The sequence below is a fragment of the Mirounga leonina genome, unplaced genomic scaffold (assembly GCF_011800145.1).
Source record: "Mirounga leonina isolate KUSES-001 unplaced genomic scaffold, KU_Mleo_1.0 Mir_166, whole genome shotgun sequence".
Taxonomy (NCBI): domain Eukaryota; kingdom Metazoa; phylum Chordata; class Mammalia; order Carnivora; family Phocidae; genus Mirounga; species Mirounga leonina.
The window spans coordinates 3,150,822-3,284,640 of record NW_023270418.1 but is presented as its reverse complement, the minus strand read 5'-3'; the positions used below and the strand labels follow the sequence as shown (position 1 = coordinate 3,284,640).

The 133,819-nt window shown below is 37.1% G+C and overlaps 1 protein-coding gene across 3 annotated transcripts; it reads right to left on the bottom strand.

Moving 5' to 3' along the window:
* Positions 1 to 12,398: 12,398 nt before the first annotated feature.
* Positions 12,399 to 119,027, bottom strand: ANO5 (anoctamin 5). 3 transcript variants are annotated; one of them, XM_035012454.1, is made up of 22 exons: positions 118,568 to 119,027; positions 107,517 to 107,563; positions 94,056 to 94,106; positions 85,560 to 85,601; positions 82,721 to 82,834; positions 77,702 to 77,770; positions 76,372 to 76,650; positions 71,821 to 71,934; positions 69,277 to 69,392; positions 48,402 to 48,536; positions 47,938 to 48,043; positions 47,773 to 47,833; positions 39,273 to 39,424; positions 36,899 to 36,973; positions 35,097 to 35,319; positions 32,747 to 32,916; positions 32,000 to 32,097; positions 25,063 to 25,193; positions 22,674 to 22,879; positions 20,345 to 20,523; positions 18,879 to 18,984; positions 12,399 to 16,183 (listed from the first exon to the last, which is right to left on the bottom strand). In XM_035012454.1, exons 1-22 carry the CDS (start codon positions 118,605 to 118,607, stop codon positions 15,962 to 15,964), a joined length of 2,736 nt encoding a protein of 911 aa, XP_034868345.1. In that variant the 5' UTR covers positions 118,608 to 119,027; the 3' UTR covers positions 12,399 to 15,961. The 3 variants fall into 3 exon arrangements, with proteins under 3 accessions (XP_034868345.1, XP_034868346.1, XP_034868347.1); XM_035012455.1 differs by having other exon boundaries at positions 94,056 to 94,103; XM_035012456.1 differs by lacking the exons at positions 85,560 to 85,601; positions 94,056 to 94,106; positions 107,517 to 107,563; positions 118,568 to 119,027 and adding an exon at positions 84,221 to 85,103.
* Between the last annotated feature and the right edge of the window lie 14,792 nt (positions 119,028 to 133,819).

Genomic DNA, 133,819 nt, shown 5'->3' with positions numbered 1-133,819 from the left:
CACATCACATCACATCACAACACATCACATCACATCACATCACATCACATCACATCACGAATTTCCTTCTGTAGATGTATTTGCAAGTCAGTGTTGGTGTCACTTAAGCAGGTTCCTGCTGCAAGAAACTTGAGGCCATCCTCTTCACTTGCAAGATATCTGGGCTCTGGACTTTGTAAACATTTCCCTTTAAGTTAGGACAGAAACCCTGGTCATCGTGCTATAGACAGAGAACTGTTTGGATAACATAGAAGGGTTCAGCAGGTATTTTTGAATAAATGAGTAATTGGTATTTGAGTTGTTTTCTGAAGAAAGTGAATGGATTTAGTCCTCTCCGATGACATTTGGCTCCTAAGTGGATTCTTGATCACTAGTCTCTCCCAGGCTCCAGTCCATTTTCCACATCCTTGTGGGACTGCCGGAAGCAACACTCAGATCTCTCCACCAGTTTTAGCAAAATCTTTCAGAACTTCAATCTCAAGAATCATTATACAGTTCCTCCTGACATCTGCTCGTTGGGCAATAGCTGGTCTGAATCTGCCATTCCAAACTGATTTCCCACTTTTCCTTTTTAGTGTTCTACACACTCCAACAGATTGGAGCCTGCTATTACCCACAAAAGCCCCACCCCTTGCTCTTCTGACTGTATGCTCACTACCACTCACCCATAATTCCATTGTGCTTGCCTCCATTTACCAGTGCCCAGCATGGCTCATCATTCCTGACCCAGATCAAATGCATGCTCTTTAATGAAGTTCTTTCCTTTATCCCCTCACTGGAAAGTGAAATTCAGCTCTGTCATTGGAAGAAATGAACAACCTTGGAGAAGGCAATTAAAACTCATCAAGCCTCAGTTTCGTTATCTGTTAAATGGAATGACTTATATCTATCTTTTGCAAATTAAATAATGCATGTAAGCTACCTCTCACAGAGCCTGGCACATAGGAGTACTTATTAATATGATGACGATTTATTTAAAACTCTTACATGAAATGTCATTTTCAACCCTGCAGTCTTCGAAAATGGGGTTCATATTTGCATTATGTGCATTTTCCATAACTGTTGCCAGACAGGCAAACAGTAAATAATGTTGAATAAATATATCCTCCTAAACTTTATTACTGGGTTCTGCTTGTGGCAAAGGGTATTGTATTAGTTTCCTAGGGCTATCACAGCAAATTACCACATACTGGGTGGCTTAAAATAACAGGAATTTATTCTCTCACAGTTCAGGAAGCTAGAAGTCCAAATTCAAAGTGTCAGCAGGGTTGGTTCCTTCCATGAGGGAGAAATCCTCATGTCTGTCTCCTAGCTTCCAGTGGTTTGTGGCAATCCTTGTCCTTTCTTAGCCTGTAGATGGGTCACTTCAATCTCTGCCTCTGTCTTCACATTGCTTTCTTCTCCTTGTCTCTGTGTCCTCTCTTCTTAGAAGGACTTTGGTCACTGGATTTAGGGCCCACTCTAAATTCAAAATGTTTTATCTCAAGGCCCAAATAACGTCACATTCTGAGGTTCAGGTAGACATGCATTTGGAGGAGACACTCTTCAATCCACTACAATTAAATCCAAGACTCCTTCTTTCTTACAACAAATTGTAATTAAGAATCTAAATTTTAAAACTACACTGTACTGGCCTGGGCCCTGGCCTTTTTTACAGGATGTGTGGCTTTGGTTACATTGCTTAACTATACCCAGTTTCAGCTTCTGGGTAAGGGAAATGAGGATAGTAATAATATCTATCTTAAGGAGTTTCTGTCTGGGAGGCCTGGGTGGCTCAGTTGGTTAAGCGTCTGCCTTCGGCTCAGGTCATGATCCCAGGGTCCTGGGATCAAGCCTCGCATCAGGCTCCCTGCTCAGTGAGGAGCCTGCTTCTCCCTCTGCCTCTCCCCACTGCTCGTTTTCTCTCTCTCTCAAATAAATAAAATCTTAAAAAAAGGAGTTTCTGTGTGAATTAAGAGAAATCATCCTTATACAAGGGCTTAGTGTAGCTTGGTTGCTGCTAATCAAGCAGTAAATGTTGGCTTCTTCTTTTATTTACTTTTTTTTAGTTTTACAAGGTACATCTCTCTGCCTGGAAAACTCACATCTCTTCCACTTTTTACCTGATTAATTTCTAAGCATTCGTGTCTCAGTTTAAGGTTTACTTCCATGGGGAGGCATTCTCTGATATCCTCAGTGTGATCTAATAGTTCGCCATAGTCCTTCTTTCAGTCTTTATCACAATTGTATAATGATGAACTATTATAAAACAATAATTGAATGCGTTTTAGGGAATTAACACTTGATCCCTGGCTCCCCATGTAGGTATACGTCCCACAGAGACAAGAACTCTGTCCAGTTTGATAGGGACTCAGATGGCCTGGGATGAGATCCTGGTCCCTTCACTCTTGCCCCTTGCCCAAGTTCCTCTGTCTGTGCAAGTCTGTTTCCTCACTCGAAGTGTCTTTAGTATCATGACTCATCCCGAGCAGTTATTGTGAGGATTAAATGAGATCCTATATGAAAAACACATAGCTCACAGTGTCTCTCACATGCTAAGGGCTTAAAAATCGCTAATCAGTATTTTGTTTTCAGTTCCTGGCACTTAGTTGGTTCAATGAAAGAATGAGCCATGAGCCAGGTTATTGGTCAAATCTAGAAATACAATCTGTGCCACAGAATAGTGTGGCAATTGAATAGTTTCCAGTGACCTTGTCCTCGTCAGAGATTTTCTCTAACAAAAGGAGCTAGAAAGCCCAAGGGAAGAGCTGCCTAACACCACTGCCCCCAAATAATTTTCTTTCTTATAGCCTTTACAATCCCATTTAGAACCGGAATTAAAAAAAAAAAAAAAAAAGGTTCAGAGAATCCAATTTCTTTCTAGCCCTAGGGTGGTCTTTTGGAGATGAAGAAAGGCCTTTGGAAGGGCAGTGAAAAAGATCAGGCTAAGCAAGGCTAGTTCCTTATTAGTGACATGAGGTTGGACGCAACATGCTTTAGTGTAAGGAGGGACAGAAACTCAGCCGGACTTTGCAGCTTTTAATGTGCTTCTCTACAGTCTAGGAAAACAACCACCACGATGCTGTGTGAGCACAAAAAAGCAGCTTTAAAATTTTAAATAAGATTAGTCACTACCCTAAGTATAAATTGGCATTCCGGAAGAGAGATGCCCACTGAAGAGCATGGAATGTTATTTCTGCCCTGCTTCTACAGCAGTAAAGGCAATTTAGTGGTAAAATGTTGCCATCGGACTGACCCAGTTTAAAACTCTGATGGAAAGTCACTTTTTTTTTTTTTTTTAATGAGTCATGAATCACACAGATTTTAAATCTACTTTTTAGGGGCTGACAGTTTGATGGCTGAAGTCATTTATATTTCCTTAAATTAAGGGTGCTAAAACAAGTATATATATATATATATATATATGTATATACATATATATGTTTCTTTTGCTGAGACACATAATTTTAGAACTTGAAGATTAGTCATTTTCCAACCATTCATTAAAATTGATTTTTGTGTATTGACCTTATATGCTATGACCTTGCTAAATTCAGCTATTAACTCTATTAGCTTTTTTGTTAAAATGTTATATATATACTCATGCCATCAACAAGTAAAGACAGCTTTATTATTTCCTCTCCAATCTCTACGCCCTTTATTTTTTTTATTGCCTTATTACACTCATTAGGACCTTCAGCACAAGGTTGAATAGAAGTGGATGAAAGAAGTGGTTTCGTTCCCCAAAGTTGCCATAGGTTTGATGTTAGTGTAGTTTTTTGTTGATGCCCTTTATCAAGTTGTAAAAATTCTCTTTTGTTACCAGTTTGCTGAGGGTGTTTGTTATGAATGGGTGTTGAATTGTCTTTTTCTTCCTCCAAAATTTTAAGTAACGTGATTGCATGATTTTTCTCCTTTATTCTTTAAACGAGGCTAATGATGTCAATGAACTACTGAATATGAAACCAACTTACTTTGCCCCTTTAGGATAAACCCCATTTGGTCATGATGTGTTGTAATATTTATATGTTGCTGATTTGGTTTGCTAACATCAATTTAAAGATTTTTGTTTCTATCTTCTTAAGGCATAGAAGCCTGTGCTTTTAATTTCTTGTAATATTTCCTTTTGATTTTGCAGAGTAATGCTGGGCTCATAAAATGAGTTGGAAGCAATCTCTCCCTTAAGTCCTTGGATAGACAGGCAGATACTAGATATGGAGATATTAGCCAATTTAAAGTCAATAAGCAGTAATTTAATCATCTGTCATTTCTACGTCTGTTTCTGTTGACTTGTCTGACTTCTGTTATGGATCATGGTTTCCCACTTTATTACGTGTCTAATCATTTTTTATTATATGCTGAGCTTTGTAAATGTTACACTGTTGAATGTCTGGATTTTTCTTTCCTCCTTTGAAAACTGTTTTTGAAATGCAGTTATATTATTATTAATCCATCTGATTCTTTCATGACGTATTTTTTTTTTAAAGATTTTATTTATTTATTTGAGACAGAGAATGAGAGACAGAGAGCATGAGAGGGAGGAGGGTCAGAGGGAGAAGCAGACTCCCTGCTGAGCAGGGAGCCCGATGCGGGACTCGACCCAGGGACTCCAGAATCATGACCTGAGCCGAAGGCAGTCGCTTAACCAACTGAGCCACCCAGGCGCCCTCATGACGTATTTTTAAGCATTGTTAAGTTTAAGAGTAGCCTACATTCTAGGGCTAATTTAAATCTGTCTCACATGAGACTACTCTAAGGTGTCATACCAAGGTGTGACCTTTCTAGGATCTCTACTGATTGTCACAGGTGTTCACAAGTTCTTCCCACCGTACATAGTGAGAACTCTGCCTTTCCCCCATACCGACATGAGCGTTGAGAACTATTCAGCTTATGGCCATCTGGTTATCATTTGCCTGACCTCACACAAAGTTTAGGAGCTGGTAAGAGAATCAAGGGAATTCCTGTGCAGATTTCTGGAGCTCCTTCTCTACATAGGTCCTTCCTTTCCAGTGGTACATCCTGCCAATATCAGCCTTCCCAGATCCCTGAACCCCAGTATCTCTCCCCTCCACTCAACAAGCCAGGCCCTGCTTGGGCCTCCTCTCCCTATTATTCAGCCTTGAAAGTGCCTCCAGGCAGAGAGCCCAAGGGATAAGAGAGCTCTCTTCATTCCTTTCCCTTCTCTCAAGAAGCCCAAGTTAGTGAGGTCTAGTTGTTTATTCTTTGCAGGCAAGTCCGGGACCAGTTGCTAAGTGCACTTCATAAGGTCTTAATAATATCTGAGTATTACATTGGAATTTAATACTCACGTATGTGAGTCCTCTAGCACAAAGTCATGAATAGTGGTGCTGATAATTACTGTTCTCCCTCACCTGCCCACCTTTCAGTTCACAGTAGCAATAAATCAATGTTTAGGAAATTATTTACTCACCATGTGTCTGTAAATATACTAAAATCCACTGAATTGTGCACTTTAAATGACTGAATTGTGAACTATGTATTTATATTTCAATAAAGCTGTTTTTTTTAAAATGCATTTGGCTTCTGTTTGCAAACCAAGAGCTGAGCTTAGAGGTGTCACCCATAGAGCTCTTTCAGTGCATAGAAAAAAAATCTCAGTTTACTATTTAAAAAACCTTGAGCAATAATGGATTTAGAACTCAGAAAAAGCAATGTATGACAAATGGGAAATCCCACTGCTTTGGAGGATGGTGACAGAAAGATGAAATCAAAAAGAGGAAAGCCTATTAATCAGACATGAATTTCAATTTCCTCTTCCTAAGTTTCAGTCCAGAGGAATACGTATTCTAAAAAGGTGAGGGGATGTAAGCAGATGCCACTGGTACCCTAGCCATTGCCCTTCACTCACCTAGAGTTTACTGCAGCTTCTGTGGACAATTTCCATAAAGACTGTCGGCATCCCACCCCAAGTGCCTGCATCTATTTACCCTTTTCAGAATGATTTTTCTGGCTGCTAGAGTGTTCTTGGCATTCAGGGACAGGTAAAACTTTGTAATTTTTCCTAGGAGCAACCTTTAATCAATGAGTCATGGGAGTTGGTGGATAAAGACCCCGTCTTGTCCCTCCCTCAGTGTAAGAATTCTGAACTTTGTTTTCAATAGTGTTTCTGAGGATTCTCAGTAGGGCTGAACTCTAGGTTCCTATAATGGTAGCCCACTGATAAACACATGCTTTATTCCCTGCCTCCTCTTCTCACTCCTTGGAATCACATCCTAAAGACAGTATTTCACCCGATCCTTATCACATTCTCTGCAACAAGCACGGGAAGACTGAAAGCAGGATGTACTTGCCCCGATATCCAGTTGGGGTCTCAAGGAGGAAACTAGGAGGTTATACACAGGACTCTGCACTAATAGGGACCAGCCCAACCTAGCAACAAAGAGTGGATGGGTGTGATCAGGCAGACTATCTAGTTGTCCTCCTCAATTCTTGTGCATAGTGGATCCGAAGCTGAGAACCCGGAAGACTGCCAAGATAGAGGGCACTATCCAGCAGAGGTTGAGAGCTGGCCACAGCACCAGGGGGCCAGATGCGGCCATGACATAAACTGAGAGGCAGCTAGCTAGTGAAACCTGCGGGCAAATAGAGCCGGCAAGAGGAAGATAGTTGCTCCTCCTGAGGCATATTGTCCAAGCCAATATCACAGGTTTACTTATCATAGGATGCCACCAGGCTCACAGTGGCCATGCTACCAGGGTCATTTGCCAAAGAACAGTGGAGAACGGTGCACATACACACTCCAAAATCAGTGTGAGACCAGAAAAACTCTCCTCCCATTCCACATTTCCCTCTGCTTATAAACTGGAATACCATCTTTGCTGTAGAAATAAGAGGGGAGGCAGGATCCCTTAGAGACTGAGCATTTTTATCCAGGAACTACTGAGATTAACCTAAGCATTCTGTTTGCTTCTTTGGATCCAACTTCCTTGGAAACTGCGTAATGGTTAAAAATTATATTTCTCCCTGCTACCAGCAGGTGGCGATCAAGATAAGAATAATTATGGACAGTAACACTCCTGCTTATCTCAGTTTCTAATGTGAGTTAAATTGTGAACTCAACTGTATACACATGAAATTACCTGTTTTGTAGAATCTCCATATTAATATCTGCAGTTTACAAGTTTTTTATTTCTGTAACATAAATTTCTAGAGTTAAATTGCTTGTCAGACAGTATGTAGTTTGTTTTTGACTAATTCAGACACATATTCAGAAAAACTTCAGATACATACAAAAGTAGAAAGAATAGCTGTTAAAACCCTTATGTCCTCATTATTGAATGAGAACAAATGTGAACACTTGGCAATCTTGTTTTATTCATATCTCCTCCCATTTAATTATTTTAAAGGATATAATCACTATGTCATTTCACCCACAAATAATTAGGATGTGTCTCTAAAAGATACATACTGTCAAAATTATAGCAATAATGCCATTACCATACCTAAAATTTGAAAATGATTCCATCCTCCATTTTGAGATGGAAAAAAAATAATTTTCTGAAAGTTTTTATTATGAATGGGTGTTGGATTTTGTCAAATGCTTTTTCTACATCTATTGATAAGATTATGTGATTTTTCTTCATTAGCCTGTTGGTCTGACGGATTAACTAACTGATTTGTGAAGATTGAACCATCCTAGCATTCCTGGGATGAGTGCCACTGAATCGTGGTGCATAATTCTTTTTATACATTATTGGATTTAATATTTTGTTGAGAATTTTTACTTTGATGATCAGGTGAGATATTGCCTGCATACTAATTTTCCTGCATAATAATGAAGTTGAGTACTTTGTCAAGTATTTATTGGCTATTTGGAATTTTTTTTTTTAATATTGTGTGCTTAAGCCTCTTAAACATTTTCAATAACAGGTTGTCTATCTTATAAATTTGTAACAGTTTCCAAAAATATTGTGGATATATCTTTGTCAGGAATATATGTTGTAAATACCTTTTCCTATTCCATGGTTATAATTTCAATTTTTTATTGATGTATAATATTCATAGAGTACAGTGAACAGATATGCACAGCTTAATGAATTCACAGTTATGTATACACCTGTGTAACCACAACTCAGACGAAAATATAAAACATTTTCAATAGTACAGGAAATTCCTTCATGCATTCTCCCAAATGACAACTCCCCCAAAAATAACCATTATTCTGACCTTTACTATCATGGGTTCATCTTGCCATGTTTCTTAACTTTATGTACATCAAAAACATGTACATTAGACTGCAAATGTACTCCTTTGTGTTGAGCTTCTTTTATGTTCTTTGAACTTTAATAATGTCATTATTTCATTGCTGTTAGCATTCTATTTAATTAATATAACACAACTTAATTCTCCATTATGTTGTTGTTAGATTTTTAGATGGTAGCTAGTTTGGAGTATAATAGATAAAGCTGCTATGGACATTCTTTACATGTCTTCTGGTGGATTTAAGTATTTAAAAATTGTTCAGTCATAGGATAAACTGTTTAGATTTAGTAGCTCATACCGAGCAATTTTCAAAGTGTTGGTAATAATTTTCAGTCCCATCAGCAGTGGATGAGAATTCCACTGGCTTCTTTCCTTTCAACACTTTTATTGTCGGTCATTTCATATTTGCCATTCAGGTAAGGGTGTACTGGTCTAACTGGCATCTCTCTTAGAACTAACAGTGCTGTTTACCTTTCCATAGTTCATTGGTAATTTGGACTTCTTTGGTAAAATGTCTATTTAAAGTCTTTTGACCACTTTTAAAAATTGGGCAGTCTTTATTTCATTTATAGAACTTACTCATATATTCTGGGTACGAGCCATTTTTTTTTTTAAGATTTTTATTTATTTATTTGACAGAGAGAGACACAGCGAGAGAGGGAACACAAGCAGGGGGAGTGGGAGAGGGAGAAGCGGGCTTCCCACCGAGCAGGGAGCCCGATGCAGGGCTCTATCCCAGGACCCTGGGATCATGACCTGAGCCGAAGGCAGACGCTTAATGACTGAGCCACCCAGGTGCCCCTGGGTATGAGTCATTTTGGAAATACTTTATCTGTGGCATATATTTTCACACTCTTAATGTTGTCCTTTATTGAATAGACCTTCCTAATTTTAAAGAAGTTAATGTATCTACCATTTCTTTAATTGTTATTGTTTTGCTTATTCCCAGCCATGAAGATAGTCTCCTGATTTTGGTAATTTGTGATTTCTCTGTCTCGTGATCATTTCTTGCTAGGCATTTATCAATTTTGTTAGCTTTTTCAAAGAATCGACTTTTGTCATTAATTTTCTCTGTCATATGCTTGCTTTCTATCTTATTTTTATTCTTGCTCTTTTCTCCATTCTTTGAGTTTATGTTGCTAATTTCTTCCTATATATTTGAGATAGAAGCTTAATCTATTTTCATAATTTCATCTAATGTATGCATTAAGATCCAGATATTTTTCTTAAAACAGTGATTTAGCTGCTGACCACCAATCATGAAATGTCAATATTCATTTTCATTTAAAAATGTTACCTAATATGCATTGAGATTTCTCCTCTAATCCATATGGCATTGAGAACTGTGTTGCTTAATTTCCAGATATTTTGAAAATTTTCTAATTATCTTTCTGTTGCTGAGTTCTAGTTTAATCCACTGTGGTCAGAGAACATACTCTAAATGATTTCAGTTCTCTGAAATTGTATTTGCTTTATGGCCCATTTTAGTAAATTCCATGTGCCCTTGAACAGAATGTGTATTTTGCTATTTTTGATGTAATGTTATCTCTATGTCATGTTGATTGACTGTATAGTTAAATATTCCACGTCCTTGTTGCATTTTCTTTTTTCTGCTTACTCTACCTGTTACAAGAGCATATCAACATGGTTGTGGATTTATTATCCCTTCTAGTTCTACCAACATTTCTTTTATGTATTTTCTTGTATGTTATTAGATATACATCTTTAGAATAGCTATGTATTCTTTTAAAAATTACCATTTTTTCATTATAAAATATCTCAAACTCTAGTTATTACATCTTGCCTCACAATCTACTTTGCCTGATATTTGTATAGATCTATCTTATTTCATTTAAGTTAGTATTTCCATGGTGTATCTTTTTTCCATTCTGTGCCTTTCAACCTCTCTGTGTCCTTATACGTGAAGACTCAACAGACAGCCCTGGAATTTACCAAGGCTAGTTTATCGGGCCCTGAACTTAAATATTTTTCCAAAGCCCTAAGTCTGTCGAAAGCTCAGCTCAGCTTCTCTCCCTTTTAGCTAGTACTTTTGCTTTTGGAAACTCCCAATTTCCTTAAGGAGAAAAATCACCACAAACACGGGCTGACCTTGCTCACTATGTTTTTCTCCCCTCTCCTGGATACTGATTCTAAAAGGCTGGAAGTCCCCCTTTGCTTTGTAATTCTGATATTTCCAACTTTTTAAAACATTTTACCCAATTTTTCTAGTTGTTCTCAGAGTTTCCATGATCTGAACAAAACCCAGGCTATTACTACTGGAAGTGTAATTTCTTGTTGCTAATAATAAAAGGGGTGGGTCTAACATAGTCCCATTAAAAATGATGTTTTCTGTAAGCTTTTTATTAATTTCTCCTCTTAAATCCATTTCTCCTTCCTTTTCCTTTCTGTTTCATTGCTGTTCTCTAATTTCTTTTGATGCTTAGCCTATTTTTTCTTCGTTCTGTTTGAATAGCCTAACTGAAGGCTATATACTTCCCTTAAAAGCAACCCACAAGTATTTAGTACACTCACAAAATTTGAGCTGCTCAGTACTTTTAGTTCTATGTAATTAGGTCTTCTAGGTTCTATTTTGATTTTTTGATTCATAAATTATTTCAAAATCTGTCACATAATTTTCTAGTTATCTTATTATTGTTTTCTAGTTTCATTTTATTATAGACAGAGAAAATTACCTTCTGGTTTTAGTCCTTTGAAATTTTTTTTTTTTTAATGGCCTTGCATTTGGTCAGATTTTGTGTTTACAACGTTCTTGAAAAGAAATTCCTATTCTTAGTTATTGAATACAACGTTTTATGAAGGCAAATTGGCTTCGTTTTTTAGTCACATCGTCCAGATGATCAATAGTTTCATTAATTTGGTAAAGTTTTGTTTATATGGTAGTTTTGGTTAAGCTGGAGCTGTAATTCCCAGAAGTCTTTTCCTTAGATGGTGTCAGTGAGATTTGCAAGAGGCAGACAGAAGTGAAGCAGCTGCTATTTCCCTCTGGAGATCTTTGCAGACAGATAGATGAAGGACACATAGACAGGAATCTTGTCTCACTCTTCTCCACTTCATGTCCAGATCTTGCTGATCAGCAGGGAAGCTGGGCTGCAAACTCACAGAAGTAGCTTTAGGGAAGCAATGACCTTCCAAAGACTCCTTCATTTGCCCTCCTTCCCAGTCTCACTTCAGCTCTTGAATATCTGTAAGTGGTCCAATTTGTCCACCAACTGCAGTGTTCCAGGAGAGCTGAACAGTGCCTTTCTCTGATCCTTCAAATCTCCCTTCCACACCATTGCTTCCCACTTTCACAGTTTCAAAAGGCATATTTTTCTAAAACAAATTCTTTATTCTATAATATTCATAGTTTCGCTGTCCTGATTAAATTCTTTCAACCTAAAATTTGTCTTTCTTACAAAGAATGTGGTGGAGTCACCTTGACTTCTGACCAGTGTGCACTTTTCTTTTCTTGAATATACTGGTAAAAGCAAATATATTTTATTTTATCCTCTCTCTTTTTTTAATTAAGTAGAAACTACAAGTCTAGGGCTCTTAAGGTATAAGATTCGGATTACTTCTGCACACTGCAGAATTAGAACAGTTCTATGAACTTGGAAATCCCGAGTCTACCTGCCTTGACATACCTCCTTGATGAGTTGGAATGACAAGTTTGAGAGCTATTATGAAAAAGTGCTTTAGGCTAGGAAATGTGGCATTCTGAGGAAATTCTTGAGTAAAATGTAACTTGGGAGATTTTTTAAAGCTCTTCTCCCAAAGATTTTGATCCTAGAGATCTGGGATAGGACCAAGGGATATGAATTTCTCACAAATATCCCAGATAATTCCAATGTATGTGGATGTGGGTTTCTTTTTCAGAAAGATGGGATTTTTATTCAGAATATATCTCAACATACTATTTTTCTCCTGGGGCTTTCTATTCACCTTTATCAACTTCCCAAAGCAGAAAAAAATAAAGAGGCAAAACAACAAAAAGTACCACTTTCTCCAAATTTTCTGGACCATGCAGCCTCTTATTTTGAGGAATTTGCACCTCTAAATGTCACAAACATGTAATCTGGTGAATTAAACATGTTACATGTAATGCATTTAATGTTTCTAAACAAAAAGAGGCTTAAAAACCTTTTGAGAGCACTCAAATTCAGAAGAATTACATCAAAGTTTACTGTAAGAATAAATTGAATTCATGTCAAAGTATTACTTTATTCACTGTATGAGTTTGAATCTTGAGATTTACATACATGTTACTAAAGAGCAACTTCCCCTGCGTAACTCCATATACATCACCTCGGAGGAGGGAAAAAAATGGAAGAAAGAAAAGAAAAAGGAGCACTTATTTTCTTGGTTAACCATGGCACAAAATCACTTATAGGAAAGACATTCTTAGTCAAATGTTTTCGGGGGGGAATGGAAGAAGGTATCTCATATACATTGAACTGTGCTATTCTTTTTAATATTCTCATGAAGTTTTACATAGTGCTGGAATAACTGACATACTTGAATTATCACACATAAAGCAGAAGAGTAAAAATTTGTCTAGAAAAAGAATAACGTAATAGTTATAGTGAATCATGGTAGCAGACTTCAAAGCCTAGCCAATGGTACTTCTGGAAATGCTCTTTTCCCTGTTAACATTCTTTGATAACATAATAACTATTGCTAATTAAAAACAACTATTATAGGGAGGTTCTTTCAAAACAGTAGATTCCCCTTTTGAATGAGCAGTACAAACTCCTCACCCTCGACTGGAGTCAATCAACAGAGATTCACAGCTGCACATGGCACCTGACAGTACAAAATCACTTGGGAATCCAAGTTTTACTTTTGACCTGGAACAGTTTTCAACTTGAAACTTCTTTGGCTTCCTCTCATCCTAAGATGGCTTAGGGGAGACGTTCCTCTTACCACCCACAGCTGCACCATGCTGTCTCCACAAATGTCTTTCCCATGGAAGCATGCATAGCTTTATAAGGACAGAACTCTTTATCTCATTCATTCTCTGTCCCTCCTCTTCTTTATCAACTTCTTTCCATCTTCTTGATAACTTGCTTAATGGCTTAGTTAAGAGAAGAATGTTAAAGCCAAGAGGAGTCATGAGATGCAGCAAAAATAGGACAGCATTCCATCTAATTAAGATATTCCCTTCTTGATGGATTCCTCTAAAATAAATGTTTTGAAGAGGATTCTGCTTCTTGTGTGCAAAGAAAAACTAATGAAGGAAAGGATTAGAGATGACATTTGAAAGAATTATGTAATTTTTGTTTTATTTTTGCACTTAAAATTATTTCAAATAAAATCTCAAAATCCCAATGTTTCCTGGGACATTTCTGAAAAAAATAAGTATGGGTTTGATCGGATGATAAAAACATCAGCCATGATGATAAATATCAACTTACATTTGGTAGTCAGGTGCTCTTAATTCAGCTCTCCCATAATAACATGAGTTTAATTAGATAAGCCAAATCTACCCGAATTGATTTGGCTTTAGATTTTGGTTAGCAAGCTTTTATGAAAGGGAGGAATACTTGTATTTCATTTTAAAATCTGTGAAACAAGGAGAAATTTCTTGGTAGAAAATGGAAACATGAATACAAAGTATTTGTCAATAACATTTTAAAAGGAAATATCTACCAATCATAGGAACTATTTACTTGTCTTAAAACTATTTCCTCTCTTGCTATTTCTCCATATATTCTAGAAACCTGATGCTGGAGTTGGTTTGTTTTTAAGATTGCAGTGTACAGATAACTTTGAGTTAAATTTGTCTTTATTTATCTTAACACTCTAGGTCTATAAATACTGTTAAGCCATACAAACTAAAACTTATATCCAAGAAACCAATTTCCATACTCTTCCTTATTTTTATTAGCACCTAGGAAGAAAGCAATATGTATGAACTGTGCAAAGGGACAACACTGTAGTAACACAGAGTTTGATATGACAAGCCAAAGACACTGCATCTGTGGCTTATTTCATAGTAACACTGACTGGTGTTCTCAAGCAAGAAATAGGTCTCCTCCTCCTATGAAATCATTCTTTAATATGAGATCATTTTAAATTACACAAAAATGTTTTTTATAAAATCTACCCAGTGGATGACAAGTCATTACTGCCAATATTGGGGTAACTGTCTCATGGTTTTGTAAAATTCATAATCTTCATTTCTACATGCTTAATATCGATCATTAATTAATACTACCTGCCATATACTTAATATTGGCAATTCTACAAAAATGTATTAGTATCAAATAATGAAACTGCTTTAAAAAATATCTTGTGATAAAGTTTCTTCTTTGGTATGCAATTAAAAAAACACTATTCTTTTGGAACTGAAGTGTAATTTGAAGCTAGAGATGCAAGTACTATATCTGAACAGTATCTCTCACTTTATAGTGTTAAAAATATATACCTTTTTTTTTTAAGAGAAAGAAGAACTGGTATACATGTGCCATGGGCCTAAGTATGAGAGAAATAATGCAATTAATTTTATCCCACTTAGCTATCAAATCCATCACCCCCTTCTTACTTGGTTGATCTACTTTTGGTGTTAAACTCTGTGACTGATGTTAAATTGACAATTTCTCTAAAACAAGCTAATATTTGAGATGTCACATCACGTCAGATGAACAGCACAACCACTTCTTGTGTGTCAAAGGCATAGGGAGAAGGCACTGAGCTTGTATGAAATGATGCATCAATAGAAAACAGTGTAAACTCATTAAAAGATTCAAGATTGCCTTAAACAGAGAGATCAAATTTCATAAACAACTTGTACCTAACTTATACAAAAAGCTAATACTCAAACAGGCTTCATGATGCAAAATACGCATTATAGAAGAAAAATGATTTTTAAAAATAATTCAACCATTTTTTCAGATTGAGGTCAATAAATTAATCAATATTCATTGTCTTGCATTTGTTAACTACTAAGAAGACACATTTACTTCTCTACAATCTCTTTCATTTACTTGAAGAACTGAAGCAACCTAACAACTTCTTAATGCTGTTTTCCAGATAAGACAATCCAGCCTTGAAACTACTGTTACCAAAATGTTGTCTTTAAAGAACAGAGTTGTTAGTCTTTTGTTGAAACCCAAATGTTCAGTCTCTTGAAAAATCAATTCTGCATTGACCTGGAAGGGGAATCTGGGATTCTGATGGAAGTTTAACTTAACTTACTCAGGATGATTTCAGGAACAAACCCATGCCATGATATCTACCCAACATTTTTAATATGTGAGTTTTCTTAAGTCATCTGATTTTGGTTTTTCATTCACATAGTCTGCGATGGCAGGATATACATGGCTCAGGGGGCCTCTTCACTTCCTTCTTTTTGTCCCAACATTTTTCTTGATGGGAAGGAGTTATAAAACAACCCAATAGAAGACCATGAAAATGTGCAGATGCACTGGAATGTGATGCGGCAGCCCAAGTCCAGTGTTTAATTCTAAACTGCAACATTCCATGATTTTCCAATATTCTGATTCAACATGCCCTTTTAACAATCATTTCTAGAACTCCAGAAAACAATATATGGGGAGAGCTCAGCCAATGAAGCAGACAAGTGGTATTCTTCCAATCTCACAAAGGTGGCCTCTGTAGAAGTGTACAAAAACTTTGAATTAAAAAAGAAGGAAGAGGAGGTGGGGTGAAATTGACACATGCCTTCTGGCCTCTAGCCCCAAACCCAGGGAAAATCCTGAAGCCAGACAGGCAACCAGTTGCTTGCTCAGTATGTTGATTAGACTGCTGATTTAGCCAGTTGTGCTTTGTTTTCCTGAATCAAGACTTGTTTGGCAAGTTCACTAGAATTAATTCTCAAGTTCTCTTTTAATTTGTTAAGCTCAAAGTCATGGAGAATCTTGATAGTCATTAACTTTTCTCGCTTGATTCTGTCCAGAACATCTTTTGGAACATCAGGGATCATCCAGGCCAACAAAAATTTAACTAAAAACACAACATGCTGGAGGACACATAAAAGAAAATCAAGGACACTGTTAGAATTGTCAAATGTTCAGCGGGAAGTTCTTACAAATCATTCATTCAATAGACCGTGCTCAACAGAGAAGGCATGAGGAAAAGCAAAAAGATATGGTTCCTGTCCTGGAACTTTCCCAGAAAGACAAACATTAAACAAATAAATATATACTAAAATGTATAATTACAGAAATTCCAGTTGATCATGGTTATTGAATATTCTCTTTATCTGTGCTCACTCCTGAGAACCTAATAAAATATTTGTAAGGGAATTCTAAAAAATGGTGTAACTCACAAAGACAAAAAAAAAAAAAAAAGAGGGAACAGTGACAACAGACTCGAGAGTAAAGAAAGCTGACACTTAAAATTGCAATTGGTGACATGATGGTGGTAAATCCCAGCAAGTCAAAAGCCATCTTTCTTTAGATCTTCAATAAAGCTCAGGAAAGTTGGTCCTAAGGACTTTGAAAGCATACATGTGGGTGGAGTTGAAAACCAGAGGATTAGCCAACATTTGGTATAAGGAAAAGTTGGAATTTTCAGGACCTCTCTCCCATCGTCATCCAGGTACTACTTCTCTCCAACCTGGCAGCAAATGAGTAATTTACTCTGTGCAGAAATCAAAACAGGAAGCTGTGAACTCAGGAGCACCAGAGACAGTGGAGGATGGAGGAGTGGCGCCATACTGAAAATAGGGCCACTAAGTGAAATTCAGTGCATCCTAAGATCCTTAGTCTTCTTTGTCTTGTTCAGCTCTCAGAACACAGGCAGCCATAAAAGAGCTCAACAGAAAGGAGTTTGGAGGACTTTTCTCTGGGAAAAGTAAGTAGTCTGTGAAATTAGAACTGCAGATACCAAATTTTGTAGGTTTCAAATAAAAAGGTCCCCTCACTACCTCATCACCCTACAGTGAAACCTACCAAGTGACATTCCTCCTCTATGCACACAAAGCGTATAATCAGCTTTCATTTATTCACTCTTAAGTATGAGCAGATTGCCAAGAATTGGCAAATACATAAGAAAGTCTCTAATGCAAAAGAAAAAGATTGAAACGGACAAACAGAAACTAAGAGGAAACAGATAATGAAGGAGCAAAAGAACAGCAGAATAAAAAGACAAAAACATGAGTTCATCTATTCATAGGAGAGAAAATAATTACAATTTCAAAATAGGAAGTATAACACCTGAGTAATAGAACTTCCAGAAAGACAGAATAGAGAAAAGAAGGAAATAATTAAAAAAATAATATGTACAAGCAAATTTTCTCGACTTGAAGGGTAAGTACATTTTCAGATCCATAGGGCTCAGCGAGTGTCCAGAAAAATGAGTACTACCCAATAACAAGAAACTGTCTTGTGATGTTTCATAAAAGAAGGACTAGTGAGAGAATCCTTAAAGCTTACTGATTTATAAAAAGATCATAAACAAAGACTGGGGAATTGGAATGGTAATGCGTTTTATAACAACATTGAAGCTGACAGAAAATAGAGCAATGTCTTCAGAAATGTCAGGAATACCTAAATAAAGTTGGTTGAAAATTTTTCAGGGAAAATGACTTCCAATCTTGAATTCTATACCATTTAATCATCTCTGAGGAAAGAAAAGAAATGTTCAATATTCAAGGTCTCTACAAATGACCACCCATAATTTTCCTCAGAAAATTATGAAAAATGTACTTCATCAAAATAAGCTAGTAAACCAAGAATGGGAGAAACACAAACCACAGAAAATACAGTTTTCAATACAAGAGAAGGTGAAGAAAAGTCCCAGGATGATAGTGAGTCAGAGCCTGGCATAATTAAAAACATTAATAGAATAATAAATAAACAAAAATCAAAAAATCCCTGGTGCAATTGACCAGACTGAAAGGTGATCTAAACTTATGATGGAAAATATGGGAATGAAAGAGTGATAAAGTCATAAAGAACAGAGAGAGAGAGAAAGAAAAATATGGGGAGGGATATACATAAGACTGCTCTCTTTTTCATCATGTAGAATTTGTGTGTGCTTGCATTAGACTTGACTACTACTGAACTTCATGGCAGAGTGAAAAAAGTGCCTTACCTTTATTTCTGTCTCCTTTATTGGGCCTCATGTCTTCTGATATAGAACATTACTATGAAACTTACCCACATCCCCCGTGTGTATTTGTTCTCTTTTAATGCATGCCCTATATCCATAATAAGATTAGATATTCCACAAAGGGGTAACATAATATAGTGGACAGAGCAGATGCTTGGGAGTGATACATCTGGCATTGAAACCCAGCTCCAATATTAGCTGATTATCTTTAAACCCATTGCCAATTCTGCTGAGTCTCAGATTCATTTTTCAAGAGTGAATAATAAAGTCTAACTTACAAGGTTATTATCACAGTGTCTGGAACCAGTATGTATTAGCTATTCAGTAAAATCCGTGCATTCTCTGTCCTTTTCCTGACCTCGAGGGAAGAGGCCCTGTTTTTTCTTTCTTTATGTCACCTTGATATCTTCAACAATAGTAGGTGAATAATAGGCAACAACCTATTGTACTGAAAATATCCCTAAGTTGCTCTTCAGGACAACGAATACTTCCTTCAAAACAATTTACTGAGATAATACTAATTTTCTGCTGAGCAGATACCTTTAGAAATCTGAAGGGAGAGGACAGACTAACTGAAATGCAAATTACGAGAGGCTTACTTCCATAACGATGATGAAGGTCATCTTGGCAGCGAGGACATGCCAGTACTGCATATTATGAAAATATTTCTGATCATGATCAGGAGGGTATCTGTAATCTCTGTACCTGAAAAACAGAGGTAAATAAAAAAAATTAGCTATAGCTTCAAATAGAGACCTAGCATTATTTCTCTTAAGAGACACTTTTAATTGACTACAAAAGTAAAGTCATAGGAAGTTAACTGCTATTATGATACATTTCATTTTTGCACAGATAAAAATCATGGCTACATGTTACTTAAATACAGACTGGTGTAGCAGGAGACACAAGTGAAACTTCTCTCCTGCCCTTCAAATTTCTCAAGAGTCAGCAAAATGATTCTGTCTCCATTCACTCTCTTCCTACTCCTTAACACACGTAGTTCTATCCACCACTCCACTGACACACATTGTCTCCTGTCATTAAACTGAAGAAACATGCTAATCCTCATCTTTTGTGATCTTTTGAGAATAGGACTTGACACTGTTGACTGTTTTTATTTTTTTAAAACTCTATTTTCTTTTGGCTTACCTGACACTGCATTGTTTTTATTTTTCTTACTATTCTTCTGGATTTTCTTAGTGCTCAACTTTGTAAGCTCACTGTTTTCTACAAAGTTGCTAGACATTGATATTATTCAAAGATTTAGTCCAACTAGGAAGTGATGAAATCAAGAAAATGGACACATGTCCATGCTCCTAAACACCATATTATGATTCCCCTATATGCAAATCTAAAATCTAACAATGGTTTGGTCTACCTGTGTGTCTACCAACATTTTGCTGTCTCTTGCTGTTTCCCAGATGAAGTAGTTTGCTTAAGGTTTAAGTTAAGTGGTCTTGATGTACTAGATATGTATTATATATATATATATATATAATCTTTATGTACTATATATAAAATCTTTATGTCATATGTATTTACTATATACAATCTTTAAATCATAGAGTAAAAAGACCCTCACAGTACATGAGACCCTCAGTATGGAAACAGGTTCACAAATCTAATTTCATGCTCCCTGCACAGAAGAAACCCTTTACATGGGATGGATGGTAATTTTATCATATTATTTCTCCTTTTCTCAGTCTATCTCTTTTTAAGAACATATAGTTAAATTCAAGTAGGTTAAATGCAGATATAATATGATCATGCTGTATGATCTAATAGATATTATATCTTGGGACCAAGGGGCATTTGTTGGTGCGAAATCTCTCCAATAAATTTAGAAAATAAGAAACAATTCAAAATTGATATTATTTTTATCCATAATATTCTTTTATTTTTGGACATTCTACTTTTCCAAATCAGATTCATACGAAGAGTGAAGTCTAAAACTGATGCACTTGCCCTAAGTAAATCCTTTGCATCTCAAGCCATGGAGGAAATGGAGAGCTTAAAAAATACATTTTAAAAAGCAAAACTGAAAGCTAAGAAATCAAGAGGAAACCTGCAAGTGATGAAGTCTCGTTTTTCCGAAGGTGCCGTGTGGTTTGGAAAATCAGCTATGAGGAATGTTGACAGGCTGTCGTTGACATATCCTCTCATGGGCTCAGTGGCATCTGTTGAGTAGGCATAGTAGTAAACTAAACGGGGAATAATGTCCGATGTAAATGCAACAATAAAAGCCTGAAAGAAAAAGCAAGAGGGAAATCTTGAGCTAACGATCTAGGTTTTAAAACGTCTGATTTACATACCTCTCCGTTCCATATGGATGCAAACGATTGAAATGCTATTACAAATTACGTTAATATAGGAGTCTTTGGTCTACAACATGAAATAGTCCTTTTCAGGTGTATGATCTAGTACTCCAAGGTTTCCCAGCTAGAGAGCGGCCAAGTTGAAAACTGAACCTAAATGTATCTAGCTCCAAAAATCATGCTTTTTCCACTGTGCCTTGTTATTTTTTACATCTGTTTCAAAGTACATTTCTACTGTCCTTAACCAAATTCATTTGCCTGAACCAACTTCATTAGCTAGGACGGTGTGTGTATATGCGTCTGTGCGTGCACGTACATGCCCTCATACTGGTAGGGGATTGGTGGGGAGGCAATGGGAAGAGAGAAGACAATGTGATGGGTAATTTCCCACAGTTCAGTGCAATTAATTTCAATATTTGATTCTATAGGAATGGTCTTTTCCCATCCTTCCCTAAGCTCTGGAATGGTATAAATACCATGTTTCTTTTAGGTTAGGTAAGTCCATTTAAAACCATCTGGCTCTGCCTTCTACATTTTTAGTGCTAGGTTGTTTTGTTTTGTTTTGTTTTGTTTTGTTTTTGTAAAGATTTTATTTATTTATTTGAGAGAGAGAGAGAGAGATAGCGGGAGAGAGCATGAGCAGGGGGTAGAGGGAGAAGCAGGCTCCCCGCTGAGCAGGGAGCCCAATGCGCATGGGGCTGGATCCCAGGACCCTGGGATCATGACCTGCGCCGAAGGCAGACACTTAACCGACTAAGCCACCCAGGCGCCCCTTAGTGGTAGTTTTTTTAAAAACTTTTAATATTACTTTGATAGCTACTGGTCCAATCAGGTTTTCTATCAGTTACTGAATAAACTTTGGCAGTTTTTATTTTCTAAAAAGGTGACAATTTCAAATAGATTTTAAAATTTATTGGAACAAAGGAACATACAACAGTCTCATAATTTTCTCACCTGTATCTTGTAAATCTTTTTTTCTTGCTGGAGATTTTCAGAGTTCTGTTTATTTTATACGTATTTTCAATGAACCAACTCTTGATTCACTTAGGAATTATACTGCTTTTTATTTGTTTTCCAATTTGACTATTTCTGATTATATCTGTATTAATTATTTCTTACTACTTCCTGTTGATTAGTTTTATATTTTTCCTTAAGTTTCTGAACTCATGCTCAGCTCATGCTTTCAAGTCTTCTTTTTTAATAATAACAGCATTTATTGCTATGAATTTTTCTGTAACTGTGGTTTTAGCTAATTCCTATAGGTTTTCATTTTAATTAAGTACTCTTTATAATTTCAATTTTGCTTCCTCTTTACACAATAAAGCTTACTTAGAAGTGTGAATGTTAGGTGGTTAGATTTTTTTAAAATTATCTTTATTATCAACTTCAATTTTTACACCATTATTGTATATAAATATATATTGTAAAAATTTCTGCTTTTGGGGAATTTAGCTTTATTATCTTTTTTTTAATAAGTGCTCCATAAACATAACATGTAAATGTTGTATATTCTCTATTTGTAGTATACAACATCATGTGTAATCAAGCTTTAATTGTGTTAGTCAAATCTTTTATATAGCATTACATATTTTCTGTCTACTTTGTCATGTGCTATGAAACTCTATCATGGTATTTCAAGGAGAGTGGTTTTACAATTTTCCTTGTATTTCTAAGAGTTTGCATGTCCTGAATTTCTCTATGTTGTTTAGTGCATAAAAGTGTAAAGATGGGGGGCACCTGGGTGGCTCAGTTGGTTAAGCATCTGATTCTTGATTTCGACTCAGGTCACGATCTCAGGGTTGTGAGATCGAGCCTGGTGTTGGGCTCTGTGCTGGGCGTGGACCTGCTTAAGATTCTCTTTCCCTCGCCCTCTGCTCCTCCCTCCGACCCCCATTCACCCACATGCTCTCTCTCTCTCTCTCTAAAAAAAATAAAGTGTAGGGATGATTTATCGTTATGGACTGTCACCATGATGAAGTCAACACAGAAAAAGACTGAGTTAAGCATCATTCATGGCTTCCCATCCCCCAGAAAACAAAATAAAATACAAAGCCACCCAAGCAAAATTGGTCCACTTACATTAGTTGCAACAGAAAGGACAGCCATTCCGTAAAGAATGTCTTGCCAAACACCTATGCTGTGAGCTTTAGCAGCAACGGGTCTCCTGTACTGAGTTGTAAGTTTCCAGGCATCCACTCGGATCTCTATAATATTATTCAAGAGAGCAAGAAGAGGAGCCAGAGGAAAAGAGGCCACAAATAATGTAACAAATCCAAACTGGATAACTGTAGGGAAAAAAGAAAAATTAGTGAACTCGTTATTGTGAAGGAGACAAGGAGGAAAACTTTGCCCAAATCCTGCAATGTCCTCATTTTGGAGGGATCTACACCAGCAAAACACTCCAGGCCTCTTTCCATTTGCCCACCTCTTCCCCACTGGAAGCATAGTGACTTAGTTACTGGCTAGAATAGAAAGGAGAAACTGGGCATGTACAGCACAGTTCTGCCCTTGCTGTTTCTTTTGACATCTGCTTGTCAGATGAGGAAGATGTCAGAGATGAAGAAAGCATCTCTTCTTGTTAGATAAGAGATTCTCTTTATTCTTCTTAAAACATACCCTTTTATTAGGGGCTATGTTTAGGTCTATGCTGGTCTAGTCTTAACACTGGTAGTGACACATTAGTGGCGTAATCAAGTTTTTCTATCTTGCTAAATCTATGAGATCAGGGATAATGACTGATTCATTTGTATGCTTCCAAGAGCCAGCATGTGTTGGGTATATAAACATATCCAACTACAACAGTGTACAAACTATACTGTTTAAGGTTGGAAGATGCTAACAATTGAAAAGGCAGTGCAAAGGAAGATATTTGAGAATAAATCAGAAAATGAGTCATCTAAAGCATCACAACATATATAAATTATATGTGGGCCAAGAAAATACACAATTTTTTGCAATGAGGTGTTTGTTAAGATCCTGATCTTCTATCCTATCTTGACATCTTCCTAAATAAATTTTATTCTCTTTCCTCACTAAGACTTAACACCTATGTAAGTTAGCTTCTTTTCCCATTTTTGTTTTTTTGTTTCCAACAATGACTGAGGTACAAGAATGCATTCAACTGGCAGTCTGGGCTTCCCACATGAGTGGAAACCATATAATAGATATGGGAATGCCTTTCCACTGAAGGGAGAAAGAAAGACTCTTCTACTAGTCCTCTATTTTTAGATGAATCTCAAGTGTTTCTGGATTTCAACTTTTCTCACAGGAGTTTCTCAAAAGAATTAGCCTTGCCATTTACTAACCCAACTGAACACCTCTACTGAACTAAAAGACAGAAAATTCAGAGGAAGCATTATGTAGAAACAACTCGAATTTTCTGGGTTCAAATCCCACATTTTACTTAAAAATCTTTGTGGCACATGGCATAAATTGACCCATCCAAATTTCAGTATCCTCTAAAAACAAAATGCAGTGAATAATGAGTACCCTGTGGAATGTTTCAAGATTAGCGATAATGTACATAAAACATCCAGAATAAACTAACTCAGCTGTGCCTCAATAAATGGTAGTTAATTTTCTTATGAAACCTTGATTTCATTTTTTAATTTCAGCGATAATCCCTAATGCATTTATGCGCAAATGCATTTGATACTTACACAATTAATTAAAAATTACAGCCTTATCACCCTATAAAGCAAGGACTGCCCAATTTTACAACCAGCTATATGAAACAGACTTCTCTTGATTTGTCCTAAATTCATCTATTTCAATCCAGGTATCATGTATATGTATCACAGTGGAGAATCAGTAGCAATTTCAGGTCACTTTTTCATTCCACCATACTTTTATGGGCCTTGAGAGTAAGTAAAGCAAAATGTCCTCCTTAATTTTACCAGAGAAACAGAGAAGTAACTTGAGAGGAAACATTTAAGTAGACTTTATAAGCAGTCTCCATCATCATCCCTCCTAATATTTCACCTCAAAATCTCTTCTCTGTTCAATCCTTAGCATTTTTTATGCATTTCTTGTGTTCAACGTGAACTTCCCCTACACAACTGTTTTTAGCCCGCTTCTTTTCAGCCTGAAATAAAGGACTTACACTAAATGTATGTCAGACTCTGGACATGTCTTTCAACTTATTCTCTCTCTGGGCTGTCAGTGAGGCAAACAGGATAGCTATGCAAGCTAATTTGAGACAGGAGTTAAAAAGTGATCCTTACTTTATTGGTTCAACAATCTTAACATTCAGTGATAGGAAATACATCTCTAACATTGCCGTTTTGAAACTAAACTTCATTCTTCATTCTATCTAGTAAGGAATATATCCAACCACCTGTCTTTTCATCCACCATTCAACGGTTTATTGGACACCTACTAGGTGCAAGGCAGGAAGAAATATTAAGAGCTAAAAAAACTCACTTTACTCAGCCTGACCCTATGTTTCAAGAAAGTGGTTAAAAATTACCTGTTTCTAAATACTCATAGAATAGCCCAAGAGATCCAAAAGTTTCAAGGTCATGATCCTGCTCCCATCTACTGTACAGCTTTTCAGAGTTGGTCCGAGCTTTTCGACGTCTCCACCAATTCAGAACCATACTGTTGGAAGTGATAAACGTAAATACATGATTAGAATTTAAAAGAAAAGGGTCAGAAAACCAGGTTGTTAAATCTAGAAATTGGTGGTAAGAGAGGTTAAGTAACTTAAGATCACAGAGCAAAGAGAGTATAACTACAGCTAAAGTCGAAATAAGAATCTAGTGTTCTTTTTACAACACATGCTGAGGTCAAAGTTTTTTATTGACATATTAAGAAAATAAGACAACCCCGACTCTCCCCATAGGAATATATTTACTCAGAGACAATTCTGTTAAAAAGCATGTGGAAGAGAAGGTCACCAGAGGACCTTTTTTTTTTTTTTCTATTTAATTTACTAACCTTTATGTTGTCATGAGGATGCTCAAGGAAATGAGAAACTGGTTACAAGGGAAAATATATGACAAAGGAAACACATAGACCTATCAAACACATGAAAATAAATGCAATAATCCTAAACAAAATACTGCCTAACTAAATTCCATACTATTTGAAAAATATTGTATCATGGTAATGTTGGATTACTTTAAGGAACAGAAGGGCTTTTTTTTTTTTTTATTAGAAAAGCAATCGATGTAATAAATGACACTAACAGATTTAAGGAGAAAAACATAAAATTATGTTGACTAATGCAGAAAAATGTATTTGATACATTTCAAGCACCTATTAAAACCTATTTATGACAGAAAAGCAGGAAAAGAAGGAAATTACCTCAATCTGATCAAAAACATCTACAAAAATCCTGGGGCAAACATCATTCTGAACAGGGAAAAGTTAGAAGCATTCTTTTTAGGATCAATAACAAAATAAGACTGTGCATGATCTTAGTCAAGAATCTATTGGACACAGCAAAGAAAACAAGCAACAAACTATAAAAGACAACGTACTAAATAGAAGATATTTGCAAATGACATATCCAATAAAGGATTAGTATCCAAATATATAATGAACTGATACACCTCAACACCCAAAAAACAAATATTCCACTTTAAAAATATCAATATGAACAGCCATTTCTCCAAAGAAGACATACAGATGGCCAACAGACACATGAAAAAATGCTCAACATCACTCATCATCAGGGAAATGCAAATCAAAACCACAATGAGTAATCTCCTCACACCCATCAGAATGGCTAAAATCAAAAAAGACAAGAAATAGTAAGTGTTGGCAAGGATGTGGAGAAAAAGGAACCCTCTTGCACTGTCAGTGGGAATGCAAATTGGTTCAGCCACTGTGGGAGACAGTATGGAGGTTCCTCAAAAAGTAAACATGGAACTACCCTATGATCCAGTAATTGCACTAATGGGTATTTTCCCAAAGAATACAAAGACACCAATTCAAAGGGATACATGCACCCCTATGTTTATTGCAGCATTATTTACAGTAGCCAAATTATGCAAGCAACCGAAGTGTCCACTGATAGATAAATGAATGGATGAAGAAGATGTAGTAGGGGCACCTGTGTGGTTCAGTTGGTTGAGTGTCCGACTCTTGATTTTGGCTCGGGTCATGATCTCAGGGTTGTGGAGCCCCTCATCAGCTCCATGCTCAGCGGGGAGTCTGCTTGAGATTCTCTCCCTCTCTCTCTCTCTGCTCCCCACCACCCCCCGGCTTGTTTTCTCTCTTTCTCTCTAAAATAAATAAATAAATCTTTAAAAAAAATGATGTGATATGTGTGCATACACACACACCATGGAATATTATTCAGCCATAAAAAAGAATGGAATCTTGACATTTACAACAATGTGGATAGATCTAGAGAGCATAATGCTAAGCAAAACAAGTCAGAGAAAGACAAGTACCATAGGATATTACTCATATGGGGAATTTAAGAAACAAAACAAAGGAAAAAAAAAAAGGGACAAATAAAAAAACCAGACTCTTAACTATGGAGAACAAACAAATGGTTACCAGAGAGGAGGTGAGTGAAGGAAAGGGTGAAATAGGTGAAGGGGATTAAGAGTACACTTATCTTGATGAGCACTGGGTAATATATTGAATTATGGAATGACTATATTGTACACCTGAAATGAATATAACACTGTATGTTAACTACATAAATTAAAATAAAAAAAAGAAGTCATCTTACGTCAATAAAGTAGCACTATGCCGAGCAAGCGTTATGAATTCATGGTCAATTTAATAAATAATTTTCTGCAAAAAAAAAAAAAAAGAGAAGAGAGAATCTACAGGAGATTTTAGCACAGCAAGACGAAAAAGAAAAAGGCAAAAGAATTGGAAATGAAGAGAAGAAATCTCTGACTCAGATTAATAACAGTCACGTGAATGAACTGCCTGCTTAGAAAACCCAAATGAAGTTAGATAAGAATTATTAGAAAAAATAATGGAGTTTATCTACATATTTTATTCCTACGTACCCACAAAACACAAGTAGAAAACATAATTTTGAAAAAGATATCATTTACAGTAGCAACTAAAATTGAAAGTACCTTTAGATGGATTTGACAAAAGATCTATAAGACCTATATGCAGAAGTTTAAATATTTAAAGTCATTAAAGTCCAAAATAAACATTCATGAAATAAAAAGACTTGGTATTATGAAAATGCCAGTTATTTTACTGAAACAACTGAAATGTAATTTCAATCAAAAAACCAAAATACTTTTCCATGTGGGGTCTGACAAGATGTTTTTAAAATCTGTACAGAAAGACAAAAGACAAAAGATAGCCAATATATTTCTATAGATGAAGAATAAGTTGGTAAGACTTGAACCACCAGAGATCAAGACTTATTATAAAGCTGTATTAATTAAGAGAGTGTAGTATTGGTGCAAGGATAGACAAATCCTGGAACAGAATGGAAACCTAATATAGCCTTGCACTTGCTATATGGCATAAGGTAGTATTGTAGATCATGAAGACTGGAGAAGAGGAACTTCTTGATAAATGGTAAACACAACAATTACATATCTGTGTGTATGTGCGAAAGAAATTAAATTTGAACTTCCTATCAAACACAAAAATCTTTTCCATGTATATTCAAACTTTAAAAGATAAAGACAATAATGTAAAAATGTTAAAAATTTAGAAGTATATGAGAACATCTTTTTGATCTTGGGGTAGGGAAGGATTTATAAATAAGACTTGAAAAATGCTAACCCATAAAAGAAAAGATTGGTAAATTCTACTGTATTAAAAGAATATTCTTTTATCCATCTATACCAGAGGTTCCCTAGAGAGTGATTTAGCCCACAAGGGTACATTAGCAATGTCAGAAACATTTTTGGTTGTCACAGCTGGGGAGAGGGTGGGCTACTGGCATCTAGCCTGTATAGAGTCCAAGGATGCGGCTAAACCTCTTACAATGCAGAGGACAGCCCCCTACAACAAAGAATTATCTGGCCCAAATTGTCAATAGTGCTGGGGTTGAGAAAAATAAAGAGACAAAATTTATGTTCGGATAAAATATACACAACACATATGACCAAATCCCAAACAAAAACAGTCACCAGAAGTTATAAAGTATTCCTACAAATCAATTAGAAAAGGATAAATTGGTAGAAGAATGGTTAAACAACACCAAAAAGCATTTCATTGAAGAGGAAACACAGTGGCTAAAACTGCTCATTCGTGTTATTAATCAGGGACATGCAAAATAAGACCAAAGTGAGATACCATTTGTGCTTTCCAAATTTGTAAAATTTGAAGTACTATAGCAAATGTACATTAAAATGACACTTACATGCTGCTTTATATCCAAACTGAAAGACAAAGAGGAACAGCACAGAACACCTGAGATTTTTCAGACAATATCAAAAAGATGGGCATACATGGAACTGGAATCACAAAGAAAAGGGGATCACCCAGTTTAAGCAAGAAAAATCTCCCGGGAACCCCAGGAGCACTTCTTACTAACTCCTCAGTCCCCACATAGTAACCATTATCTTGAATTTTATAATAAGTACTTTCTTGCTTTCCTAAATATGGTTTGATCATCCATGATCCATTTTCAGTTAATTTTTAAATGAGGTGTAAGGTTTACAACAAGTTTTGCTATTTTGCAAATGGAGGTCCGATTGGTCCAGCACGAGTTGTTGAAAAGACTGTTCTTTCCTCAGTGAGCTGATTTTGCACCTTTGTCAAAAATAAAATGGCCATATTTATGTAGATTTATTTCTGCAATCCCTACTCTGTTCTATTAATACAAATATGTATCCTTTCACCAATCCCAACATCTTGATTAATACAGTTTTATAGTAAGCCTTAAAATCGAGTAGTACAATTTTTTCAACTTTATTTTTTATCAGAATTGTTTTCCTTATTTTAGCTCTTCATCTTCTATATAAATTCTAGAATCTGCTTGTCTATATGCACAGAAAGAAATTCTTCTGATATTATGACTTGAATAACAAATCTATATATCAACTTGGGGGCTAACTGGCATCTTTACTAATTTGAGTCTTCCAATACATGAACACAACATTTCTCTCCATTCATATACATTAAAAAAATTTTTTCCCATCAGGATCTGTAGTTTTCAGCATACAAATCCCATATATTTTTTAGATTGATATCAAAGTATTTCATTTTTTTGGTGCTAACTACCTCTGTACTGATCAATGTTTCTTGCATCCCAAATTTTCATTTTGTATTCTTTTCTTGCTCAACTACACCTTTCAGTGACAGTCTATGAACATAAACTCTTGTTTTTTATGTCTAAAAGTTGTCTTTGTTGCACCCGCACTTTATACATTAGTTAAACTGGTTTTAGAAATCTAAGGTGCACATTAATTTTACTCAGAATCTTGAAAATACTCTGTCTTCTGTATCTAATGCAAGGAGTAAGAAATCTGTGGACAGTGTAGATGATATTGTTTTTTCTCCTGAAAGATTTTAGGATTGTTTAGCTCTCAAGTTCTGGAGTTACACCATAATGTATCTGAGTGTGAGTTTAATTTTACTTATCTTACTTCATACTCCAAATTCTTTCTCATTTCTGAAACTTATGTTTTTCTTCATTTCTGGAAAATTTTCAGCAATTACCTATTTAGAGAATTGGTAAGAAAGAACTGGTGAAAGAATTTTTTCCTCCACCATTTACTCAATTCTCTTTTTCTGGAACTACTAGTAAGTTAATATGAAAGCCTTTTAATATAATATAGCTTCCTGTCACTTCAATTTTTTAAATCTCATTGTCACTCTGTTGTATTGTATAATGAGGGAATTTCTCAGTACAATTTTCCAAGTCAATAATTCATTCTTCAATTGTGTCCAATCTGCAATCAATGTCACCTACTGTACTCTTTATTTAAAGTACCATATTTCATGTTGTAATGTATGGGGATTAACATAAGAATAAAAAAAAAGTTAAAAAAAATAAAAATAAAAATAAAGTACCATATTTCATTTATGTAGAATTGGTTCTTTTTCATATTAATTTGTTCTTGTTTCATTTATATCCGTTCTTATTTAAATTATTTCCTGACCCTTTTAAATGACAGTATCACCTCTTTTTATGTTTTTGGTTTTTTTTTTAAGATTTTATTTATTTATTTGACAGAGAGAGACACAGCGAGAGAGGGAACACAAGCAGGGGGAGTGGGAGAGGGAGAAGCAGGCTCCTGGCTGAGCAAGGAGCCTGATGGAGGGCTCAATCCCAGGACCCTGAGATCGTGACCTGAGCCGAAGGCAGACGCTTAAGGACTGAGCCACCCAGACACCTCCTCCTTTTATGTTTTTAGGCTTTGCCAGAATCTTCTAGCTAGAGTAAGTTCACTTTCTAAAAACTGATTTTGCTAGTAGACTTTGTAGCATGACATGTCCTCATAAGTTTTGGAATTTTGTTTCGTAGGCTTAATTTTACTTGCTTCTTTTTTCTTTTACTTCCCTGTGTGTCTGTCTCTTCTCCTTCCTGTGAATATTTATTCTCCCTCTTGTGTTTGGTTTAGGAGTTATCCCCATTCTGCCCTCCAGGTTCTCAATCTACAGTTGGGACTTAAGATAATAGCTTAGCGTTATTTCTCTATGGTAACTGGGATATGGTTTATCACATACTGTTTGCAAAGATATGTCATGTTCTTCCTTTGTCCGCATATGAAATAGTACCCCAGGAGAACTACTGAACTGCAGGGAGAGATGGGAGCAGAAGAGGAAGGTGTTTTCAACCTTCTTTCATGAAGAGGTGAGAATAAACCTAATCCCTACCTTCACTACAGTTGCTCTGGCCAAGCCCTGGTCTCAAGGGGAGCACTTCAGTCCACTTGGTACTACAGGTACTAAACCTTGATGCTGTCATTTCCTAACTAGGAGCCCTGCAAGATGACAGGCTTATGATTCTTTCCCTTTTTATTCATGGAAATTTTCAACTTATATTTGAGATCAACTGTCATTTTGGTTTTCTCATTTCATAACATATTCATTATTGCTATGCTTTTGGAATAGGAAGCAATCCCTTCATATACCAAAACTTAATTCATGACCAATTTTTGTGCCTAAGTGTGTCCATGTCACAAAAATATTTTTATGGAGTTCAACTTTTAGTAATCTTGAGAAGTAATAGTAACATATAGAATAATGTACAGAGGATAAAACATTTAGATTTCCCAATGGAATCTCCATAGGAGAGGGGGATAATACCTTTTCCTCAACTTCACTCAAGCAATAAAAATCCGTATCTAAAAGCCTATTTTACATTAGTGCATTCCTAACTGTTGATTAAAAGTGAGTTTTTGTTGAGTTAACCATTTGCTAACATTGCTACCATGATAATAAAAGAATTCCATCTTCTTCCAGAGGAAATCTCTCATGGCTACTTGAATCAAGAAAAACTTGTAAGTCATACATACGGATAAATGGCTTCTTTGACATTTCCGAAGATCTGTTTCCCAGTCATTATGATGGTCAACTGGGTTGTCAATTCTATTAGACAGCCTCCAGGATCACACTAGTCAGAAGCAAGAAAAAAAAGAAAAGTGAACGATGAAAGATGGACTTTGCCAACAAAAGAAATCTCAGACCTGAAGACTAGAATCTGAAGATTTTGATGGGAATGGATATTAAAGGGATATAAAGAGATATTTAGCTCAATAGTTTCAAGCAGGATCACTAATCAGTTACAGGATAGCTGCATTAGATTCAGATTGCTGGGTCTCATTGTTAGAAAATCCTGCATCTTTCTATCAGGATCAAGGCTAGGAGTTGTTATTTTCTTCATGTGATTTGGATGCAAGGCAGGTATGGAAACCACTGATGTGGTCTCACTCTATGACCCATGGTAGAGCCCTTCTTGCTCTACTTCTGGAACGCTATTGCTTATCCTTTGCAGGACGCCTTCAGGAATACAGAACTCACTTATCCCATTTCATAGCTCATATTTTATTCCTAAATAATAGGCACAAAATAACTGCTTGCCCCAAAGGAACTGGAAAGTCTACCAGACGACAGGATTGTAAGACCAATACTCTCTGTGGAGAGAGTCAGTGTCTTAGACTTCTCTTAAATCTTGATAAAATCTGAGTTGGTGCTGGGCACACAACGAGTATGTAGCTAATACTGAGTTCCTGAAGCCACAAGCCTCTCAAGAGAATTCTTACCTCTTCACTTCTCCACACATTAAACAAATATGTGTATTTTCCGGGATAGCCCACGAACTTCCCTTTAAAGAAAGCTACATAGAAGCAGGACGAGTAAAAATTCACAAACTGAAACAGGAACATTTTCAAGGTAAGACTGCTCTCATATTCCTGGTAGGTTCGAGGAATTTCTGTTAAGTAATAAAACACCAAAGTTAAATTATGCACCTTCCTGTTTCTCCCTCAATTCTGTATCGTCTGGGACAAGTCATATTATTAGTCATATTATTCTGAGAGCCTGTTGAAATACGACCCACTCTTGTCCTAACAGACCAATATTAAGTAACTACAGATTTGTGCTTGGCTTTCAATTAGAGACTTTGTATTAATCTAATCACTGGAGAAGACTAGGAAGCAGTTATTATTATATTTAGATGGATAAAATACTTCACATGGAGTCACATAGTCAGAATATGGAATTCAAACCCATATCAGACTGGAGAGGCTTATGCTTACCCTGGTATACTTTATGATATCCTGTAAACATATCAGATCTCTCTCTCTTGTCTACTGTCAATCAGGTTTAAACAAAGTAAAGGGCATCTTCAAGGGCAGAGGATGGTTTCCAAACTAAATTGTGTTTTCCTCTCATGAATTAAATGGTTGTATTAATTTTGAAAAGAATGTCATACAATTGGTGGCAGTAATAATACACTTTCTCTCTCTTTTATTTAAAATGCATGATCATGATCTAACATTTAGTGAATTCCAAAGATAAAAAATATTAGATTCCCTTCACATCAGAGAGAAGCATCTGGAGATGTAAGAGAGTCAGGGAGCATGTTTTTCTGAGCTGATGATCTCCGAACAGCCTGAGCTGATCTAGCGAAATTGGTGACAATTTCAATGCTACTGAAATGGTAACACATATTATTCTAAAGACACAGAAAATTCCTCCATTTTAGTGAAATTCAGCTGCATTCTTACAAAATCTCTAATGTGTAGACAAGTGTCTCACCGAAATCTCTGATTTTTTTAGATGCTTTGTTTTTAAGTGCTTATCTGCTAGATTTTTTTTATTAACCAAAAAAAAAAAAAAAGGCAGTAAAATTGAGTGAGAACTACAAATCTGAAAATAGCACTTAATGGAAGTTGCTTCCTAGTGCATACTCTGAAGCTCAATGATAATGTGCTCTTTCTGGTTACTGTTGGGCACAGAGATGGTGTACTGATTTTGAGGGGGGACCTGAGCATGCAGAAGAGAAGCTGAGGCCTAGAGGGAGTCTCTGAAACCACTTCCAACTTGCTGGGGGCAAGACCAGAAGCAACTGTGCTCCACACTCCTCTCCCTGACTGAATCTCCCACTTCAACTGTGACACCTTTACTATCCCTCATGGCTATAGGAGAACTTTTATTTTTACTTATTTATTTTTTAAATTTTATTTATTTATTTGACAGAGAGAGACACAGCAAAAGAGGGAACACAAGGGGCGCCTGGGTGGCTCAGTCATTAAGCGTCTGCCCTCGGCTCAGGTCATGATCCCAGGGTCCTGGGATCGAGCCCCGCATCGGGCTCCCTGCTCAGCGGGAGGCCTGCTTCTCCTTCTCCCACTCCCCCTGCTTGTGTTCCCTCTCTCGCTGTGTCTCTCTCTGGCAAATAAATAAATAAAATCTTAAAAAAAAAAAAAATTTAAAAGGAAAAGAGGGGCACCTGGGTGGGACTCAGTTAAGTGTCTGACTTGACTGGCTCAGGTCATGATATCAGGGTTGTGATCTCACCCCCCCCCCCCTCAGGCTCCATGCCCAGGATGCTTAAGATTCTCTCTCCCTCTCACTCTGCCCCTCCCCACCACAGCATGCACACATGCTCCTCTCTCTCTCTCTCTCAAAATTAATTAATTTTAAAAAGGAAAATAATCCAGGGTCTAAGACCTATGGCAACTGAAAAGTACTACATTTTAGATGTACTCAGGACGAGCTGATTGTTTTGTTTCTCCTGCAATGATTTTCAAAATCAAATACCTTCCAAAACCATACACATGAAATAAAAATTATCTGTGTCTTGACAAAAGTCAGGATTTTACTTAAAATTCAACTAGCCCAATCAAGGGAAGATTAAGACAAGAATACCCTGAAAGATCTACAGAGTCTTAATTCTTCCATTTAGTTCTTTTTCTTGCTTCCACCATAATGGACCTAAATGTGCCTATTAGGGGAATCTGACTACCACCAGCCTATGTGTCTACCTACAGAACAAAACTGCTTAGCATCTGCCTTTAAAAATGATCTCCCTGAGGAATGGCCCAAAATGGATATATAGTGCTGGTAGAACATTTTTTTCAGTGTCACACCGATGCCTAGCCAGCTTACCCATTTTTGTAATCCATGCAGATATCTTTTCATAAAAGAAATTCAAGATCAAGATGACGATAAAGTTCAAGCAGGATCCACTGAGTGACGTGGTTATCTGGGGAGTGAGGAAACTTTTCACATGCTTGAAGGATGCTTCACTTTCCATGAAGCTAGCGAATGTAGCAAACACTGACAGGCGGTACACAATCACAGCTACCATACACGCAATGACAAGGGCCATCTGGAAAAGGGAAACAGGACTCCATCACCCTGGTCTCTGTATCTCTGCAATGCACACACCTGAGACATACGACTCTCTTCATCTCATTATGTTAAGGTTAGCCCCTCTGACTTGGGAAGCAGACCAAGCCAGTCTCTCACCACAGATGGCAGGAAAAGAACACTGGCAAGGCAAAAGGGTTGGAGAGAAGACAAGGCATATGGTTGTGGTTGGGTGAGTCTAAAACACACAAGTAGCCATTGCCCATCCTTTAGGACTGTCCTCTACCAAGCGTTGGAAAACTAGCCCGAAGGCCAAATCCAGCCTGTGGCTTTTCTCGCTCTTGTATGGTTCTTGAGTTAAAGATGGCTTTTTGCTTTTTTTGAAGGTTATATGAAAAAACAAAGATGATTACATGCAGAGACTATTTGTGGCCCACAAAGCTTAAAATACACATGGCCCCTCCACAATGCAAACTCTGCCCTAGGTTGTAGTTAAACAGGTAGTGTGAAGACCACGTACTTTCCCAAGAAGAACACATTTAGAGATTCTATTCCATTTCCCCTCAGAATGTTGCCATTAGTGTTCTGATATGCCTGGTAGTTTAGATATTTGTATAGATTCTATATAAATTTTAAACACTTCCCATATTGCAAAAACCCAAAGATGTGGGGATGCATTAACCTCAATGACTGGAAAATCTGATTGTGAAAGTTGAGGGATTGAATCAAATGGAATGAGTACTAGAAATAAAAGATAGAATAATCTTTCTGGGACCACACTGTAGATTATTTCTCAAGCAGTGCCCTGAATTGATTATTGCTCTATTATTAATAGAGTATTATTTACTCTATCACTTCTCCTCAGTGACTGTTATAGCATCTAAGAAAACACACATTTAAAAGAGAAAAATAAATACCTTTAACTAGAAATGTTAAAGATAAAATATTATGGGATAATATGAACTGTAAGGTTAAACTCTAGTAAGGTTAAACTCTCAGAGGGTTAACATTGCTTCTTTTCCTTAAAATTCAAGGCCAACTGTGAGAGGACACACATTTGGAAAGTTGGAGGGCAGGAAATAAATTGTGGTGATGGAGGAATCTATTAACTAAAAGGCATGGAAAAACCTGACTCCCTCACAATGGGACACGCTAATTAAATTCTTCAAGTAGAAGTAGTACTTTCTTCTATTTATTTCAGCAAGAAAATAAATTTTAAGAGTATATGCTTTTCTTCTGCATTTTGTGTAGATATTTTAAGTGGAGATAAAGATAAATTAATGATTTTTTTAAGGAAACAAAACCCAAATGGCCTGCAAACAATTATCAGTTGCACTGTTCTGGTTGCTGGGAGAGGGGGAGGGGCAGGCTCTAAGATGAGGCACCAGTCTCTCCCCGAGCTCTTTCTCCAAGGTTCAATTATGGCACATCCATGTGGATCACACTTGATTTTACATAGGAGCTCTATTCAAAATAAAAAGCCAAAAGAGGGGGAGAAAGGGGAGAGGGACTCAAGAGCCATGGCAGATGAAACTGCTGAGCTAATCCTAATATGATTGCACATCAAGAGATGAGAGCAGTTTTCCAAGAATGCTCACCCATAACGTCACCGTAGCTCCTGATAAAAAGTACCATGGAAGACGACTACATAGAGGCATGTAAGGTTCCATCTCCTGCAATTTTGAAGAAATCACAGCAAAATTCAAAATCTACCCTCAAAGTTGGGATGCCAAGCAGTAGTCAAAACCACAAAACCCAGTTAAACTAGAAACCTCCCCCAGAATCCACTACAGCTCATGGGCAGCTACATTCTAGCAATGGTTCCTTCCCTTCAAGGAGAGACCTTCAGGGCTCTTAAGTGAGATATTTCACACAGGGTATGAAACATAATGGATACACACTATATCCTCAGGATTGAATTAGAGTGGTATTCAGGGCCTGGTAGATGGGAAACAAAGTCAAAGCCTGGGGGCTGCTGCTTACATGGACATGCTTTAATGATATTACAGTTTTCTTCTAATTGAACTGAATTGAACTGCATTGCTCTATAATTGCTATACATTATATCAAATAGGGCACCATCTTTATATTTACAGTGTTCTGTGTGTTCTTCCACACAGTTCAGGGGACCAGAATTTTCTATCTTGATGTTTGTCTAACTCATTAATGGAAGATATTCATTATATCAGCTGAAATTCTTAGCTATATCAGGAGGCAATGAGATCTTACCCAAAAAAATTGCTATATAGTAAAAAATAGCTGTCAGCAGAAATCTAAATCATGTAATCCTAACCTTTAGATAGGGAGGATTTTTACACCCTGAGGATTTTTAGGGAAGACTGAATGCAAACAGAACTTGACAGGCAGAATAGCTGTCCCAGAGTTTCTACTCAACGTGTGTGCATGTGTATACATGTGTGTCCAATATGTATGTGTTTGTGTGTGCATATTTGTTTATGCACGTGTGTATGTGTGTCCATACATACATGTATGTGTTTCCCAATACAGACTCAAACGTGAGAGCTCTGGTCATCCTGACCCGCTGAAGAAGCACTGCAAGGAAGTCAAAAACCTTGATTTCAAAACCATTCAAGCGGATGACTCACAGTGAATTGATCCATATTGTTTTTCAGCTGGTTTCAAATGTAAACGTTCAGCACATCTTGTTTTTATGGCAATGATTTTAGGCCTGCTTTTAGTTTCCTTTTTATACCATGAAATATGAATAGATACACATCATGTCATTATCATGGCAATGTCTCTTTTAATATGTTTTCTTAATGTCATACAGCTACCCAAGTTGTTAATGTATTTTCTGAGGCGTTTTTCCCCTTTGCTCATTTACTGAATTTTTTGTAATGTCCACTAAAAGTTAATGTTTAGTGAATGCATAAATGTCTAAACTGTGAAAATAATTTTGAGTATTATGCCACAAGAATAGTGCCCTGAACAGAGTGGGAAATTCTGCTGAAGAGACTGTGTTAGAGGCATACTCTATTCTCCCTTTAACAGCGTCAGGCCACACGGTGATTATGGATGATGAAAGGTAGGGACGCTAAGAATATGCGGTCAAGAGTCTGGTCTTTGAAGGCAAAGTACCTTGCATTTTTCACATTAAAAAAAAAAAAAGAGGTACCAAGAAGTCAAATTACTCAGTCACCAACATATAGGTGATTTGCCAGTGAAGGAACCCCAAATCTAGACTTTGCCATCCAGACACAAGTGCAATGATCTTCCCATTATAATAAATTAAAAGGGACTAGGTGAATAAAATTAGGTCTAATAAAATAATCACTCATAAGCTCACTATCTTAATACAATACTATTTTAATTTTGGTATATCAACATAGTATCATTTCCATGTGCATATGTATTTATATACTAAGTCCACTGCATACACATTATTTTCCATTTTCCTTTTATTTTATTTATTACAAAACTAGGTTATTTCATGGCATGAGGCCTTGTATATGCTTCAAAATCATCTCGTGGCAGGGAGGAGCAATTGTAAATGAAACAAGACTGTCCATGAATTAGTATTCTTTGAAGCTGGGTGATGGGTCTATCCTGGGGTTCGTTATACTTTTCCATTTACTTTTTTTTTCCCTAAAGATTTTATTTATTTATTTGACAGAGAGAGAGAGACAGTGAGAGAGGGAACACAAGCAGGGGGAGTGGGAGAGGGAGAAGCAGGCTTCCTGCGGAGCAGGGAGCCCGACGCGGGGCTCGATCCCAGGACCGCAGGATCATGACCTGAGCCGAAGGCAGCCGCTTAACTGACTGAGCCACCCGGGCACCCTCTACTTTATTTGTGTATGTTTGAAACACGTGTGAGAAACAAGGAAAGATGTTTATAAGCTTTATATGTTGGAAAATATTTTAAAGGCAAATTAAAATATACACTATTATTTGTGTGGCGACCTACAGCGGTGACTCCATTGAGACATGCTGCCCGTCAGTGCCCTGACTTACCTTAGTCACTGCATTCATCTTCCTGTGTTTACACATCGCTTCAAATTCCGGTCTCAGCTGGAGCTGTTGTTGCTCCTCTTCGAAATCCACGAGGTCCCACTCATATTCCATTCTGGCCTGTCGCTGTTTCCAAAACTCCAAAAACAATGTGACTGTAGACAAAGAAATGTGTAAAAACAACTGTAATCAAGGGATGGAGAAATAAAGTCCATAACAAAGTAATCTGGGGCTCTTTTTTTTCCCTTGACTTTAAAAAACCATGTTGGCTGAATATGGTTCTTCTGTCACTACTATGTTGGCTTAATAGCAGGTAATAACATTGAAATAATGCATATATAAAAACTCCAGGGCGCCTGGGTGGCTCAGTTGGTTAAGCGACTGCCTTCGGCTCAGGTCATGATCCTGGAGTCCCTGGATCGAGTCCCGCATCGGGCTCCCTGCTCGGCAGGGAGTCTGCTTCTCCCTCTGACCCTCCCCCCTCTCATGTGCTCTCTCTCATTCTCGTTCTCTCAAATGAATAAATAAATCTTTAAAAAAACAAAAAAAACACTCCAGTTAATTTCGTAGCAGTCCACTCAAGAAAAAAACATTTCAGGCACGTTACTCTAGTCTGAAGTAATATTTAAACTTAACTTTTTACTAAAACCTAGATTTGGCTTGCATGTTTTTTGTTTTTTTTTTTTTTTAGCGAAATCATTCAAGTGATCATACCAGTTTTTCGGGCTTAGGTAAATTTAAGGAAAACATGAGAGCCCCTACCATAGCACAATCTCTGTCTGTCTCTCTGTCTCTGTCTGCCTGTCTCTCTTCCTCTCTCTCTCTTTATATATATATACATATAATTTTTAATAAACTTCCAATTGCATCATAACATATTTACAGAAAAGTACATAAAACACAACGGTACAATTTAAAGAATTTTCACAAAATGAACATTCCTATGTAATCAGCATCAATATCAAAAAATAGAACATTACCAGAACCCCCAGAAACACTCCCTTATGACTCTTCTTTTTTTTTTTTTAAAGATTTTATTTATTTATTTGAGAGAGAGAGAATGAGAGAGAGAGAACACCTGAGAGGGGATAGGGTCAGAGGACGAAGCAGACTCCCTGCCGAGCCGGGAGCCCGATGTGGGACCCGATCCCAGGACCCTGGGATCATGACCTGAGCCGAAGGCAGTTGCTTAACCAACTGAGCCACCCAGGCGCCCTCCCTTATGACTCTTCTAAGATGTAAGTGTAACTAGTATCCTAGCTTCTAATATCATAGGAGAGTTTCACCTGTCTTTGAACTTTTCATAAATGGTGACATACCATAGGTAGTTTTGTGTTAGGTTTTGTTTTGGTTCAACTTTTCTTATAAACTGAATCCATATTGCTGTGTATAGCAAAAGTTCATTTATTTTCATTGCTGTATAGTATTCCATTATGTATGTAAATCACGATTTTGTTTATTCTCAGGTTCATGGGCGTTTCAGCTATTGCTAGGTTTTTATAAATAGTGTTGCTGTGAATGTTCTTGTGTATATCTACTGGTGGGCATATGAATGCCTTTCTCTTGGGTATATATCTAAGAATGGAATACTAACACAATCAATATTAACTTATAATTTTATCACCTGTGATTCAAATTTTAATGTTTCATCTGACACATTCCCTGCTTGCTTTTATTTTAATTTTTAATTTTTTTTTAATTTTTAATTTTTTTTAATAGGATCCACACCCAGCATGGAGCCCAACACGGGACTTGAACCCACAACCTTGAGATCAAGACCTGAGCTGAGATCAAGAATTGGACACTTAACTGACTGAGCTACCCAGGTGCCCCTTTTCCTCCTTTTAAAAAAATTTATTTTATTGTAAGAACAGTTAAGCAGCTTTCTACCATCTTAACAAATTTTAAGTCTACAATACCTTATCGTTGACTATAGGCACAAGGTTGTATAGCAGCTCTCTATAGTTTCTTTATCTTACTTAACTGAGACTATATGCCCATTGATTAGTTACTCCCTTTTTCCCTCACCTCCACTAATCCCCAATAATCTCCATTCCACTCTCTGATTCTATAAATGTGACTATTTTAGATACTTCATATAAATGGGATCAGGAAGGATTTCTCTGTCTGTAACTGGTATATTTCACTGACCATAATATCTTCAAGGTTCATCCATATTGTCACATATTGCAGAATTTCCTTCTTTTCAAGGGTGAATAGCATATCAAATGTATATACCAACATTATGTGGTGTATTTATATACCACAATTTCTTTATCTATTCATCTGTCAATGTGGACATTTAGGTAGTTTCCACCTCTCGCTTATTGTGGATAGTGCTTCAGTGAACATAGGAGTCCCAACATCTCTTCAAGATCCTGATTTCAATTATCTGGAGTAAATACTCAGAAGTGGTATTGCTGGATCATATAGTAGTTCTATTTTTAGTTTTCTGAGGAATTTCCATACTATTTTCCATCTGCACCATTTAGCATTCCCACTAACAATGTACAAAAATTTATTATAATTCTCCACATCCTCACCAGCTCTTGTCTTTTGTTGTCTTGGTAATAGCCATCCTGACAGGTGTGAGATGACATCTCATTGTGGTTTTGATTTGCATTTCCCTGGTAACTAGTGACACTAAGCATTTCTTCATATACCTATTGGCCATTTGTATATATTCTTTGGAGAATGTCTATTTGAGTCCTTTGTCCATTTTAAAATCAGGTTATTAGGGTTTTTTCACTATTTTTTCAAAGATTTTATTTATTTATTTGAGAGAGAGAGAAAGAGAGCGAGCATGAGTGGGGAGGGGCAGAGGGAGAGGAGAAAGAATTTGAAACAGACTCCAAACTAAGCACAGAGCCTGACACAGGGCTTGATTCCACGACTGCAAGATCATGACCTGAGCCGAAACAGAGTCAGATGCCTAACCTCCCTGGGTTTTTTTCACAATTGAGTTTCAGGAGTTCCTTAAGTATTTTGGAGATTCACCCCTTATCAGAGATATGATTTGCAAATATTTTCTGCCATTCCATGGGTTGTCTTCACTCTGCCATTTTCTATGCTGCACAGAAACTTTTTAGCTTGATGCAGTCCAACCTGTTTTTGGTTTCTGTTACCTGGGCTTTGGTGTTATGTCCAGGAAATAACTGCCAAGATGAATGTCATGAAGTTTTTCCTTAAATTTTCTTTGAGGAGTTTTATATAGTTCCAGGTCTTACATTTAAGATTTTATCCAATTTTGAAGTGATTTTTGTGTATAGTGTAAGATAAAGATTCAATTTCATTATTTTGCATGTAGATATCCAATTTCTCCACACCATTTGTTGAAGAGACTATCCCTTCCCCATTGTGTATTCTTGGAACTCTTGTCGAAGATTAGTTAACCATATATGTATGGGTTTATTTCTGAACTTTATTCTGTTCTACTGGTCTGTATATCTGTCTTTATGCCAGTGCCATATTGTTTTGATTACTGTAGCTTTGCAATTTTGAAATCAAGAAGTGTGATGTCTCCAGCTTTGCTCTTTCTCAAGACTGACCCAGCTACTTCAAGACTCTTGTGATTCTACATGAACTTTTTTCAGTTGTTTTTCCCATTTCTGTTAAAAAATGCCATTGGGATTTTGGTAGAGATCATATTGAATATTTAGATCACTTTGGGTAGTATGGAAAAATTAATAATATTAAATCTTCCAATCCATGAGCATGGGATGGCTTATTATATTATTCCTCCAAATATTTAGAAATATAGATACTGTTTGCTTTGCGTGGTTACAGTATGCATGTTCCAGTTTCCATGGGTTAGTTATATAACACAAGTCCCCCAGCATGACTCAAAGTTCAGGTACTGCAGTAAATTAATTGTGAACTGTTGCATAAAGTACAAATTTTGCTGTTAGTTCTTCAAACCACAAATCACTATATAAATAGTAGATGTATAGCATGATTAGTGACCAATCACATCACGTTAAATGCTGCTGGTGTTTGAACCACTACCTATCTGTTACTCCATTAATGCACAGAGAGCAAAGCATCCATTTGTTTTCTCCTTGTCTTCCATGTGACATTTTACAAAAATGGTTATCAAAAGATAGTACTGATCAACAAGGACGAAAGTATAGCAAGGAATAAAAAGTGATTAACAAATAAAACATAAATGGAGTTACAGAAGAAATAGAGGATTCTGAGAAAAACAAACTGAGGGTTCTAGAGGGGAGGGGAGTGGGAGGATGGGTTAGCCTGGTGGTGGGTATTGAGGAGGGCACGTTCTGCATGGAGCACTGGGTGTTACGCACAAACAATGAATCATGGAACACTACATCTATAACTAATGATGTAATGTATGGGGACTAACATAAGAATAAAAAAAAAAAAGAAATAGAGGACTCTGAGAATATTGACACTGCTGCCATTTGAGAGACTACACATAGAGCCAGAGAAATCTAGCAAAGGCAATCTTACTGCCATAAATGAAGAAAGCAGTTGTGAGGAAGAGGATGATGTCCCACAGGAAGTGACGTTGGCAAAACCTTCAGCTTAAAGGGACTCTCAGAGACGGTTCATTACAATGAAGGCATAGAGGATAAGCTAATGCTCACATCAGATTGTTCTATCCTTTCCCACCCTTTTTCCCTATCAAAATCTTATTTTTTAAAAAAACCAAAACAAATTCCATATCTTCCATAGTTATCTCAATTCCTCTAGTCAAGAAATAATTCCTTCCTCCTCTGTACTTCCTCCTCTGTACTTAAAATTTAATGAGAGCATGTATTGGATTCTGGCCAAATTAGATTGTGACCTTCTTAAGAACAGGTTATATTTCACTCATTTATTTATTCACTTTTTTATTATTATTATTATTTTTAAAGATTTTATTTATTTATTTGCGAGAGAGAATGAGAGACAGAGAGCACGAGAGGGAGGAGGGTCAGAGGGAGAAGCAGACTCCCCACTGAGCAGGGAGCCCGATGCGGGACTCGATCCCGGGACTCCAGGATCATAACCCGAGCCGAAGGCAGTCGCTTAACCGACTGAGCCACCCAGGCGCCCGATTTATTCACTTTTTAATTTAATACTGACTGAGACAGATGGCTTTTACTCATTTATTCATTTCTTTACTCATGTATTCAGTAGATACATTGTTACTAGGAGAACAAAGTTTTAAGAGCATAGTATAATTAAGCAGTGTTTTCGTATTCCAATATTTCCCTGAAGGAGATCTACTTGCATACTTAGAAGCTGCTTCCTAAAGGTTTGGCTTCCCTAGTCAGGCTGCATCTAGGTGCTGATTGAGATCTTCCCCCTTTGGGACAATGACAGGTCTTGGCATACTCCCAAATACTGGGAACCACTAAGAACAAAGAAGGCAGTGGAGATAATCACAGAGTTTAGAGAGATGACCAAGAGTTCAGACTGGATTGATCAAAAAGATTCATCTCCTATACCAGATCACATGGTCAGGACTGGGAGAGGTAGTTGTTTTATCTAATGCACAGAAACCAACACAGAGAGACAAAGCAAATGAAGAAACCCAGAAATATGTTCCAAACAACAACAACAAAACAAAAAGAAAAAGAAAATAAACCTCAGTAAAGGACCTTAATGAAATGAAGATAAATGATTTACCTGATAGGGAGTTCAAAATAATGGTCATAAAAGATGCTTACCAAGGTCAGAAGAACAATGTGTGAACAAAGTGAGAATCTGAACAAAGAGACAAAATATAAAAAAGTAATAAACACAGAGAGCTGAAGAATGCAATACTGTACTTAAAAATTTCAGTAGAGTGATTCCACAGAAGATTAGATCAAGTGAAGCAAGGATCAGCAAAACTGAAAACAAAGCAGTGATGAATTCAATCAGAGGAGCAAAAAGAAAAAAGAGTGAAATCAGCTTAAGGGACTTAGGAGACAATATCAAGCTGACCAACATTTATATTATAGGCTCCCAAAAGGAGAAGAGGGTAAGAAAGGAACAGAAAACTTACTCAAAGATATAATGTTTGAAAACATCCCTAATATGGCGGCGGGGGGAAGAGGGAGATATATCAAATCCTGGAAGCCAAAAGCATTCCAAATGAGTCCAAAAAGACCCACACTACGACACACTATAATTAAATTCTCAAAAGGTAAAGGCAAAGAGAGAATCTTACAACAACAAGAGAAAAACAACTTGTTATGTACAAGGGAACCATCATAAGACTATCAGCAGATTTTTCAGCAGAAACTTTGCAGGCCAGGAAGAAGTGACATGATATAGTCAAAGTGCTGAAAGACAAAAACTGCCAACCAAGAATATTCTAACCGGCAAGCTCTCCTTCAGAACTGAAGAGGAGATAAAGAGTTTTCCAGACAAGCAAAATCTAAAGGAGTTCATCACCACCAAGATGGCCTGGCCTTATAAGAAATGTTAAAGGGACTTCTTTGATATGAGATAAAAGAATGCTAATTAGTAACATGAAAACATATGAAAATATAAATCTCACTAGTAAAGATAAATATATAGTTATATATAGTTAAATTCAGAATACTTTAATGTGATGGGAATGGGTAAGTCATTTATAAAACTAGTATGAAGGTTAAAAGACAAAAAGTAGTAAAAATAACTATACAATAACTGGTTAATGAATAAACAAGACAAAAAATGTAAATTGTGACATCAAAAGCATAAAAAACGGAGAGGAAAGTAAAAATACCAAACTTTAGCATGCATTCAAAGTTAATCTGTCTTAGCTTACCATAGACTATTCCTAACTATAAGATGTTTTATATAAGCCTTGTGGTATTCACAAAGCAAAAACCTATAACAGATACCTAGAAGATAAAAAGAAAGGAATATGAGCATACCATTAGAGAAAATTATCATTGCCCAAAGCAGGAGGGCAAGACAGGAAGGAACAAAGAAATTATAAAACATCCAGAAAAAAATTAACAAAATGGCAAACGTAAGTCCACACCTACCAATTATGACTTTAATGGAAATAAACTAAATTCTCCAGTCAAAAGTCTTGGAATGGCTGAATGAGTAAAAAACAAGACCCAACTATATGTGAACTGCAAGAGACTCACTACAGCTTTAAGGACATACATATTGAAAGGGAAGGGATGAAAAAAGATATTCAGTACAAATGGAAACCAAAAGAAAGCAAGGTTAGTTATACTTCTATCAGACAAAATAGACTTTAGACAAAGGCTATAATAAGAGGCAAAGAAAATCATTACATAGTGATAAGGACTAGTATTGTTCCTTTAACCTAGAATGTGTTAAGGACTCAAATTTGGCCACGATCCTCAAAAAGCAAAGGTGAACCAATTCACTACTAGAGTAAACTTTTCCCAGAGAACTGATGGTAGCACCTCTTCACACACACAAAGGTCTGTATGTTCCACATATGGCGGCTTCTGTGATGAAATAGAAGGTTGCAGTGGGTGCACAATCTCTCTCATTGGAAACAACTGCAAACTATTGTATTTGCTGTAATTGGTGCACCTCTCATGCACTGTTCATTCCGAGTAATGATAGAGGAAGGACTTGGCAGCCATACGATAAAAGCTGGACTTAGCAAAGTTGGGGTAATTAGAGGATTGTTAGTAAGATCTCTCTGTCCTCTGTTCTTTAAATCTAGGCTGCTCTCTTCACATAGCAGCTCTGCATTTAGCTCTGCTAAATCCCTCTGCTTCACACCCATATCCCCATGTTTTGGTGTCTTTTTGCCTGGATTAAGCTATCCTTGTTCTCTTGCCCAGTTTTTAAATGTACATATTGTTGAAGACTTTTTTTTCAAGTTGGAAAGAAAAAAGTATATTTTTTCCCAGAGTCCCCTGAAATTTGGGACATGTTTTAGAAGTCTTCAGGCTTCCTCCTGCTGAGTTACTCTTACATAAAATATTTTCCTCACTGATGGCAGGAACAACTTCATGACACCTCTATTTCTCATGTAAAATGAAAAAGATGAAATACTGGGACATTTCCAAAATTAAGGGGAATTCTACTTTACATGGAAGATTCTTAACAAACGGAACTGGAAGCTGGAACCAGAATTATACACAGGAAATTTAGATTCAAACATGGATTTATTAGCCCTCAACAGTTTTTGATTCTTGTTCAGCTTTGTGCCCATGATTCAATATCATCCAGCCAACACATATTTATGTGTATTCTCCCCTGCATTAAGTACTTATTGAGCTGTTTTTTTTACCATAGTGCTGGGAGACAGTATGAGCTGAATGCATACAAAGTTTCAAAAATGATATTATCTCTCAGAGAAATAAAGAGACGATCAATAAAGACCTTTTTGGACCAAGGACCAAGGACTACAGACCACCGATGTAGACTCCATCAGTGTACTGATGCTAGCTAGCAAAGACACAAAGGTCCAAAATCACTTTTGGTGTATAAGGTATGCCATCTGTATATGTTATATATATGTTATACAGATGGGTCACATAACACATAACCTAGAGAAAGTTGTTTTTTTATATGACTATTTACTCACCCCAAATTCCCATGAATATTGCAAAGAACACTGTTGACTCGTTATCAAATAAATGGGAGATCTGTAAAAACAGCAATAACATCACAAAGGCTACTTAGTGTATCAAATGCGATACAAAAAGAGAGAAATTCCAAGTCTTTTCATCGTTCCACAATGCATACATACCTTTGAAGCCAAACACGTGGTATTTAGTCTCCAATAATCACACACTTGATCACAGAGTGGACACATGATAATCTGACCTCCAATTGTAGGGTCACAGATCTCAGTGCTGCAGAGGGAACAGCAAAGTTATTTTCAAAGTGATGTGCTTTCAGGTGACAGAACCACTGTCTATACAGCTTCTCACATATGGCGGAGGGGTAATAAAGCAGCAATTTGTCGTTGGTCAAGTCATGTTTTGAGAAACAGAATATTTACAGCTGATCATTAAAAACAGATTTTCCATAAAGCACCAGGTGAGGGGCAACTGTTACGTTTTGTTTTGTTTTGTTTTTCTCTCAAAAATATCAATTATCTGCCTGCCTTCAGGAAACATTCTGAGAACATGCCAGGGAAATAATAACAACAGTCTCAGTTAGTATAACAGCGAGATGTTCTCTCTGTTTGGGCAATTCAGTTGCACTCACCTGCTTGAGTTACCATCCATTGATAATAAGCCATAAATGAAACAAGCTAAGCCAACTATAGCTGCAAAGGACAGCATTTCGGTGTAAAATCCAAGAAAGACAAAATACATGGCAATTTTTTCTCCAAAATAATTCCTATGAAAGAAGGTAGAAATAAGATCAAAGGTTAGAAGAATGATACCATCCAGAGAGCTTTGTTGTATTCAGACAAGACCTATATTCCTGGCTCCTTTGCTTTCTAGCCCTGCGATTTTGGTAAAGTTACTAAACTCTCCTCACTTTGGTTTCCACAACACAAAATACAGGATGATGCTTATCCACAGAACTGGTATAATGACTAAAGGAGATAGCACATAAAAGTCAGAAACCAACTGAGTATAAGTTAAGTTTTAATTCTGAGATAATAAGGTAATTTGAAAAGCTTCTAAGTTTTAAGGAGAGTTTAAATGTATTGAAATAAACTGCAGAACGTTCTGCAATGTAACTTCCAGCAATTAAGATCAAATCACATTCACAATGTGAATGGAGTTTGGCTTTACTTCTCTTTCTAATATAAAGAAGGTACTCTGACCACATTAGACAAGGTTCTATGTATAAGCTTCCATCTTCCTGCAATTTTGGATCTCTGATGGATGTTTACAGGGTTGTGAGATGGGTAGCAAACCAAGGAATTAAAAATGACCACGTAATAAGAGTTCCGTAAAATACGCAGTTCGGTTCTTGCTTTACAAAAAGTTAAAAAGTTACAGCATTACGTGTCCTAAATGTTTAAGTCTTACCACCAAGGTTTTTTTCTTGTTTCTATTTTTGTTTTTCAGACCAAGTCCCCCCTTAAGGAATCCCTTAAGGAATCCGAGAATATAGTTTTCTGTCTCAAAAACCTCATTTTTTAAAACCAGATTAATCCTCCTATTCATATAGAGTTTGGCTTATCAAATCTGTGAAACCTTTCCACAGTTTCCAAGGCAGATAGATATGATCCCTTCTGGGTTCTAATAGCATGCTATACCACCATCTATTACATGACTTAATATTAACTTATAATTTCCATACATGCTCAAAAATACAACTCTGAACATAAGGGTATAAACTTAATTTCCCAATATTTACATATTTTCTTGTATTCAGTACTAATTTTATTGAGCTTCATATTCTTCAAGTACTCAAACGTCCTAATCTTTTCTAATTAAAATAGGCATCTCGCTGCTTACACCATCTTTCATTCTTTTCACTGATTATAAACATTTTTGCACTGTTGTTTTCTCTTGTTCTGTTCCTCAAATCACTATAAACTTGAAATTAAATTATAACTCCATCATAGTCCCTTGTTAATTTGCCACTCCCAAATTCCTTAGGCTCACTTACACTTAGAATAAGTGAATTTGTTTTTTTCTTTTCTTTTCTTTTTTGCTGAAAAATACAGCAATTACTTCAATACTGCATAATATAAAAATCTTTTTTTTTTTAAGATTTTGTTTATTTACTTGAGAGAGAGAGAGAGAGAGCACGAGCCAGGGGAGGGCCAGAGGGACAAGGAGAAGGAGACTACCCATTGAGCACAGAGCCCAACACATGACTGGATCCCAAGACCCTGAGATCATGACCTGAGCTGAAGGCAGATGCTTAACCAACTGAGCTACCCAGGCACCCCAAAACATCAAAATCTTTTAATAAAGGATAAACATATTTGATTTTGTGGAGTTTACTATTCATCATATCTATTTCCACTTGATGTTTTAAAAATTACAAAACCAATCATTTTTTGAAGTGAAGATATTAATATTACTGCTATAGATTTAACCTAAATTCTTTGGGAATTCATGAAGAAACCAGATATTTCAACAACCTTAATTTTAAAGAACTACCTTTTTCTCCCTTTTAAATTTCAAGAATCTTACTCCTTGAGAATTAAAAAAAAAAGTCTTCAAGAATTCCAGACTTTTAATTAGTATTAAAAAATTCTTTAAAAGAGAAATTCTCAGATGAGCATTTATTAGATATGGAATCATAGAAATTATTTTACTAAACTTTCGATTTGGGAAGCTTAACAATCACAGATTAACAACTAAACCATCTCTTGCAAATGTAAAATGCAAAAGACATATCTCAGATTTGTATTATGGCAAAAATGTACACAGTATTGAAGTAACATTTAAGATGTTAAATTATCTCATTATTCATAACAAAGAAAATGGGAGAACTCTAATAATATGAGATACTCTATAAAGACCCAAATATAAAGAGAACCTTTCTTTTGAGTATTTATTTTCAGAAAAATGAGCCTTATATGCATACCTACGGTATTTCTTAATCTGCCCATTTTACTTACTAGACTTTGAACCCATCTGTAGCCCCATAGCATCTAAACAGCACGTTGACAAGTAGGAGACATTCATTAATATTGTTTGTGAGATCTGGTGAGAAGGCATTGGTCTAATTTTGTATTTCCAAGACTTAGTCTGAGCCACAGCAAATAATCAAAAGAATGATGATATAATTGAGCTGAGTATGGGCTTGAGGAATGAGCAAACAAATGCAAACATTTAATTAAAAGGGATTCATTTTTATAGTGAATTTATGGCATCTGAGACACTTAGCTATTACATTTAATAACATTTGAATAGCACCATTATATTCAATATAAATATATTTATTCTAAGCTATTTACTATATAGGCATATATTAAGTATTAAACCACTCAGAATAAGTGATATCAAAAGAAAAATAGAGAGAGCTCTTAAATTGGAAAGAAAAAATAAGATCAGAGGGCATGTAACACTGAAGACTGATACACCAGTGATGGCAACCTCAGTATTCCTACCTTTTCTTTAAAAATAAAATCTAATATGACAAAATGATCAGTACCCAAAAGACAGCAAAACTATTTACAAATGTTTGAACATGAAACTAAAGTTTGGTGTAGAGGTAACATGAACTATGTGAAATCTCAGAAATCAGACTCCTAAATTCTAAATCTCTTTCTAGCCATCCCAAGGCATCCTGTCTTCCTTTTTTTTTTTTTTTTGAAATTTTCCATATCCAATCATCCACTAAATGCAATAAATTTTGTTATAAAAATCTTTTTCTAATCCATAGTCGCCTCTCTTTTCTATTACCAATATCTTGCATGTGACCATCAATACCTATTCCTGAAAATTTTTAATAGCCTCCTTACTTCTCTGACCTCAGTCTTGCATCCATCTCTCAACTATCTTCCTTATTTCCAATGAGGTGATGGTTCTTTTTTTTTTTTTTGTAGTTTTTAATTTTATTATGTTATGTTAGTCACCATACAATACATCATTAGTTTTTGTTTTGTTTTGTTTTTTTAAAGACTTTATTTATTTATTTGACAGAGAGAGAGAACAAGTATGTAGAGAGGCAGGCAGAGGGAGAGGGAGAAGAAGGCACCCCGCTGAGCAGGGAGCCCAATGTGGGGCTCGATCCCAGGACCCTGGGATCATGACCTGAGCCGAAGGCAGCGGCTTAACCGACTGAGCCACCTAGGTGCCCCACATCATTAGTTTTTGATGTAGTGATCCATGATCCATTGTTTTCGTATAACACCCAGTGCTCCATGTAGTACGTGCCCTCCTTAATACCCATCACCGGGCTAACCAATCCCCCTTCCCCCTCCCCTCTAAAATGCTGTTTGTTTCTCAGGTCCATAGTCTCTCATCGTTCATCTCTCCCTCCAATTCCCCCCGCCCATTTTTCCCTTCCTTCTCCTAATGTCCTCCATGTTATTCCTTATGTTCCACAAATAAGTGAAACCATATGATAATTGACTTTCTCTGCTTGACTTATTTCACTTAGCATATTCTCCTCCAGTCCCATCCATGTTGATGTAAAAGTTGGGTATTCATCTTTTCTGATGGCTGAGTAATATTCCATTGTATATATGGACCACATCTTCTTTATCCATTCATCTGTTGAAGGGCATCTCGGCTCTTTCCACAGTTTGACTATTGTGGACATTGCTGCTATGAACACTGGGGTGCATATGGCCCTTCTTTTCACTACATCTGTGTCTTTGGGGTAAATACCCAGGAGTGCAATTGCTGGGTCATAGGGTAGCTCTATTTTTAATTTTTTTTTTTTTATTTATTTGAGAGAGAGAATGAGAGACAGAGAGCATGAGAGGGAAGAGGGTCAGAGGGAGAAGCAGACCCCCCGCTGAGCAGGGAGCCCAATGTGGGACTCGATCCCGGGACTCCAGGATCATGACCTGAGCCGAAGGCAGTCACTTAACCAACTGAGCCACCCAGGCGCCCCTATTTTTAAATTTTTGAGGCACCTCCACACTGTTTTCCAAAGTGGCTGTACCAACTTGCATTCCCACCAACAGTGTAAGAGGGTTCCCCTTTCTCCACAACCTCTCCAACATTTGTTGTTTCTTTCCCTGTCCATTTTTGCCATTCTAACTGGTGTAAGGTGGTATCTCAGTGTGATTTTGATTTTGATTTCCCTGACGGCTAATGATGATGAACATTTTTTCATGTGTCTGTTAGCCATTTGTATGTCTTCTTCAGAGAAGTGTCTGTTCATCTCTTCTGCCCACTTTTTGACTTGATTATTTGTTTTTTGGGTGTTGAGTTTGAGAAGTTCTTTATAGATTTTGGATACCAGCCCTTTATCTGTAGTGTCATTTGCAAATATCTTCTCCCATTCTGTGGGTTGCCTCTTTGTTTTGTTGACTGTTTCCTTTGCTGTGCAGAAGCTTTTTATCTTGATGAAGTCCCAAAAGTTCATTTTTGCTTTTCTTTCACTAGCTTTTGAAGATGTATCTTGAAAGAAGTTGCTGTGGGCGATGTCAAAGAGGTTACTGCCTATGTTCTCCTCTAGGATTTTGATGGATTCCTGTCTCATATTGAGGTCTTTCATCCACTTTGAGTTTATCTTTGTGAATGGTGTTAGAGAATGGTCAAGTTTCATTCTTCTGCATGTGGCTGTCCAATTTTCTCAGCACCATTTATTGAAGAGACTGTCTTTTTTCCATTGCATGTTTTTTCCTGCTTTGTCAAAGATTATTTGACCATAGAGTTGAGGGTCCATATCTGGGTTCTCTATTCTGTTCCATTGGTCTGTATGTCTGCTTTTGTGCCAGTACCATGCTGTCTTGGTGATCACAGCTTTGTAATATAGCTTGAAATCGGGCAACGTGATGCCCCCAGCTTTGTTTTTCTTTTTCAACATCTCCTTGGCGATTCGGGGTCTTTTCTGATTCCATACAAATTTTAGGATTGTTTGTTCTAGCACTTTGAAAAATGTCATTGGAATTTTGATCGGGATGGCATTGAAGGTATAGATTGCTCTGGGTAGCATAGACATTTTAACAATGTTTATTCTTCCGATCCATGAGCATGGAATATTTTTCCAACTTTTTGTGCCTTCTTCAATTTCTTTCATGAGTGTTTTGTAGTTCCTAGAGTATAGATCCTTTACCTCTTTGGTTAGGTTTATTCCGAGGTATCTTATGGTTTTTGGTGCTATTGTAAATGGAATCGTTTCTTTAATTTCTCTTTCTACAGTTGCGCTGTTAGTGTATAAGAAAGCAACTGATTTCTGTGCATTGATTTTGTATCCTGCCACATTACTGAATTGCTGGATGAGTTCTAGTAGTTTGGGGGTGGAGTCTTTTGGGTTTTCCACATAAAGTATCATGTTGTCTGCAAAAAGAGAGAGTCTGACTTCTTCTTTGCCAATTTGAATACCTTTTATTTCTTTTTGTTGTCTGATTGCTGTTGCTAGGACTTCTAGTACTGTGTTGAACAACAGTGGTGAGAGTGGGCACCCTTGACGTGTTCCTGATCTTAAGGGAAAGGCTCTCAGCTTTTCCCCATTGAGGATGATATTTGCTGTGGGTTTTTCATAGATGGATTTTATGAGCTTGAGGAATGTTCCCTCTATCCCTATACTCTGGAGAGTTTTAATCAGGAAAGGATATTGTATTTTGTCAAATGCTTTTTCTGCATCAATTGAGAGGACCATATGGTTCTTCTCCCTCCTCTTATTAATGTGTTCTATCACATTGATTGATTTGCGAATGTTGAACCACCCTTGCATCCCAGGGATAAATCCCACTTGGTCATGGTGGATGATCCTTTTAATGTATTGTTGGATCCTATTAGCTGAGATTTTGTTGAGGATTTTGGAATCCATATTCATCAGGGATATAGGTCTGAAATTCTCCTTTTTGATGGGGTCTTTGCCTGGTTTGGGGATTAAGGTAATGCTTGCCTCATAGAATGAGTTTGGAGGTTTTCCTTCTTTTTCTGTTTTTTGAAACAGCTTCAGTAGAATAGGTATGATTTCTTCTTTGAATGTTTGGTAGAATTCCCCAGGGAATCCATCCGGCCCTGGACTCTTGTTTTTTGGGAGGTTTTTGTTCACTGTTTCAATCTCGTTACTGGTTATTGGCCTATTCAGGTTGTCAATTTCTTCCTGTTTCAGTCTTGGCAGCTTATAGGTTTCCAGGAAGGCCTCCATTTCATCCAGATTGCTCAGTTTATTGGCATATAGTTGTTGATAATAATTTCTAATAATTGTTTCTCTTTCCTTGGTGTTAGTCGTGATCTCTCCCCTTTCATTCATAATTTTATTAATTTGGGTCCTTTCTCTCTTCTTTTGGATAAGTCTGGCCAGTGGTTTATTGATCTTATTAATTCTTTCAAAGAACCAGCTTCTAGTTTCATTGATCTGATCTACTGTGTTACTGGTTTCTAATTCATTGATTTCTGCTCTAATTTTAATTATTTCTCTTCTAATGCGTGGCTTACGTGTCGTTTGTTGCTTTTTCTCTAGTTCTTTAAGGTGTAGAGTTAGTTGGTGAATTCAGGATTTTTCTATTTTTTTGAGTGAGGCTTGGATGGCTATGTATTTCCCCCTTAGGACCACCTTTGCAGTATCCCATAGGTTTTGGACCGATGTGTTTTTGTTCTCATTGATTTCCATGAATTGTTTAAGTTCTTCTTTGATTTCTTGGTTGACCCAAACATTTTTTTTTTTGACCCAAACATTCTTGAGCAGAGTGGTCTTCAGCTTCTAAGTGTTCGAATTTCTGCCAAATTTTTTCTTGTGATTGAGTTCCAGTTTTAGAGCATTGTGATCTGAGAATATGCAGGGAATAATCTGAATCTTTTGGTATCAGTTGAGACCTGATTTGTGACCCAGTATATGGTCTATTCTGGAGAAAGTTCCATGTGCACTCGAGAAGAATGAGTATTCTGTTGTTTTAGGGTGGAATGTTCTGTAAATATCTATGAGGTCCATCTGGTCCAATGTATCATTCAAAGCTCTTGTTTCCTTGTTGATTTTCTGCTTAGATGATCTGTCCATTGCTGAGAGTGGAGTATTGAGGTTTCCTACAATTAACGTATTGTTATCAATATGACTCTTTATTTTGGTTAACAGTTGGCTTATGTAGATGGCTGCTCCCATGTTGGGGGCATAGATATTTACAATTGTTAGATCTTCTTGTTGGATAGACCCTTTAAGAATGATATAGTGTCCTTCTGTGTCTCTTATTACAGACTTTAGTTTAAAATCTAATCTGTCTGATATAAGAATTGCTACCCCAGCTTTCTTTTGAGGTCCGCTGGCATGGAAGATAGATCTCCATCCCTTCACTTTCAGTCTGGATGTATCTTTAGGTTCAAAATGAGTCTCTTGTAGACAGCATATGGATAGATCCTGTCTTTTTATCCAATCTGCAACCCTGTGCCATTTTATGGGAGCATTTAGGCCATTCACATTGAGAGTGATTATTGAAAAATTTGAATTAATTGTCATCATGTTGCCTGTGAAGACCTTGTTTTTATAGATTGTCCCTGTAAATTTCTGTTGTAGATCACTCTTGGGGTCTTTCTCCTTTTATAGAACCCCCCTTAATATTTCTTGCAGGGCCGGCTTAGTGGTCACATATTCTTTCAACTTCTGCTGGTCGTGGAAGCTCTGCATCTCTCCATCCATTCTAAATGAAAGCCTTGCCAGATAAAGTATTCTTGGCTGCATGTTCTTCTCATTTAGTACCCTGAATATGTCTTGCCAGGCCTTTCTGGCTTGCCAGGTCTCTGTGGATAGGTCTGATGTTATTCTGATGTTCCTCCCTCTGTATCTAAGGAATCTCTTCCCCCTAACTGCCCTTAAGATGGTTTCCTTGGTTCTAAGATTTGCAAGTTTTACTATTACATGCTGGGGTGTTGGCCTGTTTTCCTTGATGTTAGGAGGGGTCCTCTCTGCCTCTAGGACTCGAATGTTTGTTTCATTCCCCAGATTAGAGAAGTTCTCAGCTACAATTTGCTCAAATACATCTTCTAGCCCTCTCTCTCTCCACTCCCTCTGGGATTCCAATTATTCTGACATTGGAACGCCTCATGGTATCACTTATTTCTCTGATTCTATTTTCATGGATTCTGAGTTGTTTTTCCCTGGCCTCCTCTTTTCCCTTTTTATCTATTATACTGTCTTCCAGATCGCTTATTCTCTCTTCTGTCTCAGTTACCCTAGCTGTTAGATTATCTAGATTGGATTGGATCTCATTGATAGCATTTTTAAGTTCTGCCAATTCACCTTTCATTTCTGCCCTTAGAGACTCTATGTTGCCATTAACTGATTTCTCCATTCTAGCCATTGTCTTCACAGTTGCTAGCCTGAATTCCATCTCTGACATCTTGGTTATATCTGCATCCATTTGTAAATCTGCAGCATAAGTCATAATCTCTGAGTCTTTTCTGTTTTGGGGGCTCCTCCTCCTAGTCATTCTGTTGATGGGTGTTTGGGGGAATGTATAGAGTCCAAATTATTGACCAGAACCCAAGTAAGATGCACCTGTTTTCTTGGGACCGTAGGGTTGCTGGCCTCTTGTTTTCCCAGCCTGTCTTCTGCGGGAGGGGCCTGCCGTGCTGTTACCCAGGCAACCCTGTTTGGGCGGAGTTGCCCTGCACCCCTGTGGCGGGGGATGGGCTCAGCGGGAATCAGTTTTTGGGGCTTTGGTTCTCTGGCGCCTTTCCCTGGCGGCTTTCCGCGTCTCTTCTGCGAGTCAGAGCAGAAGAGACCATTTCCAACCCTCTGCCTCAGAGCAGAGAGACCTCAGTCTGTTCTTCAGTGAGCTCTCCAGGCCACACTGTCTCGGTTTCTGTCTGTGCTGCTATAAAGTGCAGCGTCCTGGGTTGTGCGCCCCTCCACAGCACCCCCAGTCCTGCCTCCAGGTCGGGGCATGTCTCTGCCCTTTGTGCTTCTAAAACTGCCAGCCGCTCCCAGTTCGCACAACTCTGGCGCTCAGGGTTTCCACCCCCGGGGGTTGCAGTTCACCAGCGCGACCCCAGCGCACCGGGTTTCCGTCTCGGAGGCTGCAGTTTGCGTGAGCGTGACCGTCACTCCAGTTTCTGTCTGGGGGGCTGTGGTTCGCGCGCGGGCAACCATGCCGGTCTGGTTTTCCACCCCAGGGGCTGCCCTAAAGTCCTTTCCTGACGCTACCAGTCTGCGAGTCTGTGCCCGTCCCCAGTGCATGAGGCTGTCACTCACCGGTGGTGTAGGATCCCCACGTCCAGGCACCCTTCCGCTGCCGTTTATCCTCCGATATCTGCCCGCAGAATCACGGCTCTCTGCTTCGTACCTCAAAACCAACCACCTGCGATATTCTGTTTGTAGAGATCCAGATCTTCTTACATCTCAGGCTGGTTTCGTGGGTGCTGAGAGTGGTCTGGTAGATATCCAGTTCAATTGCGGGGACCAGTTGAAATAGGGTCCCCTACTCCTCCACCATCTTTCCCCTCTCCCTGAGGTGATGGTTCTAAAGCAAAAACTGAACCATGTCCTTTTCCTGCTTCAAAAAGGTTTTTATCCCTTCTTTTAGCAGTGTTCTGCATGATGTTGCTGATAAACATTCAAGTCTCCCCTTCTTCTACTCCTATATGAAGAACTAAACGCCCAGTGTTCCTCCTCAGCCCAGTGCTCTGCACTACGTCTCTCTGCCTGAGACATTCTTACCTAACTTGTTTACTTTGGAACTTACTACTTATCTTTCAAGACACAGCTCAAGAATAAGTGCTGTGAACCTTTCCCTGAACTTGTCACAAAAGTAGGTGCTTTTTCATCCGTCCTCTGTTCTTTCAGGAGTATCGCTCTGTTATAATTATTATAAATTTGGGTGTCTTCCTGTGAATATATTCATAACCATCAAAACCATGTTCTGATTATCTTTGTAGCCCTACTCTCTTGCCTGGTATCTAGTGATGTTTAATAAATGCTCATTAAAGGAACCGTGTGCATTGTAATCATGCACCTATGGACAATTCCTTTCTCTTTTTAAGGATGTTTTTTATTTTTATCATCTTGCTATCAAGTGCTACCAAGTCTCTAAAACTTTTCCTAAAACCATAAAATCAACAAGGAAAAGAAATAAAAGCACACCCAATACAGGCCTTCAGCATCATGACAGAGAATACCATGATCTTCAAATTAACTATAAGTAAAGAAAAAAACCCAGTTCCAAGAGAGGACCTGCCACCTGTTGTCACAAACCTGATGTACCAGAGAGCAAGGAAGAAGATGCTTAAGAAGTTCCAGTAAAAAAAAAAAAAATGTAAAGTAGGGTACAGACATTAAACAAATACAGACAAAATAACCGCCAGGGGGAGAAAAAGATGTAACTAAATGTCATAATACTGAACACATTTTGGGATAGGGTAATCCACAGCACTGGCCAAAAGGAAGGGATCTGAAAATAAGCAGGAATGGAAGCCTCAAAGAAGCAACATTTGGGGGGGAAGAGTCACATGTAAATGGTGGTACTCCTTAAAGGTGTGGCAGGAAAGAGAAAGAAGAAAGTAAGAGGGATCCTGTAGATCCTAGACAATAACCACACACCATCATCCATAAAAGAAACTGCACGGAATAGTAAAGGGCTAGCAGAAGAGTGCACTCTAATGCTTGAAACACTATGAGTTAAATACAAATAGACAAAAGCAGACCATATCTATACAAAACTATATTAGAAAAACCAACAATGTTAAACAAATAATTTCAGCTAATGAATATTCTCCCAAAGGAACATAAGAAATAGTGGAATAAAACACTACAAACTGAATTAAATTTTCTCAAATAAATAATTGAAAACATAAGAAAATACCAGAAATATATAAATAATAAGTGTGGGAATTGGAATAAATAAAACAAGAGGTGAAAGAACTCCATAAAGAGAGGAAAAAGAAAAATTGCAAAAGGTTGTATCAGAATTGATGCTGAAATGTCCACAATAGCCAAATTGTGGAAAGAGCCAAGATGTCCATCTACAGATGAATGGATAAAGAAGATGTGGTATATATATACAATGGAATAGTATGCAGCCATCAAAAGGAATGAGATCTTGCCATTTGCAACGACATGGATGGAACTGGAGGGTATTATGTTGAGTGAAGTAAGTCAAAAAGAGAAAGACATGTATTATATGATCTCACTGATATGAGGAATTCTTAATCGCAGGAATCAAACTGAGTGTTGTTGGAGTGGGGGGTGGGGTAGGAGGGATGGGGTGACTGGGTGATGGACACTGGGGAGGGCATGTGCTCTGGTAAGTGCTGTGAATTGTGCAAGACTGTTGAATCTCAGATCTGTACCTCTGAAACAAATAATGCAATATATGTTAAGAAAAAAAAAAGAAGAAGAAGAAGAGGGTAGCGGGAGGGGAAGAGTGAAGCGGGGGGAATCGGAGGGGTAGACGAACCATGAGAGACGGTGGACTCTGAAAAACAAACGGGGTTCTAGAGGGGAGGGGGGTGGGAGGATGGGTTAGCCTGGTGGTGGGTATTGAGGAGGGCACATTCTGCATGGAGCACTGGGTGTTGTGCACAAACAATGAATCATGGAACACTTCATCTAAAACTAATGATGTAATGTATGGGGATTAACATAAGAATAAAAAAAAATTAAAAAAAAGAATTGATGCTGAAATCATGAGGTATTCAAAAGGGAGAATAAAGGGACAATTAAGTGAAAATCTAATAAAAGACAGTAAGAAAAACAGGAAACCTATCAGAAAAATGAAAATGACATGGAGAAGTAAAAAGAGTCTCAGAGAAATCGTTTGATATAAAAGCAGACAAAAAAAGACCAATATACATATAAGTGGAGTCCAAAGAAAACAAAAATACTGGAAAAGATCTGATATTTTAAAACTATAATCCAAGAACACTTTCCAGAAGAAAAAAAAAAAAAATAGAAGGTATGCATTGAAAGGATCCAGTAGGAACCAGGAAAAACTGACTTAGAACAATCACCCCCAAAACACAATGTGTTAAAACAATCAGATTTTAAAACAAACGAGCAAGCAAACAAAACTCTCGGAGCTTCCTAGCAAAATGATAAAGTAATGTTCAAGGACAAAACAATTTTCTACTCATGAGGACACACTGGAGGCATTTCCACAAGGCAAGGACACCCACTATCTCTACTACTATTTAATATTGTTCTGGAATTACTAGCCAATGCAACTGAACAAAAGAAAATAACTGGAGACCTAAGAATTGGTAAAGAAAAAAGTAAACTATTTCTATTTAAAAATGACAGGATGGGACACCTGGGTGGCACAGTCAGTTAAGTATCCGACTCTTGGTTTCAGCTCAGGTCGTCATCTCAGGGTCATGAGATCAAGTCCCACATCAGGCTCCTAGCTCGGTGTGGAGTCTGCTTGAGTTTCTCTCTCCCTCTGCCCCTTCTACTCATGCATGTGCTCTCTCCCTCTCAAATAAATAAATAAATCTTTTTAAAAATAACAAATAAATAAATAAATAAATAAGACATGGTACTATACCTAGATAACCTTAAAGAATCAATGAAAAAACTAATTCAATGAAGAATTCATCAAGGTGTCAGAATATAAAATTAAGATGCAAAAATCAATAGCATTCAGTATATAAATAAAAACAAGTTAGAAGATGTATTATGAGAATACATAATTTATAATAGCAACAAAAAATATAAAATACCTAGCATTAAATCTAAGAAAGTTGCCTAACCTATACAAGGAAAAATCTACAAGACTCCTGAAAAACCCAAAAGTATGCTTGAACAAAGACATCTTTTCCTTGACATGCCTTCTCCTTGATTAGGATGACTGAATTATCATCAAACTATAGGTCTATCTAAGTTAATTTGTAAATTTAATGTGATACCCATATAAATACCAACAATCTGTTTTTTAGTAAAGAGCTAGCCAAGTTGATACTAAAGTTTATATGGAAGAATAAATATACAGAATGTAAAAGGAAACACTAAGAGTAAAACCTATGATGAAGTATTAGCCCAACCAGATTCTAAAACATACTACATAGTACTACATAGTAAAACATATGTAGCAAAGGTGCTATAATGAAAACAGCCTGGTACTGATACATGAGAAGCTAGTTAGATCAAAGGAATAAAACAGAACATCTAGAAAGAAACTCCATTGCATAAAGAAATCTAGTTTAAGATAAAGGTAGTACCTCAAATCATGGAGACATCAATCAACTTCTTAATAAATGGTGTTGGGACAAATAGATAAAAGTAGATCTACTCCTCACATGATATGTACGAAAAATTCTAAATGGATCAGGAATCTAAACACAAAAAATGAAACTATGCAAGTAAAAGAAAATGTAGGAGAATTCCTCTATAATTTGTGTGTACAAAAAAGGTATTGTCTGGGCGCCTGGATGGCTCAGTCATTACACATCTGCCTTCGGCTCAGGTCGTGATCCCAGGGTTCTGGGATCGAGTCCCGCATCAGGCTCCCTGCTCAGCAGGGAGTCTGCTTCTCCCTCTGACCCTCACCCCACTTGTGCTCTCTCTCTCTCTCAAATAAATAAATACAATCTTAAAAAACAAAGCATTGTCACTAAAAATCCAAAAGCAATAAAAATTTTGATAAAGTTGACTTCATATAAAATAAGAAAATACTTTTACATAGCAAAAAACAAACAAACAAATAAAAACAAAACCCATATACAAAGTCAAAATGCAAATGACAAACTTGGAGAAAATATTAGGAATATGTATTATAGATAAAGGATTATAAAACCTCAGTATATAAAAAATGTAAAAACACTAAAAAAGGAAAAAATTCTATAGAAAAATGGACAAAAGGTATGAATATACAATTCATTAAAAAGCTACAAAAATGTCCCTTACCATATGAAAAGATGTTCAATTTCATGCATATTAAGGGAAATACAAATTAAAACTACACTAAAATGCCATTTCTCACCTGTCAGCTAGCAAGAATTAGAAAACTTGACAGTGCACGCTGTACTCTCATACATTGTTCGTGGGAATTCCATATAGTCCAATCCCACTGAGAGGGAATTTGGCAATTTTTTTAAAAATTTATTTATTTATTTATTTATTTATTTATTTATTTTTAAAATTATGTTATGTTAGTCACCATACAGTACTGCATTGCATGGAGCACTGGGTGTTACACACAAACAATGAATCATGGAACACTACATCAAAAACTAATGATGTACTGTATGGTGAATTTGGCAAATTTTAACACAACTATATATGCACTTACCCTGCAACCCAACAATCTCACGCATATGGATTTACCCTGAAGATACTCCCAACAATATGTCCAAGGACACATAATGGTGTACCATAAAGCAGAAAAATGAATGACGATGTCTCCCATGAACTCATGCATTGATCTTCAGGATATACTGTTAAGTGAAAATAGCAAAGTGCTGAAGAGTCTATACAGAATGCCACTTTTGTTTAACAAGGAGAAATTTTAGAGAATACATATATCTGCTTCTTTTGATAAAGATAAATCAGGAAACAATGAAGTTGCAAGCTATAAGGGATAAGGAATGAGAGAAGCGGGCAAGAAATGGGTGAAAGGTATCTGGGAAGGAGTGCCGCTCCCCTGGATTTTAACTAATATTGAAAACAAACTGAAATAAGCCTTATTATGCCAAAAGTGAAAAGGGTAGAGTTTTGGGGAGGAAAAAGGAGGAATGTTAGAAAGACATGGGATCCAGTTCCAAGGGCTTTGGCAAAAGAATGATGAGGGACAACTAGTAAATGTGGAAGGAGTGCTGCAGTTGGAAACTCATTTTGCAACCAAAACAGTGAATACTGGTTCAGTTGAGAATCATTCTGTATGCTAAGTCTAGGGAGAAATTGTAATGAGTAACACAACTTCCCACAGATTGTTTATTACTAGGAGGGTAAAAACAGTGGAGAAGTCCAACAAACTCTTAACTGGATAAAAAAAAAATCAATATAAAAAATGAGGGGCTTATGGAAGCAAGGGGAAAATAATATATAGAGCTGTGAAACAGGATCACACTTTGGATGCTCAAAATTATCATCAACGACCCGGTGCTCCCCCAAGCTAAAAGTCAACCCAGAAGACGGTGTCCGTGGCTGGTGCTGCTATCTCTAACGTCACAGGAGGGGGCCTGTGGGGCTGGGACCCAGGTCTCTGAGGAGGAGGTATGACAAGTTGGTGGGCTATCTCACAATAGATATGGGGTTGGATCTGCAAGTGTTGGCAAAACTGTAAACAGCATTCAGCCACAGCAATAGGAACACACAGCCACAGCCAGGAAAGAATTGTTGGGGAAATGCTCACAGGAAGGAAACGGGAAACACATAAATAAACCAACAGAAACAAATCCTCTTTTCCTCCTCCCATCTTTCGGTCTCCCTAGTGCTTCTTGCTGGCAGAGCCCAGCAGTGAGCTAACTGGCAAAGCATACTGGTGATACTCAGAGTTCCAGCCTCAATTTCACAAAGCAGATTATAGAAAGGTGGGCTGCAGCTGAGGAACAATAGCTTAATGACTGGTATGTAAGTGAGATCACATCAAGTGTTAATCTAGGAATCCACATCCAATTGCCACTTCCTACCTGCACAACTACAGGCCTTGCCCCCCATCTCCGGCGTCATTTCCTTCCAGGCATCCTGGGGAGTCCCCAGACATGTCTCACTTGTACTAGGAATATCTTTGGGGAACAGCTTTCTTTTTTTTTTTTTTAAGATTTTATTTATTTATTTGACAGAGAGAGAGACAACGAGAGAGGGAACACAAGCAGGGGGAGTGGGAGAGGGAGAAGCAGGCTTCCTGCCGAGCAGGGAGCCCGATGCGGGGCTCGATCCCAGGATCCTGGGATTGTGACATGAGCCGAAGGCAGAAGCTTAACCAACTGAGCCATCCAGGCGCCCCTGGGGAACCGCTTTCAACACTTTGTCCAGGTCACTGTGTAAGGATTGCAGCTCCTCCACGCCAGTGGTGTTCATTTCTCCAAGAAGGAATTCCCCCTTCCCCCTCTGAGTTTCTTCACTAAACCCATCTTACCCTTTATCCCAGAAAGTTAATCCTCTAAGAGGAGTGGGTTGGTTTGTTTGTTTGTTTTTTTATACAAATTGATTGGGGTGTAATTCATATATAATAAAATATACCTAAGTGTATAATTTGATAAGTTCAAATGCATGCACTCTTGTAACTAAGTAAGAGACAGGCGAAGCTAGGTAGGGGGTTACATGACCAGGCTCACAGAAATCCCAGATGTGTTGGAGCACCTGGGTGGCTCAGTCAGTTAAGTGTCTGCCTTCAGCTCAGGTCATGATCTCAGGGTCCTGGGATCGAGCCCCACATCAGGCTCCACACTCAGCGGGGAGTCTGCTTCTCTCTCTCCCTCTGCCTCCCCCCTCATGCTCTCTCTTGCTCTCAAACAAATAAAATCTTAAAAAAAAAAAAAAAAAGAAAAGAAAAGAAATTCCAGATGTGGAAAAATGTTATACACAAGATATTAACTAGAGAGAAGAAAACATAACAAATCCACTTTGTTTGTTCTAAATATAGACAAGATATTTTCATAATATTTTCAAATCTACCTTGTTTGTCTTAAATGTTACAGACAAGATATTTGCCAAGTTCCCTGGTCAGTTTTTTATAAAAGACCGACCATAAAAGCCCTCAGTGGCAACCCATTCAGAACCCCTGTCTAGGGAGCTTTCCTTTCTGTTCTCAACTTCCGTTAATAAACTCTCGGTTCACCATATTTTCCACAAGATTTATACTTCAACTCCATGAGGCAAGAACCCTGCAACCCCACAACCCTGCAATATAACCACCACCACAATCAACCATACAGAGCATTTCCATCTCAAAAAGTTCCCTTGAGACCCTTGCAGTTAACCCCTTCCCCAATACCAAGATCTGGGCAACTACTACTTTAATTTTGGTCCCTATAGTTTTGCCTCTTCCAGAATAATGTTTTATAAATGAAAACATAGGACTATGCAACATTTCGTGGCCTGCTTCTTTTCCTTAGCAAAGTGCTTTAAAGATTCATCCTTTGATGTTGCGTGTATCAGTAATTTATCTCAGAGAAAAATATCCATTGTGTGTATACACGATTGTTTATCCATTTATCAATTGATGGACTTTTGGGTTGCTTCCAGGTTTTTCTTATGAGTTAAGCTATGAACATTCAAATAATGGTGTTTTTGTGGACATATGCTGCATTTTTCCTGGGTAAAGACTTAGTAGGGGAATGGCTGGGTCGTAAAAAAGTACATATTTGGGGCGCCTGGGTGGCTCAGTCGTTAAGGGTCTGCCTTCGGCTCGGGTCATGATCCCAGGGTCCTGGGATTGAGCCCTGTGTCGGGCTCCCTGCTCCACAGGAAGCCTGCTTCTCCCTCTCCCACTCCCCCTGCTTGTGTTCCCTCTCTCTTTAATAAGTAAATAAAATCTTAAAAAAAAAAAAGAATGCATATTTAACTTGATAAGAAACTAAATTTTTTATAGTTTCTCCACCATTTTGCATTCCAGCAGCACTTAGAGATTTCAAGTTGCTCCAGATCCCTGTCAGCACTTACTGCTGTCAATTTTTTAGATTTTAGCTATAATAGTGGGTGGTGTAGTAGCATCTCAATGACAGACGTTTTAATTTTTATTCCTCTAGTGAATACAGATGCTATGTATTTTTTGATTACTAACTGGCCATCCATAAATACTTTCTTTGGTGAAGTATCTGTTATAATCTTTTGTCCATTTTTAATGATTTTGTCTTATTACTGAATTTTAAGAGTTCCTTAAAATATTCTAAATGTCTTTTGTCCATATGTGTGTTGCCAGTATTTTCTCCAGCCTGTGGTTTGCCTTTTTGCTTTTATAACAGTGTCTTTTAAAGAGCAGACTTTATTATTATGAAGTCAAATTTATATATATTTAAATTGTACTTTTTGTGTCTTTCCTGAAAGGTCCATGCCAAACCCCAGGCCATATAAATTTTTCTGCTAAACGTTCTTCTAGAAGTTTTATAGGTTTAGCCATTACACTAAGTTCCCTGATCCATTTCAAGTTAGTTTAAATTTTTGTATAGGATCAAGATTAGTGTTTTGCATATGGATTTCCATTTGCTCCAACATCATTTGTTTAAAGGACTATCCTTTCCCCAGTGAATAACCAGATACCTTTGTTGAAAATCAATTGACCACATATGTGTGGATCTGCTTCTGTACTCTCCTTTTATTAAAGTCTCCATTTGTTCATAATTTCATATATATAGAAAAAGTTGTAAGAATAATTTAGATAACTTCCATATACTCTTTAATTCTTTTATTGCAAAAATATTTTTCCATTTGTACTTTCTCTCTCTTCATATAACTCCCTCTTTCTCTTCATATATATATATGTCATATATATATATATGAAGAGATATATATGTCTATCTATCTATATACCTGTATCTATATATCGATATCTATCTTTGGACAATATAGATATAGACATATAGAGATATAAATATAGATGGAGATATCTTTTGATGAGCCATTTGAAAGTAAGTTGGTTGAATATGTCATGGTCCTTTATCCCTAAATACTTCATTGTCTGTTCCTAGAAAAAGAATATTATCTTACATAAACACTAAAAAGAAACCCTAGAACTAATAGTTGTTTTCTGCAGTTGCTACTTCTGTGATAACATAGTGTTTTCTTTTTTGCCTTTTAAGTTAACTTTTAAAAAAATTTTCACCTAAGTTATTTACATTAAATATTTATTAAATATTACATTAAATATTTCACCTAAGTTCTTTACATTAAACTTGGTTAAAATTTTACATTTATTTAAAAATATCATTTTACTATTGAAATGAAAAAGCAGTATAGCTTGCTATAAATGGGAAGTTATTATAGTAAGAAGATGAAAAACTTTTAAAAATTATTAAATTTATGCTAGGCACTGTCACCTGATTAAATATCTGAGTTTCCATTTTGTTGTAAAAGGAAATTTGCAAGGGCTAACAAAGTATTACAGATATAACCTCCACTGACCCAAGATGTAATGTGTTTGTATATACCCAAGGTCATAAATACAAATCTTTGGAGAATACTTGTAGTAGAAACACCTGTTGATAGTTTAAAAATTTTAAATGCATATATACTTTCAATATATTTTGAGCAATATAAACTATGTAAACGTTCATTCTGATGACTATGCTTCTTTAAAAATATGCTATGAAAACATTCTCCAAGGGCCCAATGTCTGCAAATGTCCTTAGCAGCAGGTTTGTAACAGTGAAAAATCTGGGACAGCCTGTTTTCTGACAGAAAAACAGATAAATGAATTTTGCAACATTTATAATATGGCACTCTGTGTTCTGTTAAAAAACTTGAGATAGATCTGTGTGTATTCACAGGAGGAGTACCAATAATATATTATTTAGCGAAAAAGAAAATGACAGCAAAAAAGTAAATAAAGATGCCATTGTTTTTTCTAAGGAAAAAATATGATTGTGTATGCATTTCATTACACATGCACATAAAAATAGAACTGAATAGATATACCAAATCAAGGGCAATTACTTCTGCCAAGTTCGACAGAGGTAGAATTTCACTTAACATTTTGCAAGTCTCTTCACTATTTGAATTGTTAAATGACCATTATCCAAAACAATTAAGACATCTATCCAACAAAGAGTTCATATAATGATTTACAGAAAGTACCAGGTTATCTATGCTACCTGCCTTTCATTTATTCTTAAAAATCTCCACTTACTTGCCTTAAACAAAACCTTTGAGATAACTGTTCTACTGATTTGGGGGCATCAGCCTCATAAAAAGGACACTGTGATGCTGTGCAAGCATAGCATTACCAGCATAAATCCCCAAGTGAAACACCAGGTGTGGAGCAACCAAGGGTCTCATCTGATTGTTCCTTTACTGAAATCCTGGCACGAGTCTCCTGACATCCTGTATGTATGGGGCGTTGTCAGGGTTCAAAGCAGGAACGTGCAACGGCAGGCTTCTTGCTTAGCCAATGAAACTGTCTAAAGAATTGAGGTCATGGAACACGTGCCTTCACGGATCTCTGAGATCTACACGCACACACACATGCATGCACACAGACCTCTGTGCACAAGCTTTCTGCTAGTTTCTAAATCCCCGGACTCAGAAAAACAAAACTAATATGTATGAAGCACTAAGTGCTAGCCCCTATGCTAAAAATATAGACATGTCTCATTTCATTATTAAACAGACCCATAAGGAAAGCACCGTTGTTATTCCCATTTTACAGAGGAGCCTCATAGAGGTTAAATAATTTGACCAAGTTTATGTAGCTTCTAAGAGGAAGAACTTGGATCTGAACCCAGCCTACCTAAATACCAACTACCGAGCTACCTCTGCATGGTAGTTAAAAGTATTCTGGCAACAGCATTCTAATTCACAAATGAATGACTAAATGATAGTGTGGATACAAAACTAGGAAGATGTAACATGTTGTGGATGAAAACAGTGGTAAAAGAAAGGGAATGCGATGCCATTGTGAATAAAAATCACATCATCAAGTTTTAATCAGTTTGATACTATGTAAGGAACTTACCTAACCAAATCTAAAGGCTGCTCCTTGTAAAAATAGGAAAAGCGGGCCCAATTCTGGCAAAGTATGTACCTCTCGTTGACAGGATTGGGAGGTTCTGAAGGCTTCCAATACTGACCCTACAGATATTCAAAAAGAAAGTATTTGAATGACAAAGCAAAAGACAGGGGTGCAGTAAATAAACACAAATTTTATAAGGTTAGTGAATGAAGCAAATTGTTCTTTTACTTTTGATTTGAATTTTCATATTCCACTGATGTATAATTATCTCCTAAAATCTATAATAAACTATAACAATAGTGATAATCATTAAGATCCCCCCCACCCAGTTAGTTAAAAATACAAGTTAAAGTTTGAGACTCTGGCTTTACTCTAGCTGCTCTTTCCTGTGGAATGCCCTTTCTTCTCTACTCAAATTCTACCAGATTATTCACAGCTCAGGGATTCATGTTAACAGTATAACTGGCTGGGACTTTAGAAATACACTTTTATTTTATAGATGGAAAAATTATACTCAAGCAAAGTTCAGTGAATGATCCAAAGTCACACTACTATGACAGGAATCTCTTCCAGACTTGTCTGGCCCTCACTGGTAATCACTGACACAATTTCCCAGAAAATTTAAAACATGCATCACAAATGTTAGCACCAAAGAACCTCAGTACTGTTTCATGCATTTTCCCCATTGTTACATACTGAGTTGCCTTATTAATAATATCCCTTTGGGACATAGCAGAGTACTATCTACACATGGTAGTTCAACACATTCTTTTAACTGTTTGCCCAGACAAGTGAACTGCCAAAGACAACATGAATAAATATCCAATTGAAAATTAAGCACATGTGAAAATCTCGATATGATAAGGTATAAGATTTTATATCACCTAGATTCCAACTTTTTTCTTCTTCTGTAGCTAATCCTCCTGAATCTTGAAAATTGAAATAAATAAATAAATAAATAAATAAATAAGAAAATTGAAATAAATAAAAAGGCAGCCTATTTGGGTATCTTGAAAAATGATTCTTTAATTCACAGAAGGGAAAATCCAGTACCTAACCTTGCATTCAGGATAGGAAAAAAAAAAGTAAAACTAACAGTAAGTTATAACTATCTCACACAACAGCTAAGTACCACTGATCTTCTAGTGATCATAAATGACTCTGCTGGAAGGCTGGATGTACAGATTAAACTTGCTGGTGACTGAGGATATTAATTTGGCTTAATGACCTGGTAATAGTAAGAAGAGAATTAATGCCCTAAAAACAAACCAAACCTCAAAATCTTCTAAAACGGAATGAGCCCTTCTGTGAAGAAAGACTGACAGAGAATGCACTGTATAGTGTTTATTAACCCACTATATATCTCTCTACCAAATGACCATGGCATTATATTGAATCTTTAATCCCCTATTAGTCCTTCTGCCAAATGTGTGTGGAGGGAGGGAGGGGCTTGGGGAAGGAGGATGGTTTCTCTAACACTGAAGTTAATTTCACCTGAATTGATACTCCTGTTAAAAACTGCCACCCATTCTGGAAAATTCTGCTGTACTTTTATAGAAAACATATCAAAGATAATCAACTAGACAGTAAGGAACAGACCTTGTTCATCAAAAAGCATCTCTCTGTACAGAGAAATCATTTGTGAAAGGAAGAGTCAAATCGATATGACAAACTTCATTTTCTTATTTCAACATATTGCTATGGCCACCCCAACCTTCAGCAATCACCACCCTGATCAGTCCCCAGCCATCTGGAGGCAAGACCCTCCACCAGCAAAAAGACTGCAACTCGCTGAAGGCTCAGAGGATGGTTAGCATTTTTTAGCAATAAAGTACTTTTTAATTAAGGTATGTACCGTTTTTAGGCATAACCTCTTGCACACTGAATAGATTACAGCTTAGTGTAAACAATTTATATATGCAGTGGGAAACCAAAAAAATTCATTTTAATGAGACATGAAGTAAGCAAATGCTGTTGGAAAAATGGTGCCAATGGACTTCCATGACACAGGATTGCCAGAAACCTTCAATTTGTAAAAAAAAAAAAAACCCAATATCTGCAATGTGTCATAAAGCAAGGCACAAGAAAAGGAGGTATGCACGTACTTAAAACCAATCATGTATCTAATGAACGAATACATAAATGCATATAATTTAAGCCAAAACTTCATAAATGAGAAAAGATCTGATGGGTTCAGATAGAAATTTCCAAATATTCTACTCTGCAGTGTTGTTGTTGTTTTTTTTTTAATAAAACTGCTATTTTTCAATATGGGTTCTAAAGAAAATTCACATACAAATGTAATATCTTTTAAAAATAAATTTCCATTGAAACCACAGTGTAAAGTTAACCATGTGTTTCAGCATAGCTAGTAAGTTTCTCAGCTGGGAACTAGGGAGTCTTTGGGGGATTTTCCCAACATGAGAAAGAATTAAGTAACCTGTCATAAAAAAGGAAGCAAAGGGAAGATTCTCTCTCCCAACAAGGCAACCTCTGAATGTCAGAGGGAAAATGGGCTCAGTATTTCAAAACCAAGCTTATACTTACATCATGGAGTGGATAGGCAGATGAGTAAGTATTAGAAGTTAGCAGTCTTTCAATCCCAAACTTTTTCTTCCCATCTTCTATGCCAAAAGGACACCGTGAGAGAATATAATAAACCTATGAGGTAAGCATTAGACACACATTTCAGAACTTTATGCTATCCACATTTTTTTCCCATCGCAATTTAACAATGTCCAACTTTGTCTGAATGTAGATACAGGCTCTGATTACAGAAGGAACCTTCCCTCTGTTGTTTGAGGGAAGATGTAGAGGATAAGCTTGTATGGAGTTTGCAGGTAGTTTAGCTCCTGGGTATGGGAGCTCTCTATTCCCTTGGGAAGAGGCAGGAATGGATCATGATTTATTTTGCTTCTCCTGTCCCAAGCTCCTCTGGAAGTCTTGTGCCAAAATTCCTGCAATCAGGCGTTCAAGTTGGGAGTGTAATATCACCACTAACAGTTCAGCTGTGGGAATATGGGATAGAATTGATACTCAGCTACGCTGATTACTTCAGTTACACTGAGGATTTATACAGGGCCTCTTCCTGACATCTGAATTTATTAACACAAGATTACCATATCTCTACAACTACTTTGCATTCATCTGTATCTTTGCATCAGTGTTTTCCTCCATATAATTTTGGCTTTGGTGTTCTCTGCTCTCATATTTCTGCCAGTTCAATACTATCTGTACTTTGTTTTCCAGCACCTTTTCAGAATTTCTGCTTTTCTGTTGAATTTGGTCTTTTCAGCACCGTTTTCAATCTATTTCCCTCCCCGCCCCCCTTCTCACATCTCCTAAGTTAAAGAATTGTTGGTTGGAGTGCTGGTTGTTCTCGAATCACCATTAGCTAATCTGGTTACTCATTTAAGTGCATCTTACTATTTTATGTTGGTAAATACATCATAATTTATGAAAGCAGTTTTAATTTTTACAAATAATATGATAGATATTAATTATTTTACATACTTTGGATTATTTCTTTAGGAAAGATTCACCAAAATTAGAACTCTGTCCTAGGGTATTAACAAAGTGGAAAATTTTACTCCACCAGATATTGAGACTTATTATGAAGCCATGGTGAAAAAAAAAAATACAGCATGTTATTGTCAAAAAAAATAAATAGATCTGGACTTAGGAAAGACATTATATGAAAAGATTATTACAAGAGGGGGAGGGAAACTTGTAATAGGGAGCCCTGTGAACATCTGGAAAGTCTGGCAAAAAGAGACTTTTCTTTTTATTCATTCATTTATTCATTCATTCACTCATTCACTTATTCATTTGGGAGAGGCAAGCCAGGGTCAGGGAGTGTCCTTCTTTGCGGTAAGGAAGGGCTATTATACATGCCAGTGTTGGCTTGGGTTAAGGGTACATCAAAGTTTAGGTTTCTGTGGGAGGAAAGTTTAATTAATGTTCGGTCAATTCAGCTAATAAATACTTTGTTTTGATGATCAGTGGGGATAAATAGTTCAGCTAGCCATTTATCAGACCAAGAGTGAGAATATGGAGGGTCTATGTTTGACTCTTATTACTACAAACTAATTACAAAAGGGAGAAATTACAAGGCTAATTATAAATCTAAAAGAACTGAAATTTCCCTGGTGCCAAAAGGGAAAGAGACTTCCTCCCCGACCTCTCTGTTCTTGGAGCATTTCCTTTAGAGAGCTTGTAATTATAAGCTCTTTCTCTATCCCTTTGAGACTTATATAAATCTGTAGCAAAGCTAAATAAGCCTCTTGACAGTTTTACAACCCAGGAGTGTTTTCCTTAAGTTTTCTAGGAGCCATCCCTTTTAAATGTAAACATCAAGCAAGATAGCATCCCTCCCTGTTTCTATGGGAAAGTAGCCTGGGCACCTGACTCCAACTTGTAACTACTTGTTTGGCATAGAGATATGAGAAGCTTAATTTTTTCTTGGTATAAAGACAACTACCATAGATGGACACTTCAATCGCCAGGCGAATTTAGGATGAATTATGTGGCAAGCGGTGCTGTCAAGTCAAACTGGGAGATGGGGGCAGTGGTTATCTATGAATACTCATAGGGGCTAGGGTGATCCTTTAAAGGAAGCAGTTCACCAGAATGAGGAGTGAGGGATTTCCTTAACGGTCCCTGTTTTCTAGGACTACAGAACTCAAGTAAGGTTCAACGTTGTCAGTATCGATACAAAAGGAGACAAAAGATCAAAGCTGCAGAACTGGGCCCAGAAGTAGACCTATGAATATATAGAAACTTGAGTTATAACAAAGGTGGAACTGAAAAACGGTATGAAAAGTTGAATGTTTTCAATAATTGCTACAAACTGAATGAATGACCACACATACGGTGGGAAATTGCACCATGCACAAAAATGAATTCCAGGTGGACGCTAGGTTTCAATGTGGAAAATAAAATAATACAACTTCAAAAAAATAACATAGGAAATTGACGTCATGGTCATGGTGGTAGTTAAAAGATTAAGAGCATGATTCATAAAGAAAAGGCTTGAGAAACTGGACTACATTAAAATTAAAAACATCTGTTTAGCAAAAGAAGCCATTAAAATAAAGAAAAAGGAAGCACAGGTAGGAAAAGATCAGTAACGTATATGATAAACAAAGGGCTCATATAAGGAATATATCAACGATTTCTACCAATCAACCAGGAAAGACCTAATTGAGAAATAGACAAGAGACTTTAGCAGGGACTTCACAAAAGTGCCTATGTAAATAAGCAATAAAAGCATCCAAACACATATCAGAGAAATGCAAATTAAAACCATAATGACACACAAATAAATTTCAATACGAAGTAATGAAAATGAATGCACAAAAACTCATACAAGAGCTAAATCACCCAAATAAGTGTTGAACCAAAGAAGCCAGACTCAAAAGAATATATACTGCATGATTCCACTTTTATAAAATTTAAAAGTCAACTTCTGCTGAGGACAATGGGAATAGTAACTGGGAAGTTAGTAGGACTTCTGGAGGGTGAACAAGTTTTTCTCCTTGATGTGGGTGGCAGTTACATGGCTGCATTTGCTTTGTGACGATTCAGTAAGCTGTTTGCTTGCAACCTGGGGGCCTACCTCTATTCATATTATGCCACAATTAAAAAAGAAAGAAAAAGAAAGATTGGTAAATTCCAATGTCGAGAAAGATGTGGAACATGGAGCACTCTCATATGTTGTTACTAGGACTCAAATTAGTACATCTTTTTGTAAAGAGTGATAGTGCAATATAAAATTTTAAATGTGTGTGCCCTTAGATCCAGTAATTTTGTATCTGGTATCAATTTTGCAGAAAAATTTACATATACACTGAAATATGTAAATACCAGGTTGAAAACTACAGAATTGTTTGTAAATCAGAAAAGTTGGGAATAAACTCAATAGCTGTTAGAATTGGGAATATATATACATGCTAGATGTTATAAAATATACATCACGAGGCTCAAATGTCATGATGGTTGTGAAGATGCTTTGAGAAGTATGAAATTCAATACCAATGTAAGAGGCTTTTGGAATACTTTCAATGTGTACATACATAAACTTGAGTGTCCTGGATGAGGATAGGAAGGAAGGGACTCTTCCACATTAATCTCCCAAATAACTTCTTCAACAGAGCAAAAATAGTTCTGCTCCACTGAAGGAGGAAAAACTGCTGTTTTAAAGCTAACTTAATCTAAGGTATCCATACTCTTTACACAGAACAAGTAAAGAGAAATGGATACTAATATTTCTATACCTGATCGAGTTCCTAATTTGCTCCTCCTAGTTCCCTGGACTTTTGCTAGCTACTTTTTAACATAACAAGTCTATCTAAAGTACTCTACAGTTTGCAAAGTGCTTCACACAGAGTCTTTCATTTGATTTTGACAGTAATACCTAACACTTATTGAGCACCTAGTATATTCAGGTATCAAAGTCTTTCATACCTTAACTCACTTCATTCTCAGAGTAACCTATGAGGTAGACTTTATTCCTACCTTAACATGAGGAAACAGTGGTAGGGGAAGCATGATTCTTTAGGAGAGAGGCTTTTAATGGGAAACATAAAGATTCTAGGACTACAAATAGAGAGGAAATATTATTATTCAGGACTGAAAATGGTTTTAAATGAGAGGAAAAAGTTTTGAGGTTTCTCAAACGCTACCTATATATAAAGAAATTTTAAAATTCCATTTTCATTTGGAATGACCAATATTCTTCCTGCTATGCAGTGTATTCATAAAACCAAACTCTAAAGCCATTTTACAAAGAACGAATAAAACCTAAGCCCTGGCTCTCAATTAAGAGCTTGTCCCAGTATTACATGAAGCCTCTATCTTAACTGTGTCCACACTGTCAAACTTTTGTGTTTAAACAAGTTTGATAAGTCAGTAGGTGAACAGGTTTAAATGGTCCAGGTGGACTTTTGAACCCACTCAATCCCACCAAATACTTATCAAAATGCATGCGGACACACTGTGCAGACATCGCACCACACACGTATACACACACGTACACAAGCACACACAGACACGTATGCCTCAGTTGAAGGGATGTGACCAAAGGTCTTCTCTACCTACAATTCTGTTTCTTGATGAGGATGGAAAGAAGCTTGACTCGTCTTCAATGAGGAAGAGTTCCTGCCGATGTCTGGTGAATTGGGCAGTGAAATATTCAGGATGAGGGTGCCTCACATTCTTTGGGAGCTTCAGAGGCCCAAGCATATAGGGGATATTCTCAGCTGGAGGAATATCACTCTCCTTAATAGGCATTTTGATTCCCAGCACTTCAGCGTAAGTAACTAGTACCTCCCAAGGGGCATGGATCTTGACAAAATAAGTCCTTCCATCTTCAGAGTTCTGTAGAAAAAGGAGGCAAAATAACAGGAAGCATTATGATTTATTTGTTACCAAACTGACCAAAGAAACAAAGTTTTATAAAACTCAAACAAATTAAAGATGTTACAGCAGTTACAATTTATTGACATTTTTCAGCAAAACTTCTAGAGGAACAAATGCTCAAAACATATATCTATGTATTACACTTACATATACATGTATGTATATGTGTAAATGTTGTTGTGTGTATGTGTGTGTGTATGTGACAGAGACAAAGAAAGAATATTCTAAAAAATATATTTCAGAGTCAATGTACACAAGCCAAGAATCTACAGATACATATAGGATTCTGGGCAATCTCTTAAGTTATTAGTGACTAACCATGAGCTCAGAACTGTGCTTAGGATATATGAGGGACACATACAAAGGATAAGACATACTTACTCTTCTTACCCATGGCCTATACCTAGAAAGAAGAACTTTAATAGGGGTTCATGACACCGAAGAATGACCAAGTTATAGATTGTAACACATATTTATTAGTTCGGTAAAAACAGATAAATAAGAACTAGAGAATACTGGAGTTTCATGGACAAAGTGGGATCCGAAATAGGTCTTTAAAAACCATTTTGAAGGAAATTCTAGAAAACCAGTGGATGGCAAGAGATTTAAAAAAATAAATAAAAGAATTTGCCATATTCATGAGCAGAGAAAGTCAACTTGGCTTACCCATAGTGGGTTGTGCTCTAAGACAGCCAGGTTAACTAGAGTGTCAGATTACAGCAGCCTTCAGAATGAGAGATATGAAACAAGACCTGTGTCTTCACTTTCTTTGGACCCTGAATAGAATTATGTATGTCTGTTTTTACAATGTTTAACTCATCATCTTATATTCAGAGCACTGACCTGCTTATTTACCAGGAAGACCACAGGCCCTACCATCTACATATCTGTGGCCAACAAAACTACTGTATTGCTCCCAAACACGAAGTCTATTTGGTCAAGGTCCATAGCAGAAGAAAACAATGCTTCAAACACCAAGACTCTGGTACAAATTAACAACTATACTTACCCTTTTGTCTTCAACTTCCAACTCAAGACCTGTTTTTCTGAGATTTTGTTCAAATTCTTTTCTCCTTTCCTATGGAAAAACAAATCAATAGAATTATGTAGAACACTTTTATTTGCCCAGTGACAAACAGACTTGTTATTCCAGATGGTCCTCTGTCCCTCCCATGGTTATACGTAGAAGTATTTTATGTATTACCTGCATCTTAGCACCATGTCCTGCTATTCACCTGTGTTAAAATTCACAATATAACTATAAAAATCCAATATATCTAGGAATAATTTCCAGGAAATGTGCAGGACCTCTACCTGAAAATATGTGCAAAACTTTACTAAATAACATTAAAAAAACCTTGGTAAACAGAGCGACATATCATGCTCCTGATTGGGAAGACTCAGTATGACAAAAATATCAATACTCTTAAAAAGAAATGATATATTTAATTCAATTTTAAGCCAAAATATCATTATGACTTTTTAACCTTGGAGAACAGAATAGCTTCACTTAGAAGAAAAATTAAATTAAATTAAAACGATCATTATTTGCAGGCTTCAAAACAATGCATTGATTGTTGAAAAATCCTGTGGCCTTCATTGTAACTTAAGTGTGAAGAATTTTATAGTAACTGGCTTTATGATGATAATATAGAATGCTTACCTTCAAATTGATAGGTCTACCTTGATATATCTTCAAACTTTACAAAGAGTAAAAGATAATTTAATGTGCTCTTTTTCTCCACTTGCAAAGTTTGCTACAGATGAGAAAAGGTCTATGATAGTGGTGCAAAGTTTCCTCTCCACTACCCCTTCCTAATTGCCCTTCTTTTATGTTATCAGATTGAGACAGACAGCAAACTTCCAGAAGACCAAGGAAAAAGGAGGAGGTGGACAAGAAAAAGGAGGAGGGCATTCAAAATATTGTTATCAGAACTGAGAAAGCGAACGGCTTTTTTCATTCTAGTAACAAATGCTTTTGCAAGGTACATGGCTGCCAATTCTCTGAGGTCAACAAAAGTGAAGAACTAAAAGGACTGTTAGCCAATGGACCATTAAACACTCTTTTTATGATACATTACTATAATTTGGAGACAGTATTCAGGAGTCCAAAAAAGATTAAATCTGCTTAAATGATAATCTTTCTATTCCAATCTACTTATTTATCTGAAGAAGCTGAATTTATACTACCATATAAAAACAAGAGAGGAATATAGCTGAAGTTGAGCCAACTCATTCTGGAAATAATTCTTGTTCATCTATTAATAAAGAAAATATATTTAAAGCCCCTCTGTCCATCTCATTAACTGACGAACTTATGATGAGTTTATTTTTTTATGTTTGGTAATTGTCAAATTTTGTAACACAGTCATGATGCTTTATCAATTATATACTTGTACAATTGTTTAAAAAACTCAAAACAGAAGAAAAAGTTTAAGGCTTAGACTGTTCTGGTTAAGGGAAATAAAAACATTTCAATGTGTATACTTATATTTGTTGCAGCAAACTTAAAATGAACAAACAAGAGACTCCCAAAGGTAAAATATTTACTTTGGGAAAAATTTAAGTGGGGAAAATGGGATGGAAATTTTAGATGAAGGAGAAAAATAAATGATGTAAAATTTCAAGTGTGGAAGAAGAATTTCTTCATATAACTCATTTTTTTTTTTTAATGAATGATGGTGGGTATCAAATTTCCATGATATTTAAGTTCTATGGATATATGCTAAAAAGTGGTTTAAATGGACCATTAGCAATATATCAAAAATTACATCCTTTGCAACTATTGAAATGTAGGATCAGTAACTGGAGATGGGGAAGACCTGTAGATAGATCAGGATTTTAGGAGGGGCGGGGGATGTTCAGGAGCTCATTTTGGACCTGTCAAGTCTGAGATGTCTATGAGACTTCCAAGCAGACTTCAAGTCTGAGATGTCTATGAGACTTCCAAGCAGACTTCCCACAAAATAGTCATGTGGGAGAGAAGAATGGACTGGAAGGTGAATTTTGGAATTAGCACAGATGTGGTTTTATAACTGTGAGACAGAATGTTTCATCAAAGAAATGCATGCAGGCTGGGAAAAGAAGAGGATTATGAATTGGATCCTTAGGCACTATGATAATAAAGGATCAGGGAGAGGAAGAGATTGAGAAGGAGCAACAAATGAAATAAAAGAAAAACCAAGAGGATATGGAGTTCTGGAATTCAAGTGGAGAACATACATATGAGAAGGAAATGAGAAACACGCTGCTAATAGGTCAAGTAAGATGTGGGTTGAGACTTGATCACTGATTTATACGAAAATGAGAATGGTTGAGGTGATGGCCTGATGGGAATGGGTTTAAGAGAAAATGGGACAGAAAAGAATTTGAGAAAAGAATAGTAGCTGGCAGGGAAACTGAGATCAAGTGAAGGTTTTTGTTCTTGGAGAGTGGGAAAATGAACTGAATAAGGAGATGAAGCATGACTGCTGAGGCATGATTAACTTCACTCAGCTGAGGTCGACGGGCACAAACATGAGGTAAAATCTGTAAGTGAACTGCATGTCCTTCTTTCTGCCGGGTTCCGGTACACTGTCAGTGGAAAGGTGAGTTTAACTGCAGGTGCTGTTTTACCAAGGAAGCACAAGTGAGGGAGGGGCAGGGGTTTGAAGGCATAGGTAATAGAGTGATTACATCTGTTGACCATTAGATTTAAGCTGGATCAGCATAGGAAAGCAGTGGATAAGGACTAGCAGTGGAAAGGGGGTTAAGGTATTTGTATCTTATATGGTCCTGCTAGAAGGAAGGGTATTGGTCCAAAATATTTGAGGGGTTGGTCAGATAGTTAGATGCCTGGAATGAGATGATAAAGACTTGTAGTTGTTAGTAATGACAAGTTCTAGGTAAGTGAGTGGCTGATCCAGAGACTAAGATAAATGGAAAGGGGAGTTGAAGGAAGAAAGAGGACAGGATGCTAAAATAGTCATCTGTGTGAGGGAACACAGAACTTCCTTGAACTCCCCTTTCCATTTATCTTAGTCTCTGGATCAGCCACTCACTTACCTAGGTGGGAATGCAAGCTAGTGCAGCCACTCTGGAAAACAGTTGGAGGTTCTTCAAAAAGTTGAAAATAGAGCTACCCTACGACCCAGCAATTGCACTACTGGGTATTTACCCCAAAGATACAAATGTAGGGATCCGAAGGGGTACGTGCACCCCAATGTTTATAGCAGCAATGTCCACAATAGCCAAACTATGGAAAGAGCCAAGATGTCCATCAATAGATGAATGGATGAAGAAGATGTGGTATATATATATATACAATGGGATATTATGCAGCCATAAAAAAAAAAACAACCCACGAAATTTGCCATTTGCAATGACATGGATGGAAGTAGAGAGTATTATGCTAAGCTAAATAAGTCAATCAAAGAAAGACATGTATCATATTATCTCACTGATATGAGGAATTCTTAATCTCAGGAAACAAACAGGGTTGCTGGAGTGGTGGGGGGTGGGAGGGATGGGGTGGCTGGGTGATAGACATTGGGGAGGGTATGTGCTATGGTGAGCGCTGTGAATTGTATAAGACTGTTGAATCACAGACCTGTACCTCTGAAACAAATAATACATTATATGTTAAAAAAAGAAGAAGAAGAAGAAGATAGTAAGAAGGGGAAAATGAAGGGGGGTAAATTGGAGGGGGAGACGAACTGTGAGAGATTATGGACTCTGAGAAACAGACTGAAGGTTTTAGAGGGGAGGGGATGGGGGAATGGGTTAGCCTGGTGATGGGTATTAAAGAGGGCACGTTCTGCATGGAGCACTGGGTGTTATATGCAAACAAGGAATCATGGAACACTACAGCAAAAACTAATGATGTAATGTATGGTGATTAACATAATAAAATAATATTAAGTAATAGTTAATCTGTGTATGCATTGTAATAATCAATGACTTAAGAAGGAACATTGATGGAGAGAATGAGAGTGAACCAGGAGCTCAAACTGTTGAGAAATAAAACGGAAGACCCAGGGAAAAATTAATGACAGCAGCAAAGCAGGGCAATGATTAATCTGATTGGAGTTAAAGCTTGGAGAATTTTAGAGATGAGGTAGGAAGAACAGACTGTAATCAACAATTAGATGGGAAAAGGGCAGCCATTTACCAGAAAAAGGTCCTATGAGTGAAAATCAACCACCACCTGAGAGACTTGGAGAAGGCAATGAACCTCAATGAAGACCCCAGTTTCGGGGGGACATTCAGAGGAAAGGAAAATAACAGTGGGTGGGTTTCAGGGGCCTGATGGAAGGGCTCCCAGGGAAAAAGGGTGGAAGAAAGGAATAGGGTCTTATGGGATAATATCCATTGTTTTTTATTTTTATTTTATATGATATTTATTTCCCATGTAAGTATGTTAGTAAATGTGTGTACATGCTTACATGTATGGATTCATTTATTAATTCACTATTTCAAATATCCAATATTTATTGAGCATCCACGATACTGCCACTGCTGTTTTAGGCATCTGGGTATACAGCAGTGAACAAGACAAAGTCCTTGGTTTCATGAAACTAATTTATGGTGTTGGACAGAGCAAACAAGTTAAACAATGAATACATATAAGTCAGAAAGTGATGTGTTATAATGAAAAGAAAACAGGATAAGGAACAGAGCATTGTGTGAAGGCTATTTCAGACAGCATGGCTTAGCCACACATTTTCAAAATGAAAACTGCCTACAAAAAATAAATATTATATTCAGACATACACCTCAAATTTTGGAGGTCACATTTAATGTTGTGGAGCTACATAAAAAATATGCCAGTCACTTGGAAGAAGATAAAGAAGGTAGAGTTCAAAATAGTCCAAAAACACAAATTGACTTTACACATCCAAACCATTCTTAGATATTCTCACCCAGTCTCAGCTTTCAGTAACATCTGAGAGGCCTCTGACTTTTACAATATAATTCCATGGGAACAACCCTGTTGAACTATAGAAATTGCTTCTTTTAATGATTCCATTTCTGTCACCTAAGTACTTACCGCCTTTAATTCCGCTTCTTTCTTTATGTCATCAACATACGAGAGCACAAAATCAATTTGCCTAATCCCATCTCGGAAGAAGATAGAATCTTTGCTTTGTTCATCTTTTTTAAACTGCAGGAGAAATGAATGACATAGCTTTCACAGTTTTATTTTCAAATGGCAAAAACATGAAAAGAATTAGCTGAAATTTGGTCTAATTTTTTTTCTCAGTCCTGAAATGGCAGGTGAAGACAAATCACCAGAGTTTTTATCAACAAATTATGTTTGTTTTAGAAAGTGAAATCCCATAAAGGAGATATATATACAAGAAAGACCCAAGATGAAGCTAAGCATTTAACTACATGCATACACAACAAAAATGATGCAATTATACCAAAATGTAAAATGAACATATGTATACATTGATCCCAAAACGCATGCATATTCAGAGGGAGACTTATCTTCATTAAAGAACATACCAATTAGTCCAACAGATAATTCATGTTCACACACTACTTTGGGGATGTAATTATAGACCAATTAATGCATCTCACTCTAAGGAAATTAATTGATGACTCGTGCTTATACTGTTTTCATAAAACTGCCACTTTCTAATTCAACTTTGGAAGGGTTAAAATAAAATCAAGGTGCAGTTAAAAATGAGAAAGCAGGTAGCTTGCCAGCTGGTTTTACTACAAGTAAATGCTCATGCAGATCTCCTTTCAACACCAGTCCCTAAGTCAGCCAGAATCCATCCTTTGTTTAGAATCTGTGTTATCAATTCTCTCAGTATAATAGTCAAACTGACAAATTCAATGTTCCCTTATTGTATGGCTCATCAATTCCTTCCCTTTCAAAACCACAAAAACACTAGAGAGCTTCAAAAGAAGAGATCTCATGTTTGACTGATTTGGCCTTCCCCACAGTTTATTTGTAATATATAATACATAATATGTAATATTTGGAATAGCCCACATGAAATATTTAGAATGATGGCAAACAGATGATGCAGTAGATGTCAGTGATCTCTCACCCTGTGATGCAGTTATAACTTAACATAGACAATTTTCCAATTGCTTCATCTAACCGGTGAATGGACAACTGGGTGTTTTTTTACTTTTCATAACTGGTATTTATGTTAGTTTATGAGTTTCTGTTATGGTATTCTATGTTGTTTTTCACCCAAGGCAGGCCAGGGAGACCTCCCCTAAAAAGGAATGGATATAGATCAGTCATGTATAAGACAAAAATTTCATGTCTGACCTGGTCTTTGAACAAAGTAACTGTATTTTATCTAAGTGAAGGCAGAGCTGATGTGTCTTGGGAAGAACTAGCTCCCAATGCACAGGAGGAAATGAGTGGGAAAATAAAGAAACAAGATACATCCAGGGAGTCTAGAGAGTCAATATCAAAATACAGTAATTCAAATGTTATGTCTGAGTTCTCTGCACCCTAACAAAAGATGCATAATCATCTCCATTATCCTAAAAGTAAGTAAAAGAATCTGAGAAAACTTACTGTTATCATGTTACCTCTTGATTTATATAAATCACTACAGAAAGGAAAAGCAATCAAAACAAAAAAAATCATTTGAGCTCTTGTAAATCATCATAATATTAAAACATTTTATGAAATCCACCAAAACTCATGGAAGCCAAACTGGGGCAGGGGAAAAAAAAAAAAAAAGGACTAATTGGACTAAATATAATCAAAGCAAAAAATTAGGTGAAAAAAGAAACCAATAATTCTTTTGTTCTTAGTTTGTGACAGCCAAAATTTGCGTGGTAGAGATTATTTTTAAAACAATATATATTTACAAATGTTTTTATTGTTTGGCAAGCTAAATCTAGGTCCACAGAGAAGTTCTGACAACAGAGGACGTAAACGTAGAAATCAACAAAAATCACACTCAGAGTATTTGACTATTAGGGAATAAACAAAGTAACTAGATGAATAGTGACTCTAATTTTTCTGAGTGTTCAGTCAAAATGGGTATATATACTTCCCTTCTGAAAGCCAAATGCTACCTAGGAAAACCCAAACTTCCATCATGATGTCATGCCCTAATATTGACAGTAAAATGTTTAAAACTATGGAGAAATCACTGGTAACCTTGTTGATCACCAAGAGGCACATGTCTTAGTACTGTTAACAAAAAACTGGTTGAAGCAAACTAGGGGAGAAAAGCCTGATAATTTTGTTACATAAAACTGAAGGCTATTAAAAAACATCATTCTTCTGTTTTGCCCAAGACATGACAGTAAGATAATATTTTGCAATGTGTGTATGTGTCTGTGTTTATATTTGATTTGTTCTTAGAAATGACAATTTATAATGAAGCAAACATCTGGGTGGCTTTTCTTTGAATGAGGTAGTTGTTCTAAGGTTCATAGTCTAGGATCCCTATTGGAAGCTCATAAATTTCTAAAACTGTAGGCAAATTGTGTGTATGTATGTGTATATGTACGTAATATATATATGTGTGTGTGTATACATATGTAGATACCAAATATAAATATATATACTATATATACCAAATATATATATTATAGTATATATTAGTATATATGATACATATAAATATGTATACACACCAAATATAAATATTATATATAATATATACATAAATTATATGTATATGAATAGACACACATATACATTTTTTAGAAAGAGGGTCCACAATTCTAATCAGATCCAGAAACAATTAAGAATCACCATTCTAAAATCTCAATTGCCTGGGGACTGGGAATCAGTGACAAAGTCCCCCCAAATCACGGTATACATTGGAATAAAAGTGACTGGGGCTATTACTGCAGCCATCCAAAGCATAAGCAGCATCATTCAGCACTTGTTTTACCATAAGACGTCGTCTCAGGAACAAATTGAATCGCTTTGCAGACTGTGAAACAATCAACAGAAAGTTAGCAAATCCTGCCTGACATTAAAGATTCCCAAACACAGGCATGCAAATACACAAACCTTCAGTATGATCACTCAGGTACACGTGTGTGTGTGTGTGTGTGTGTGTGTGTGTGGTATTTAAAGCTGGCAGGTGGGATTAAGGAGGGCACACGATGTGATGAGCACTGGGTATTGTACACAACTGATAAATTATTGAACATTACATCTGAAGCTAATGATGTACTATATGTTGGCTAATTGAATTTAAATTAAAAAATTAAAAAAAAATAAAGTTGGAGGGTGGGAGAAGCTAGTAAGAGGGAAAGAAGAACAAATGTAGGAAGAAAACAATAAAGAATAAAGAAAAGGGGGGAAAATGAGACTTCAAAGTGAATTTCCCTAAGTTCTTTATACAGTAACTTTAAATAACATGTATTTGTAGAACTGAATTAAGGAAGAAAGGAGAGAGAAAAAAATAATGAAGAAAAACATGAGAAGAATGGAAAATAAAGTAAAATATTAAGTATGCCCATATGTATCAGGCAAAGAAAGTAAAATCACTACAATTATACTGTATGGTATGGAAAGTTCACCTAATAGCATAAAATATTTCATAGCCTCCCAAAATACTGGGGTAGAGAAAGGGAAAGACATTTGGTTATTTAAATGCTGAGTTGTCTTCAATCTTTAGTCACTACGACCGTTATTTTTAAAACACCAAGGCAATGACCTAAAACATCTGGGAAAATCAATAATATTTGAAAGAAAATCAAACAAGGACACACAAAGGCAAGTGCTGTGTGTATTTTATAATATAATGGAATATAAATACTCTAATAAAACTGTCAATAAAAAGTTTTAGTCCTTGTCATGGAAAAAGTTTTGCTGAAACTGTTGTTTTCTTAAAATAAGCTAGAGATCTAAGCAGAGGTGAGTACTGGAGTGAAACCTCGCTGCTCTATATAAACCAAGGACCAACTATGTATAGTCGAGTTAATACTGCTGTTGATTAAGAACACAAGAGACACAAGATGGATGCTGGTGACTGCATGAAGCATATTTTATTTTATTTTATTATTATTTCTAAATCCTTTTATTTTTTTATTTTTTAAAGATTTTATTTACTTATTTGTCAGAGAAAGAGAGAGAGAGGACGCACAAGCAGGGGGAGCAGCAGGCAGAGGGAGAAGCAGGCTCCCCGCTGAGCAAGGAGCCCAATGCAGGGACTCGATCCCAGGACCCTGGGATCATGACCTGAGCCACCCAGGTATCCAGCATAAAGCATATTTTAAACTGCATTTTTCTGCTGGGCTGACATTTTTCATCTTAGCACTTTAATTTTCTTAGGATCTTTCATGAGATCCACAAGTTCTGTTATTCTCAGATGTTTTTCCTAAATTCGTTATAGAATTATTAAAGGAAAGGAAAAAGTTATGCACTAAGAAGTCATGCAGGAACACATTATAACTTTCATGGGCTCTGTCTGGCTTATTTGCTTTCTGTGGGCTCCTTCCACCATTAAAAAAATTTTTTTTTCAATTTAAAAAGAAATAAATGAGGGGAGCCTGGGTGGCTCAACTGGCTAAGAATCTGTCTTTGGCTCAGGTACGACCTTGGAGTCCTAGGATCCAGCCCTGCATTGGGTTCCCTTTTCAGTGGGGAGCCTGCTTCTCCCTCTCCCTCTTCTGCTCCCCCTGCTTGTGCTTGCTCTCTTTCTCTCTGACAAATAAATAAATAAACTCTTTTAAAAATTTTTAAAAATAAAAAGAAATAAATGAATATACGTGTGTGTGTGTGTATATATATATTCATATACACAATTATATTTATGGGGGTTTTTTTGTTTCTTTAATTCTGATTTTTGAAGAAATTAAAATTAAAACTTTTCCATGGACTCCAAAAAGTGTCGTGGGCCTAGTAGGCACAGTACCCACTGTGCCTATAGAATAAGTTGGCCCATGGGGTGCCTAGATGGCTCAGTTTGTTAAGCGTCTGCCTTCAGCTCAGGCCCTGGTCTCAGAGTCCTAGGATCAAGTCCCACGTCAGGCTTCCTTCTCAGTGGGGAGTCTGCTTCTCCCTCTCCCTCTGCCCCATTCCCCTGCTTGTGTGTGCTCTCTCTCTCTCAAATAAATAAATAAAGTCTTAAGTTGGCCCTATGGTTGTGAATTAACTAAGTATCATACATTTAAGAGCTGCTAAGAGTGCAGGGTTTAAAAAGTTAGCTAGATGATTCCTAAAAAGCCTTCTGCAATAAATACATCTAATACCAGGTTAGTCTGCAGTTTTCCAATACATACGATATCTTCACAATATAAAAACCAATGGGATCAATACCAGCAGTTGGTCTGAAAGCATACTGACTCAACAGTTAATATTTTTTAAACTTGATTTTAAATATATTATAAGATCACCACCAAAGGACTTGACTACAAAAGATAAAATTACAATCTAGAGATAAAAATTACTGAATTAATAACTTTATTACATATTTCCATCATGTGCTAAATTATATTTGCTTTTTTATTAAAAAATGGGTAACACTGGGGCGCCTGGGTGGCTCAGTTGGTTAAGCGACTGCCTTCGGCTCAGGTCATGATCCTGGAGTCCCAGGATCGAGTCCCACATCGGGCTCCCTGCTCAGCAGGGAGTCTGCTTCGCCCTCTGACCCTCCCCCCTCTCATGTGCTCTCTCTCTCAAATAAATAAATAAAATCTTTAAAAAAAAAAATGGGTAACACTGAAACTAATGAAAAGGTATTTTTAAAATCATTGCTATTTCCTTGTTACCTTAGTAACTATTTGATGTATTTATTTCTGGCTTTCTCTAAGCACTGAATTTTTTAATATAGTAAATCATTATATTTAACATACACATTTTTCTTGCCTTTTTCATAATATTACCATAATATTAAAATAAATTTTCATATATTATATTATTACATATATTATATATTACATATATTACATACATATATTATAAACTTTTCATAAGAAGTTTTCTCTATGTAATTTCAATTCATTAAATTTAATCTAACTTATTTGTAAGAAGACACTTTAGAGTCCTTTCTCTAGGAATAGAGTTGATAACCTGTATTACTGGTGCCACATAGTAGGAGTTGTTAATAGTATCTTTCTCTCATTATATATAATCTTGATCACTCATCTGCATTGCATTCCTCTTTCTCTATGTATTTCTTTTTTCTCACACCCTTCCTTGGCCATTTTTGAATGTCAATAGCCCAGCTACCACCAACACAGGCACTACTCAGCGTGGTCTAGCAGGAAGCACTTGAGAGATTGCTGTCTCAGCTACTAGATCATTGGCAACAGATGAGGCAAGGCATGAAAGTCCAGTACCATAGACAATTCTGGAACGTATACTGTAAGCGAATGAAAATCAATATAATTCATGGAGTTGTAATACAACAAGCCATTCAATGCTCTGACTTTCTCAGCAAGAAAAAGTCCAGTTGCTCTTGAGACTTCGATTTCACATTTAAATCTACATTAATCCTTGATGATAAGGATGTAGATACTCAATCTACAAACTATAAAACCCACTTACTGAGTGGACCCTACACAAGTTCTAAATTTAAACAAAACCACAGTAATTAAACAGTAGCTACCAAATCTTAATTTCTTTGTGCCAAACACTGGGTACTCTGTATATTTAATGTTATCAGGTAGATTCTTATTAATTATCAGCAAATTATCAGTAATAAAGACATATAACCAGCTAGGTACACAAAAGGCTTGCACCCTTGGTGTTCACCCAATAAAATAATAAAAACAACAAAAAGTCAACTACTAGCAAATTCTTACGAAATTGGTAAAATATTCCTTCTTGAAAAATATATCTAAATCCTAAACAATTGCTAAGTTTCTGATGAGTTTTAATATTGTATATGTAAGTTTCAATTTAGTAAATGGATGTTAATTTGGAGAATCCCCAGTTATGTGTGACCATGTCTGGACATGCTGACACTTGTGGATTCAGCAACACACTTTGCTTTGACAGTATATGTTTAATTTCCTTGAAGATTGCTTTGAGTGCATTTCATATTCCCAGCCTCTGTGGTCTACATATTCCTGTGCTTAAACTGTAGCTTCAAAATATACAATAAAAGCCATGTGGAATTTCCTTTCTATTTTTCTAGTTTGAAGTATTAGATGGATTAATTAGACACAGAAATATTTGCAAATACTTGCAATGGACCTTAAGAATGTACAGTGAAACACCAAGCTTTAAGACTGTTCCTTGAAGACCAGCACATAAAAATCACAGAGGAACAATTAACCATGTAGCAAAAAATTTAAGGAAATGGATGCTTGCACATAAAAAGAGAATCCAATTTATGAGAAGAATGTTAGGAAAAGGACAAAAGACTCCAGTCTTACATGGCAAGAAAAATCAAAATTTCAATGTCTGAATTCCTCAATCAGTTTCACCAAGAAGTAGACACTCCCTTTTTTTTTAAGATTTTATTCATTTATTTATTTATTTGAGAGAGAAAGGGAGCACAAGCAGGGGAGGGGCAGAGGGAGAGGGAGAGGGGGAATCCCAAGCAGAGTCCCCACTGCCCCCTCATTCACCCAGCTGCCCCCTCATTCACCTGTTGATGGATATTCATATTGTTTTCAATTTGGGGACCATTATAAATGAAGCTGTTATGAACATTCATGTACGACATACATAATTTGTATAGACATATATTTTAATTAATCTTGGTTAATTTCTTAGGAGTAAAACTTCTGGACCTTATGAAAGAATATGTATAAATTTATAGAAATTGCTGAACTCTTTGTAAAAGTGGTTCTGCCATTTTTCTTTCCTACCAGTAACGTATGAGAGTTCTAGTTGTTCTATACCAAAATTTTGGCATATCCTTACAATGAAATACTATTTATCAATAAAACAAAATAAATTGAATAAAAAGCTACAGATATGTTCAATAAGATACAATTTATCAGTATCATTTGAAGTTCTGGATACACCTCAGCAACATTATGCTGAACAAAAGAAGCCAGACACAAAATAGTATATAGAGTCTGATTCTATTCACATACCACTCTAGAAACAAAAAACCAAATCATTGTGTCTAGAGCAGAGGTGAAACAGCAAAAGGACACTTTGAGGTAAGAGAAATCTGTATTTTGATTTTTGTGGTTTATTAAAACTCATCAAACCATACACTTAAAATAGTGCATCTCATTGTATGTAATGTATAAATAATGCATCGGGCTCCCTGCTCAGCGGGAAGCCTGCTTCTCCCTCTCCCACTCCCCGTGCCTGTGTTCCCTCTCTCGCTGTGTCTCTCTCTGTCAAACAAATAAATAAAATCTTTAAGAAACAAAACTGAAACAACTCAAAAAACAGATATTTAATTAAAAATGGGCAGAAAACATGAACAAACACTTCTCCAAAGAAGACATCCAGATGGCCAACAGACACATGAAAAGATGTTCATCATCACTTACTATCAGGGAAATGCAAATCAAAACTACAACGAGTTATCATCTCACACCTGTCAGAATGGCTAAAATCAACAACACAAGAAACAGCAGGTGTTGGGGAGGATGTGGAGAAAAAAAGAACCCTCATGCCCTGTTGGTGGGAATGCAAACTGGTACAGCCGCTGCAGAAAATAGTATGGAGGTTCCTCAAGAAGTTAAAAATAGAACTACCCTACCATCCAGTAATCACACTACTAAGTATTTCCCCAAAGAATAGAAAAACACTAATTCAAAGGGATACATGGCACCCTATTTTTATAGCAGCATTATTTACAATAGCCAAGATAACAGAAGCAGCTTAAGTGCCCATCAATTGATGAATGGATAAAGAAGATGTAGCATATATACACACTGGAATATTATTCAGCCATAAAAAAAGAATGAAATTGTGCCATTTGGCAATGACCTGAATGGAGCTACAGAGTATAATGCTAAGCAAAGTAAGTCAGTCAGAGAAAGACAAATATATATGATCTCACTCATACATGGAATTTAAGGAACAAAACAAACAAACCAAGAATCGGATTCTTAACTACAGAGAACAAACGGATGGTCACCGAGGGGAGGAGGTGGAGGGATGGGTGAAATAGCTGCTGGGGATTAAGGAGTGTGCTTGTCGTGATGAGCACCGGGTGATGTATGGAAGTGCTGAATCACTATACTATACACCTGAAATTAATATAACACTGTATGTTAACTCTACTAGAATTAAAATAAAAACTTAAAAATAAATAAATGCAATGTAATATCCTAGATGGGATCCTGAAATATAAAAAGGACATTAGGGAAAAACTAAGGAAATCCAAATAAAGTATGGGCTTCAGTTAATAATAATGTATCAATATTAGTTCATTAATTTTACCATACTAATGCAAGATGTTAATAACAGGGGAAAATGGAAATGGGGTATAAGAAATTTTATGTACTGTACTTATAATAAATCGTAAATCTAAAACTATACTCAAATAAAAAGTTTATTTGAAAAAGAAGCTTACTATTTAATTTTCACAGCTTACTGTTTAACCAAAGACACTGTCATCATAAAAAATGAACTATCATAAATCATTTTCAAATCATCTGGAATCTAGAATTTTAATTATGAGCATTTGACATAATGGGGAAATTACTTACAACTCATATAACAGGCAGGAAGATAACAATAAATATGTAAACAGCTCCAAAAAAAATCAAGAGAAAAAAGAAGTATCTAACAGTTTGACAGGAAAATAGACAAAATAAATGAACAGAGTTATCCAGAAAAATAAATTAAAATGACCATCAACATAGGAAAAGATGAATGTCCCACTCATATTGAGAGAAAGGCAAATTTAAACCACACTAAGATACAGCTAACTGATGGAGCTCCCAACAGCCACTAGTTATCTCACCTCAGATAGGCAAAAATCTAAACTCCTGACAACATGCTATTGATGAGGCTGTGGGCATATAGGCATTCTTGTACACTTGTTAGAAATGCAAAACAGAGGGGAATTTGGCAATATGTGGCAAAATTACATATATGTTTATTCTTTTATACAGAAATCTTATTTAACACTGGCCAAAATATTATTAAGACTGACTCCCAAGGGTATTTATTATAATATTTGTAATAACAAAAGATTAAAAACAACTCAAATGTGCATCAATAAAGGAACTGAATGAATACACCATGCTAAACCTCCACAATGTAATATTATGCAACATACAAATGAATAGGAATGAAATCTATATACAATATTGCATGAACTCGGGTTATGTTAAGTAAAAACCAAGGAACAGACCAGTACATACAGTATAGTGTAAGAGGCAGGAGGAATATAAATATACATATGTATGTATACACACACACACACACACACACACCCCATACTCGAGTTTGGGGTGTAAGAAATTTTATGTACTGTTAAGGGATACGTTAACAGGATAAAAGGATAAACCAAGTAAAAATGATCACTACAGAGGATTAAGAGGAAAAACAAGAAAATTTTCTTGGAAAATGTTTCATTTCATAGTTTCATCCTCAGATAGATCTACCTTCAAGCTAATAAAGACAAAGCTTCAGGGCTTCTTGCTTGCATCAGCCCCTCCAAGGATTTAGAAGGACACTCTAACAATATGTTCTCATGGTTAAATATTTTGTAAATTTTTTTAAAGTAAATTATTGTTCCATTATTCTTCTTAAAGAGTGATACTAAAATAGCATAAGCTTTAGGCTCCATTAAACTTTATTTGATCTATGGCTTTCAACTTTGGAATCATATAAATGTTTTACATGATCAAAAAAAAAAAAGAACCAACAAAGTTTCAATTATAATTTGATGAACCCCACATCCTTCATTCTGGAACATTATAGATCAGTATGCTAACAGAAAGCAAAACATCACCCATTAAAATTGTCAGTATAAGAATATAACTCTATTTCTAGCATCATTTTTTTTACTAAACAATAAGTGAAAAATTTTAAATCCCTTTACTAACCTCTTAATTGATATTCAAATTTGATTTTTAAATAAACTGTACTTCATGATTATTCTCAGGCATGTACTTAACAGGTAAAAGGATTGAAGAGATGAAGAAAGAATACTAAACCACAATTCAGAAATGCGAGTTCTACTCCAGGATCTGCCTCTTCAACGTCTGGTTAATTTTGGTGAAGTCATTAAACCTCTCAGACCCTTCATTTTTTTCTCATTTGTAAAACTGAGAAATTAAAATGCAAGCAAATAGTTATGCTTTCTGTGTACTTCTCGTTAATATGTTTGTTGTTACTTTTTTCCCCATAAGAAACTGATTTTTTTCCAAAGTAATAAATTCTCGACTATCACGTATAAGGATGTGAAAAACAACTGACCTGGGAAAGAGAGCATCACCCTCTCTGACTACAAAATAATACCCCATTTGTGTCCGTGCAGGAAAGAACAGTGCTGATGGCTGCTTACCGCTGGTTCTTCACTGATGAGAAAGCTCGTCTCTCTGCTGCTCAGGGACTGCTAACAGTAACATGGGGAAGACAGAATGCTGTTAATAATAATGCAAGTGGGGAGCATGTCACTTTCAACAACAAAAATTCTAGGTTCTCAATACAGAAATACTAAACCTGCAATTCAGAGGGCTTATGAAACACCTGAAATTGAATGCAAAACTTTGTGTATGTACGTGTATCCATGCGCATGTGTGTTAATGCTTGTGTGTGTGTGTGTGTGTGTGTGTGTGTGTGTAGAAAGAGAGAGCGAGCTTGGGAGAGAATGGGAATTTTGAAGGCAGCTTTATCAAATCATAAAAAAAAATCTAAGATGCGAGAAATGGTTAAGAAACTACTGTATTATAGGGCGCCTGGGTGGCTCAGTTGGTTAAGCGACTGCCTTCGGCTCAGGTCATGATCCTGGAGTCCCTGGATCAAGTCCCGCATCGGGCTCCCTGCTCGGCAGGGAGTCTGCTTCTCCCTCTGACCCTCCCCCCTCTCATGTGCTCTCTCTCTCTCATTCTCTCTGTCTCAAATAAATAAAATCTTTAAAAAAAAAAAAAAAAGAAACTACTGTATTATAGAGAAAACAACAAAGAGCACCACTCTTTGAATGATGCTGCGTCCTGAACAGGACAAGGAAAGGCAGAATTAATTGGCTATTTTAGACTTTTCAACATTTGTTTGGAATTATTAAATAAATATTTATTAAATAAGTTATTTAATTTATCAATTTATTGAATTATTAAATAAAGTGAAAACCTTAGGAAATGCACCACCAGAATTCTTAAGGATCTGTACTTACAACCCAAGAAAGAAGCCATACATGGATATAAATACACACAGAACACTTGTATTAAAGCAAGAGCGATGCCTGGTGTTTGGTGGATTTCAAATCCTCATGTTCCCCGACAGATTGCACACCACAGCACATGCTCCTGAGACAACACCCTGTCACTTCTCCGGGGTCTCCAGTGACAGGTACCGTAGGGTGCTATGGAGAGGCAGCAGTCAGCAAAAATGACCTGAAACTCATGTCTAGACTGGGAATTCACTTACGTGGTTCCTGGAAAATCACAAACAGCATCATTATACCCAGGTGTTGCTGGGCTGACCAGTTTTGAAAATAGGAGATAAAAAGTACTATTAACATTTAAAAAAAATAAATCAAAGGGCACCTTGGAAATACATCCAATGCTATGAAATTTAAGTTGCAAAATGTGCCACAAAAACAAAAACACAGTAATTTATCTGTGTTCTTAAGGAAGACAAGGAACAGAATTTTGAACACCTATTAATTTTCATATTACGGTATTCAAAATAAATTCCATGAAAAGATGAATGTCATCTATGGTATTAAAGCTATACTGAAACAGTTGGAAGAACTACGGTAGACTGAGTCTAAGAGTAAATATATGCTCAAAATCCTCTTTCACTGATGTGTGTTCTGCCTATGGACCTTGAATGAATTCCATTAACTCACCTGAGCTAATGAATATCTTGATCACTCAATTCCAAAATAGCAGCCTGTAATGATAAATTGTGTATCTACATTTCTGCCTTAAAGATAATATATGAATCTATTATAGGTTCACTTTATGTTGACTCCTCATAACCTAATTTTTTTCAATTATGGTAGAGAACGGCCAGTTGCTTACTTACAAGAAGGTACAAAAAAACCATACATTAAATGTCCCAAAGTAACCGGGCTAGTCACTTTACAATCTCTCACTGTAAGAAACATGAACTTGCTGTGACTTTTCAATCAAAAGTTCTGGGTGTATCTTCAATTTGCAAAATAAAATTCACATAGGTTTCTTCATACTTTTTGCTGAGTATTTCATTGTTTCATTTGTCACTGACCTTAGTCTCAGGCCAAAGGAGAATCTCAATTCTACATTTTCCCCTTCCATAACCATCACTTTCCTGTCTCAGGCTGCCTCTTTCCTGACCCCAACCATTAAGGAATTGAATAAAATGGTAAAAAATGGAATGAAATGAATAAATAGATGAATGAATGATGCAAACTCCCAGCAGCAAAACAAAAACGTGGCAATATTCAGAAAATCTACACATCACCATAGAAACTAAGTAGCAATCCTGACTTCTAAATGTGAGAAGCAATTGTTTGGAAACTGAAATTCAGGGGGAAAAAAGTACTTCTATATAGGATTCTTAAAAGAAGTAATACTGTAGAGTGATTAAGAGAGCAAGCTCTAGAATCAGCCTGCCTGGGTTCAGAAACCCAACACCAGAATTTTATGGCTATAACAATAAACTAGTTTAGATAGTCTCATTTTAGAGACTCTTCATAACCTTTTTCTTCAATTATGCAAAACTAATGGCTTGATACATATAAATTTGAGCAAGTTAACCTCTCCACGCCACAGTTTCAGTAGAGTGAAATTAAATATGATAACACATGGGAAGTTTTCAATAGATGTTGACATTCTAAAATTAATTTTTGCTTAATTTCTAGGGATCATATCATAAATTTAATATATTTATCGTCCCATATATTTTTAATTCACATGCATTCTCTGGAATCCAAATAATTCTAACAATGTTCAGTGATGACCTACATCAATCGTAGATCAGAGGTAATACTCTAGAATTTAGTCCTTTTAAAGTTTAAGCAATCGTGAAAGCAGAGATCATTTGAAAGTGTAAGAAAATTTTAAAATAGTTAGCCTAGAATTTCTATATATTCTGTCTTGTAAAAGGCCCGAACATTCTTCATAGCTATGAATTTGCTAATGGACTAAATTGAATTATTCTGATGATCTTTGCCTCAATCCAAAGCTTCAATGAATATTCTCTTATTACTATGTCTTTTTTTAAAAAATTGACTACAATGTAGATTTTGTGTTTTTATACCATTTGAGTCAATAAAAGGAAATCAAGTTGGCATGGAGGAAAAGTTAAATAAGTTGTATTTACTTATCTTTTTTCTTTTCATTTTGAAACAATTATAGATTCCTAGGAATTTGCAAAGATAGCAGAGAAATCCCATGTGCCCACCACCCAGTTTCCCCCAATGATTAATGCCTCACATAACTGATACAAGCTCAAAACCAGGAAACTGACATGAGTACAATGTGCGTGTATAGCACTGTGCTGTATCACATGTGTGCATTCGACTAAGAACCAGCCCAATACACAGAGCAATTCTAGCTATAAGGATCTCCTTTGTGCTGCTCCTTTTTTTTAAAATTTTATTATGTTATGTTAATCTCCATGTTACATCATTAGTTTTTGATGTAGTGTTCCATGATTCATTGTTTGCGTATAACACCCAGTGCTCCATGCAGAACGTGCCCTCTTTAATACCCATCACCAGGCTCACCCATCCCCCCACCCCCCTCCCCTCTAGAACCCTCAGTTTGTTTCTCAGTGTCCATAGTCTCTCACGGTTCGTCTCCCCCTCGGATTCCCCCCCTTCATTTTACCCTTACTATCTTCTTTTTTTTTTTAACATATAATGTATTATTTGTTTCAGAGGTACAGGAACAGTCTTATACAATTCACAGTGTTCACCATAGCACATACCCTCCCCAATATCTATCAGCCAGCCACCCCATCCCTCCCACCCTCCACCATTCCACCAACCCTCTGTTTGTTTCCTGAGATTAAGAATTCCTCATATCAGTGAGGTTATATGATACACGTCTTTCTCTGATTGACTTATTTCGCTCAGCATAATACCCTCCAGTTCCACCCACGTCATTGCAAATGGCAAGATTTCATTCCTTTTGATGGCTGCATAATATTCCATTGTGTGTGTGTGTGTGTATATATATATATATATATATATATATATATATATATATATCTCACATCTTCTTTATCCATTCATCTGTTGATGGACACCTTGGCTCTTTCCAAAGTTTGGCTATTGTGGACATTGCTGCTGTGAACATTGGGGAGCACGTACCCCTTAGGATCTCTACATTTGTATCTTTGGGGTAAATACCCAGTAGTGCAATTGCTGGATCATATGGTAGCTCTATTTTCAACTTTTTGAGGAACCTCCATACAGTTTTCCAGAGTGGCTGCACCAGCTTGCATTCCCACCAACAGTGTAGGAGGGTTCCCCTTTCTCCGCATCCCCGCCAACACCTGTTGTTTCCTGACTTGTTAATTTTAGCCATTCTGACTGGTGTGAGGTGGTATCTCATTGAGGTTTTGATTTGGATTTCCCTGATGCCGAGCGATGTTGAGCACTTTTTCATGTGTCTGTTGGCCATTTGGATGTCTTCTTTGGAAAAATGTCTGTTTGTGTCTTCTGCCCATTTCTTGATTGGATTATTGATTCTTTGGGTGTTGAGTTCGATAAGTTCTTTATAGATTTTGGATACTAGCCCTTTATCTGATACGTCATTTGCAAATATCTTCTCCCATTCTGTCGGTTGTCTTTTGATTTTGTTGACTGTTTCTTTGGCTGTGCAAAAGCTTTTTATCTTGATGAAGTCCCAATAGTTCATTTTTGCCCTTGCTTTCCTTGCCTTTGGCGATGTTTCTAGGAAGAAGTTGCTGTGGCTGAGGTCGAAGAGGTTGCTGCCTGTGTTCTCCTTTAGGACTTTGATGGACTCCTCTCTCACGCTGAGGTCTTTCAACCATTTTGAGTCTATTTTTGTGTGTGGTGTAAGGAAATGGTCCAGTTTCATTCTTCTGCATGTGGCTGTCCAATTTTCCCAACACCATTTGTTGAAGAGACTGTCTTTTTTCCACTGGACATTGTTTCCTGCTTTGTAGAAGATTAGTTGACCACAGAGTTGAGGGTCCATTTCTGGGCTCTCTGTTCTGTTCCACTGATCTATGTGTCTGTTTTTGTGCCAGTACCATACTGTCTTGATGATCACAGCTTTGTAATAGAGCTTGAAGTCTGGAATTGTGATGCCGCCAGTTTTGCTTTTCTTTTTCAACATTCCTCTGGCTATTCGGGGTCTTTTCTTGTTCCATACAAATTTTAGGATTATTTGTTCCATTTCTTTGAAAAAAGTGAATGGTATTTTGATAGGGATTGCATTAAATGTGTATATTGCTCTAGGTAGCACTGACATCTTCACAATATTTGTTCTTCCAATCCATGAACATGGAACGTTTTTCTATTGCTTTGTGTCTTCCTCAATTTCTTTCATGAGTATTTTATAGTTTTTTGAGTACAGATTCTTTGTCTCTTTGGTTAGATTTTACTCCTAGGTATCTTATTGTTTTGGGTACAATTGTAAATGGGATCGACTCCTTAATTTCTCTTTCTTCTGTCTTGTTGTTGGTGTATAGAAATGCCACTGATTTCTGTGCATTGATTTTATATCCTGCCACTTTACTGAATTCCTATATGAGTTCTAGCAGTTTTGGGGTGGAGTCTTTTGGGTTTTCCACATAAAGTATCATATCATCTGCAAAGAGTGAGAGTTTGACTTCTTCTTTGCTGATCTGGATGCCTTTTATTTCTTTTTGTTGTCTGATTGCTGTGGCTAGGACTTCTAATACTATGTTGAATAGCAGTGGTGATAGTGGACATCCCTGCCATTTTCCTGACCTTAGGGGGCAAGCTCTCAGTTTTTCCCCATTGAAAATGATATTCGCTGTGGGTTTTTCATAGATGGCTTTTATGATATTGAGGTATGTACTCTCTATCCCTATACTCTGAAGAGTTTTGATCAAGAAAGGCTGCTGTACTTTGTCAAATGCTTTTTCCCCATCTATTGAGAGGATCATATGGTTCTTGTTCTTTCTTTTATTAATGTATTGTATCACACTGATGTTTGGGGGAGGAAAATAGACATAACTTTTAAAGGAGCAGCACACAAATCAATCAATGTGCTGCTCTTTTAAAAGTTATGTTTATTTTCCTCCCCCAAACATCCATAACCCCTAGCAACCACTAATTTTTTCTCCATTTCTATAAAGTCATTTCAAGAGCTATAAAAATAGACTCATACAGTATGTCGCCTTTGAGATTTTTTTTTTCATTAAACTTAATACCCTGAAGACCCATCCAAGCTGTGTGCATATCAATAGTTCGCTCCTTTTATTTGTGGGTAGTGGTCCATGGTAAGGCTATGCCACAGTTGATTTAACCAGTCACCTACTGTAGGACATTCGGGTTGTTTCTAGTCTGGGCTACTACAAATAAAGCTACTCAAAACATTTGTTCCAAGGTTTTTGTGTGATTATAAATTTTCATTTCTGTGGGATAAATGCCCAAAGGTGTGATTACTAAGTCATAGGGTAAGTGTATGCTTAGTTTTTTTAAGAAACTGCCCCACAGTTTCCTAGTGTGACTGTCCCTATTTTCCATCCCCACCAACAATGTGTGAGAGCCCTGGTTTCTTGGCATCTCCACTGCTGTTTGGGATTGTCACTATTTTCCATTTTAGTGGTTCTCATGGGCATATAGTGATAGCTCAGTTTGGTCTTAGTTTGCAATTCCTTAATTGCTAGTCATACTGAACATCTTTTATTTGCCAAATGTATTGATTTGCCATCTATATCCTCTTTAAGGAACTATATCATCGTGTATTTTACTCATTTGGGTTAGTTGTTTTTTAATACTGGGTTTTGCTGCTTCTTTATAATACCACAGATAGGAGTCTTTTGTCAGATATGTGATGCACCCATGTTTTCTCTAGATCTGTGGCTTTTCTGTTCCTCTTACCAGGGATCTTTCATAGAACAAAAGTTCTTAAATTTGAAAAAGCCCAACTTAATCAATTTTTCTTTTACAGATCATGCTTTTATGTCATGTCTAACAATGCTTTACAAAGACCTACTTTCCAAAGGTTTTCTCCTATTTTTTCTTCAAAAAGTTGTATAGTTTTATGGTTGAATTGATTTTTGTGTAAGGTGTCAGGTTGAAGTTAAAGTTCGTAATTTTGCCTATATACATCCAAATGCTCCAGCACCACTTGCTGAAAAGACTATCCTTTCTCTACTGAGTTGTTTTTACACATTTGTCCAAAATCGTTTGGGTGTCCTTGTGTGGGACTAGTTCTGCAGTTCCCTTTGCTTCATTAATCTACATGCCTCTCTCTGCAAATATGACAGTATCTTGATTAAACAGCAGCTAAAAAAAAAAAAACAAAAAACAAAACAAAACCAAGGCTTTAAATTGGGTAGAGTGATTCCTCTCACTCTCTTTTTTCAAAACTGTTTTATCTCTTCTACTTCCTTTGCATTTTCATATAAATTTTAGAACAATTTTGTCTATGTCTACAAAAAGTCTTGTTGAGACTTCGATAGGAATTGCATTAACCCATATACCAATTTGGGCTTCCACATGTTCACTGTTCATAGATAGAAATGCAACAGATTTCTGTATGAAATTCACTTCTTAGTTCCAGGAGGGTTTTGTTTGTTTGTTTGTTTTGGTTTTTGGAGGGGTTGGGTTTTTTGTTTGTTTGTTTTGTACATTTCTTGGATTTTTTCAATTTAGAACACTGTGTCATCTGCAAACTGGCAGAGTTTTATTTATTCCTTTCTTATCCATATACCTTTTAGTTTCTTACCTTATTGCAAGAATTTTCAGTACTACGTTTAATAGGAGGAATAAATGAAGACATTCTTGTCACATTTTTGACCATAGAGGGAAAGCATTCAGTCTTTTACTACTTAATATGATGTTATTGTTTTATTGATGTTCTTTTTCAGGTAAGGAAGTTCCTCCCTATTCCTAGTTTTCTGAGATTAGATATAAATATAGATATAGATATAGATAGATAGATATGTGGGTATATATATATAAAATAAATGTCTTTTCTGAAAAAAATAATAAAATCATCTGATTTTGATTTTTTATCCTTTTAATATAATCAAGTACATCAACTGATTTTTGGACAATGAATGAGCCTCCCATCACTGGGATAAACTTTACTTGGTTATAATATTATATTCTTTTCATATTCTATTTGCTAGTATTTTACTAAGGATTTTTGTGTCTATGATCATGGAAAATATTAGTTTGTAGTTTTCTCTCTTTTTTTGGTACTATTTTTTTTTTTTTTTTTTTTTTTTGGTTTAGTACCAGGGTAATGCAAGCCCCTAAAATGAGTTGGGAAGTGTTCATTCCTCTTCTATTTTCCAGAAGAGATTGGTGTTAATTATTCTTTAAATATTTGGTAGAATTCTCCAGTGAAACCACTTGGGCCTAGAGATTTCTTTGGGGGAAGAAGTCTTTAAGTTACTCATTTTATTTCCTTAATAATTATGGGCCTATTCATATTATCAATTTAATATTGAATGGGCTGTGATAGTTTGTGATCTTTGAGGAATTCATCCATTTTATCTAAGTTGTCAAATTTATATGTACAGAATTATTCTTAGTATTTCATTATCACTTTGATATGGAGTCTATAGTGATATGCCTTGTTTTATTCCTGATTATGTCTATCTCTTCTCTCTCCCTTGCTCGCTCTCTCTCCCGCACTTTTTTTATAAGTCTAGCTAGAGGTTTGTTAATTTTATTATCTTTTCAAAGAACTGGCTTTTTGTTTCAATTATTTTCTCTAACATTTTTCAATTTCCAATTCACTGATTTCTGCTTTTTATTATTCCCATAGTTTTGTTTTCTCTGGGTTTATTTTGCTCTTATTTCTTGAGATGGAAGCTTATTATTGACTTGAGACTTCTCCTTTTTACTAACAAACATTTAGTGCTACAAATTTCCCTTTCAGCATTGCTTTGGCTACATCCCTCAAATGTTAATATGCTGCATTTTCACTTTTATTCAGTTCAATGTTGTTTTGTTTTGATTTTGTTTTTCTCTTGAAACTTTCTTTGTCCTTCAGGTTGTTTAGAAGTATGCTGTTTAGTTTCCAACTGTTGGAGCTGTTCCTGTTCTCTTTCTCTTACCAATTTCTAGTTTGATTTTATTGTGGTCAGAGAACTCACTCTGCATGATTTGAATTATTTTAAATTTGTTAAGGTTTGTTCTATGGCCCACGAAATGGTCTATCTTGTCATATATTCACCAACACTTGAGGTGGATGTGCATTCTGTTATTGTTAGGTGGAATAGTCTATAAATGTCAATTATATCCTATTGGATGATATGTTGAGTCCATCTATATCCTTGCTGGTTTCTATTTAATTGTTCCATCTGTTGCTGAGAAAGAGGTGAAGTCTCCAGTTATAATTAGAGTTGTGTATTACTCTCTTCTATTATATTAGTTTTTGCTTCACATATTGTGATGCTATTATTTGGTGCATACAACTTCAGCATTGCTATGTCTTACTGTTGAATGGACCCTTTTTATCTCTATATAATGTCCCACTCTGTCCATGGTAATTTTCTTTGCTCCAAAGTATACTTTATAGGATATTAATGTAGCACCCCTACTTTCTTTTTATTAATTTTGGCATATATCTTCAACCATAATGTATATTTTTAATCCTTTTATTGTCATGTTTTTTAAAACATTTTTCAAATCTCTTACATTTCATGTAATTATTATACACATTAGGGATTAATTCTACCTTTCTATTTTTTGTTTTCTATTTGTTCCCTCCATTGTGTGTTTCTGTCTTTTCATGACTTCATGTGGGTTCCTGAAACCTTACCTTATAATTCCACTTTTATTTATCAAAACAGTTTTTGAGTGTATCTTTTTGAGTGTATCTCTTCATATAATTTTTTAAATGGTTGCTTTTTATTTTACATTATATATACATTACTTATCACAGTCTGCAGTTTACATGCTTTCTCTCTCAAGTAAAGTTTAAGATCCTCACCTCCCTTTACATCCCAAAATTTTTATAAGTGTCTTATATATTTCTGTGCATACATTGAGAACCACATCAGACATTGTTAAAATTTTTACTTCAACTGTCAAACATAATGTTAAAAACTCAAGAGGAGAAAGTCTTATTTTTATCTTTCTGTTGTTTTTTTCCTCCTTCCTCATGTTACAAAATTCTTTCTATTTTCTGTTAGAGAACTTCCTTTGGTCAGTCTGTTAAGGTAGATGCACTGGTGAAAAATTTCTTCAGTCTTCCTTCACTTGAGAATGTCTTGCTCATTCCTGAGGATAGTCTCATTGGCTATAGAATTCTGGATTGGCTTTTTTCTTTTCATCTTTGTTTCTTTCTTTCTAGCACTTGAAAAAACATGTGTACCAGTTCTTTCAGCCTCCATGGTTTCTGATGAGAAATCTACTGTCATTTTAATTACTGTTCCCCTATGGTTAAGACGTTTCTCTCTCACTGCTTTCAAATTTTCTTTTTCTTGTATCTAGTTTTGTGAATTGGTGTGAATTTCTTTGGGTTTATTTATTTCTGTGATTCCTTCAGCTTCTTGAATCTGTAGGTTTAGGTCATTTGACAAAAATTTCTATTCTATCTCCAAATTCAGTGATTCTTTCTTTTATCCTTTCCACTTTGCTGTTGAGTTTTTTTTATTTCAGTTATTCTATTTTTCAGTTTTAAGCTCTCCATTATGTTCTTCTTTAAAATTTCTATTTCTTTTTTTTTTTTTTTTTTTTTTTTGGTGAGACTTTCTATTTTTTTTATTTGTTCAAAGAATGTTCACAAATACTCATTGAAGCATTATTATGATAGTTGCTTTACAATCCTTATCTAAATAATTCTAACATCCATGTCACCTCAGCATTGGTATTTGTCTTTTCTCATTCAAGTTGATATCCCCTTCTGGTTCTTCATATTACATGTGATTTTTCTCTTGAAATCTGGACTTTAGAGTTTTATGTTATGAGTCTAGATTTTATTTAAACCTTATGTTTTATTAAGTCTCCTCTGATACTACTCTGGTGGGCTAAGTGGGATGATGCCTCACCATCTGATGCAGGTAGAAGTCCAGGTTCCCCACTCAGCCTCTGTGGACATGAGGGGGTGGTAAGGTGGTGGAAGTGTTTCTCATTAATGATGGCTGGTGTGGGGAGTTCAAACTTACCATTAGACCTTCACTGATCCCAAGCTGGCTAGAAAGGGCAAGGGTGCCTCCTCCTGTTCCCCACATGGCCTTCACTATCAGGGAGTGGTATGAGGTGGTTTTTCTCCGAGATAATGATGAAACCATTGGCTCTCCATTGGGCTACCTCTGATACCAACCCAGCAGAAAAGGGTTGGGCACCTTATTACTACTGCTGAAAGTGGAAGTCTATGCTACTTACATGGTCTCCACTGACATCATGCAGGGGATTGAGAGAGACAGACATGTTAGCATCCAGTGGGAATGAAAGTCCTGGCTCCCCACTCAGAATTCTTTGACACAAACTCTAGGAGGAGTTGGGGCATCCTATTATCACCAGACAGGGGTTAATGCCTAGTCTCCTCATGTCAGCTCTTTTGGAGGGGATGATGGTAGGACTATGTTGTTGTTGTTGTTGTTTTTCCTGTAGTGTTTGGCTACAAAAACAGTCATTGATTAATAGTTTTTTGTATTCCTAGGTCACCCTTTTTCTGGTCCATCACTGAAAGAAAATAGGCTTTTCTTGGTGCTTTGTCTGGGCCAGTTAGCATTTCTGCACTTGCTGGCCTCTCCTACACCCAGTCTGTACTAGATAAAGCAAACAGAAAACCTAGAGAACTAACTTCAGTGTTGTTCCTTGGGTCCTGAGGTCACTAGACAGTTTTCTTCTTCTCTCTAACTTTCAGAGTCTTCTTGTTTTATATATAATGTCCAGGGTTTTTAGTAGTACTTAGCAGAAGGAACAGGGAACATTTCTTCTACTCCTCTTTCTGGAAGCAAAAGCTACAGTCACTTTTCAACAGATTAATTCAATAAAATATCCACTTAATAATTCCAAACTTTATTAGGCATTCTTCAACTATGTTTCAGAGAGATGCTGTTTTTACTCCAAAATACTTTATATGAAAAAAGGTAAGTCAAATGTAAAGCCTTAAAAATCTAAGCAAAATTGTTTCAAATGAAGGGCTATCCAAGGTTGAAAGCAAGGAAGTAATATCCATTGCTTTTTAAATATGCAAAGAGATAAGGAACAGAACAAATATGACTTGATGAAATTGTTTTTCTATTACAGAAGTTTAAGTCTACAGTGTGTGTGTATGTATATATATATATATACATACACACACACATATATACATATATATATATGAAAGATACACACAATAGCAAAGAAATGAACTGGAATTGAAGTTAACTTGAGCAAGCATATAGAGATCTGTGTGGAGTATATTACTATTATGTCAATATGAACAACATGAAAATGACAATATATTTATTACCATTTAAATTGGATCAATAAATCTCATATGATAACTTTTTCTTCAGTCCACTCCAGAGACATACAAATTTTTTACATAGTTACCTTGATTCACTTACTCATTTAATAAACATGTTCCCTGTGTCATATTACATCACTTTAAGTTGTGGAGACTCTGCTTTATGACAGTGTTTTTCAAACTTCAGGAGCAATAAACATCACTTGGGGGTGTTATTTTTAAATCATGACTCTATAACCTTATTGCCCAAGAATACGGTTAGCAGATTGGACCCAGGAGTCCACATTTTTAAGAAATTTTTAAATATAATTGTTATTCAGGTCATCTACAAACTGCATTGTAAAAATCACTGAACTAAATGATTTTCATAGTCCCCTTGGCTGTCATATTCTATTTCTCTCAGCATTTTGATCACAGGTTTTAAAGGAATCCCAGAACTTCTATAAATTTTAAGTCAGCCAGTTTATCTAGCCAGTCTATCTGGTGGGTTGTTTTCTAGGGTGGGAATTTCAGTTATTCCTAAAAATCTATCTATTTTTAAAGAACTTTTTTTCTATCTGGCTGGACACCCCTAACCCAACTCAAAAAAGTCTACCTCTGTGAGTGCTTCTGTGTCAACTAGAGCCTACCAGAAAGATTTTCTTATCCGAAATATCTTTAGAATGCTTATACTCTGTATACAAGAAACGTAAATTTTTAGTATCTTTTTGCAAGTTTATATAAATAAAATAAGGCCTTTAGTTAAGTTCTTATTTTTACAACTTGTATTTAATTTTATTATTATTTCATTTAATATATGTATTTAATTGGAGTTGAGTCACTAGAACTGTATTTTAGTCATCAATAAGCACTCCTCACATACCAGTAAGTGTAACATAAAAAGCTGTCACATATCCCACCCTCATAACACTCCAGCAAAGCATTAAGCCAAATACTTTTCTCTTACACACCAAGACTCAGCATATCTGAGTTTGTTTCACAGGGAGCCTCAAAAGAAATCCAAACGTATATTTGCTCCCTTATCGCATCTAGAAAGATCAAGTGTTAAATCTGCATGAAACATGGAATTTGCTTTCCTTACCAAAAACATGAATAGATTAGAGGACAAAATAAAAAGAATGTAGTATGAGTAAATAATGAAGTACTAAGTATTCAGAAAAAGTACATTTGTAGCCTTGTCTCGATTTTCTGTTCTGACTTATTGGAAACTAATACATATACATTTAACTTACCTCATTCATTCCGAAAACATATTCTGTTTCTATATTGGACATTCTCTCTAAATAAATAAGAAAGGAAAAAACAAGTTAGAATGACCAACTGATCAGAATAGGTTAGAAGTCTGCATGAGGAGAATACAGAAATTCCAAAATCAAACAAAAAAGTTAGAAGAAAAAATACTGAAAGGAAATATCCAAGACCTCCCTGGAGCTAAGTTGTTCAAAATAGCTGCCAGTAGAAGTCAGCACCAAAAACTGTCTATAACCTAGGGGAAAAGCAAACACTGATGTGTAGGATATAATGTCTCCCACTAAGAAATAAAATGAACTCTAATAAATGCAGTTATTAATCTGTAGCCTCAAAACTGGACAGAGGAAAGCATCCAATAGGGATGTCCATAGCTACCTCTTAGTTTTCAGTGCATAAGATTTAATATTCTGTCAGCGTGTTTCCCTGGAATTGAACCAAACTGCAAGGAAAGCACTAAAGGATACCACCAGTTCTAAACAGGCCAAATGACTTTCCTCATACACAGGGATCTTTGTGATAGTTACGTGTTGAGCCATTTGGACTGAAATACATCCTCAAATAAGTTTCTAATGCTAAAAAAAAAAATATTAAACGTAGAAGATTCTTATTCTCCAGTGATTCCACGTTGGAGAAACACCGAGAAATACTTCTCAAGTCAAAATCTTTCTATATAAAAACACTTTTTGGAGAAAATCACAGTGGGAATGGAATAAAGGGCCATCCACAGTAACTGTAATCTTAGGAAGTATTCATATATATTCTGAAAATATAGAAAATATAAATCTACCATTTGTAAACCTTTTTCTGTTTCTTTTTTCTTTCTTTCTTGCTCTTCTTTCTCCATTTTTTATTGTGTAAAATACACATAACAAACTTTACCATCCAACCATTTTTAAGTGTACTGTGCAAAGGCATTAAATATATTCATAATATTGAACAACCATCACCACCATCTATCTCCAGAACTCTTACATCTTGTAAAACCGAAACACAATACCCATTAAAAATAACTCCTCATTCTCCTCTCCTCCAGTCCCTGGCAACCACCATTCTACTTTCTGTCTCTATGGTTTTGACTACCTTATGCACCTCATAAAAGTGGAATCATACAGAATTTGTCATTGTGTGAATGGTTTATTTCACCTAGCATAATGTCCTCAAGGTTCACCAGTGTTGTAGCATATGTCCTTCCTTTTTAAGGCTACACAATATTCTACTGTATGTGTATATCACATTTTATTTATCCATTCATCTGTTAATGAACAGTTGGATTGTTTCCACATTTTAGCTATTATGAATAATGCTGCTATCAACATGGCTGTATAAATATCTCTTTGAAATCTTCCTTTCAATTATTAGAAAGGAATTAGAACAGATCTTAAAAGTGGAATTGCTGGATCATATGGCAATTCAATTTTTAATTTTCTGAGGAACCGCCATATTGTTTTCCACAGCAATTCTACCATTATACATTCTCAACAGTGCATAAAGATTCGAATTACTCCACATCCTCATCAAATCTTGTTATTTTTTGTTTTTTTGATAGTGGCCATTTTAAGGGGTTTGAGGTGGTAGCTCAATTTTTAAAGAACTTTTTTCTATCTGGTTGGACACCCCTAACCCAACTCAAAAAAGTCTACCTCTGTGAGTGCTTTTGTGTCAACTAGAGCCTACCAGAAAGATTTTCTTATCCGAAATACCTTTCGGATACCTTTTTGATTTGCACTTCCCTAATGATTATGCTATTGGGCATCTTTTCATGTTCTTATTGGCCATTTTTATACCTTCTTAAGAGAAATGTGTATCCAAATCCTTTGCCTGTTTTTTAATCAGACTTTTCTATTGTTGAGTTTCAGGAGTACTCTATATATTCTGAATCAGATACATGATTTGGAAACATTTTCTCCCATTCTGTGGTTTGCCTTTTTAGTCTGTTTATGGTGTTTTTTGATGCACATTATTTTTAATATTCATGAGGTCATTTTGTCTATTTTTCTTTTCTTACACGTGCTTTTGGTGTCATATCCAAGAGACCACTGCCAAATCCAACATTATGAAACTGCTGCTCTCTTTTCTCCTAAGAGGTTGATAGTTTTAGGTCTTACATTTAGGTTTAATTCCATTTTGAGTTAATTTTTATATATGGTCATAGGTAAGGGTCCAATTTCATTCTTTTGTATGTGGGTACCCAAATTTCCAGCACCATCTGATGAAAAGACTGTCCTTTCCCCATTGAATGGTCTTAGCACCATTGTAAAGAAATCACTTGACCATATATGTGAGAGTTTATTTCTGGGCTTTCTATTCTATTCCATTGGTCTATATCTGTCTTCATGCCAGTTCTACACTGTTTTTATTACTGTAGCTCTGTAGTAATTTTGGAGATCAGGAAGTGTGAATCTTTCAGCTTTATTCTTCTGTTTTAAGATTGATTGTCTATTCAGCATCCCTTGAGAGTTCATATGAATTTTAGGATGGCTTTTTCTATTTCTGCAAAAAACATCATTGGAATTTTGATAGGGACTGCACTGAATCTATGATCACTTTGGTTAGTACTGACATCTTATTAATATTAAGTCTTCCAAAATATGAACATAAGGTATGTTTGCATTTTTTTAAATTTTTTTCAGCAATGTTTTGTAGTTTTATTTATATAAGTCATGCAATCTTTGGTTAATTCTTAAATATCTTGTTCTTTTTTTAAGTTTTCATTTTAATTTCAGTTAGTTAACATACAGTATTATATTAGTTTCAGGTATACAATATAATAACTCAACAGTTCCATACATCACCCAGTGCTCATCACAACAAGTGCACTCCTGGATTAAAGACCTAAATGTCAGACCTGAAACCATAAAAATCCTAGAAGGCAGTAATTTTTTTGACATTAGCTGTAGCAACCTTTTTTGTAGATATGTCTCTTATTCTATAAATAGAATTTTTTTCTCAATTTCCTTTTCAGATTGTTCATTGTTAGTGTACAAAAATTTAACTGGTTTTTGTGTAGTGACTTTGTAGTCTACTTTTATAAATGCATTTACAAGTTCTAACAGGTTTTGGGGGGGACTTTTTAGGGTTTTCTACATAAAAGATCATATCATCTGTGAATAGAGAGAATTTCAATTCTTCTTTTCCGGTGTGGAAGCCTTTTATTTCTTTTTCTTGCCCAAGTGGTCAGGCTAGAACTTCCAGTACTATTTTTAATAAAAGGGGTAAAAGTGGATATCCCTGGTGAATAACAATAGACATAACTCACATAAACAAAAGCTCTTTGAGGTTCCTAATAATTGTTTAAAGTATAAAGAGGTCCTGAGATCAAAAAGTTTGAGAAGTGCTATCTTAGGTATGAACTCAAAAGAAATACAGGCATTATGGGAATGTACAAGAATGTTCATAAAAGCATTTCTAGGAATAACTAGGAAACCAAAATCATCTCAAATATCCAGAAATAGTAAAATGGATAAAACAATTATGTGGTATTATGGCCAATAATATATATAATAATAGCACATACTGTATCTAGTAACAAAATTGAATGAATTTCAATTACATGCAAAAAGATGGATAACTCTCCAAAGAATATTATTTAGCAAAAAAAAGGGGGGGGCTGAAACTTTAACATTTCACTTATATAAAGATAACTATGCAAAACCCAAGGATGTTACTTAGGAATGAATACTCAGAGGCAGATATTGTTTGGAGACAATTCTCCTTGGGTCACTCACATTTCTGCATACCTTGCTAGTGAGACACTGACTGCCATTTGTTCTGGATTATCTTTTCAAGGATCTTGGGTGAGTGAACACCCTTGGAAGATACAGCATCTCCTTCTGTAGCAAAGGGCAGGTTTGCTCACAGTCCGGGACTATTACAGTGTCTCCGTCCAGAGCAAACAGAAGACATAATTACTGACCAGTACAAAAGACTCAAGTTCCTTAACTTGAGACTGCTCTCCTGTATTGCAACCCACCACATCTGCAGGTATTTTCTGGGCCTCTTTGCATTGATTTTTGGCAAACGGGGCCAAGAAATGGGCAAAAAATCCTGCCACTCTAGCTACTATTAATGCTGTGAGTAATAAACTGTCCTTTGTCTCTGAGCCATGTGTCTTATGTCTTCTACCAGTATCCATGAAACTGTAACGGGATATTCTGTTAACCTCCAGCTATAGTAAAATCTCAGACCTTTAACAGTTCTTGATACTGGATCGTTAATATAACAATGGTAATAATGTGATAATGGCTAACATTTGTTGATTCTCCATTGTTAAGAAATTTACAGTTCTGTAGAGGAAGCAGACCAAAACTTGAGATAAATGCTATAAACAGAGCTGGTCAGGGGAGTAGTTTAGATATGAGAAAATCAGAAAATCTCTCTGAGGCAGGAATATATATACTGAGATCTGAAAGTTGAGGGCATTCAAGCCATGTGAGAACACATAAAGGCTGTAAGGCAGGAATGGTTTTGAGGTGTTCAAAGCAGTGAAGGTCAAGCTGGAGACAAGTAAGTATATGGTAGAGGGGCAGGACAGAACAGAGAGACTCGGAGCACGGGACAGTTTGTGGAAGACTTTGTATACCTGGATTTTTTTTCTAAGTAAAATAGTAAGCCACAAAAAAAGCTTTATTTTTTTAAGTAGGCTCCATGCCCAGGGTAGAGCCCAATACAGGGCTTCAACTCATGACCCTGAGATCAAGACCTGGGCTGAGATCAAGAGTAGGACGCTCAGCCAACTGAGCCACCCAGGTGCCCCCCCCCAAAAAAGGTGTTAAGTCGTATTTACATTTACATTGTATGAAAAGCACAGGTCCTTCAGGGAAGAATGGGTTAAAAGGAAGGGGGAGAGACCAAGCCAAGAGACAAATCAGGAGTTGCTGCAGTAAACCAGTAAACCAGGAAGGAGGTGTGGCTGGCTGGGCTGCAATGGGGGCAAGTGTGTATAAAGACACATCAATGGCTTACAGACACTTATGTAAACATTTGAAATAAACTGCTGTCAAATTTCAGATGTGCGAGTTGAGGAACTAAGATTGAGGACTCTCCTAGGTTTGGGCAATTTGAGAAGATTCTATTTAATAAAATGGGTAAGATTATTAACAGTGGGCAAATACAGGAGAGGCTACCACTGGCTGCCGACAAATATCCTTTCTCCTCCTTCCTCTTTACTAACAAAACCCTAATTATTGGTGAAGCAATGTGCTCTAGCAAAAACAAAAACAAAACAAACCAAAAAGCACATTTCTCAGCCTTCCTTGCAACTTCTATGCATGAATTGAAAGCTCTCAAGTATCATATAAATGACACTAATGTCTACCTTATCAGGTTTGTGCAAGCATTAAATGAGACAATGCATGCAGCTTCATGCAGCCATGGGCGCAGAGGTCAATGAGTGTTAGTTACTTTTGTTGATATTGTTATTATTATTAGGATATATCCTATTATTGATTTTCAAAACTTAAATTCTTTGAGATAAATTCGAGTGTCAAAATAAAGATGAAAGAATTTCTTTTGTATGCAGATCTTTTTTGTTGCAGGGTCTGCTATTAAAAAGTTAATAGTTATGGCAAGCAAAGCATGAAAACTAAACAAATTTGGCTATAGCTGTATCACTTAATTTTTCCAAGTACAGGCTTTCTCATCTAAAAGACTAAAAATATAAGTAAAGATTATTTGAAAAATATAAAACATGGTCCAGTACCATCAGCAAAGGGTTTTACCCATGAATACTGTCTAGATGTACAGCTCAAAACTGCACAATACGGCCACCAACTCTCATTGGATTTTCGAATGAGAATAAAACCAATCTAGCAAACTCTTCTAATATGTATGTAAAAAATAGGATTCCAAGGAATACACCCTTTGTCTTTCAATGCATGGTACTTGAATGCTGACTTAGGGGAGGCTTTTATTTTCTTGAGAACAAAAACAGTCATTATGCAGAAGAACTGTTCCAAGTACAGAGGAAAGAAGTGCAAGCCTTAAGCGAGGACTATAGAGTATTTTAGAATTGTTTTTTAGAAGAGAGAGTTGAAAATCTGTAAGCACTAACCCTTCCTTCCCCTTAGCATTTTTGCTGCATTTAACATAAAACAACTCATTGAAAACAATGTTTTCAAATTGCTATCAGAGCTGGATGCAATGTTTATTTGAGAATTTGGAAAAGGGACAACACAGTTCCTCCAGATTATTTCCTACCCCTACTAATTCTCTCTTACCCTTTTCCCTTTCAACTTGCTGCTGCCCTTCCTTAGAACTAACAATTGCCTTCTTCCTTGGCTAACTATTGCTCGTTTTTCACACCGAATCCGCTCTGACATCCTCCTTTCAGTGCTGGTCTGAAACCTCCTTATCTGTCCCTGTGTTGGTCTCCTACCTGCTCCGGTACCACCCGGAATGGTGCCCTCTCTAGGTACCCAGCCCAATTATATCACCCTCCATGAGAGGGCAAGCCCCCTGAGAGCCAGGTGGGACACACTTTGTAAACTGTCCCCTTTTCTGAAAAGCAGAAAGATTAGAAAAAACGGACGTGTTTCTTCACACTCTGTGCCCCTTCTCACACATAGTGCTCACTAGCTCTCTCTCTGACACACACAGGCACAATTAGATGCTCGCACATGCCAGAGACATAGACAAACTGTCACACTCACAAAGTATGAAGTTGTCATAACGACACATAATCACCAAGCCTCTGTCAAAACAGAAACATATCTGAGGCAGGATTTGAAACCAACAACTCTAAGTCAGTCTCTTGTCAGTCCTCCAGCATCCTCTAAAATCAATGGCAATAATTATACTCTTCCTATGGGCTAGAAATCAGAGATATGAAGGGTTTAATACCAAATGCTACGGAGAATCATAAAATACGAGTGAAAGTAAAGCCAGCCCAAAGACTGAGCTTTGAGTTTCCTCTGGAAGCACATTGCTAAGAATACACACTCCAACAAACCCTGAGCCCAAAAATAGCTCTTGCATTTACCAAATGATCTTCTCAGTTTACACCTCTTCCAGCAGCATAAAACAAAATGCATGTAATCAAATATTCACATTTCTAAAAGAAGGGTGATTTGGCTAAATACAATGCTTAATGCAGTTGTAAAGATTCGAGCAACTTTACATTCAATTTTAAAAGTGCCTTTTCCAATGTTAAGCCCTTAAAACTGTCTTTTGCCATGCTGAATATGTCATAAATCAACTAAAGAATGAATATTTCAAATCACAACTTCCTTACAATGTCAACCAGTCAATATTTCAATTTCAGCAACACTGACATTTTACTAGCAGTATTTGTTTACATTAACTATTTAAATATTATTACACTTGGGGCGCCTGGGTAGTGCAGTTGGTTAAGCAACCAACTCTTGGTTCCCGCTCAGGTCATGATATCAGGGTCCTGAGACTGAGCCCTATATCAGGCTCCATGCTCAGTGCAGAGCCTGCTTGAGATTCTCTCTCCTTCTTCTTTGTCCCTCCCACTCGTTCTATCTTTCTCTCTCTCTCTCAAAAATAAATAAATAAATCTTAAAAAAAAAAAATATATATATATATATATATATATAGTTACACTTTGTCTTTACGATTCATTTTAAAAATTATTAGATAGTAGGAAAATAGCTAACTAGAGAAGATTGATTGCTTATGTGTTCGATTTTGAAGAAAATTTAAAAAATGTAACAAATCCTAGAAATACCTCATTAACTATTATGTCTAAAAGGTAAAATGTTAGCATTCTCTCTCTAGGAAAAAAATCTCATCACATGTAAATCAATTATTTAACTTTCTCCTATTAACTCTTCAAAGGTGATTTAGGGAACATAGAATATACAAGATCCAGGCTTCCCTGTATCAGTAAATTTACTCGAAGACATTAGTTTACATTTTAAAAAACAGAAATGAAAGTAGCTCCTAAAAATGGATGCTGTGGAACCCAGTCGTTTTCAGCCTTCTTCAGTGAATACTTTGGTTTTTAATACTGTGTCGTTAAGCTCTAGGAAGAAACATATATTTAGAATATTTAGAATGGTTTCTGAAAATCCATTGGATTGTTGATGTTAAAAAATATACACTCATTTTAATGCACTTTTCATACAACTCCAGTAATAACAGGGGTCTCTGTAATGGGCAGTAAAACCAACACACAAAATAACTGACATATCGAAAAACATTTAGAAAACTGAGAGTCATCTGAGAGACCAGAACCACCCTGCTCCTTAGGCCTTGTTCTCACCAATGCCCCAATCCTCCACTGCTTGGATGCTGGATCCATGAACAAAACAGGAAACAGGAACTTGGACTGGATGCAGTCATCAGACCCAACCATCAAATATATCGTACTCCACATCAATATCCTTTTCTCCTACCTCCACCAAAGCAGAGGTGAAGTTTTAATCATATTAAGAGGGAATACAGAGAAGTTACAAAGGTCTTTGCCAAGGAAAGGGAAAACAAATTAGTTCAGGAAAAGTTCTAAAAGTCTTCCTGAGATGGACTTAAGCGGCAGTATGACCTCGTGGCTGAAGTAATACTAATTTGAGTACACATTCTAGTAAGCAAAATTATCCTGAGGCTACACTAGATCATACTTCTAACATCTGAAAGAGAATAATGGTCAATCTCTGTTATGTCATATTGATACATTTTTTCTTCATAATGCACAGAAAGTTGCATACTCCACATTTTCCCCTCCTCTCTTCCTTCAATAAAAAATATATTTCTGTACCTTCTCATAGCTTTACTTCAGAAAGACTGATAATAATGACTTACTGAATGTTTTAAGTGGAAAAAAAATATCTATTAAGACCTTCGGACTACTGAAATTATAACTGAAAGTAATTCTCAGCAAAGCAGGAAACCATTAAGTAAGTATAGAAAAGGACTTTCAGTTTTATACATCTAAAAGTCATTTCACTTTGCATAATGAACCAATCATTTTCACTAACAAATAAATTTATGGCATCATTTAGCCAAGCCATTAGTCAAAACTTAAAGTTTTCAATAGTTTTATTTCCTTCTACCTTAAGTTGTTTTTTGATTTAAAGAAAAGGGAATTGCTTTTACGTGACACTATCAAGAACATGGAAAGACAACTCACAGAATGGGAGAAAATATGTGCAAATAATACACAGAGAATATATAAAGATCTCTTAGAATGCAATAATAAAGGGTGCCTGGGTGGCTCAGTTGGTTAAAGCAACCGCCTTCGGCTGGGGTCATGATCCTGGAGTCCCGGGATAGAGTCCCGCATGGGGCTCCCTGCTCAGCGAGGAGCCTGCTTCTCCCTCTGACTCTCCGCCTCTCGTGTACTCTCTCTCATTCTCGCTCTCTCAAATAAATAAATAAATCTTTAAAAAAAAAAAAAGAATGCAATAATAAAGACAATTTAATTTTTAAAATGAGCAAAGGACTTAAGTAGGTATTTCACCAAAGAAGATATATGAATGGCCAATAAGCAGTGGAAAAGATACTTAATGGAAAAGCGCTGGGAAAATGCAAATCAAAACCACAGAGATAGCACTTCACAACCAGTAGATGGCTATAAATAAAAAAAATAAGACAGTAACAAATGTTTGTGAGAATGTGGAGACATTGTAACCTTTACATATTGTTGGTTGGACTATAAAATGGAAAACAGTTTGGCAGTTTCTCAAAATGGTCAATATGAAGCTACCATATAATCAAGTAATTCCAGGCCTAGGTATATACCCAAGAAAAATGAAAACGTGTGTTCATGCAAAAACTTGTACACGAATTTCAGAGAAGCATTATCTGTGGTGACGAAAAAAAAAATGTAACAACCCCAATGTCCTCCAATTGATGACCGGATAAAATGTGGCATATCTATAACAATGGAGTATTATATCGCAGTAAAAAGGAAGGATGCAAATTACAACATGGATGAACTTCACAAACATTATGGTAAGAGAGAGAAGACAGTTACAAAAGACCACATATTGTAAGAGTCTGTTTATAGGAAATGTCCAGAGTAGGTACATCTGGAGAGTAAATAGATTAGTAACTGCCTAGAGCTAAGTGTAGGGAATGGGGGGATGGGGAGTGACGGCTAAGGTTTCTATTTGGGGTGATGATTGCAAAACTCTATAAATACACTAAAAAAGCACTGAATTGTATACTTTAAATGGGTGACTTATGGTATCTAAATTACATCTCAATAAAGCTATTGAGAAAGGAGAGGCGGATGCAATCATGCATTGTATTTCTTGGTGCCTCTGAAGACTGAATGCTAAGATTACTTAGGTGTTTCATCACTTAGAAAAACTGTTTCCATGTTCAGATCTAATACCAAACAAGACATGAAAAGAGAGTGTCACTGAGGGAAGTGTCACTGAGAGTCCCGGAGATAGTCGCAGAAAAATACGTGCATTCTTAAGCATGCGTGTGTACTAAAACAGATCCACAGAACATAGGTCTGCGCCACGGCCTTGGCAAACAATGAACAGATACTTCTCAACGGAAGGGAAGACGCGATGAAAGCCAGTAAAACGGCAGCGTTTCCAGGTGCACAAGAATCTCCAGCTGATCGACCCTAGGGTCCGCCCCCCGCATAATTACCAAGGATCTCAAAGCTTGAGCAGTAATCGGCAAATGAAGAGAGACAAAAGAACTCAAGGGCTAGCTCCCGACACAGGGGACCGCTATCACGCACCCTAAGCGGCGGCTCCGCGTGGGAGGCTGAGGCCGGAGCGCCGCAGCTCCCGCGGCCAGCGCGCTCGCCTAGCCTCCCAGCGTTATTCCACCGCCCGGCGGCGCACACTGGAGCAAGGGGGCGGTCTCGGAAGCACAGCGGTCACAGGACGCAGGTCCCCGGCTAGCGCGAGCAGCAGAGGAAATCACGGTGCGCCGACACCCAGCCACCCGCCGGGGCTCGGACTGTTCCTCTTGCAGCCCCTGTCTCGCGCAGGGCATGCCACCCAGCGAACGTCCCCGGGATCCAGGCCGCAGGGCCGCCAACGTCCCCCGGGGTCCCCGCGCGCCCAGCCCGACCCTCCCCCGCGCCACTGAGTCCGCCGGCTCCTACCTTCCTCCTGCACCATTTCCAGGACGTTTGGGTCGCCCATCTTCGCCAGCTCGTTGATGACACCGACCGAGTGGTGGCAGATGGACCACTGCGACTGGAGGTGAGGTCTAGGGTAGACGTTGACTCGAATCGTGGGCCGCTGGCTTTGCTGCCCCGACGACACCCAGTTGGCCAAGTTTTCGTCCGTCTTCACTCTGAGGACCTCCTTCTCCTCGCTCTCCACCAGCCTCGGGTCCTTCAGCCAGCTGGGCTTCTTCTCCAGCCGGTGCTTATTCTCGACCTGCTTCGTGCCTTTGGCCCTGCGCTTTACCTCCCTCTCCCGGTAGCGCTCCTGGGTGCCCTCCCAGTACCTTTCCCGGAGCTTCCCGGGCTCCGGGACTCCCCGGCTCCGCAACTCCTCCCTTAGCTTGCGGATACTCTCGGCCTCGCAGGACCGCCCCTCCGCTTTCACCCCGTCCCTCTCTCCCCGCCCCTCCGCGCCCCTCCCCCCCTCCGGACCCGCCGCCGCCGCTCCCTCGGGGGCCGCCCTCGCCCCGCCCCTCGGCTCGGCGGGCGCCCAGCCCGCCCGCCCCTCCCTGCTCCCGCCGCCCGAGCCCGTGGGCCTCGGCTCCTCCGCCTCCTCGGGGCCCGCCGCCTCCGGGACCGCCACGGGCCCCGCCGCCTGCCGGCTCCCCTGGCCGCTCAGCCCCATCAACAGGCCTTGCTGGTCCCCTTCCTCCCGGCTGGCCCACACCCAAGACAGCTGGTCCGCCCGGCCTGCCTCCTCCCATCTCACCGAAGCCGCCTCCTCCGGTCTCCGCCGACCGGCCTGCTCCTCTTCCATCGGCCGAGCCCTCCGCCTTCCGCGGGTGGCACTCGGAGGGAACCCCCTCCCAGTTGAGGAGTTACTTTTTGTCGGGTGAGGAAAAGCCCCCCTTCCTTAAGGGGGCCCCTGCTTTAAGGATGGCGCGTGGGCGGGTCTCCGAGGATCCTGCAGCCTCTCCCTTCCGCCTCTGCCACCTGCCGCGCGGGTCTTTTCTCCTGGCCCGGCTTCCTTCCTGGGCGCTAAACCCGATCTCTGTCTAAGACAGTTGCGGACAAGGCAGACACTTTTTGCCTGAGTTCGAATTCAAGCAATGCCCCTTAAAAGTTGGACGCATTGTGCGAGTCTCTAGAAGCTTCAGTTGCCTCACCTTTAAAATAAGAACAAAAGCACCTACCTCCCAGGGTGTTGTGAGGAGTGCGGAGTGGTAGCATAATGGGCTAAAATTCAGCTGCTCTCAGAACTCAGCCATGTTACCTTGAGCCCTGCTCCACCTCAAAGTGTCCCTTAGTGCCTCGAGCAGAGGAAATGGCCCCACTCTTCACAGGCTCCTCTGAACTGGTCCTGTGTGGTTGAGATCCTATCAACTGCCAGCTCCCCAATAATTGGGAGGTAAGAATTATCGTCTAAGGGGGGGAAATAGATGAGGGACGGTGAACTGAGGGTGCGGTGGTGGTCTGAGCTGAAGGCCTTGACAGTGCTGAAAAGGGAGTGACTGAGTTTGGGGCAGGGATGGGGTGATTTAAGAATGAGGAGGAGATGACCAGGGAAAACTTGACCTTTCTTCATTTTTATGCTATTCTTTTTTTTTTCTTTTCTATTGACATTTTGGAACTGAGAATTACCTTTTACACGTGAGGAAACAGGCCTAGAAAGAAATGTTTTTGGTGAAGGTCACGGTTAACTGTGCAAATGAAAATCTTTTTTTTTTCTTCTTTCTTTTCTTTTCTTTCCTCTTCTTTCATTTTCTTTTTCTTTCTTCTTTTCTTCCTTTCTTTCCTTTTCTATACCATGCTCTCTGTTCCCTATTTAAACTTCTAGAAATGGCATCAGTTCTGGTCAAGCGATTTGAGACTAGAGACAATTCCTTACTTGATGCATTTTGGAATTGTGTTTGAAATATGAATGTACATAAGTTAAGCAATAGTCCTAAATGTGATCATAATAAATCACTAGTTATGATGTGAGTGTTTAGTTTTTTTTTTTTAAGATTTTATTTATTTATTTATTTGACAGAGAGAGACAGCGTGAGAGAGAACACAAGCAGGGGGAGTGGGAGAGGGAGAAGCAGGCTCCCCACTGGGCAGGGAGCCCCATGTGGGGCTCGATCCCAGGACTCTGGGATCATGACCTGAGCCCATCCCAGGACCCTGGGATCATGACCTGAGCCGAAGGCAGCCACTTAACGACTGAGCCACCCAGGCGCTCCAGTGTTTAGTTTTTGCCTCCTGATTATTAATCATTGTTTGATTCCAGTAAGATGTGGAACAACATGATGTATTTCTTGTTTTTCCCGTATACCAGTACTCTGCTAGGTGCCGTGATACATGATTAAACAGATGACTACAATCTTTGTTTTACATAGATTAAATAAAAATAAATGCAATAGTTATTTTTCTATAATTTTATAAATTTGTTTTATATTTCTTTATTCCGTACCATATTTGAAGTGACACATATGAGAAGACATTTCATGTTGATGATTTTGCACAAAAGTAAATGGAATTTTTGATGGTGTATTTGCTGATATTTTATCAACTTCTTGTAAACTTTGTTAACAAAAATTTGAAGGCTTCTTTTGTTCCTTTGGTAAAGGTCTTTATCTTACCCATAACTCTTTGGAAATTTTCTCTGTATCCTTATCACTGAAATATTTTATATTGCTTATCCATTTATAATTTCAGGATCTGTCCATTTCCTCCATTGCTACATCCTGCATCTTTCAACAGAATCGTCAACAACACATTTCCAGAATTTTGTTCTGAATAATGAATACATGTTCTTTTTTTAAAAATTTTTTATTGTTATGTTAATCACCATACATTACATCATTAGTTTTAGATGTAGTGTTCCATGATTCATTGTTTGTGCATAACACCCAGTGCTCCATGCAGAACGTGCCCTCCTCAATACCCATCACCAGGCTAACCCATCCTCCCACCTCCCTCCCCTCTAGAACCCTCAGTTTGTTTTTCAGAGTCCATTGTCTCTCATGGTTCATCTCCCCCTCTGATTTCCCCCCCTTCATTCTTCCCCTCCTGCTATCTTTTTTTTTTCTTAACATATATTGCATTATTTGTTTCAGAGGTGCAGATCTGAGATTCAACAGTCTTGCACAATTCACAGAGCTTACCAGAGCACATACCCTCCCCACTGTCTATCACCCAGTCACCCCATCCCTCCCACCCCACCCCCCACTCCAGCAACCCTCAGTTTGTTTCCTGAGATTAAGAATTCCTCATATTAGTGAGGTCATATGATACATGTCTTTCTCTGATTGACTTATTTCGCTCAGCATAATACCCTCCAGTTCTATCCATGTCATTGCAAATGGCAAGATTTCATTCCTTTTGATGGCTGCATAATATATATACCACATCTTCTTTATCCATTCATCTGTCGATGGACATCTTGGCTCTTTCCAAAGTTTGCCTATTGTGGACATTGCTGCTATAAACATTGGGGTGCACGTACCCCTTCAGATCCCTACATTTGAATCTTTGGGGTAAATACCCAGTAGTGCAATTGCCGGATCGTAGGGTAGCTCTATTTTCAACTTTTTGAGGAATCTCCATACTGTTTTCCAGAGTGGCTGCACCAGCTTGCATTCCCACCAACAGTGCAGGAGGGTTCCCCTTTCTCCGCATCCCCACCAACATCTGTCATTTCCTGACTTGAATACATGTTCTTTTAATGTAATTGAATACATAGTTAAGTACTGGATCGGGGTCAAAAAGTTGTCTTAAAAAAAAAAAAAACTGTCTTTTTTAGCCCTCCAAATGAGTTCTACCTTTGTTTCAAGATTATTGGTCTTTGTTTCAATGTTACTACAATCATCTGGTAATGCCTTTAAAAAAAAAAAAAATGCCTTTTGTTGATGGGGATTAAGGAATGTACTTGTCAAGATGATTAAAATGAAAACCTAAGGGCACCTGGCTGGTTCAGTCAGTAGAGCAGATGACTCTTGATCTCAGGGTCATGAGTTTGAGCCCCACATGGGATATGGAGGTCACTAAAATAGAAAATAAAACTAGCTAAATAAAAAACTTAAAAAATATTTGCCTTTTGTTTCCTAGACTAAGGGTGGTATGCAAAAGTATTTAAATAATAACAGAAACACAGCTGTAAAGATATATATAAATGGCGATACTTTGAAAATTAAACTGTTAACTGGCAGATTGAAATAATTGTTTGCCAACTGATAAGTAAAAGCATGAATTTGCTATTGGAAAAACACTTTAGGGGTGTCAGTATATAACGTGTGAAAGCCTGAGCTGTATGGAAGTTAAATGTATACACTGGAGCAATACATGCATCTGAGTAATCTTTTATTCTAGCGAACTGACTGAATAGCTGGATTTAACTCTAAAGAGGACAAGTTCATGAGCTAGACTCTGGAGGCCATAAAAGGCCTTAAGAAGTTATCTGATGAATTTTCCACTCTGTTGGTATTTTAAAAAAGAATGGCACCTCCAGTCCATGTTCTGGATCAGTCTGCTCTCTCGATGTCTCTACCTATCAAGACTTCAACTCCTAGAATAAGTTTCCTCCTTTGGGCTGTTAGGCATTTATTATTTTTTAACACCTAAACATTTCATTCATCCCATGTTCAGTTGACCCTGAACAATGCTGGGGTTAGGGGCATCCACCCTCACACAGTCAAAAATCTGCATATAACTTTTGACTCCCCCAAAACTTAACTACCAATAGCCTACTGTGGATCGGAAGCCTTAACAAGGACATAAACAATCAATTAACACATATTGTTTATGTTATATGTATTACATACTGTATTCTTACAATAAAGTAAGCTAGAGAAAAGAAAATATTAAAGTCATAAGGAAGAGAAAATGCATTTACTTTTTTTTATCAATAATGACCGTATATAAGTGGATCAAACCTGTAGGCTTCAAGGATCAACTGTATTTTTAACATTAGTACAATCCTCATAAAATAGCATGCTCTAAGGGGTGGAGCTTTGAATCAGGAGTCAAAAGACCTACAGTCTCTCCTTGTCTCTGTTCCTTAATAAGCTGAACAGCCCAATGACCTTGAACTGATGACTTTGCTTCTTTGAGCCACAGGTCCCGCATCTGTGAATATTAAAACTCTCACCTGTTCTGCCCATCTCCCAAAGTTGTTGTCAAAATCAAACAGATGACATGCCTGAAAGGAGTTTGGAAACAATAAAAACATAACAAACCTGAGAAAGTTCTATTGACTGGCAGAAGTAACCTTACAGATTGGCCAGTAGGTAGGGACGATAGTCCCGGGTATTGCTTTCCCCAACAAAATGCTGCTTCACTTTCTGACTCCAATAAAGATTCCTCCCCTCACTACTCCCTGGTTTCAGAGGGGAGTCCGCGTTTTTGTAGCTGCAAAACTTACCTCTTCGAATCTTGGGTTTTTCTTTTTTCTTTTTTTTAGGTCCCAGACTTTTACAATGAGCCCTAGTCCCGTTTGCTAGCACCTTCATCACAGCCGCCTATCATCTTGCATTCTTCCCTCTTCTAGAAAAAGCTCACTTCACGAAAGAGCCAAGGAAATCATTGGGTGTGTACAAAACAGGCTGGCTTCTGCAACCATTGTGATCATCAAAACGATTTAATACTTAGCACTCACGCACATGCTTGTAAATGCCTAGCCATGTCAACTCTGCCTTGTTACTAGGAAAATGGCATTGGTTCCCAACTAAAGAGATCAGGGGGAAGGGTCTCAGAAGAATATAAGGAACAAAGGTGTGTTATCCTCTCCCATGCATGCTTGGGACAGCAACTGAGGTTAGAAATGACACTCCACCACTCGCAATCTGCCAATGGCTTTCTATTACGTAGAAGGGGAAATGTGAATGCCTTTCGTCAGCAGGATTGCAATGCTATATTTCCATGATCTCGGCCTGGCTAAATCTCTATAATTAGTTCCCACCTCTCCCATCACGCTCCAGCCATGCTGTCTTATTGCTGTTCCTCCACACAATAAGCACTTTCCCATTACTTCCCCAAGCACTTTGCACTTGCTCTTCTCCCATAAAGATCTTCACACAGATGCTTGAACTCTCTTACTCCCTTACATTATTCAGTTTCTATGCACATGTCACTTCCTTGGAAAGAACTTTGCTGAGCACCCTAAGGCAGCAACCTCCCACGACTATATTCTTACCCTGTGTTATTTTTCTTCATAGCAGGTATCTCCTCCTGATTCTAAATTTATTTGCTCATGCGTATTTACTTGTGTATAAGCTCTACAGAGTCTGAGGTTTCATGGTTCTCCTCACTGTTGTTCCTATGGCACTTAGAATGGTGCCTGACACAGAAAGGGCTCTCCATAAATATTTCCTGAATGAATGATATGACCAAGATTTATCATCAAATGTCCTATTCTTTTAGTCCAGCCAGTAGCTGACTTCCCCAATGCCCCATGCTTTCTAGCAGCTGGGAAAGTAATCTTATTACACACTTGGAGTGGCTTGTGGCTTTAAAAATGTCAAGTGCCATTCTGAGAAATAATTTCTAATTCTGAGGAAACTATAAAATTTACCTAAAGAAACTACTAGAATTAGCATAGAAACAGACAGTAAATCAGGACTTCATCTCACCATCTGAGCACCAATCTCATGGCTTCTCTTTGAACACAGATGCTGGATCTTTGGCGAACAGTGGCAGCAAATAACAAGAAGACGCAAGCTAAGACCCGTCTGTGCTTTAATGCCACTATCTTCCTGTACTAATACGCGTCCTTTAGTATAAAATAATCACATTCTCTTGTTTAAATGACAGACATTTTGTATTGTTATTTTTCTTTGGCATACACATAAATAGGGGATAAAAAAATAAAATAACCCACGTGGTCTACCCTGGTTGCATCAAATAAGAATCAGCATCTTGGGCCGTGAGTGGATATGTCTCTATTACTATATTTCTCTTTCACAGATCAAGTTTTCCATCGATGAGTCTGTACTCACTAACTCTACATTTTCCTTACTATCACATCTTTTTTTGAACCTTATTACGCCCCTGAAAGGTTTTCATGCCACCCTTAGAGGTTATCCTTCACTGCTCTATGCTGTTCACTGTATCCAGTGCCTCCTTACAAATCCTCACAATGGGTCTCAAGACCCATGCCATTCTGAGTCTCCATAATTCTCACGCTCCCACTCCTAAAGCACACATTAAAGTCAGATCATTCTGGATCAGGCAGACCTGTCCCAGGTTTGAATCTTCCCTCAACCACCTAGTGGCTACAAAACCTTGAGCTAGTGGGTTTACCTCTCTAAATTCCTTCATCTATATCATGGAAACAGTTGTATGCACCAAAAGGTGTGGTTACGAAAATTTAAATAGTAATGCCAAATCCTTGGCACATAGGAGACATTAAGTAAATGTGAGTTTTTGTCTTCGTTTTGTACATACTCAATGATTTCCTTGGCTCTTTCATCATCTCTCAGCAAAAGGTCCCTTTTATTCTCATTTACTATTTTTCCCCATTAACTATCCTTCTTTAAGACTTTCTCTCAAATATCCAGCTCCACACTTACTTCCCACTGAAAATTTGTAAGTTCCTGGGGCGCCTGGGTAGCTCAGTCGGTTGGGCATCTGAGTCTTGATTTCGGCTCAGGTCACGATCTCAGGGTCTTGGGATCAAGCCCCGTGACAGCTCCATGCTCTGTGTGGAGTCTGCTTGTCCCTCTCCCTCTGCTCCTTTCCCTGCTCGGGTGCCCGCTCTCTCTCTCTCTCTCTCAAATAAATAAATAAATAAAATATTTTTTAAAAGAAAGAATTTCTAAGTTCCTCACAAAATTTATGTCACCTGTGTGTTCTAACATTACCTTTATTTGAACAAATCAATCTTCCTTCAAACTAGTTCAACTCCCAGTTCTCCTACTTATTTCAAAGTTGTCAGGGTTATCTCAAGCTAGTGACAATAATTACAATAGCTACTATTATTCAAATATGTACCAAATAATGTGCTTTGCATGCATTACTACACTGACTTTGAATGATGATATAAGTAGGTACTTATTATCAGACACCTCTTGTGTGCACTGCACATCTTGGTTCACCCTTTCTTTTATTATTTTTTTTTAAGATTTTATTTATTTATTTGTCAGAGAGAGAGAGAGCACAAGCAGGGGCAGTGGCAGGCAGAGGGAGAAGCAGTTTCCCTGCTGAGCAAGGAGCCGGATTCAGGACCCTGGGATCATGACCTGAGCCAAAGGCAGATGCTTAACCAACAGAGCCACCCGGGTGTCCCTCACCCTTTCTTTTAAAATCAACTTTATTGGGGCATAATTTATAATAATTATGATTGTATTAATAATTAAACTCACCGATTTTAAGTGTACAGTTAGATAAATTTTGTGATATGTACGTCATCACCACATTCACTATATAGACTATTTCCCAAAACTATTCCATGCATTTGTAGTCAATCCCCTTGTCCCATCCCCTGGCCCCTGGCAATCACTGATATTCTTTCTATCACCAGTATTGGAGCTCTCCTTTCCATTCCAGCTTTTACTATGGGAATTACTTGTCCACATGTATAATTGGAAAGGATCTTGCCTCAACTCCACTGAGTATCTCATGTTTTCTGCCCTAGCATTTATCTACCACCATGAAGTCGGGTTCCTAAGTGTGTCTATGCTGCTACTCCAACACATGTGCAAACCTTTAAGAGGAAGGAAGTCAGCTGGGGCACCTGGTGGCTCAGTTGGTTAAGCATCTGCCTTTGGCTTGGGTCATGATCCTGGGCCTGGGATCAAGCCGGATCAAACTGCACAGAGCTCCCTGCTCAGCGGGGAGCCTGCTTCTCCCTCCCCCTCTGCCCTTCCCCCCACTCATGATCTCTCTCTCTCTCTCACTCACTCTCTCCCTCTCAAATAAATAAAATCCTTAAAAAAAAAAAAAAAAGGAAGAAGTTAGCACAACAGGATCAGCTCTGACCAGTAGGGTTATTGCCATTCTTTGGTGGGACATTTCTGAGGTGCACTTAATTCAGCTCTTCAAGGGTACACCAGGGGGACCATCTCCCATTTGCCCTTGGAGTGGCTTTTTCTTCCTTTCCTGTGTGACTCTTCCTAGCATTCCCTTCCTACCCACTCCACTTCCTTAGAATCGCTTCCCAAAATAATCTCCCTGTACATAAGTCTTACCTCAGGCTTTTAGGGGAAACCCACGCTAAGATAGAATCACGTTTGTATCCCTATTTTTTAAAAGCATTTAGGAAACTGAGGCAAGACGAAGAAGGAGGAGGAGAAGGAGAAGAAGAAGATTAACTGCCCAGAATTGCATGGCTATTAAAACACAGAGCAAAAGCTTGGATCCAGAACAGCCTGACTCCACAGTTCATGCTCTTAATCACTGTATCACTTTTCAAGGTGGAAACTAAAATTAGCTTTGATTTTGTCCAATATGTTTATGATGTATATCTAACTTACCAGTTTTCTGTCATTTCTTCTTTTAAAATGTCTCACTCATCAGTTATTGAAAATGCTTTCATCTAGTTGGAAGCCAAAATGGGTAATTTCCTGCAGCTATCACTTTACAGACTCCCTCTTAGATTCTTATGACAGCCTGATAGCTCATTTTCTTCCTTCCCATCAGGCAATACTGTTTAGAGATAAGTGTGTTGGCTTGGGGGTTTGATAGAACTGATTCAAATCTTAACTCTCTCAGTTCTTAACTGTGGTATCTAGTAAGGCTCTTATCCTCTCTAAGCCTCCCTTCCCTTATTTGTAAAATGGAGAAAATAATTCCTAACTCACAGGGTTGTTTGGGGCAATGATATAATAACTCATATGTTTTCGTTTGTTTAAATATTAAACCTTGGCATGCCATATTCATTTTATCACATCTGTTACTATTCTTGTTGAGTTGATTTTAAGTGGTAGAGTTCTGGAGAAGCTAGAGCCTTTTATTGTTAAATGCTTATTCATCCCTTTGTTTTTCATGGAAGGATTTATTTTTATGAGTCTATAATACTTCTAGTAATCTATGAAGCAAACCCAAAGATTTCTGGACTTTGAAATCAAGTGCACAATGCATAAAAATGTCGAAATAAATATCGCTGGAAGCGACAGAAGGAACTCTAAAGACCCAATGGACTCACATATTGATTAAAGTGCTCCATTATGTAGCATTCAGATGATCTTTTGTGCTGTGGCAATGAAATAAAAGCTTCTGAGAAATAGTAGATTCCCATTAAAAGATGATTTAATGCTTGTATTCAAATATGCTGTCAGCCAATTTGCGTTCCCTAAAATACATTATACCCACTACTGAAATTCTAAAGAAGTCCTTAAAACTTGGGTTACATAGAAAACCAAACTTGACTGAAATACAGGAGCTTTAAGTTAGCCAAAGCATACAATTACATATGCTAAAATTAGTGAGGCCTTTTATAAAGTATATTTATAAAAACATAGTCTATTTTCAAAGTATTTAATTTGGTTACAATTTCAACCATGAGTACAAAGAAAATATGATTAAAGAGTTTCACCGCCTCAGTGGTTACAACTGGGGTTTTATCTACCTTATTAAATCCTTTTTCAAGTACCCCACCCAGTGGCTACATGGTTTCCACCAGCAGCTTTAGAAGCATCAGGAATATATTTGACTCTCCCCAAATCATGAGCATACTTGCAACTGATCCAGCTGTGGTTTGTAATTTCAGGTTTTCAGGAGAAAGTTTTTAACCACATTCTTTATTTAGTTCCCCCAAACGAGATACTTATTTGTTGTTGCAAGGTCACAGACAAAATGAGCTCACCCGCCTTAATTATATATTTGCTTTACATTAAGGGGATGGTTCTAATCTGAATTGCCAGACAAGTCATTCTTCAAGAACAGAGAAATGGGAGTCTGTAAAATAAAAACAGGTCTGCTTCAAAAGTTAACTGGCAATATATCCACTGCACTGAGGTCAGAGAAGGCCTTGAAGATGGACCCCACAGCAGGGTCTGAAGAACCATGACTTGGCCAGGTAAGTGGAGTGTTTAGCAAGAAGAGGATGACATATTAGCCAGGTAAGTAGAGTGTTTAGCCATGATGGGAACCCCATGCATATTTTACATATGTGGTTATTTAATTATTTGCTCACTATCCTTTCCTCCATTACCCCATGAGGAGAGGAACCACGTCTCTTTTACTCATCACTGCATCCACCAGAGGCAAGCACAGCGCTTGACATAGGAATATTCATGGATGGATAGCCAGATGAGTTTCTCCTTCATTGTTTTGCTCTCTGCTAGTTTCTTTTGCGATTGTCTTACCTCCCCAACTAGACTGTAGTCATCTGAGAGCAGAGACTATATCTCATATTCCTCCCAAATCCTTCCCAATGGTGTTTCATTCAAATTAGTCTCAATACCTACTGATTAAGCTGTCAAGTTGTGAATTTGAAAAGTTGGGAGGCAAGAGGACTAGCAAGGAGTTGTCATGACTTCTGTATAGTATATCTCTAAGTACACATCGAATTATATGAAATTCCCAAATTTGGCCATTTAATTTCATATTTGCTTCACATGGTTCCATCTAACTACTGAAGAGTGATAAAAGTTGCAAAACCAAGAAAAACCGTGACATTTTGGGTGGACAAACTGAACTTTATATCATAATTCTGCTACTTACTAGTTTTATAATCTTGGACAAGCTTCCAATTCTTGTTTGAGCTCAGTTTTCTCAGTTGTGAAATGGGCATAATTCTCTTTTTGGAGGGTTGTAGAGATTATATGAGCTGAAAACTCTAAAATCTCTAGCCCATTACAGAAGCTCAGTAAAAGTAGCTCCACTCCCCAATATTCTCTAAAATCTCTAGCCCATTACAGAAGCTCAGTAAAAGTAGCTCCACTCCCCAATATTCTTGCAAGTATCCTAACATCTCCTTTTCTCAATCTGCTTCTCTGCAGAACAAGCAGAAGACATAAGGAAGTTAAGTATGATTCAGAGCTCATGCTCATAACTACTATACTGTACTATATTATACTGTACAGTACTATTATAGTTTCTATAATGGTTTTGAATTCAACTTGCATAAAAATTAATAATCCTTCAGACAAGAAGATATGGACCTAGTCTAAAGGATAGACGGGGGAAAAAAAGGGGGGGGGTGTGTTTGGTGAGGGGGAGTGTTACAGATGTCTGTGTCTGGCTCAGGTCACTTATTTTTTTTTCTCAATGCATGAATGAATAACTAGTATGTGTCATACTTCATAAATCTCTGTGTGCCTTACCTTCATTTGGTAGAAGCTTGTAATGTTTACCTTTGGGTCAGAGTTTGCAAGTCTGCTCACACTGTAAGTTGAGCTGTTTTGAGTAATAGAAGGTTAATAGTACAAGTATATGTGTCATTTGCTTTATATTTAGGGATATTCCTCTTAATCATTTTAATCAACTGATTTCAGTTGTATCCTTGGCACTGTTCTAAGGACTTTACATATATTAATTCATTTACTCTTTTTAACAACCTCATATAACAGGTGCTATCCTCCTTCTTTGTCAGATAAGGAAACTGAGGCACAGAGGGTTTTAGTAACTCGCCCAAAGTCACATAGCCCATAAGTGGTGGAGCCAGAATTTTCATGGAGGTAAATAGACTCCAGAGATTGTGCTCTCCCTCTCTGCGCTATTCTGCATTCTAATGGTTTACTAATTTTGTACATTACAGCTGAAAACTCTTACTACCTAGCAGATGTGTTATAGGCAAAAGTGATTACCAATTAATGTTATGGAGACATCACCCCTCGGTGATGTCCTGGCAAAGATAACTCTCTAACTGCTTCTAAGTGCACCATTAAAGTTCCATTTATTTGCATCACAAGTTATTCCCTTTAAGGTGGATGAGAACTTAAGGCTGGTCACCGGAGGGGAGAGAGAGAAATGAATCCTGGGGCATTGGAGAGCTGCGGGAAGGTCAGGACTGGATTTGATGCCCAAATAAGAGGAAGGCAGAGGGGACAAAAGGGACTTCCCTATTAGGTAAACTACGACAACAGTGATATCATTACCATGAATCCCTGCTTGTGAATGAGGAAACAAGAGCAGAGAGTTTAAAGACTCATCCATGGTCACGTAGCTGGTAAGCAGCAGAGCATGGATTGGAAATCATGTTTAACTGACACCATATTGAAGTGCTATTTCCTCCATTACCCTGGGTAGCTTCTAGGGAATGGGAGAATAAGGGGCTATACTTACTATACTTACTTTAGGGTCCTAAAAAGGGAATTAGGAGAGGATGGGGATGAACAAGCCTTTTTCTAATTTTCTAAGATTGCCCTGCTCTCTGACTTTCTATTTATATTCTTTGATTATGCTCTTTATCCTCTATATTCTGCTTTACTTGAAAGGACTTTATTGATCACCCTTGATGCACAAAGTACTGTGCTTGCTGCTATGTGTTTTTGTAGTTGGCAGCATGGCGTGGTGGTGGGGTGGAGAGATAAATATTTTACCCTCTAAACCTTCAAGGAATTTATGATCTGGTTAGAGAAATAATATGCACATTTTCTCCTGGATACAGCCTAAACTTCTGAGCCCAGCAAAAAAAGCTCTTCCCAACTGGACCACAGCCTCCCTTAATGCCCTCAAAACACTATCCTTCTCCTCATCTCGACCTCCTTTGAGAACTTCCAACTACTCATCATGCAGGTTCTTGCCTTTGTGACTTGGTAAATACAGTTTTCTTCCCTGTGTCTCTCATTTCAGTTACTCCCCTCTCTCCTCACACAGAAACTGATGGAGTAGCAGCTAAGGAATGGTCACGTGACTGAGACTTTGCCAATCAGCTGCTCCCATTTGATTCACTGAAACTGAAGCATATGACATAAAAATAAAGAAGATCTGAACGCATTTGCCATGGTGGCAGGTGGACTCTCACAGAGAGGCGCCATGCTCAGGCATGCATGGTGGCGGCCATGTATCCAGGACGGCCGGGTGTCCTGCCTAGGCCATTCCTACCATGAGATGGTTATTGTCCCTCCCGTTCCTGGGCCCTTGGAAATCGCTTTGATTTCTGTCTCTTTCCTAAACCCGGCTCTCCTGCAAAGTGTTGGCTCTCTGAGCCCTGACAGTCTTCTGCTAAGTCCCCTTCTGTTGCTGCAACCAGAAACAGCAAATTGTTCTCAAACTGTGAAAACTTTTGTCTCAAGCATTTTCTGATACTGGTGATCCAAATTAAATAGTCTCCTCTTTGTGAAATGTGCCAGTTACTATGTGAGGTACATTGAAAAAATATAGGTAAGAAATTTGAAAGACTATTCTTCTTTAAGGATACAGTATAGCACATAGCAGGTCCTTTTACAGAACTAGGAAGATGTAAACTCAGGACTTAACTAATGAGAGCTTATTGTACATAACGAGTCATCTTCTTGGGTGTTCTACCAGTTATCTCTTTCTCTCCTTTCTTTCTCTCCCTCTTTTCTCTCCTCATTGATTCATTCATTCATTCATTTAACAAACATCACTGAGCATCTTCACTGTTGATTGGCATTATTCTGGGCTCTGGGGACACAACAGCAGCCAAGACAAATAAGGTCCTGATTCTAATGAAACTTCTAGTGTCTGGAGGAAAGATAAACAGGTAAACAATTTAAAATGATTATTTCAAAGGGTTATAGGAATAACAACAGAGCGATGTGATCAAGAATTATTGGGTTGGGGGCATGAAGGAGGTTGTTTTTCTTGTGGTTTATACAGGAACATCTAGGAAGTCTTCTTTGGGAAGATGATACTTAATCTGAGGCCTGAATAATGAAAAGAAGCTAACCTTACAAAGCTGTGGAGGACGAGTAATCCAGGTAGAAAAAATAGCATACACAAAGGCCCTGTGATGTGTTCAAATCTAGGAAAGAGACTAGAGTGAAGGGAACCCAACGAGTAAGTTGTGGATGTTAGAAGAGGGGGGTTAAGAGGGAGAAGCAGGGGCTACTTTGTTGGAACATAATGGGTCACCAAAATATTTCCATTTTATTTTTTCATTTTTGATGGAATCTCCTCCTCCACCCCCTCACTCCCATTCTGTGTTTCTGAATTTCAACTTTCCTAAATAGGAAAGATTTAATTGAATAGATTACTCATCACCCGAATTGCTTGTATTAATCAAAAGAGGGTTTACTCTTCTGAGAGATAATCCTCAAAATCTCCCTGACTTAATACTGAATGGAAGAGAAGTATATTTCTTACTCCATTAAATTCCAAACCAGTGCTCCCGATCAGTGTTGGGAGCTGTTTTACTTA

What these genes read in the sequence shown, in the direction of transcription:
- ANO5 (XM_035012454.1), bottom strand. Translation starts at nt 118,607, where the DNA reads ATGGGCGACCCAAACGTCCTGGAAATGGTGCAGGAGGAAG. An exon ending in CTGCCTATCCACTCCATGAT is followed by an intron (nt 69,393 to 71,820) that starts GTAAGTATAAGC and finishes GAATATCTGTAG; the next exon opens with GGTCAGTATTGGAAGCCTTC. An exon ending in CAGCCTTTAGATTTGGTTAG is followed by an intron (nt 48,537 to 69,276) that starts GTAAGTTCCTTA and finishes CTTCTTTCATAG; the next exon opens with GAATTATTTTGGAGAAAAAA.